General features: G+C 44.3%; 5 protein-coding genes across 10 annotated transcripts; 2 read left to right on the top strand and 3 right to left on the bottom strand.

Annotated features, from left to right (window-relative positions):
* Window positions 1–2,973: 2,973 nt before the first annotated feature.
* On the bottom strand, window positions 2,974–27,161 carry ATP8B3 (ATPase phospholipid transporting 8B3). The gene is made up of 27 exons (XM_067473420.1): window positions 27,112–27,161; window positions 26,907–26,998; window positions 25,721–25,834; window positions 24,738–24,836; window positions 23,737–23,798; window positions 23,477–23,549; window positions 23,214–23,284; window positions 22,679–22,761; window positions 22,315–22,473; window positions 21,945–22,033; window positions 20,084–20,277; window positions 18,574–18,782; window positions 17,621–17,652; window positions 17,216–17,342; window positions 15,542–15,730; window positions 15,032–15,144; window positions 11,875–12,039; window positions 11,518–11,629; window positions 11,298–11,373; window positions 10,919–11,060; window positions 9,927–10,197; window positions 9,435–9,658; window positions 8,965–9,048; window positions 8,549–8,788; window positions 7,275–7,413; window positions 6,546–6,676; window positions 2,974–4,173 (listed from the first exon to the last, which is right to left on the bottom strand). Exons 1-27 carry the CDS (start codon window positions 27,155–27,157, stop codon window positions 3,928–3,930), a joined length of 3,582 nt encoding a protein of 1,193 aa, XP_067329521.1. The 5' UTR covers window positions 27,158–27,161; the 3' UTR covers window positions 2,974–3,927.
* A 25,254-nt stretch (window positions 27,162–52,415) lies between these two features.
* REXO1 (RNA exonuclease 1 homolog) lies at window positions 52,416–94,261 on the bottom strand. Its single transcript, XM_060785055.2, has 16 exons — window positions 93,945–94,261; window positions 85,189–86,807; window positions 82,162–82,269; window positions 76,921–77,182; window positions 72,400–72,560; window positions 71,285–71,422; window positions 70,073–70,196; window positions 68,904–69,017; window positions 64,414–64,551; window positions 62,207–62,320; window positions 58,454–58,527; window positions 58,245–58,355; window positions 56,372–56,487; window positions 55,481–55,619; window positions 54,372–54,492; window positions 52,416–52,740 (listed from the first exon to the last, which is right to left on the bottom strand). Exons 1-16 carry the CDS (start codon window positions 94,087–94,089, stop codon window positions 52,652–52,654), a joined length of 3,573 nt encoding a protein of 1,190 aa, XP_060641038.2. The 5' UTR covers window positions 94,090–94,261; the 3' UTR covers window positions 52,416–52,651.
* A 4,227-nt stretch (window positions 94,262–98,488) lies between these two features.
* CXH19orf25 (chromosome X C19orf25 homolog) lies at window positions 98,489–106,858 on the bottom strand. Of its 4 annotated transcripts, XM_060785047.2 has the most exons (4): window positions 106,256–106,420; window positions 102,347–102,426; window positions 101,668–101,829; window positions 98,489–99,738 (listed from the first exon to the last, which is right to left on the bottom strand). In XM_060785047.2, the coding sequence occupies exons 2-4, from the start codon at window positions 102,360–102,362 to the stop codon at window positions 99,542–99,544; spliced, it is 375 nt and encodes a 124-aa protein (XP_060641030.1). In that variant the 5' UTR covers window positions 102,363–102,426; window positions 106,256–106,420; the 3' UTR covers window positions 98,489–99,541. The 4 variants fall into 4 exon arrangements, with proteins under 4 accessions (XP_060641030.1, XP_060641032.1, XP_060641031.1 ...); XM_060785049.2 differs by lacking the exons at window positions 102,347–102,426; window positions 106,256–106,420 and adding an exon at window positions 106,793–106,858; XM_060785048.2 differs by lacking the exon at window positions 102,347–102,426 and having other exon boundaries at window positions 106,256–106,424.
* Window positions 106,582–115,654, top strand: UQCR11 (ubiquinol-cytochrome c reductase, complex III subunit XI). The gene is made up of 3 exons (XM_060785051.2): window positions 106,582–106,694; window positions 112,937–113,065; window positions 115,546–115,654. Exons 1-2 carry the CDS (start codon window positions 106,603–106,605, stop codon window positions 113,055–113,057), a joined length of 213 nt encoding a protein of 70 aa, XP_060641034.2. The 5' UTR covers window positions 106,582–106,602; the 3' UTR covers window positions 113,058–113,065; window positions 115,546–115,654.
* Window positions 115,655–120,973: 5,319 nt separating this feature from the next.
* On the top strand, window positions 120,974–140,268 carry MBD3 (methyl-CpG binding domain protein 3). 3 transcript variants are annotated; one of them, XM_060785053.2, is made up of 7 exons: window positions 120,974–121,096; window positions 132,396–132,555; window positions 135,391–135,528; window positions 135,833–135,923; window positions 138,288–138,465; window positions 138,658–138,864; window positions 139,261–140,268. In XM_060785053.2, the coding sequence occupies exons 1-6, from the start codon at window positions 121,044–121,046 to the stop codon at window positions 138,857–138,859; spliced, it is 822 nt and encodes a 273-aa protein (XP_060641036.2). In that variant the 5' UTR covers window positions 120,974–121,043; the 3' UTR covers window positions 138,860–138,864; window positions 139,261–140,268. The 3 variants fall into 3 exon arrangements, with proteins under 3 accessions (XP_060641036.2, XP_060641035.1, XP_060641037.1); XM_060785052.2 differs by lacking the exon at window positions 120,974–121,096 and adding an exon at window positions 124,165–124,525; XM_060785054.2 differs by lacking the exon at window positions 120,974–121,096 and adding an exon at window positions 124,166–124,429.
* Window positions 140,269–143,672: the final 3,404 nt, after the last annotated feature.

Genomic DNA, 143,672 nt, shown 5'->3' with positions numbered 1-143,672 from the left:
CTATTGATGCAGCTTGGAATCATGTTGAGAAGGAAGGAAGGAAGGAAGGAAGGAAGGAAGGAAGGGGAAAAGAAGAGGCGAATCCCATCTGAGAAATAGTTCCCACGTTTGGAAATGGCCCCGGGTTTTGCAAACGCCTGGGTTTGGAGCAATTGTTTATTATGGGGCAAGAATGACTCCTGAACTATGAAACCGAGCAAATTGATAAAAAACAACATTTCCTATTTGTACAAGTTTGAATTTTCGCTCCAGAGTGGAATGATGATCAGCTAAATTTGAATCTGGTTACTAAAAACCAAGCTAAAACCTAACCCAATGTTGACGCCCTGAGTTTGACCTTGGGTTTGCATCTACGTTGTGGAACAAATGCAGTTTGACCCCACTTTGCCTGCCATGGCTCAAAGCTACAGAGTCTGGAGAGCGGTAGTTGCCCAAGGTGTTGTCGTTTGCCTTCTCTACCAAAGAGTGCTTGCATCTCGCCAAAGTAAAAAGGTAAAGGTTTCCCCTTGACATTAAGTCTAGGGGGAGTTGCTTATCTCCATTTCTAAGCCGAAGAGCTGGCGTTGTCCATAGATGCCTCCAAGTTCATGTGGTTGGCATGACTGCATGGAGTGTCGTTACCTTCCCGTTGAGGGCGGTATCTATTGATCTATTCACATTTACATATTTTCAAACTGTTAGGTTGGCAGAAGCTGCGGCTAACAGCGGGAACTCACCCCATCCTGCGGATTTGAACCACCAATCTTTTAATCAGCAAGTTCTGCAGCTCAGCGGTTTAACCCGCTGTGCCACAGTGTCACCAAAATACAAGCCCCATAATTCCACAGCACTGAGCCATGGCAGTTAAAGCGAGGTCAAACTGCATCCTAGTGTAGAAGCACCCCCAAGTTTTGACTTCTGAGGTTCGATGTGGTGCACTGTTACTGTGGACCCAGCAGTTTCATTTGAATGTTGACAGGCTGTGGTTTTCCTGTAATTTCCTGACTTTTGTTCGTTCCCAAAAACGTTTGTTCCGGGCGACATTTTTCCAGTTACTATTTCTTTTGAAAATATTGACTCATGTGTTGGGCACTTTATCAGGAAAAGGAAATGCAGCGATGTTTGTTGGGGTTCGTTTGGGGCCCGGTTCCCACTTCCGAATGCTCTGCTCTTGGGTGATTATTTTTGTTTTTTCCTCCCAGAAAGGAAACAAGCAAAGCGAACCAATGTTTTTGTCTGTCTCGTTCGCTACTGTTCCATATGACTGTGTTGTATGTTTTGACAGCTTTCGGGTTCTTCAATAAATTATTTTTTTGTCATTCACCCGATTTGCCTCCCCTTCTGTGACTCTTATCAGATTCTTGTGCTTGTCCCAGAAAGCAATGCAACAGTAATGATACACCAAACACATCTTGTCATAAAATCTCCTAGGACAGGGGTTCCCAAACGATGGCCCGTAGGACGTATATGGCCCACAAGGTCTTTGAATCAGTCCCCGCTCTGAACTCTAGACTGCTGCTGCCATTCACTCCCTGCCACCACCCTCTTCTTGCTCCTTAACTCTTCTTTCCTTTCCTTTTCTCTCTCTCTCTTCAAAACATAGGGAGGGAAGAGCAGAAAAGGAAGAAGAAAAAAGATAAGGAGGTTGGGAAAAGGGGAAAGAGAAAAAGAAGAAAGGTAGGAAACAGGAAAGGGAGAGAAGGAAGGGAGAAAGAAAGTTATGAAACAGAGGAAATGAAGAAAAGAAAGAAAAAAGAAAGGGAGGTAGGTAGGAGACAGAGAGGGAAGGAAGAGAGGAAAGGGTAAAAGAAAGGTAGGAAACAAAAAGGAAAGGAAGAGAAAAAGGAAGGTAGGAAGGTAGAAAAGAGATGGAAGGAAGAGAAGAAATAAAGGCAGGTAGGAAACAGAGAGGGAAGGAAGAGAAGAAAGGGAGAAAGAAAGGAAGGAAATAGAGAGGAAAGGAAGAGAAAAAGAAGGAAGGAAGGAAAGAAGGAAGGAAGGAAGGAAGGAAGGAAGGAAGGAGAGGGAAAGAAGAGAAGAAAGGAAGGAAGAAACAAAGGCAGGTAGGAAACAGAGGGGGAAGGAAGAGAAGAAAGGGAGAAAGGAAGGAAGGAAATAGAGAGGGAAGGAAGAGAAAAAGAAGGAAGGAAGGAAGGAAGGAAGGAAGGAAGGAAGGAAGAAACAAAGGCAGGTAGGAAACAGAGAGGGAAGGAAGAGAAGAAAGGGAGAAAGAAAGATAGGAAACACAGGGGGAAGGAGAAGAAGAAAAGAAGGAAAGTGGGTAGGAAACAGCGTAATACAGCGTTTCTCAACCTGGGGGTCGGGACCCCTGAGGGGGTCACGAGGGGGTGTCAGAGGGGTCACCAAAGACCATCAGAAAACACCTATTTCTGCTAGTCTTAGGAACACAGTGCTCTCCAGAGATAGGTGAACTACATCTCCCCTAAATCACTGTCAATTCCTCCCAAATCCCTGCAGTATTTCCTGTTGATCATGGGGGTTCTATGTGGGAAGTTTGGCCCAATTCTATCATTGGTGGGATTCAAGGGGCACTTTGAGTGTAGGTGAACTATAAATCCCAGAAACTACAGCTCCCAAATGTCAAGGCCTCTTTTTACCAAACTCCACTAGTGTTCACATGTGAGCATATTGAGTATTCATGCCAAGTTTAGTCCAGATCCATCATTGTTTGAGTCCATAGTGCTCTCTGGATGTAGGTGAACTACAACTCCAAAACTCAAGGTCAATGCCCACCAAAACCTTCCAGTATTTTCTGTTGGTCATGGGAGTTTTGTGTACCAAGTTTGGTTCAATTCCCTCATTGGTGGAGTTCAGAATGCTCTTTGATTGTAGGTGTACTATAAATCCCAGCAAGTACAACTCCCAAATGACAAAATCAATTATCCCCCCCCCCCCCCCCGCCAACCCCACCAGTATTCAAATTTGGGTATATTGTATATTTGTATCAAATACATCCTGCATATGAGATATTTATATGATGATTCATAACAGTAGCAAAATTACAGTTGTGAAGTAACAACAAAAAATATTTTATGGTTGGGGGTCACCACAACATGAAGAACTGTATTAAGGGGTCGTGGCATCAGGAAGGTTGAGAAACACTGGCGTAATAGGTTTGAGGACTCCTAGTAGATGTTGACTTGAAGACACAGAGGAAGCCCATCGACTGCAATGCAGCATCTGACCAACAGAGGGAAGTGGAGCCTACATTCAGTTGATCACCCCAACTCGTTGAATCAATTGAGTTTATTTTAATCAATTTATCAAATTGTATTTGCATTGTGAGTCTGAAGGTGGATTTTCACCATTCACCAGATGTCACTGGATTGCTCCCCCCATCTGCTTGGTGGTAAGGGATGATGGGAGTTGCTCTCCAAGAACATCCAGGAGGCCCTGCAATGCATTTCCTGATTTAGGAGGCAGTCCACAAACAAGTGGTAGACTTCCCCTTATCCATTGTCAACACAACGCCCATAAATAGATCAACAACTTGGTATGGCAAAAAAAGAGGCACAGGGGCCATGTAATCTTCCTCCTCCTTCATTTGGAGGCCTGCAAAACCAGTCACTATAAATGTAACTTTTAATGTAACAGTTGCTATGAAAGATGAGAACCTCTCCTTTGATAAGAGGCACTAAAATCTGAGTTCAGCATTAATGGCTGTAAAACCAGAATTAATTGCACAAAATGTGTCGCTTGCAATCATTCCTCGAAATGAGACTTCTCTTCCAGTGCCATGAACCATAGGCATGTCTGCCCTCCTTCATATCCACACAGAGCTCTGTCCAAATACTGGCGCATAAAGGAAGTTGGGGGCCTTCGAACCTGGAACCACAGGGCCAGGAGAAGGAACACAGTTGAGAACCTTTCAGGCCCACCTTTGCATCAACCCAAGTGGGCCCTCTGCTTGGAAAGCTTTTCTGGAGATCAGCGGCTGGCTTTGGAGGGAACAGGGCTTTCTTCAGGGAGCGATGGGGGGCTGCAGAAGCCCTTGTCATGGATGGGGCCCCGGGACCCCTTGGTGCGGAGGCTGGCTCCCCGAGAGATGAGATCGGCGTAGCCTCCTTCGTGGGAAAAGGCGTAGCTGGAGCGCCGGTGGAAGGTGCTCCTCCGGACGTGGGAGGTCAGCTCCACTGGCTTCTCCTTCAGGTGGAGGCCCCGGGTCTCAATCCTCTAGAAAGGAGAGGGAGGGAGGGAGGGAGGAAGGAATGGCCGAGATGGAGGGATGAAGAGAGAGGATAAAGGGAAGGAAGGGGGGCATAAGAAGGAATGGAGAAAGAAAGGGAGGGAACAAAGTAAGTAGGAAGGAGAGGGAAGGCAAGAGGGAGAAGGAGAGATGTGGGAAGGGAATAGGGAGGAGAGGGAGGGAAGAAGGAAGGAGTGGCAGAAAGGAAAGAATGGAGAGAGGATAAAGGGAAGAGGGAAGGGAAGGAGGGAAGAGAGAGAAAGGTTGAGAGGGAGGGAATGGAGGGAGGAAGGGAGGGAGAGAGGGAGGGAACGAAAATAGGTAGGAAGGAGAGGGAAAGCAAGAGGGAGAAGGAGGGATGTGGGGAGGTAATACAGGGGGAAAGGAAGGAAAGAAGGAAGGAGTGGCCAAGAAGGAGGGATTAAAAGAGAGGATAAAGGGAAGGAAGGGGGAGAAGAAGGAGGGGAGAAGAGAAAGGGAGAGAGAGAATGGAGGGAGAAAGAGAGGGAGGGAAGGAAAGTAGGAAGGAAGGAGAGGGAAAGAAGAGAGGAAGAAGAAGAGATATGGGGAACGAATAGAGGGAGGAGTGAGTGGGACACAAGAAGGAAGGAGTGGCCAAGAGGGAGGGATGAAGAGAGAGGATAAAGGAAAGGAAGGGGGAGAAGAAGGAAGGGAGAAGAGAAAGAATGGAGGGAGAAAGGGAGGGAGGGAAATTAGGAAGGAGAGGGAAAGGAGAGAGGGAGAAGAAGAGATGTGGGGAAGGAATAGAAGGAGGAGTGGGAGACATGAAGGAAGGAGTTGCCAAGAGGGAGGGATGAAGAGAGAGGATAAAGGGAAGGAAGAAGAAGGAGAAGGAAGGGAGAGAGAGGAAGGTTGAGTGGAGAGGGAGGGAGAGAAGGAATGGAGGGAAAGAGGGAGGGAGAGAGGGAGGGGACAAAAGTAGGAAGGAAGTAGAGGGAAAGGAGAGGGGGGAAAGGAGGGATATGGGGATGGAATAGAGGGAGGGAGGGAGGAGTGGCAGAGAGGGAGGGATGAAGAGAGAGGTTAAAGGGAAGTGGGGAAAAGAAGGAGGAGAGATAGGAAGGTTGAGCGTGGGGGGAGAGAAAGAAGAGGGAAAGAGGAAGGCGATGGAAGTAGGAAGGAAGGAGGGAGGGAAAGGAGAGAGGGAGAAGGAAAGATGTGAGGAGGTAATAGAGGGAAGAAGGAGAAGAAGGAAGGAAGGAAGAAATGGTCAAGAGGGAGGGATGAAGAGAGAGGGAATAAAGGAGAAGAAGAAGGAGGGGAGAGAAAGGGAGAGAGGGAATGAAAGGGAGGGAGGGAACAAAGTAGGTAGGGAGGAGAGGGAAGGCGAGAGGGAGAAGGAGGGATGTGAGGAGGGAATAGGGAGGAGAGGGAGGGAAGAAGGAAGGAGTGGCAGAAAAGAAAGGATGGAGAGAGGATAAAGGGAAGGAAGTGGGAGGAGAGGAGGGAAGAGAGAGAGAGTTGAACCGAGAGAGCGACGAGAGAGACGGAGAGAATGAATGGAGGGAAAGAGGAAGGGGGAGAGGGAGAGGACAAAAGTAGGAAGGAAGGATGGGAAGAGGAAAGGGTGAAGGAGGAATGTGAGGAAGGAATACAGGGAGAAGAGGGAGTAAGGAGAGGAAGAAAGGAGGGAGGGAACAGAGGGATAGAGGGAAGGAGAAGAAAATGAAAAGAAGAAAGAAGATGGTGGGAGGAAGAATAGAAAGTAAGGAGAGGGAGGGGAAGACAGAAGGATAGGAAGAGAGGGAATAGAGGGATGGAAGGAAGGTGGGAGGCAAGGAAGGAAAGGAGGGAAGGAGGGAGGGGAAGAAGGTAAGATGAAAGAAGGAGGGAAAAACAGATATGGGAAGAGAATAGAGGGAAGAGAAGAAGGAGAGGATGTGAGGGAAAGAAGCAAGGAAGTAAACAGTGATCGAAAGAAGGAGAAAGTGGAAGAAGGACAGAAGATGGAGGGAGGAAAGGAAAAGAGGAAGCAAGACGAAAGAGGAAGGGGAAGAAGGTAGGAAGGAAGGAAAGGGAGAGAGAAGTAAAAGGAGAGGGAGAGATGGAAGAAAAGAAAGAGGGAGGGAGGAGAGAGGAAGGAAGTGAGAAGGGAAGGAAAGAGGGAAGGAGAAGGAAGGGGAGGAATGTAGAAGGGGTGAAGGGAAATTGTGAAAAGGGGATGAAAGGTGGGGAGAAAGAGATCATTCAGTGTGTCGGACAAGTTTGTAGAGCTGGAAAGACCAACCAGTCTGAACCTCAGATTAAAACCCATATTGGCTTGACCACCCCAACATGAAGTCCCCATCGGCCCACAGTCCAGAAGAAGATGCAGTTCTGGCCTGGCTCTCTTACTCACATCGGACATGTCGGTGGAGCTGAAACAGCCATCCACAAAGCGGACAGTGAGGGAAGCAACGACGTTGACCATCACACAGAGCAAGATCACCAGGAGGCTTGTTGGATCTGTGAGGGCATTCTTGGCGGCATCTAAGGAGGGAAGGAAGGCACTGTTCATGGCTCAACCAGGGCAAGGGAGGTCCATATAGGGATTTAATACTACTAACAGTGGAACAAGTAAGAAAATCATCTCCATCCAGGACCAAAATCCTTGGATCAAATAGCATTGAGCCATGTCCATTAAATTAGAGATGACGGACCTCAAAGAGGAGCACCAGAGGCTCCTGAAGCAGCTTCCCCTTTTGCTTGGGCTCAGGACCAAAATCATCGTATGACACAATAGTTATGTGCACCCTAATTTTGGTGAGGTCATTTTTTCCAAAAAAAAGGTTAGGATTAGATTTGAGTAAATAGGGTATATATACAGCAAGACCTCCATATCCACATTCCTGGATGAACCTTGGTTACCTGAAACCATAGTTACAATCAAACCTGATGACTAGTAACAATGTACCCAATGTCTTGCTGGAGGACCTACAAAATACCTAGAGAAGTCCTCCAGAGGAAGCATACTATAGAATTGCTGGAGGAGTAATTTTAGAGAGACACCCCCCCTCCCCCCATTAATCTTGTAGAGGGTTGGGAGTCATGCTATCAGACGCAAACCCCCTGCAAAGCAAGGTCTTACCCGGATAAGGGAACGCAATGTAAGATGTTCTGTAGGCATCAAAACTTTGTGTGATATAGGAGAACAGGCAGTAGAAAGCCAGGCTCACCACAATGGCCAGCACAGAGAAGATGTTCCAAAATTTGACCTCCATCATGATCTATCCAGATAGACAAGGAGAACAAGGCTTGAGAAGTGATTTCCTGGTCTGTCCAAGATTTCACTCTGGAAGGCCTAGAAAACGTGTAGTTAACCCTCCACCATATACGTTTTAGGAACATGTCACTGAAGGAGATTGGTACCTCCTTGGGCAACATTCTTGTATCGAGGAGATAAAGACATTGTGCAAAGAGATGGTTTGTACCTCCTTGGACAACATCACTGTGCTGAATGAACAAAGATGTTGCAGAGGACGTTCTTTGTATCTCCTCAAACAACATCATTGTTTTGAGGACATAAATACATTGTGTAAGGAGATGGTTTGTACCTCCTTGAGCAGCATCCTTGTGCCAAGGACAAAAGATGTTGTGGAAGTATGTTCTTTGTATCTCTTGTGAAATATTCTTGTACCAAGGATACAAAGAGATGGTTTGTAACTCCTTGGGCAGGATCCTTGTATTGAGACAAAGAGTAAGGAGATGGTTTATATCTCCTTGGACAACATACTGAATGAAGACACAAAGAAATTGTGTAAGGAGATGGTTTGTATCTCTTTGAACATCCTTGTATCAAGGAGACAAAGACATTGCAGAAAGAGAAGGTTTATATCTCCTTGGACAACATCACTGTTTTGAGGACATAAATACATTGTGTAAGCAGGTGGTTTGTACCTCCTTGTGCAACATCCGTGTATTGAAGACATAAATATATTGTGTAAGGAGATGGTTTGTAGCTCCTTGGACAACATCCTTGCACTGAATACACAAAAATGTTATGGAAGGAGATGGTTTGTACCTCCTTGGACAACATACTGAGAACACAAAGACATTGCGTAAGGAGATGATCTATACCTCCTTGGACAATATCACTGTGCTAAGGACACAAAGACATTGTGTAAGGAGATGGTTTCTACCTCCTTAGGCAACATCCTTGTGCTGAATACACAAAGACATTGTGGAAGAACATTCTTTTTATCTCCTTTTGCAACATCTTAGTATCGAGGAGACAAAGACATTGCAGAAGAAGGTGGTTTACATCTCCTTGGACAACATCATGGTTCTGAGGACACATAAACTTTGTGGAAGAACTTTCCTTGGCCAACATTTGAGCAGAGAAACCATTGATCCAAGTCTCACCTCAGCAGTGACAGTCATTATGGCTGAGGTGGCAACTATCATGCCGAAGGATTGATAATCACCAACGACCCGAACACCTGCTCGATCCCCCATGGCCCAAAGAGTGATGTAGAAGTTGACCAAAGAGACACAGGAGCCATGGAGGAAAGAAACGCAGAAAGTCCGGAAATTGAAAAGCCGGTTCTCCTGGCCCACCTTGTAGAGTTCTGGGAAATGTAGGCTTTTTCTGGCACTCACATCCTAGATGGGTGAGGAAGAGAAGGAAAGTTAGTGTGCTTTGACACATGATAATATTCTCTTACTTGGATGAAAAATGTGCTAAAATGCTTATCCAGCAGGTGGACATTTCTTGCCAGAGTTCTCATGTCATATTTGGCACACAAGTGAGGAAAATGTTGAAGTATTAAGATGCTTACCTGTTCAAACATCCCCATGCACAGAACAGGATATGAAGTGTAGAAAACATTGTACAAAGCAAGAAACCAGCCTTCCAGAAGTGGCTAAGATGGAAGAGCAAAAATGTGAGATTAGAGCATTCCTCCATCTGCAGAACCCCAAATCCATTGCTTGTCCTCTAGACAAGGAAAGGAAAGGAGAGTTAAGAAACAAGAAGTAGGTGGTGGAAATGGCAGGACACAAATGGCAGCAGTAGCCTGAAGTTTAGGGCTTGGGCTGAGTAAATAAGCTTATGGGTTGTATCAGCCCCGTGGGCCTTCGTTTGGAGACCCCTGTTTTGATCCTTCAGATGTTTAGGAGCTTCAGCTTTTGGGAGTCCCCATCAAGATAGGCAAACTTCAGGGATTCCAGGAGCTGAACTCCCTTTAAGTCTAAAAGTTCAGACTAAAAACCCAAAACAACTCTGGAGAGAGAATCAATTGGAGCCCACCTGGGCTGTGAACCCTGTGTAGAAAGCGAACCAGATCTGCACCATCATGCCCGCGAAAGTCTTGTAGAAGAAATAGCGGAGGAACTTGCAGATCCGGATGTAGGACCAGCGTCCATGGACGAAAAGGAGCCTCTGGAGGTAGCAGAACTGAGCCAAGGCATAGTCGCTGCACTGGACCGCTTGCATCCCTTCTTGCCCACTGATGCCCACCCCGATGTCGGCGGCTGGTGAGGAAGAGGCAACAAAAGGGAACTGGGGTGAAATTGGGGAAGGTGAGAAGGACTTTGGAGCCCTGCGAACGAAACCCAGGATTGTCCAACTCAAAGCTGACACCACCTTCAGTGGCCTCCTCAACATCACCTACAAGGGTCGTGTTTCACCAGTCAAGCAAAGGACTGTCCTGGGTGTCCAGACACTGGGGGACATACTTGGTTTATGACGGACTCTTGCCCACCCTGCCCCCACTCAAAGGAAACAAAGCAGTGAGCTCACTTTTGATCATGTTGACATCGTTGGCCCCGTCTCCGATGGCCAAGGAGATGGCGTTCTTGTGCCGCTTGACCATCTCCACGATCAATGCTTTCTGCTTGGGAGTCACCCGGCAACAGATCACAGCCTGGCACTCAGTGGCCAGCTCCACAAAGGCCTGCTCCACCAAGTGCCCTTGGTCCTTCTCAGGGTCTGCCTTACGACACCCAAAATACTCCAAAAGGCACTTTTTCCTCTTTGCCCTCTTCTCCCCCTCCATGTGGAAGATTTTGTCCTGTGAAATAAAAGAGACAACAATACTCTCCAGCTGTCCTGATCTGGTAGGGACAAGCGGTAGCACTACATGGTCATCCTTCAAAGATCTGTCTTCTGAATCCATCAGTTCAAGTCCTAATGTCTGCAGAAGCAGACAACAAACTTGCTCCAGAGGATAGGACTACATAGTGGTCCTTCAAAGATCCAACCTCTGAATCTATCAGAATACAAGCTCTCGCTTGGTGATGTGACTATGAGACCCAATCTCTACACCCGTCCATTCAAGTCCTACCACCTGAAGAAGCAGATGATAACTTCACTCCAGATGATAGGACTACAAGGTGGTCATTCAAAGACCTATCTTCTGAATCCATTGATTCAAAGTCCTACCATCTGGAAAAACAGAAGATAAGTTCACACCAGATGATAAGACTACCAAGTAGTCCTTCAAAGACCCAACCTCTGAATCCATCAGTTCAAATTCTACCATCTGGAGAAGTAGAATACAAGCTCCCAGGTGATAGGACTATAAGGTGGTGCTTCAAAGATCCAACCTCTGAATCCATCCATTAGAGTCCTAACATCCAAAGAAGCTGAATACAAGCTTGCTCCATCATTTACATAGTGGCCTTTTAAAGACCTGGAGATAATTGAGCGCCAAGCTTCTACCTTTGTGTCTGCAAGTGGGAAAATAATATCCTTATATTACAAACACAGCTTTTGGTCATGATTCGTCTTACCAAGAAGTCCCCTGTGACCACCAGGGCCTTCTTTCCATAGATGGACGATGTCTGGAAGGGCTGGAAAGAGCCGTTGCAAAGCGATTCCTTGCTGTTGGCAAGACTGCTGCTGCTGCTGTACCAAGACGGCTCAAGGATCTCTCTAGGAGAAAAGCAAGGAGTGAAGTAGATCTCCTGAGCCACGAAAGGCAGCATGATGTCCTGGTTTGACATGGACACCAGGAGATCCATCTGAAATCCCTGCTTGGCTACGGCAACCCACTTCAGTCCCCTGGGATCATCTTCACATATCCTGTATTTGCATCTCGTCAGACCCAAGCTCTCAAAATCTAAGAAAGTAACTTCTCCAAGGTCTCCGCACACCCATCTGCCACCTCACCTGACCACATCTTCCTCCAGGATGGTCATGTCATCAGAAAGGAGCTCGCAGGCAAAACCAATATTGACAGCCGTCTCTGCAGGACCGAGAAAATCATATATGAAATATGGAAACCTACCAGAGATGTGATTCCTATCTTCACCTCATTCCCAACTGTTCCCAAACTTTGGAAGAGAGGGCTACAAAGGAGTGACCCTTCAAGCCTACATCTACTCCATACCTTGCTTGTCTCCGGTGAGCACCCATACTTTCATGCCTCCTCTTTTGAGGAGGTGGATCGTCTCTGGGACCCCATCTTGCAGCTTGTCTTCGATGGCCGTGGCACCCAGGAGCTGGAAGTGTTTTTCAGAAACAATTGGCAGGGCTCAAGCCAGCCTTGCTTGTCATTGACAAACATCCCAGAACCGGAGAACACTCCCACAGTCTCCTCCCTGCATTCCCAACAACCACAAATAAATCTTCAGGACATTATGGTGACCTTACGGAGAAGTTCATCTAGTCAGAACCCTTTCCGGCTAGGAATGAGGGATGAAAGCTAACTACAAAATGTAGACGACAGGACCTGACGGGATCCTACCTGGAGACCGTGCTCTATCTCCTCATACACTTTGTCCAGTTTCTGAGCCCGGCCTTGCAATGCGACGCTGGCTTCATGGTGCTTCTTGCTCCAGGTTTCAAAGTCCTGCGCATTCACTGTTTTGGTAGCGAGGCACAAAGTCCGCAAAGTCTCCTGGGCAAAACTCTGTGGGATTGGAGCAAACAGGGGAAGAAAGGACAAAGGTTGGAGACAATGAAGGGGGAAGAGATCTCGGTTGAAAGGGGGAGGAGGCAGTATGGTCAGAATTGCAGAATTCTGGAAGTGGAAGAGTCCCCCAAAGGCTATCCAGTCCAACCCCAATCTCAATGTAGGATCACCAGTTAGGATACCTCAAGGATCATCTAATACACAATAAGCATCAATCATTAAAATAAAGAACAAAAGAGAAACAATCACCGATATGCAATGCATTTATAAGATATTTGAAGATCATTATAGGAATTTATATAAAAATATTCAGATAGATTTTAAAAATGGACCAATACCTGGATGAACTGAATTTTATAAGACTTTCAGAGGAAATTAAAACAGAATTAGACAGTGTTGCTGTAGATTTTTCGGGCTGTATGGCTATGTTCTAGAAGCAATCTCTCCTGACGTTTCACCCAGCAATCTCAGCAATCTCGGCCTGACAGTTTCAAGGCGTGTCTGCTTACTGTCTGGGGAATCCTTTATTGAGTGGTGATTAGCTGTCCCTGATTCCTTCTTGACTGGAGTTCCCCTGTGTTTGAGTGTTTTTCTTTATTTACTGTTGTGATTTTGTTCATTTTCATGGTTCCTCCTTTCTGATGAAATTGTCCACATGCTTGTGGATTTCAATGGCTTTTCTATGTAGTCTGACATGGTGGTTGTTAGAGTAGTCCAGCCATGAGAGTCAAGACAAAGATCTATCCAGAGGAAAAGTATTCTTGCCATACATCAAGGGAACCACTGACCGCATAGGGAAGCTGATGAGGAAACAAAACCTACAACCTACAAACTATCTACAGACCCACCAAGAAAATCCACCAAATGCTAAGTTCAGCAAAGGACAAGAGGGATCCTCTCACCTCTGCAGGAGTCTACTCTATACCATGCAGCTGTGGACAAGTCTACATAGGGACCCCCAAATGCAGCAGCATTGCCCAGACACGAAACAAGGAACAGGAAAGGCACTGCAGACTACTTCAACCAGAGAAGTCAGCCATAGCAGAGCACCTGAGGAACCAACCTGGACACAGCATATTATTTGAGGACACAGAAATGCTGGACCATTCTAACAACCACCATTCACACCTACCTCCAACAGACAAGAGTTCTTTTTCCCACCCTGTACATTCCACAGATATATAAACCCCCCTTGCCTAGTTTCCAACAGACCTCACAACCTCTGAGGATGCCTGCCATAGATGCAGGTGAAACATCAGGAGAGAATGCTTCTAGAACATAGCCATACAGCTTGAAAAACCTACAGCAACCTAGTGATTCTGGCCATGAAAGCCTTCAACAATACATAGAATTAGACAGATTAATTATTCTGGAAGAGCCGGGCTTTAGCACAGCAGGTTAATGAGCTGCTGTAATAAATCTTGCCAATTGACAGGTTGGCAGTTCAAAGCCTGGGTCAAGGGTGAGTGCCCGACCTTCAGCCCAGCTCACTGCCCACCTAGCAGATCGAAAACAGCTATGAGTAGATAAATAGGTATCGCTGACGCGGGGAGGTATTTTAATGGCACCAGAAAATGCTGGCAGTTTGATCAAAAAGGAGGAAGTCTGTGAACATGGAGGCTGAAGTGACAGCACCCCCCGCCCCGGTGGCCGGAATCGAGCACAACCTCCAAGAACCCGAAAATGGGAAAACCTATATACCTCTATCTGTACTGTTCTCTGTCCTGTCAGTGTATAACAGCATTGAATGTTTGTCGTATATGTGTTCTGTGATCCGGCCACAGGCCACAGGCCAGGGAGTTGAACAGGAGTCTCCCAGCACCACCATCTGGGTCCCACCCTCCAGGAAGGAACGGAGCTACTACAGGACAGTGCTTCCCAGTTCCATCCCAGAGAGACAATCCAGAAGGATACCATGATCAATGGTATCGAAAGCCGCTGAGAGGTCCAGGAGAACTAGTAGGGACACACTCCCCCTGTCTAGTTCTCTTCATAGATCATCCACCAAGGCGACCAATGCCGTCTCTGTCCTGTGGTTGGGCCTGAAACCAGACTGAGATGGATCCAGATAATCGGTTTCATTCAAGAAACTTTGGAAATGTCAGGTCACTATCTTCTCTAGAACCTTGCCCAGGGAGGGGAGATTGGAAACTGGCCTATAATTACTCAGCTGAGTGGGATCCAGTGCCGGTTTCTTTAACAAAAGTCTTACTATTGCCTCCTTGAATCTAATTGGCATGATAGACTCATAGAATCATAGAGTTGGAAGAGACCTCATGGGCCATCCAGTCCAACCCGCTGCCAAGAAGCAGGAAAATTCCATTCAAAGCACCCCTGACAGATGGCCATCCAGCCTCTGTTTAAAAGCTTCCAAAGCAGGAGCCTCGACCACACTCCGGGGCAGAGAGTTCCACTGCTGAACAGCTCTCATAGTCAGGAAGTTCTTCCTAATATTCAGATGGAATCTCTTTTCTTGTAATTTGAAGCCATTGCTCTGTGTCCTAGTCTCCAGGGCAACAAAAAATAAGTTCGTTCCCTCTTCCCTATGACTTCCCCTCACATATTTATACATGGCTATCATGTCTCCTCTCAGCCTTCTCTTCTTCAGGCTAAACTTGCCCAGCTCTTTAAGCCGCTCCTCATAGGGCTTGTTCTCCAGATCATTTTAGTCACCCACCTCTGGACACATTCCAGCTTGTCAATATTTCACTTCAATTGTGGTGCCCAGAATTGGACACCATATTCCAGGTGTGGTCTAACCAAGGCAGAATAGAGGGGTAGCATGACTTTGTTGGATCTATACACTATATTCCTATTTATGCAGGCCAAAATCCCATTGGCTTTTTTTTGCCGCCACATTACATTGTTGGCTCATGTTTAACTTGCTGATGCCCTGGGCCAGGGAGGCATAAACACAAGGAGAAATAGATGCCCTCTGAAGCTTGTCTGCATTGTAGGTGTCTTCCAAATAACTTGGAGCAGGACTCACATCCAAGGCCTTGACGGTGTAGCCCTCGCTGACAGGGTCCCTCCGCAACCGCTCCAGAATCACTGTGTCGGCTCCTTTGGTGTAGAGCCGGAGGCAGCCTTCGGGGTCTTGCACTGCAAGGAGGAAATGGCCACCAAAATTATTGAAAAGTTCACAATCTATTGGAAATTCCAGTGCACCATAACCTTATTGCAAAGGTAAAAATGATGTCACCTTCGTCTGGCAAATGTGAATCTCTACCAAAAGCAAACTGAAAAACAAAATGGAGTCCTGAATTTGCACATGCTCAGTACAATCACATCTATAACTCCTCCCACATCAAAGTGGAAAGCCAAACTGGCAAATCGACATACACATAGAATGCAGGCTAATAATTGTAGTGGAGTCAGTGGAGGCTTGGAAGGTTGCTATTTCCAACAAAAATGCCCAAAATGTCATTCCCTGGCCATTTTTTTGTATCGAAAGACAGGAGAATTGGACTGATTTATAGAAAGGTTTATGGGTGCTCACCCAGGATAGACATCCGTTTGCGGACGCTGTTGAAGTCCAAGATGGCCAAGACCTTATAGGTCCGCTGGATGCCCAGCTCCTGGATGGTGATGGTGTCTTGCGTCCTTGATAAGAAGATATAGCCGAGATCCCGAGCTGCAGAAACCAGAGCTTCTTCATCCGGTGAAGCCGCTTGGTAAAGCAATTGACCTGCAAAATATAATCGCCGTCGATGCTTGAGACTATGCCCCATACTAGGTCAGACTAGAAACTCTGCATATGAGAATAAGGCCCTTGAAGCAAATGAAGGCAAAGGAAGACCAACATCTATATCAATAAAAATGTAATATTCGTTTGTGGGATTAACAGAACTCAAAAACCACTGGAGGAATTGACACCAAATTTGGACACCAGACACCTAACAACCCAATGTATGTCCTTCACTCAAAAAAATTGATTTTGTCATTTGGGAGTTGTAGTTGCTGGGATCTATAGTTCACCTAAAATCAAAGAGCATTCTGAACCCCACCAACGATGGAATTGAGCCAAACTTTGCACACAGTTCTCCCATGACCAACATAAAATACTGGAAGGGTTTGGTGGGCAGTGTCCTTTGGTTTTGGAGTTGTAGTTCACCTACATCCAGAGATCACTGTGCACTCAAACAATGATGGATCTGAACCAAACTCTACACAAATATTCAATATGCCCAAATGTGAACACTGGTGGAGTTTGGGGAAAATAGATTCTTGACATTTGGGAGTTGTAGTTGCTGGGATTTATAGTTCACCTACAATCATAGAGCATTCTGAACCCCACCAACGATAAAATTGGGCCAAACCTCCCACACAGAACCCTCATGTGGGCCACAGCAACGTGTGGCAGGGGATGGCTAGTAGAATCATAAAATCCTAGAATTTGGAAGCCCCCCCCCCCCAAGGCCACCCAGTCCAACCCCATTCTGCCTTAAAAGAAGACATCATGAAAGCACCCTTCACAGATGGCCATCAGCTCTGGTTAACTAAGAGCATACGTCAATATAGTTGACCCTCAGTTAACCAGAATTTAGGCAACCAGAACTCTCAAGCTCTGTTAAGGACTCATAGGGACTATGGGTGATTATTGGGTACTATTAATAATATACTTTATTAATATTCCGCTCTATTTCCCCAAGGGAACTCAGAGCAGATTACAGAATATGTATATATGGCAAACATTCAATGCTGTTATACAATTAACAACAAAGACAGACAGTACACAGGCAGAGGCAAAGGCTTCCCCCTTTCCATCTCCAGCCTCTGGAGGCTGTGCTCAACTCCGGCCATAGGGAGGTGCTCTTGTTCCATTTTCCATGCTGTTGTCCATGGATGCCTTCCTGATCGAATTGCCGCCATATCTTTATGGGCGACTTTTACCTCCCCACCAAAGCGGTACTTATTGATCTACTCACATTATTGTTTTTGAATTGCTAGGTAGGCATAAGCTAGGGCTGACAGGGGGAGTTCACCCTGACCTACGGCTTTGAACTGCCAACCTTCCGGTCAGCAAGATTTTCTGCAGCTGTCAGTTTAACCCACTGTGCTACCGTGACCCCTTAGGGACTATTTAAAAAAAATATTAGGCACTATTAGGGATTATTAGGTACTATTAAGGAAGGGGAGTCCCGGTTAATTGGGAGCCCCTTTCCCAGCTCACCATCCTTCTGCTCCACCATCACCGTATGGCAAAGGGCCAGTAAGCGCATGAATTCCCGCACCACAGGGTCGGTGTTTTGCTGGACAGTATCCAAGAGGCAGCGGTCATAGAAGCCCATGGTCTTGGGCTGGGAAGAAAGGCAAAAGCAGATGGGGGGACAAATGTCAAAACTGCACACTGAGGTTTGTTTGTTTCAAGCAAGGAAAACACACACCATCAAGCCATACATTCCTGTATTTCAAGGGCAGGGAGACTCAAGCCCTGGGTGCTGAGTAGTTTGGCAGGGCTCAAGCTTTTTGGGGGGCAGAGGAGGCTAAAGACCTTGCAAAACTAAAAATCCTGGGATCCCAGAACGACAAGGCCGTAGAGAAACTACACAATTCATGGATGAAACGTCTCACCTACCGAGGTTTTGTCTTTGCCGCTGGAGCCTGAGCCTGCAAAGGGAAATATTATTATTATTATATTATTATTATTATTATCATTATTATTATTATTATTATTATTATTATTAAAAATATTAATAATAAGATCACCATCCTTGGAAATCAGACCAAGCCCTGTGAATTTGCTTGGTTATTATAATTCCAATGCTCTGGGATCCTGGGAGTTGCAGTTTTTGGAAAGCCTTCCTAGTCCAAGAGGCAAACTACAACTCCAAGGCTTCCTTAGCATAGCATTAAGAGAGAATGCAGTTGGAAACCACTTGAATCACTATAGGAGATGTAGTTTGGCAAGGCACCGTCACCCTGGAAAACTACAACTTCGGGGAATCTTATTGCCTTGAGCAGGATTTGGGACAGTATGGAATCCTGGGAGTTATAGTTTTGCTATGTCTCTGGCCTCCTCTGCTTTGACAAACTACAAATCCCAGAATTCCATACCATTGAGACATGGCAGGTAAAGTGGTGTTGAACTGCGTTGATCGACCATCAAACTACAAATCCCAGGGTTCCATAGCACTGGGTGTAGATGAACTCCAAGAAAGATTTCTTTCAGCAGTCAAGAGTATCGAAGCTTGGGATCTGTAGTTCATGGAAGTATTATTATTATTATTATTTTCTCTTAACAGAGGCTCAAAGTGGCAGGCAGTGCTAAAACCAATGCAATACACAATATAAGGCTCCTTTGTGGAGAGGAAAAAGTGGGATATTAATAATAATAGTAATAATAATAATAATAACAATAATGTCAATGTATCCTAAAAAGTGTCCATTCACACAGCTTCCTAGTTATGTCCCATTCTATAATAATAATAATAATAATAACAACAACAATAATAATAACAACAACAATGATAATAATAATAATAATAATAATAATAATAATAATAAGGAATCTCATCACCAACATCGTACCGTATATCTTCCCATTGATGCAGCATTTCTTGAAGGTCATGATATTCTGGGTCAAGGTCCCTGTCTTGTCCGAAAAGACATACTGGATCTGGCCCAACTGGTCATTGAGACTGGTGCTGCGGGCCTTGGCTGGTGTGTCCTTCTCGACGCAGTACATCTCCAGGTCCCAATTGATGAAGCAGCTGTTGACCAGATAGATGAACTCGAACCTGGAGAAAGAGATCGCCTTCTGATTTCGGAAATGCCTCTCTTCCCCCCGCATTGTAACCCAACCCCCATTTGCTCCTTTGTTGTCCTGCTTTTTGGCAGATCAGGAGAATGTCCCAGCATCTCCTACCACCTCCCCCTCCTTTGTTCTCACTTCACTTCAATGGCTGCAAGGGGAGTCCAAAGGGGCAAAAGGCAATATGCATTCCTCTGTCCCTTCCCAGTCAAATCGGGTCAAAGCAAAGCACGGCAGATTCTCTGGGTTGAGCTCAGCTTGGAAAGGAAACAGGGAGAAAAGAGGAAGAGGGAAAAGAGGAAGAAGGTAGAGGAAAAGGAAGGAGGAGGAGGAAAAGGAGAGGAAGAAAAAAGTGGTTGGAGGAAAAAGGAATAGGAAGAATGCAGAGGGAAAGGAAGGAGAAATAGGAGAGGTAGGAAGAGGGAGAAAGAAAAAGGAGGAGGTAGAGCGAAAAGGAGAGGTGGAAGAGGAAAAAGAAGAATGAAAAGGAAGGAGAAGGAGAAAGAAAAGGAAAAGGAAGGAGGTGGAGGAGAAAAAGAAAAGGATGGGGAAAAGAAAGAAAGGAGGAAGAAGAAGACAAGGGAAGGGAAGGGAAAGAGGAAGAGGAAGAGGGAGGAGAAGGAAAAAGAAGACAGCAGAGGAAAAGGATCAAGGAGGATGGAAAAGAAGGAAAATAAAGATATAGCAAGAGGAGGAGGAATGCAGAGGGAAAGGAAGTAGGAAGAGGAGGAAGAGGAGTAGGAAAAAAGGAGGAGACAAAAGGAAGGAGGAGAAAGAAGGCAGAGGGAAAGGAAAAAGAAAGAGGAGGAAAAAGGAGGACAATAGGAGGACGAGAAACAAGAAGGTAGTGGGAAAAGAAGGAGAAAGAGGAGGAGGGTAGAAAGAGGGAGTAGGAAGAAGGAGGCAGAGCAAAGGAAGGAGAGAGGAGGTAGAAGAGGAGAAAGAAAATGGGGAAGGAAAAGGAAGGATAAGGAGAATGAAGGAGGCAGAGGAAAAGAGAGGAGGAGAGAAGAAAGGAGAAGAAAAAGGAAAGAGAGGGAGGAAGAAGACAGAAGAAAAGGAAGAGGAAGAGGGAGGAGGAGAAGGAAGAAGAAGGCAGAGGAAAAGAAAGACAGAGGAAGAGGAGGAGAAAGTAGAAGGAGAGTGAGAAGTTTAGTAGTAATGCATGGGCTGCCTCCTGCTCTCCAATGCGCTCTCCAAGCTCCTGAATAACCATTTCCTCTACCAGACTCAGAACCTCGGAGAGCTCCAGAAGGACGCTTCAGGAAGGATAGGTGCCTCACTCACGTGATGAGCATGGACATGGGGATGACCAGGCTGAGGAGAATGATGAAACCGAAGAAGGCCATGAAGGCATACTCGACTGCGCTAATACTGTCATAGAAGACAGAGAGGTAGCCGTGCTCCTGGCGGAACTTCTCTGCACAAACACCAGAGCCGATGGCCAGGCCGAAGGAGATGACCAAGAGCGCCGCCACAATCTCAGGAAAGGAAGGAAGAAGGATCAGGACACAAATTTGGGCAAATCAGAACTACTCGGGTTTTGATGCCCGGCAAATGTCTTTCTGCAAATTTCCTAGGTTTTCCAGTATGCAGATGAACGAGTCACCTTGTCCAATGGCTAGAGTAAGCAAAACAACAGATCTGGGATCTGCATATAGACAATTACAAATCCCGCCTTAGTATAACCACAATAAATAACCAATAATATAATTTATAACTATAACTAAGTTATATTCACAAATATAACTAATAAGTTTTATTCACAATCCATCAGGAGTGCCCGGTGGCACAATGGGTTAAACCCTTGTGCTGGCAGGACTGAAGACCGACAGGTCGTAGGTTTGAATTCAGGGAAAGCACGGATGGGCTCCCCTGTCAGCTCCAACTCCCCATGCAGGGACATGAGACCAGGCTGTGGCAAAGCTAGTTAGTAGCCAGCTGCATTAAATCACTACTGACCGAAAGGTCATGTGTTCGAAGCCAGCCTGGGTTGGAGTGAGCTCCCAACCATTAATAGTCTAGCTTGCTGTTGACCTATGCAGCCCAAAAGACAGTTGCATCTGTCAAGTAGGAAGTTTAGGTACCGCTTTATGCGGGGAGGCTAATTTAACTAACTTACGACATAAAACCTCCCAGCAGCGTGCAGAAGAATGAGGAAGTACTCCATGAAAAGACTCAGTGTCAGAAGTGGACAGTGAAGTGACACTTCCCCCTGTGGCCAGAATCGAGCATACCCTCATTAAGCCGGGGAGGGGGGGCAGGGGGGAAGCTATAATGCTAAATGCCTCTGTGTCTATATAATGTCTAAATGGCATTGAATGTTTGCCATGTATATGTGCATTGTAATCTGCCCTGAGTCTCCTGCGGAGTGAGAAGGGTGGAATATAAATACTGTAAATAAATAAATAAATGAGAAAAGCCTCCCACAGGGATAGTAAAAGATCAAAACATCCGAGCGTCCGCTGGGCAATGTCCTTGCTGACGGCTAATTCTCTCACTACAGGGCTTGACCTCATATACGCTGGCCCGAGTCCCCTTTGGGATATGGTTCTCTCATACCTGAAGCTACTTGCAGTTTCTCAAGTCACTCCTGACATGAAAAAAGGCGTTACTGACTCATGCCTAGAGCTATCAGTCATCCCAAATCCTTAATACTATTATTATTATTATTATTATTATTATTATTATTATTATTATTGATGGAGACTATGAATGCATCCATGCAATCAGAGGGGGCCCTAGGTAATTTTCAACGGTAAGCAAACAGTATTTTGCGCCCCCCTCCCCCCACCCAATCACTGATATATATTTTCTGTTCGTCGTGGGAGTTCTGTGTGCCATCTTTGGTTCAATTCCATCATTGGTGGAGTTCAGAATGCTCCTTGATTGTAGGTGAACTATACATCCCAGTAACTACAACTCGCATATATGTCAAGGTCTATTTTCCCCCAAGAGCACCTCAAGAGCGCCCCTGGGCAAAATCAGCTATACTGCAAATGCTTACTTTGCGTAATGGGTTGAGCCGCGCCTGCATGCAATGAAGACTAGAAACAAGAGAGGTCTATTTAAGAATCTCTAAGGCTGAAATGTGGAAAAATATGTTCTTTTCTAATCCAGAAACCTTCGGGACAAACTCGATTCTTACCAGCAAGACTAGGCGGTCCATGAGTCGGTTGAGGTTGGTTTTCTTCAGCTTGATCTTCCCACAGTTTTTCATTATCTTGGAGTCGAATCCTGCATGGAAGACATTGGAAAGAAGCAACACAGATGGGTTTCTCTGGTGGAATCGTGACAGTGTTCGAGTAGTTTGTGATTTACGAATTTTTCAAGAGTTCGTTCGAATCTTCCCTTTGTCTGAGAAACCCAGAGGAAGGCAGAGGCAAACCCTCTCTGAGACCCATGTTGATAGTCAGAAATTATTTGAACGGCTTCCAAGGAGTTCTCCAAAAGGATTTCGGCTCCTTGGAGAGCTCTTCAGAAATTGAGAGAGTCTCCAAAAGCCAGGAAAGAGTTACCTGCATATATGACAAGGCCGTAGCAGATCTCGGTGTTGCGGATGCGGCACCCGCGCAACAAGACCTTCTCGCTGTCGAGGGAGTATTGCTCACCCTGCCACTCCAAGATGCCAATGAAGCTGTGCATCCGACTGTTGGGCTCTTCGCAGGTTACGATCCCTGGGAAATATGAAAGGAAGACGGACGGTGGGGTGGTCCTCCATTCCAGGCTATAAGCCAAGGTCCTCCCACAACCAACCCAAAAAACATGCTGACCATAGAATTGCTCTGGAGGATCTAGGGAGGATGTAATCATACCAACAGAGAGGGTCACCTTGAAAGCCTAAAGGAATGGATCACTGGTAAGTGGCAATGAAGGACTCACCATCAAAGTCAGCCATGTCTTCCTCGCACGACAGCTGCTCATGCGTCACAAGGAGAGCTTGCCTGTACTTCAGATTCGTCTCTCTGAAAATGAAATTTAAAAGCAAATATAAGCAAACATGGTACTAGGATTGGAGCATACTGTTTCCCCACTTCCTTTGTGTGCTGACTCCTTTATCGTTCCGTATGGCTCCGTTCCAATCCTGCCGCTCCACCAACAAGTTCACAAAGAGCATATATGGCTCTCCTTTCCCCCATTTTGACCCTCACCACAACAACTCTGTTAGATAGGATAGGGTTGAGAGACAACAACAACAATAATTTTATTTTTTATCCGCCTCTCCTCGTGGCTTGAGGAGGGTTACAACATATTTAAAAAATATAATCATCATAAACATTCTCTAAATATGCATATTAAAATGAATTTCTACAAAATACATGGAACAAAGATTCAAATACAAGAGTAAAGTGCAAAAATCACAATTAAAACTGACTACTTAGAGAGGGAATGGCCAAATGTCCCAAATAACATTTACCCGTCTATATCCATTGTCTCTATGTAGCAAAGGCTGTTGGGCTCCGAACTCGAGAGTAAGAGCAGGTCGGCCTTGAGAAAGGAAAAACAACCAAACAACATGAGAATGAGACACGGGTCAGCAACTACCAGCAATCCATCCCAACTGGCTGCTTGTGCAAAGAGAGAGATTTCTGCACTTATAAGGCCCACAAAGTATGGGAAGAGCGGTAATATCTGGCCAAAAGTTCGTCAGGGGCTGAAAGTGGGACACAAGGGGCTTACCGGCACGACGCTGTCTTTCTGAAGGCGAACTATGTCTCCCACGTGAATGTCAGACCATTTCCTTGGGCAGAAACTGGTGGAGGGAAAGGGAAAAGGAAGTGGTAGCAAATAGGACACTATTGAGAGTCTGGTTCAAAGTGACCTTGTGGTTTTGATTGGCGGTGTACTGCTAGCCATTTCCCAAGCCATGTTGGCTACTTCCTGCCCTCTCACAGCAATTTACTTTGCAGCAAGCCCCCTCTGCTTCTTCTTTCCCATACCTTTTTCCAATCAAAATGTCACAGGGTCGGCTGTTAATTTCCCAGTCGCTCCGGTGCCGTCCCTAAGACCCAAAAAGAAAAGGTAGATCTAAATCTTAAGCTTCTTTGTCCTTTCTCCTAGGACCTAGCATCACCTCTTCTTGGACACATTCCCCCACCCCACCCCCATTGCCTTCCATGGGCCATCCCAACCAATTAGGATACCCCACCCTCCAAGCCAAAGGTATTAATTGAAATTGTTATATCCTGCTCGATACATCTCAGTGTTGATGGGGTTCAAATGTGTTACAGGATGCTGGTCATGAGGTTATTTATTGTTTCCAAATCACAACTTTCCTGAATGATTGCAAGCTGGAAACAAGAAAAACACAGTAGAGTTTTTTTCACAGCACAAACATGTTTCAGCCCGTCTATCAGCAGAGTCCACTGCCAGCATCTGACCTTATGTACAAACAGGATTCGCAGATCCACTTTCAGCTTGTCATTGCAAACAATTAGAATAATCAAATAGTCATATACAACATCGGCAGATACTCACACTGAGTTACATAGGAGAGAGAAAGATGGATTCTTTCATCCTCCTTCTATAGCCACCTGCTGATAGGTGGAGATCTAACAGAACAGTCCTACAACAGGGCAGGAATTGAATATGGAGTATTAGGATCACAAGAACGTCTTGTACCACCATATGGACTATCCAATAAAGGAATCAACCATCTCAAATAGGGAATTTTTCTCCTCCTTTGGAGCCCTTTAAAGGCACAAATTGTATGAGTATTTTAAAGGAGAGCTACATTTTAGGGCAATAGATTGAGGTCCAAAAGGCAAAGGGGACACTGCAGGAAAGACCCTGTATTTTCCTCACAATGAGGTCTAACGGCTCCAGCATTTTTCGTAGATAAAGTAACGTGCAAGTCTGACTCAGGATAAGTCCCATCCCAGTCCAATGGGAAATACAACCCATCCACCTGTATAAAATAATACCCCAAAGGTCTACTCACGATATCGTCAATCAAGTCCCGGACCCCTCGGATGCCAAGCAGGAGGCCAAGAGGGAAGAGCAGGGCAAACCAGGGAAGTGTGGAGATCTGGGGGACCGTCTGGAGTCGGAAACAAAATGGGGTGAAGGCAGGGCCAAAACAGGGAACACTTTTCGCGAAACACCTGCTTTCCCAGAGACATCTTAGCCGATCAATTCTCCGAGTCGAAGGATATCAGTTCACTGATCGGCTACGATCCCCAAGAGGCTGAATCCAGAGAAGGCCAGAAAAGGTGGAGAGAAGGTGCACTACCCAAACAGCCAATGCAGCGCAATGCAACAGAATCGTGAGAGTTGTAGTTTCAATAGTTCCAAGGAAGGTTGTAGCTTCCTAAACTACAACTCCCAGGACTCCAGAGCATGGAGCAAATGGTGTTGAACTGCATTCATTCGACCATTCAGATGCACCCAGAATTGGCTTCCTATGCTTTCAGTGGTCTCAACACTGATAGGCCAGCTAGAATCGCACCGATTGGCTATGATTACAGGAAATGTGAGATAAACTTTCCCTAGAATTATTATTATTATTATTATTATTAATAATAATAATAATAATAATAATAATCCCATTGTTTCCCAACTCTTACTGTAGTCACTGATTGGTTGGGATAATAAGAAATGTAAGAAGTTTTCCTAGAGGAAAGTAGGATGATGATGATACTGCATCTAACACAACACTCCCACAGATCCAATCTCTGAATCATACTGTGATCCCTGATTGGCTAAAATCACAGGAAATATGAGATTATCCTGCGTCCCCTGGAGGAAAGCAGGATAACAACAACAACAACAACAACAACAACAACAACAACAATTCCATGCTTCCCCACTGCATCCAACACAACACTCCCCACAGATCCAATCTCTGAAATGTGAGAAAAAGGTTTCCCTGGAGGCATTCATTTGGTTGCCCGTAAACCTGGCTATAGAAGGAAGGTGTCTCACCTGCAACAAAATGATGGAGAGGAAGTACAAGTTGGCCATCCGGTGGAATTGCTCAAATAGGTTGCGGGGTAGAAAGGTGATCACGTTATACTTGGCTGTCTTGATGGCATTACCCTGCAAAGGAAGGACGAGAATGTGGAGGGGAAGAGTCAGAGTTCGAATCCCCGCTTGTCCGCAGCATGTCACACTCTCTCAGCCTCAGTGGCAGACGACAACAAAGCTCTGGATTCTCTCCTAGTCCATTTAAAGTCGACTGCAAGTATTTTAAATCTTGGTTTTGAATAATGGAAATCCACCAAGCAAGTCTTCCACCTCACCAAAGAATCTCCTTTAATTCTTTTGCCCACATTCCTCCTTCCTTCTTTTTCCTTCCTTCCTTCCTTGCTCCCTTTCTTTCTTCTCTTCCTTCCCTCCCTTCCTGCCTGTCTTCCTTCCTCCTTCCCTTTTTTTCTTTTTTCCTCCCTTTTCTCCTCCCTCTTTTTCCTTTCTTTCTCCCTTTCTCACTCCACTTCCTTCCCTCCCTGGTTCCTACCTCTCTTCCTTTCTCCTTCTTTCTATTTCTTTCTTCCACCCTCCCTCTCTCTCTTATTCCTACCTCCTTTCTCCCTTTCTTCCTTTTCTCTTTCCCTCCTTCCCTCTTCTTTCTTTCTTTCTTTCTTTCTTTCTTTCTATTTCTTTCTCTCTCCCTCTCTCTTATTCCTTCCTTCCTTATTTTCTCCCTTTCTTCTTTCTGTTTCCTTTCTTTCCTTCTTTTTCTTCCTTTTTTCATCCTCCCTCCCTTCTTCTTCCTCCCTCCCTTTCTTCTTCCCCCTTTTCTTCCTTCCTTCCTTCTTTTCTTTCTTTCTTTCTCCCTCTCTTATTCCTTCCTTCCTTACTTGTCTTCTTTCCCTCTCTGTTTCCTATCTATCTATCTATCTATCTATCTATCTATCTATCTTTCTCCCTCCATCCCTCCCTTCCTGTCTTCCTCCCTCCTTCTCTTTCTCTCCCTCCCTCCCTTTCTTTGTTTTCTCCCTCCCTCCTTGCTAATGTCCTTCCTTCCCAGGCCTGGACTAGATGGCCCCTTGAGATCCCTTCCAATTCTCAGAATTATTATTATTATTATTATTATTATTATTATTGAATCTAATGTCTGCAGAAGAGCCTTCCTCCCAAACCATGCAAAGCGTTCCAACCCTCTTCTCACCGCATACTTTTTCCTCTTCAGACAGTAGAAGTGTCTCTTCATGAACTGGTCATGGAAAGCGCGATCGTTGGCTTTGACCTCCCAAGTGAAATCTGAGCCAGGAAAAAGGGGGACACAAAAAGCCCAAGATCCTCAAACACTGTGCAATTTCTCAGCCTATTCTGAGCCAAATCGGCATAGAAAATCCCCTTATTACGATGCTGACCTTGCTGTGTTTCAAAATCATCCTTCGAAGACTCTGGATTCGACATTTCACAATCTGGAAAAGCAAAGAGATCAAAGTGAGTTCTGCTTCCAACTTTTGGCCCCATTATTTGAATCAGAGAATCCTATCTGTTGAAGGGACCTCCAAAGGCCACCCAGTTCAACCTCTATTATTATTATTATTATTATTATTATTATTATTTTAATTGATACATCAAACCATCCAATTCACCATTCTGGACACCTGGTGGCAGGAAAGAAATAACAAATGCATATACAATGACTCCAATAAGGCAGAAAAATCCACTAATTTGAAGGCCACTGTGAAGCTATTGAGTGAATTACAATGGAGTTTTTACTGGGACCAAGAGTTAAGGCTATTTTTCTTTCTTTCTAATTACTACAAGGAAACTGTAATACAAGTCCAACCCCATTATTTTGCCAGGGAGGACAACACCATGCAATCCCCGCCCCCGACAGATGGCCGTCCAGCCTTTATTTAAAAACCTCCAAAGGAGACTCCATTGCACAGATTCCACTGCCAAATGGCTCTGACCACCAGGATTCTGTTCTGTTCCCAACTTTCAGTTGGAACCATTTTTTTCCCACCATTAAGATCCATTCCTCTACCATATAGCCTAATACGGATATGTTTTAATATATGCTTTCATTGTTGCCTTTGAACTATGTTTTAATCTGTATTAGACTATGTTGTGCCCCTATTTCTCTACATGTACCTATCCATGTCATGCCATTACTGCTCAAGCAGGGAGCTTTGAGATGGTAGAACAGAAGCTCTCCGAAGCTCTAGGTGCCCTTACTGCCTATTACAGGGAAAACCAGCTGATCCCTAAGCCATCTAAAACACAGACATGTGCTTTTCATCTCAAAAACAGACAAGCATCCCGAGCTCTGAGGATCACCTGGGAAGGAATCCCATTGGAGCATTGCAGCGCACCCAAATATCTGGGAGTCACTCTGGACCGTGCCCTGACCTACAAGAAGCACTGCCTGAATATCAAGCAAAAGGTGGGTGCTAGAAACAATATCATACGAAAGCTGACTGGCACAACCTGGGGATCACAACCAGATACAGTGAAGACATCTGCCCTTGCGCTATGCTACTCTGCTACTGAGTATGCATGCCCAGTGTGGAACACATCTCACCACGCTAAAACAGTGGATGTGGCTCTGAATGAGACATGCCGCATTATCACGAGGTGTCTGCGCCCTACACCACAGGAGAAATTACACTGTTTAGCCAGTATTGCACCACCTGACATCTGCCAGGAAGTGGCAGCCAATAGTGAAAGGACCAAGGCAGAGACATCTCCAGCTCATCCGTTGTTTGGGTATCAGCCAGCACGTCAACGACTTAAATCAAGAAATAGTTTTCTAAGACCTACAGAGACACTCGCTGGAACACCTCAGCAAGCGAGAGTCCAAAAGTGGCAGGCTCAAACACAGAACCTCAATCAATGGCTGATACCAGATGAGAGGCTCCCCCCTGGGCACACAGAAAACTGGGCAACTTGGAAGGCGCTGAACAGACTGCGCTCTGGCACTACGAGATGCAGAGCCAACCTTCAGAAATGGGGCCACAAAGTGGAATCCACGACATGCGAGTGTGGAGAAGAGCAAACCACTGACCACCTGCTGCAATGCACCCTGAGCCCTGCCACATGCACAATGGAGGACCTTGTTGCGGCAACACCAGAGGCACTCCAAGTGGCCAGATACTGGTCAAAGGACATTTAATCAACTACCAAGCTTGAAAACTCTGTTTTGTCTGTTTGTTAAAAAATTGACATGATAAATAAATAACCTATCCATGTCTATGAGGCTGGATGACCATCTGTTGGGAGGGATCGGATGGTGTCCTCCTTTATGGTAGAATTGAGCGGGCCTTTGGGGTCCAAATGGTAGGATTCTGTGATTATATCACCCTATTTATTTCCATGAAACTATTAATGCCTATGAGGGTTGTATGGCCATCTGTCTGGAAGGGTCAGATTTTTTATGGAGAATCGGGACAGGCCTTTGTTATTTTTTTAAATTATTATTATTATTATTATTATTATTATTATTATTTACCCTGCTTTATCTCTCCCGAAGGAGACTATTATTATTATTATTATTATTACTACTACTACTACTACTACTACTACTCCTAAGATTACTGTGTCTCAGTCTCCAGAGTAGCTGAAAACAAGCTTGCCCCCTCTTCACTGTGCCCCCCTTTCAAATATTTCAGGATGGCTTCCAATGGCTTTATTCCTATTGAAGCAACACAAAATTGCATTGGCCTTTTTTGCTGCTGCATCACATTCTTGACTTATATTCAGTCATATATCTTCTTATTGCCAAACTATAGTAATGTTGAAGTTAGTAAGCTTGAATTAGCCTAGGAGTAGCCATCAAGTTTGCAAAGTCAATCAGTGGGAGTATCTGCATAGAGAAAGCCTGGCCTTTGCGACCTGGAGGCACCCTCTGCTTGAAAGGTGTTCATTGGCCCTTGATTGTTTGCTGTCTGGAGTTTTGTTTCCGAGTGGTGTTTGTTATTTACTTCTTGATCCTGATGTTTTTTAAATACTGATAACCAGATTTTGTACATTTTTGTGGTTTCCTTCTTTCTGTTGAAAATTTTCACATGCTTGTGGATTTCAATGGCTTCTTTGTGTGGTCTGACATAACAGAGGGTACCTCCAGGCAACAAAGGACAGGCTACGTCAATGAAGATATTATATTTTCTACATTATATTATGTTACATTGTATTGTATTATATTTTATGTATTATATTATATTGTGTTATATTATGTTTTCTGCATTATATTATATTATATTTTCTGAATTTTTCTGCATTATATGATTTTCTGCATTATATTATAATGTACTATATTTTCTGTATTATATTATATTGTATTTTATTTTCTGTATTATATTATACTAGCCGTCCCCTGCCATGCGTTGCTGTGGCCCACATGGGGGTTCTGTGTGGGAGGTTTGGCTCAGTTCTGTCGTTGGTAGGGTTCGGAATGCTCTAGTAGGTAAACTATAAATCCCAGTAACTACTACTCCCAAATGTCAAGGTCAATTTCCCCCAAACTCCATCTATGTTCATATTTGGTTGTATTGAGTGCTTGTGCCAAGTTTGGTCCAGGTCCATCACTGTTTGAGTCCACAGTGCTCTCTGGATGAAGGTGAACTACAACTCCCAAACTCAAGGTCAATGCCCACCAAACCCTTGTAGTATTTTCTGTTGGTCATGGGAATTCTGTGTGCCAAGTTTGGTTCAATTCCATCATTGGTGGAGTTCAGAATGTTCTTTGATTGTAGGTGAACTATAAATCCCAGAAACTACAACTCCCAAATGACAAAATCATAATTTTTGAGTGATGGTCACTCCTCGTGTTGTGAGACGTTTTGTTGCCAAATTTGGTGTGATTTCATTCATTGGTTCTTTTGTTTTGAAGGTACTCATTATGCACAGACCATTTATATATATATACATTGTATTTTATTTTCTGTATTATTGTAATTACAATGTAATAATTGTAATAATATAATTGTAATATTGTAATATAGTAATCATCCTGAGGAGTGAGGTTGAATGGGCCTTAAGAAGCATTGCTAACAACAAGGCAGCAGGAGACGACGGGATCCCAGCTGAACTGTTTAAAATCTTAAAATATGATGCTGTCAAGGTGATGCATGCCATTTGCCAGCAAATATGGAAAACACAAGAATGGCCATCAGACTGGAAAAAATCAACTTATATCCCCATACCAAAAAAGGGAAATGCGAAAGACTGCTCCAACTTCCGTACAGTGGCCCTTATTTCTCATGTCAGTAAGGTAATGCTCAAGATCCTGCAAGGAAGACTCCAGCAATACATGGAGCGAGAGTTGCCAGATGTTCAAGCTGGGTTTAGAAAAGGTAGAGGAACGAGAGACCAGATTGCCAATATCCGCTGGATAATGGAGAAAGGCAGGGAGTTTCAGAAAAACATCTACTTCTGCTTCATTGACTATTCTAAAGCCTTTGACTGTGTGGATCATAATAAATTGTGGCAAGTTCTTGGTGGGATGGGCATCCCAAGCCACCTTGTCTCTCTCCTGAGGAATCTGTACAAGGACCAAGTAGCAACAGTCAGAACTGACCACGGAACAACAGACTGGTTCAAGATTGGGAAAGGCGTACGGCAAGGCTGCATACTCTCACCCAACCTTTTTAACTTGTATGCAGAACACATCATGCGATGTGCGGAGCTGGATGAAAGCAAAGCTGGGGTGAAAATTGCTGGAAGAAACATTAACAACCTCAGATATGCAGATGACACCACTCTGATGGCCGAAAGCGAGGAGGAGCTGAGGAGTCTTTTAATCAAGGTGAAAGAAGAAAGCGCAAAAGCCGGGTTGCAGCTAAACGTCAAAAAAACCAAGATTATGGCAACAAGAATGATTGACAACTGGAAAATAGAGGGAGAAACCGTGGAGGCCGTGACAGACTTTGTATTTCTAGGTGCAAAGATTACTGCAGATGCAGACTGTGGCCAGGAAATCAGAAGATGCTTACTTCTTGGGAGGAGAGCAATGTCCAATCTCGATAAAATAGTAAAGAGTAGAGACATCAGACTGGCAACAAAGATCCGCCTAGTCAAAGCCATGGTCTTCCCTGTAGTCACCTACGGATGTGAGAGCTGGACCTTCGGGAAGGCTGAGCGAAGGAAGATCGATGCTTTTGAGCTGTGGTGTTGGAGGAAAGTTCTGAGAGTGCCTTGGACTGCGAGAAGATCCAACCAGTCCATCCTCCAGGAAATAAAGCCCGGCTGCTCACTGGAGGGAAAGATACTAGAGACAAAGTTGAAGTACTTTGGCCACATCATGAGGAGACAGGAAAGCCTAGAGAAGACAATTATGCTGGGGAAAGTGGAAGGCAAAAGGAAGAGGGGCCGACCAAGGGCAAGATGGATGGATGGCATCCTTGAAGTGACTGGACTGACCTTGAGGGAGCTGGGGGTGGTAACGGCCGACAGGGAGCTCTGGCGTGGGCTGGTCCATGAGGTCACGAAGAGTCGGAGACGACTGAACGAATGAACAACAACAACAATATAGTAATACTAATATATTAAATATAATATAATAATATATTATATATTATCATAAGTAATGATATGCTGTTTATTATTGTCTGTTTGTATATTTTAAGTTGTCATGTTTTTGATTGTGTGCTGATTTAAGTCTCTGTATGGTGAAATAAAGCAGGATATAAATCTATACACAAAATAATAAAAGTGGAAAATATGTACATGTGTATGTGGCTGGAGTGTCCACTTACAGAGACAAGCTCCTACCTCCACAAACAGCCAAAGTGCTCACTACTTAGGAGACACCAAAGGCCCTCCATCCAATGACATTGCAGGTGAGCGCCGTGAACATGTACAAGGGCCCTGCCAATGTCCTCCACAAACACCATACTGCCCACCACCCAAGTGAAAGCTTTCATTCAGGGACAATTCCTTCCTAGATGTGTTTCCTCCACCACAGGCATCCCAGTGTTTCTGACTCTCTCAATTGACCTGTCCCATTGCCTCTCCCATAATCCTTTCCTATTCATTTCTATGATACTAACTTGGCACACAAAACCCCCATGACCAACAAAATATATTAGAGGTATTTGGAGGGATTTAGAGGAGTTGTAGTTCACCTACATATAGAACGCACTATGAACACAAACCATGATAGATCTGGACCAAACTTTGCATGCATCCCCAATGTGCCCAAATTTGAATATTGCAGGCAGGGCCGTAGCCAGAAAAAAAATTCGGGAGGGGTTGAAATTTTCGGTGGGGGGGGGGGGTTGAAAATTTCGCAGGGGGGGTTTGAAACCTGCCTCCTAGCTCACACTGAAGCAAAGAGCACAGCAGGGGGCAGAGCAGCCTTCAATAGCCTGCAGCGCCAACCTTGTCAACCACCTCCACCAAGCCTGGCCTCCTTAATGAGAGCATTCAACACCCCCCCCCCCCAAACTTGGTTGCTTCACTACTGTTCTATCGTGCGCTGGGCCTGTAAATAATTGTCTTTAGAACAGGATGTGCAACCTTTGCCCAGCGGGAAGCCAGGGGGCCTAAAGAGAAGTTCTCAGAGCTTTCCACCACAAATAGTCTTTAGATGGCTTGAGAAATACAACGAAGTCTTTTATTAATGACAATCAAACAGAAACTTCTCTTGTCTTCAGTAAAGTTAAGCAAATGATTCCAAGCTTTTAGGCAACTGGTGAATTCCTAATCTTGCCCACGAAGGACAGGCAACTGTCTTCAATAACTTCTTCTTTAAAGGAAAATCCCCGTTTTAACTTCTCCCAGGCTGACTGTAATCTAACCCTTACTGATGTGGGCTTTGCTACCAGGTCGAACTGCGTCTCGAACGCCGAGTGGACCTACCAGCAAGGCAGTAGATGTTCTCCAGCTGGAGTTCTTTGGTCTTTAGGGTTGTTTTCCTGGAAATTCTTTGGAGACTCTTAAGACCTTTCTCCCCCGGAAGGTCTTAAGGGTTGAAGCTTTTGTACAGGGGAAGCTTGCACACATCCTATACATAAGCTTACCTTGTTTCCCCTTCTGCTCCCTCACCCATATTGTGTTTTTAGTAGTTGTATTTATATTTTTAATGTACCAAACATGCCAGGTTTGTAAGGAAATGTGACACTATTTCCTGTGCTGGTCAATGACCGAAATAAATGTTTTGATTTGATTTGATACCTTGCTGAGACTAACTAAAAATGGCTCCCTTCCCTTTCCAATTGCCCTGAGCAAGGGGTGGGGGGGGGGACCAAAACTTAACAATGATGGACAGGTGACTTGCCCTATGACTGCAACCAAAGAAGCCACCTACCTACAGAGTCCCTGAAACCTAGGACTGCAAGCAAACATTTAATACAAAGCAAATAAAGTTGGAGCTCCTGGTAAAGCTGTACCAGAACAACTACATCGGCTATTGCTGCAAGTAATGACAGTGTGAATAAATTGCTAATATTTGCTTGAGATAGTGCTTGCAGTTCTGGAGGGACTCTTGATTTTTTGCATCTCATAGACTTAGCATGCGGATTTGGTTAACCAGTTAAAATTCATGAGTAAACCAGTTTTTTTAAAAAAAATCTGAAACATTTTGGAGGGGGGTTGAACCCCTAACCCCCCCCCCCCTCGCTACGGGCCTGATTGCAGGGCTTTTGAGGGGAACATGTACAAGGGCCCTGCCAATGTCCTCTACAAACACCATACTGCCCACCACCCAAGTGAAAGCTTTCATTCAGGGACAATTCTTCCTAGATTTTATGTGTTTCCTCCACCACAGGCATCCCAGTGTTTCTGACTCTCTCAATTGACCTGTCCCATTGCCTCTCCCATAACCCTTTCCTATTTATTTCTATGGCACTAACTTGGCACACAAAACCCCCATGACCAACAAAATATATTAGAGGTATTTGGAGGGATTTAGAGGAGTTGTAGTTCACCTACATATAGAACGCACTATGAACACAAACCGTGATAGATCTGTCTGGACCAAACTTTGCATGCATCCCCAATGTGCCCAAATTTGAATATTGCAGGGGTTTTGAGGGGAACATGTACAAGGGCCCTGCCAATGTCCTCTACAAATACCATACTGCCCACCACCTAGAAAGCTTACATTCAGGGACAATTCCTTTCTAGATTTTATGTGTTTCCTCCGCCACAGGCATCCCAGTGTTTCTGACTCACCTCCTCTCCCTTAACCCTTTCCTATTCTTTACTATGGCACACAGCAAACAGAAGAACTGATCAGCAACTGAACATACTAGAGAAGTTTGGGGAGAACTCACCATGATTTATAGCCTTCGGCAATACAGGTAGGAACACTCATGGGGACTGTACGCAAAGATCCCCATAACACTCAAACCAAACTACAACTCCCACATTACAACTCCCATTCAGGGCCCAAACGCCTTCATGGAAACATCTCCCGGGGCTTTTTCTCGATGGAGCTATCAGCCGGGATGATGACAACGTCATCTGTGAGGTGACTGAGATCCATATCACTGGCCTGGCCAAACCTGATTTTTCCAAGCAAAGTATTCCGCTATCAATTTGCATGTTGGCAGGTTACGAGGTGCTCCATGTGCCAGTTCGGTATGTGCCGATGCGGCCCTCTTTTGTGCCCGTTAAATGCCAGGAGGATGGTGTTTCACGCCCTCCGACGCTCAAACCACAATGTGCCCATTTCCTTCTGAAGGGGGCAGAAGCAAACAACCAAACCCCTCCCAACAGGTGGCCATCCAACACTCATAGACATTCATAGGTTCATGTAGAGAAATAGGGATACATAATAATAGAATCGTAGTATGAGAAGGGACCCCAAAGGCCCACCCCATTCTACCATAAATAAGGGCACCATCCAACCCCTCCCGACAGATGGCCATCCAACCTTATAGACATTAATAGGTTCATGGAGAGAAACAGGGCTATAGAACGATAGAATTGTGGCATTGGAAGGGACGCCAAAGGACCACCCCATTCTACCATAAACAAAGGCACTATCTGACTCCTCCCGACAGATGGCCATCCAGCCACATAGACATTAATAGGTTCATGGAGAGGAATAGGGCTATGTAATTACAGAAATAGGACTATGGATTCATCCAATCCTAGAGTTGGGATCCCAAAGACCCATCCTATAAAGGAGGAGATCATCCGATCCCTCCCGACAGATGACATCCAACCTCATAGACATTAGCAAGTTCATGGAGAGAAATAGGGCTATATAATCATAGAATTCACACAAATAGGGCTATATAATCATAGGATTCACACGATCCTAGAGTTGGAAGGGACCCCAAAGGCCCACCCTATTCTACCATAAAGGAGGACACCATCCGATCTCTCCTGACAGATGGCCATCCAGCCTCATAGACATTAATAGGTTCATGGAGAGAAACAGGACTATGGATTCATACAGTGCTAGAGTTGAAGCCCCAAATGCTCACCCCATTCTGCCATAATGGATCCCATAGTGGTGCAGTGGGTTAAACCCCTGTGCCGGCAGGACTGAAGACCGACAGGTCGCAGGTTCGAATCCGGGGAGAGGAGGATGAGCTCCTTCTATCAGCTCCAGCTCCTCATGCGGGGACATGAGAGAAGCCTCCCACAAGGATGATAAAAACATCAAAATCATCCAGGCGTCCCCTGGGCAACGTCCTTGCAGACGGCCAATTCTCTCATACCAGAAGCGACTTGCAATTTCTCAGGTCACTCCTGACACGACAAAAAAAAAACTGCCATAAAGGAGGACACCATCCGATCCCTTCCGACAGATGGCCATCCAGCCTCATAGACATTAATAGGTTCATGGAGAGAAACAGGACTATAGATTCATAAAATGTAGAGTTGGGACTCCAAAGGCTCGCCCCATTCTGCCATAAACAAGGACATCATCAGATGGCCACCCAACAACATATAAGCACTATACGTCTCCTCTTTGTTGTCGAATACTTGAGTTGGAAGGGACCCCAAGGAAACATCCAGGCAGGGAGACACCATCCGATCCCTCCTGACAGAGGGCCAGCTTCAAAACCCTCCAAAGAATTAGACCAGTGTGACTCCCCTGCAAGATCTCTTCCTCTCTCTTTTTGCTATTAGAAACAATCAGGTAGCAAGAGCTGGGATCCCTCTCCTCGTCGCCAATGGGACCCTAGGGACCCATTCGGCTTGGCAAGCAAAGCTTCCTCCTTGGCAACCAAAACCCTAGCAAAGTCTCACCTGTAGAGGCAGGTAGGCCTTTCTTTCGGGCGGCAGGTGCAAACAGTGGCAATGCCAAGGCCTGGACAGCTCTTAAGGAATCGGGGAGGGCCGGGCCGACTCTCCTCCCCATTTCACACTGTCTTGAACATTGAAACCCGCTCTCGAAGTCTGGCATCCAAAGCACTCCCACCTGGACAGACTTCCTTGAATTTCCCAAACTCAGGGTGAATGAATACACCATAGAATGAATGTAGTTTGATACCACTTTGACAGTATAGTCTTCCTTGTATAGACTCAATGGAGTTGTAGTCTTTACTGTATTGAATCATGGGAATTGTGCTCTTCATTGTACAGAATCATGGGAGTTGTAGTCTTCATTGTACGGACTCATATGAGTTGCATTCACTGTATGGAATTGTTGGGGTTATAGTTTTCATTGTACAGAATCAGGAAATGGTAGGCTTCATTGTACGGAATCATGGGTGTTGTAGTCTTCACTGTAAGGAATCTTGGGAATTGTAGTCTTGATTGTATGGAATCATGGGAATTGTAGTCTTCATTGTATGGAATCATGGGAATTGTAGTCTCCATTATACGAAATCATGGGAGTTGTGGTCTTCACTCCATGGAATCATGGGTGTTGTAGTCTTCACTGTAAGGAAGCATGGGAATTGTAGTCTTCATTGTATGGAATCATGGATGCTGTAGTCTTCACTGTAAGGAAGCACGGGAATTGTAGTCTTCATTGTATGGAATCATGGGAATTGTAGTCTCCATTATACGGAATCATGGGAGTTGTGGTCTTCACTCCATGGAATCATGGGTGTTGTAGTCTTCACTGTATGGAATCGTGGGAATGGTAGGCTTCATTGTATGGAATCATGGGTGCTGTAGTCTTCACTGTAAGGAATCATGGGGATTGTAGTCTTCATTGTATGGAATCATGGGAATTGTAGTCTCCATTATATGGAATCATGGGAGTTGTGGTCTTCAATCTAGGGAATCATGAGAATTGTAGTCTTCATTGTACAGAATCATGGAAATTGTAGTCTTCATTGTATGGAATCATGGGAATTGTAGTCTTCATTGCACAAAGTCATGGGGATTGAATTCTTCATTGTACAGTTATGGGAGTTGTAATATTCAATCTATGGAAATAGAGTTGTACTGTTCATTGTATGAAATATGGGAGTTGCAGTCTTCATTGTACGGAATCGTGGGAGCTGTGGTCTTCATTGTATGAAATCATGGGAGTTGTAGTCTTCATTGTACAGCATCTTGAGAGTTGTAGTCTTCAATGTACAATGTCCCTGGGAGTTGTGGTCTTCGCTGTATGGAATCATGGGAACTGTAGTCTTCATAGGAGTTTGTAGATCTTGGGTATTCTCTGCCGAGAAAGATTCGCACCTCCCCAAACTACAGATCCCAGAATGCTATTGCTCTCAGCCAAGGTCTGTTACAGCTGGGTCAAGCTCCATTAATCCGACAGTGCGTTTTCAAAAATATGCTCTGACCTCAAGACATTCCAGACAACCGAGACGGGCCTTTGAGCACCAAGACAAAAGGCAAGCGCTTGGGAGACGTAGTTGGCAGGCTCAGGGCCCCCAAGAGGCAGCTTCTGACGTCCGCCTTGGTGGGAGGCAGGCACATGCTGTTCCAGGCAGGAAAAACCATACAGATGGAAGGGGCACCCAGAGGCCATCTAGACCATTGAGCCCAATGCCTTCTTAAGCTATAGGTTCTGACCCCTTTGCTCAATGTTTTCTTAATTGTGCCTAATTTGGTCAACTTCCCCACAGAGCATCCTTTCCTATGTCTTCCTATGGGCCTCTATTGACAACCTCCCCAAAGCCAGCCACTAGGCTTAATGCTCCCTCTAGTGGCAGGAAAGGGACATGCACCTTCCCTTTGGAGTTAATATTTTTATTAGGGACTAGCTGTACCGGCCAACCATCCCTCTTTCTTTCCTTCTTTCCCTCCTTCTTTTGCTCCCTCTTCTCTTTTTTTCTTTTCTTCTCCCCTTCCTTCCTTCTCTACCTTTCCTTCCTTCCCCCCTTTTTCTTTATCTCTTTTTTCTCTCATTTCTTCCTTTGTTTTTTGCTTCCATCCTATCTTTCCCTCCCTCTTTCTCTCCTTCTTTCCCTCCTTCCTTAGCTCCCTCTTTCCTTCCTTCCCTTTTTTCTTTCCTTCTCTCCTTCCTTCCTTCTCTACCTTTCCTTCCTTCCCCTCTTTTTCTTTATCTCTTTTTTCTCTCATTTCTTCCTTCCTTCCTTTGTTTTTTGCTTCCATCCTCTTTCCTTCCCTCCCTCTTTCCCTCCTTCCTTTTCTCTCTCTTTCCTTCCTTCCTTCCTTCCCTTTTTTCTTTCCTTCTCTCCTTCCTTCCTTCTCTACCTTTCCTTCCTCCCCCCCTTTTTCTTTATCTCTTTTTTCTCTCATTTCTTCCTTCCTTCCTTTGTTTTTTGCTTCCATTCTCTCTTTCCTTCCCTCCCTCTTTCTCTCCTTCATTCGCTCCCTCTTTCCTTCCTTCCCTTTTTTCTTTCCTTCTCTCCTTCCTTCTCTACCTTTCCTTCCTTCCCCCTTTTTTCATTATCTCTTTTTTTCTCTCATTTCTTCCTTCCTTTTTTTGCTTCCATCCTCTTTTTCCTTCCCTCCCTCTTTCCCTCCTTCCTTTGCTCTCTCTTTCCTTCCTTCCCTTTTTTCTTTCCTTCTCTCCTTCCTCCCTTCTCTACCTTTCCTTCCTCCCCCCCCCTTTTTCTTTATCTCTTTTTTCTCTCATTTCTTCCTTCCTTCCTTTGTTTTTTTGCTTCCATCCTCTTTTTCCTTCCCTCCCTCTTTCTCTCCTTCATTCGCTCCCTCTTTCCTTCCTTCCCTTTTTCTTTCCTTCTCTCCTTCCTTCCTTCTCTACCTCTTTCCTTCCTCCCCCCTTTTTTCCATTCCTTCCTCTTTTTCTCCTTTCTTCCTTCTCTACCTCTTTTCTTCCTTCTCTCTTTCCTTCTTTATCTCCCTCCCTCCCTCTTTCTTTCTTTCTTTCTTTCTTTCTTTCTTTCTTCCTTCCCTTCTTTCACTCCCTCTTCCTTCTCTTTTTTCTGCATCGTCATTTAGCTTTTCATCATTTAGCTTTTTGGGGGTTTTAAGTCCTTTTTGCTATTTTGGGGGGGTTTATGAGTAATGGTCATTCGTTGGTCTGTTAGGGGTATAGTGTCCAAATTTCGTGTCAGTTCATCCAGTGGTTTTTGAGTTCTGTTAATCCCACAAATGAACATTACATTTTTATTTATATAGATGTGCGATTCATTTGAAAAATGGTTGAAAAGTGTTTCTAAAGTATAGCTAGTAAAAAATTTGTTACTATAACTAGAGTGAAGAATTTCGGTACTATTTCGTTATAGTAATTGTGCACAATTACTATATGGGGAATCTTCAAGGGCTCCTTTCTCCCTCATTTTTAAAGCAATTGGAATAAAACGTGCTGCAATGGTAGAACACATTGACCACTGTTAGCACATCAAATTTCAGAAAGTTTCATTTATCTGCGGATTTTTGTGGAATTTTCAAAGTTTTTATAAACAACATTTTTTTTAAGAAAAACTACAAGAGCTATCTACTTGAATTGTATATACAATGCACAAGATCATCAGGGCATCCATCCCCAGAAGTTTCAGAAAGATTCACACATCTACAGATTTTGGGGGATTTTTAAAAACATTTATCCCCCCCCCCCCCAAAAGCAACAACAGCAATCCCCTTGAATGTGTTGTCGAAGGGACACAGAGAAGCCATTGAAATCGACAAGCATGTCAACAATTTCAACAGAAGAATCCATGAAAATGAACAAAATCTGGCAACCAGTATTTAAAAAGCTCTAAAATCAGGACAGTAAATAAAAAGCAACACTCAAAAAACAGGGGAAATCCAGACAGGAAACAATAAAAAAAAATCCAGACAGCTAACATCTCCCAACAAAGGATTCCCCCAGGCAGGAGGCAGCTAGGCTTTGAAGCTGCAAGGCCATTCAATGGTAATCAAGATGGCCAATGGCAACATTCCCACTTGCTCAGGCAGACAAGAGTTCTTTCTCCCACCCAGGACATCATTCCACATATATATAAACCCCACTTGCCTACTTTCCAGCAGACCTCACAATCTCAGAGGATGCCTGCCATAGATGCAGGTGAAACATCAGGAAAGAATATTTCTGGAACATGGCCAGACAGCCTGAAAAACTTACAGCAACCCAATCCTCTTGAATGCCTGCCTGTCTTTATGACACACAACCACAGAACTTCAACTTAGCACAGATTTATACTGTTACTTACTTACATTTGTCCTCTTTGCAGATTCAATAATTTTATGAGTCTGACTCTAAAGGGCTGGCTCCTCCAGCCCTCATTGGGGCTTTCTGATGCTGAGTGAGCACTGCATTCTGGGAAATGTAGTTGAGGGCAGGGTCTTTTGCATTCTCTGTCGCAGGGGGCCTCGCCTTCCCAAACTACATTTCCCAGAATGCTATGTTCTCAGTCTCCCTAATAATAATATTCTGGGTGGAATTTTTGGAAATATTGAGTATGAAGTAATGGCAGTTATTAGCAAAAGGCTCCGCCCCTTTTCTTAGAAATACGCACTCAGGTCCAATGCATTTAAGGAATGCAAAGTAGTCATGATTACGCCACTGCACAATTAAATTAAATGTCAACCATTACATATATATATATATATGGATTTGAAATAACTGCTCTCCAAAACATTACAGACTCAGATCGATGCCTTTGAGACGAGTAATTCCCTTGTCATTGTGATGTTCTCATCAGTTTTTGAAAAAGAAATGCGTTCCGCAGTTAAAGGAAGGACCGATGTCTGTTATTTTGTTTCCTAATTGTTTCTGTTATTTAAAAAGGCGGGGTGTATCAGGTGAATCATGAGATTTGTTTTCAACAAGGTTTGTTTTCAATAGGAGAAAAGAAGAAAGTAGAAGAAAAGAAGGAGACGAAGACAACAAGAGTAGAAAGAGAAGAGAAGAAGAAGGGGAAGAAAGAGAAGATAAAGAGAAGAACAGATGAAGAAGAAAAGAGAAGAGAAGAAGAGTAGAAAGAGAAGAGGAGGAGAAGGAGGAGAAGAAGAGAAGAAGAAGATTAGAAAGAGAAGAGAAGAGAACAAAAGAAGAAGAAGAAGAGATGAAGCAATGAAGAGAAAAAAGAGAAGAGAAGAAGAAGGGGAAGAAAGAGAAGATAAAGAGAAGAACAGATGAAGAAGAAGAGAAGAGAAGAGAAGAGAAGAGAAGAGAAAAGAAGAAGAGTAGAAAGAAAAGAGGAGGAGGAGGAGGAGGAGAGAAGAAGAAGAATAGAAAGAGAAGAGAAGAGAACAAAAGAAGAAAAAGAGATGAAGCAATGAAGAGAAGAAGAAGAAGAAGAAGAAGAAGAAGAAAGAGAAGAAGGAGGAGGAGGAGAATAGAAAGAGAAGAGAACAAAAGAAGAAGAAGAAGAAGAAGAAGAGATGAAGAGAAGAAAAGAAGAAAAGAAGAGAAGAAGAGAAGAGAAGAAGAAGAAGAGAACAAAGAGAAGAGAAGAAGAATCCAGTCCACCACAGCTGCCAAGCACTGATTCATGACTAGGGAACTTCCTTGGATTGTGGTGGGAAAGAGTAGTCAAGTTGTGTGTCATCTGCATACAGATAACACCGAACTCCAAAACTCTGGATGACCTCACCCAGTGGTTTCACGTGGATCAGTGTTTCTCAACCTTCCTAATACCGCGACCCCGTAATACAGTTCTTCATGTTGTGGTTACCCCCAACCATGAAATTATTTTTGTTGTTCCTTCATAACTGTAATTTTGCTACTGTTATGAATCATAATGTAAATATCTGATATGCAGGATGTATTTTCATTTACTGGACTAAATTTGGCACACATATCTGATACGCCCAAATTTGAATACTAGTGGTGTTGGGGTGGAGTTGATTTTGTCATTTGGGAATTCCTGGGATTTAACCTACAATCAAGGAGCAATCTGAACTACACCAATGATGGAATTGAACCAAACTTGGCACACAGATCTCCCATGACCAACAGAAAATACTGTAAGGGTTTGGTGGGCATTGACCTTTGGTTTTGGAGTTGTAGTTCGCCTACATCTAGAGAAGTGGTTCTCAACCTGGGGTCCCCAGATGTTTTTGGCCTTCAACTCCCAGAAACCCTAACAGCTGGTAAACTGGCTGGGATTTCTGGGAGTTGTAGGCCAAAAACATCTGGGGACCCGAGATCGAGAACCACTGATCTACAGAGCACTGTGGACTCAAACAATGATGGATCTGGACTAAACTTGGCACAAATATTCAATATGTACAAATGTGAACACTGGTGGATTTTGGGGAAAATAGACCTTGACATTTGGGAGTTGTAGTTCCTGGGATTTGTAGTTCACCTGCGATCAAAGAGCATTCTGAACCCCACTGAGAGAATTGGGCCAAATTTCCACACAGAACCACCATGAACAACAGAAAATACTGTTTTTTTCTGATGGCCTTTGGTGACCACTCTGGCATCCCCTCCCGACACCCCCCCCCCCCCAGGGGTCCCAACCCCCAGGTTGAAAAACAGTGATGTAGATGTTGAAAAGCATGGGGAAGAGAAGAAGAATTGGAGTAAGGAGATGAAGAGGAGACAGAGGAAGAATAGAAATTAGAAGAAAGAGAGAAGAAGAGGAAGAAAAATTAGAAGGAGAAGACTTGTTGGAAAAAGAATTGGAAGAAGGAGAAAAATAAAAACTGGAAGAAGAAGATGAAGGAGAGGAGGAAGAGAAAGAACTAGGAGAAGATGAAGAAGAGGGAGGAGGAACAGTAAGAGAATGGAAAGAATGGCTTGAATTTACCTCCTGGACCAACCCGGTCTCCTCCGGAGTGTCCTTTGAGGTTCTTCTGCTTGAGATCTGAAGACGACCCAATCTTCCTTCGAGGAAGAAAGTCCTGCCCTCCCTCCGAGTGCCCTTGGGGTGCCCTGTGCCCTCTCCATGGAGGCTCCGGTTCAATTATAGAGCCAACCTCCCCTTTTGAGACGCCCCCGCGCAGAACTGGAAGAGCAGGATAGGCTTACGACAGGCCTTGCCCAGTTTCTGGGTCCTGGGATGAAGCAAGGCAGATTGGGATCAGTCCTCCGCTGCCTAGATATAGAACCCAGATGTGGGTGACTCACATCTGGGAGGTTCCGGGATTACGGGGTGCCCGACAAGCTCCTTCAGACATACCTTTGGTCAAAATTAAGCAGGCTAAATTTATTTTCTTTTTTAATACATATATATATCTTTTATTTGTGGGTCAATTTACAGATATATCAAATAGAAGTGGATTTTTGTCAGTGGCTAGAAGTTTGCATCTGATAACCTGCTTAACTCTTGGAGAATTTGTGCTTCCTTTTAATACAGCTCTTCCCAGTCGACTTTTGTGCTGTGCTTATACCCAAGCAAATGGCACAAGCTATGAGCAACTGTCACTGTAAGAATATTGTAATAATCTTCATTGTATTGTATACATTGTTGATAAATATATTCAACTCCTAGAAAAAATTCTAAATTTCTTGATAGGTCCTTAGCACCTCACTCCCAAGTCAAGGTACAAGAAATTATCTGGGTTGCTGTAAGTTTTTTGGGCTGTATGGCCATGTTCCAGAAGCATTCTCTCCTGACATTTCACCTGCTTCTATGGCAGGCATCCTCAGAGGTTGTGAGGTCTGTTGGAAACTAGGCAAGTGGGGTTTATAGATCTGTGAAAGAATGTCCAGGGTGAGAAAAAGAACTCTTGTCAGTTGGAGGCAAATGTGAATGTTTCAATTGGCCATATTAATTAGCATTTAATGGCCCAGCAGTTTTCATGGTGTGGCTTCTTACTGCCTGGGGGAATCTTTGTTGAGAGGTGATTAGCTGTTCCTGATTGTGTCTTGTCTGGAAACATTCACACTTGCCTCCAACAGACAAGAGTTCTTTCTCCCACCCTGGGCATTATTCCACATGTGTATAAACCCCATTTTCCTAGTTTCCAACAGACCTCACAACCTCTGAGGAAGCCTGCCATAGATGCAGGCAAAACGTCGGGAGAGAATGCTTAGATGGATAGATGAATGGATGGATGCATAGATAGAAAGACAATATAGATGGATGCACGGACAGATGGACAGAAAGAAAGAAAGAAAGAAAGGAAGGAAGGAAGGAAGGAAGGAAGGAAGGAAGGAAGGAAGGAAGAAAAAAGGATGGATGGACAGGTGGATGGATGGAGAATGGATGGACAGATAGAAAGATAGAGAAACAGATGGACAGATGCACAGACAGATGGACAGATAGACGGATGGATGGGTAGGTGGATGGATAGAAAGGTGAATGGATGATAGATAGATAGATAGATAGATAGATAGATAGATAGATAGATAGATAGTGTTTCATAGATGTTTCCATGTGTAAAAATACTGTTTTCTGCCCAGAAAGGAATGGCTTGATGTGGAGGAACCATATGGGCTTTCTGAGCAGGTTCGAAAACATTCCCACTTGCCGCCAACAGACAAGAGTTCTTTCTCCCACCCTGGGCATTATTCCACAGGTGTATAAACCCCATTTTCCTAGTTTCCAGCAGACCTCACAACCTCTGAGGAAGCCTGCCATAGAAGCAGGCAAAACATCAGGAGAGAATGCTTCTGGAACATGGCCATACACCCCCAAAAACTTACAACAACCCAGTGATTCCAGCCATGAAAGCCTTTGACAATACAAAAAACCATCTATTAGGATTGAAGTGTTGTCGAAGGCTTTCATGGCCGGAATCACTGGGTTGCTGTGAGTTTTCTGGGCTGTCTTGCCATGTTCCAACCACTGGGGGAGATCATCCAGAGTTTTGGAGTTCGGTGTCAAATTTATGCGGATGACAACCCAGCGCTATTATTCCTTTCCACCTAATGCCAAGGATGCCGTTCTGGTTCTGAACTGATGCCTGTCATCAGTAATGGACTGGATGAGGGCCAACAAGCTGAAACTAAATCCAGACAAGACAGAGGTACTCCTGGTCAATTGCAAGGCAATCAGGGTGTGGGATTACAGCCTGTGTTGGATGGGGCTGCAGGTCCACAGTCTGGGGGTGATTCTGGATTCATTGCTGACCCTGGAACCCCAGGTGTCAGCGGTGTTCAGGAGCGCCTTCACACATTTAAAACTTGTGCGCCAGCTGCGCCCATAACTTGAGACACCTGACTTGGCCAGGGTAGTCCACGCCTCAGTCACATCCCGCTTGGACTACTCTATGTGGGGCTGCCTTTGAAGATAGTTCAGAAGCTTCCAATGGTCCAGAGATCAGCAGCCAGGTTACTAACTGGAGCGCCGTTCAGGGGGAGAATCACTCCCATGCTGTGACAGCTCCACAGGCTGCCGGTCTGCTTCCAAGCGAAATACAAAGTGCTAGTTCTTACCTTTAAAGCCCTATACGGCTTGGGTCCAGACTATTTGACAAACTGCATCTCCCACTATAGACCATCTCAGACACTGTGGTCATCAGAGGAGGCCCTCCTCTCAGTCCCACTCCCGTCCCAAGTATGGCTGGTGGGAACTAGTGAAAGGGTCTTCTCCGTGGCTGCCCCCTCACCTTTGGAACTCCTTGCCTAAGGAGTTAAAAATGGCCCCCTCCCTCCCCGCTTTCAAGAAACAGCTGAAGACATAACTTTGCTCACTGGCTTACGAGGAGGAGAAGGAGGAGTTGGTGATACTACCATTATACCTCTGATTAATAGTTACCATCCGTATTCGTGCCCTGCTCACCCCACCAGCTCAATAAGATATCTTGAGCAATGATCAATCTATTTGTCCCCAAGGAACTGGGAAATTATTGTTTCTATTTGATGTTTGATGTTTTCTCTTGTATCTGTTATAACAGGCTGCTTTTTTTTAATTTAATTTTAGTTGTTAAGTCATAATTCGTGTTTATATGTTGGGTTGTTCAAATTTTGTTAGTATGGATGTACTGTTGTTGTATTTGGGCATTGAATGTTTGCCTTTTATGTTTGGAATCTTCCCTGAGTCCCTCCGGGGAGATAGGGCGGAATATAAATAAAAGTTTTTTATAATTATAATATTATTATCCTCAGAGGTTGTGGGGTCTGTTGGATACCAGGCAAGTGAGGTTTATGTATCTGTGGAATGCCCAGGGCGGGAGAAAGAACTCTTGTCTGTTGGTGGCAAGTGGGAATATTTTCGAACCTGCTCAGAAAACCCATATGGTTCCTCCACACCAAGCCATTCCTTTCTGAGCAGAAAACAGTATTTTTACACATGGAAACATCTACGAAACACCATCTCCCTCCCCCCCTCCCTCCCTCCCTCCCCCCCCCTCTCTCTCTCTCATGTCTCTCTGTCTGTCCATCCGTACATCTGTTCATCCGTCTATCTATCTATCTATCTATCTATCTATCTATCTATCTATCTATCTATCCATCCATTCATGTATCTATCCATCCACCCACCCACGTACCCATCCGTCTGTCCATCTGTCTATGCGTCCATCCATCTATCTTTCTATCCATCCATGCACCCATCCATCCATTTTTCTATCTGTCTGTCCGTCCGTCCGTCCGTCCATCCATCTATATATCTATCTTCCTATCTATGCATCCATCCATTCATCTATCCATCTATCTATCCATCCATCCATCTACCCATCCATTCATCTGGTTGTCCATCCAACCATCCTTCCATCTATCCATCCGTCCATCCATCTGTCTATCTTTCTACCCAGCCAGCCATCCATCCATCCATCCATCCATCCATTTTTCTATCTATCTGTCTGTCCATCCGTCCATCTATATATCTATCTTTCTATCTATGCATCCATCCATTCATCTATCTATCTATCTATCCATCCATCCATCCATCCATCCATCCGTCCGTCCGTCCGTCCATCTGCCCATCTGTTCATTCATCCTTCTTTCTTTCTATTCATCCATCTATCCATCCATCTATCATTTTCCTTTCTTCCAATCTCTCCACAATCTACTTTTGTCTAATTGTAATACTTGATCCAGGTTTTGAAGAACGCTTTGGAAGGGAGTCCTTACCTGGGAGCCAAGGAGTGTCTAGCTTCCCTCACCAACCTTCCAGAGACCCGAGTTCAGGTAAACCCCCACAATGCCTTGCAGGACCTGGGAATGGGACGATGGGCCTGTGAGTCCCTCCCATCAAGGCTCTTTTTAAAAGGAGGAAAAACTTTCCAAATGGCTGGGATTTTTTCATTTTATTTTCAGTTTGCAAACCTTTCTTCCTGGTAGATTTCATATGTGCAGGTTGCAATTTTGCACTGCTCCAGAGACCAGGAAACAATGGAGCAATGGATTCAAAATGCGGGAAAAGGGATTCCACCTAAACATTAGGAAGAATCTCCTGACAGTCACTAGAAGACACTTCCTTGATGCCCACTGGAGCTTTATAACCAGAGGATGGATTGCCATCTGTCGGGAGGGATTGGATGGTGTCTCCTTTATGGCATAAAGGGGTCAGACTGGATGACCTTTGGGGGTCTCCTCCAACGTGAGGATCCTACAATTGTATCACCGACCCCTATGAATACCAGTTTATGATAGAGGTCAGGCTGGAAAGATATGCTAAAGACCACGTATCCTACCTGGTTCCTGATTTTTCCTGCCTTTCCAGTTTGTCCATTTTCCCCTTCAACTTTGTGCAGAAATTACTGCAAAACAGAGCAATAAAAACAACTGCCTAGGTTTTGTCTGCCTTCCATCAAAAGAGAGCTCAATTGGGTTGAGGACATTGAGTCCAACTGAGTGAACATTGTATATATGTGGGTCTGCATGTATCACATATATATATCTAGAAATTTTCTAGGTTCTAAGGGTCTATTTTTAATGCTGTTAGTATTTAATTATATTTTAATATTTGTATATATTTTAGGCTTTACATTGCATTGGTTTTTTTTATTGTAAGCCTCTTAGAGTTTCTTTTTCAGGGAGAAAACATGGGTACAAATAATAATAATAATAATAATAATAATAATAATAATAATACTGACCTCACGATCGTGTTAAAAAACGAAGTATGGATTCTCGATGTCGCAATCCCAGGTGAAAGCAGGATTGAAAAGAAACAACTGGAAAAGCTGACACGATATGAGGATTTAAAGATCAAACTGCAAAGACTCTGGCACAAGCCAGTCAAGGTGGTCCCAGTGGTGATCAGCACACTGGGTGCAGTGCCTAAAGACCTTGGCCTGCACTTAAACACAATCAGTGCTGACAAAATTACCATCCGCCAGTTGCAGAAGGCACCTTACTGGGATCTGCACACATTATTTGCCAATACATCACACAGTTCTAGACACTTGGGAAGTGTCTGACATGTAATTCAATACAACAGTCAACAGAGTGTCTGCTGTAGACTCATATTGTTGCGTTTCAAATAATAATAATAATAACAATAATAATAATAATAATAATAATAATAATAATGGCACAAGCCAGTAAAGGTGGTCTCAGTGGTGATCAGCACACTGGGTACAGTGCCTAAAGACCTTGGCCTGCACTTAAAGAGAAATTACCATCTGTCAGCTGCAAAAGGCCACCCTATTGGGATCTGCATGCATTATTCACCGATACATCACTGACTCACCATAGTGGGAGATGTAGTTTTTTTACCCTACAGCCAGCGAGAACACTGAACCCCACCGATGATACATCCAGATCAAACTTGTCCAACATAACTAACTTCAAGTACTGTTGGAGTTTCTCTGGGTGATCCTGGCGTGGTGTGAGTTGTAGTTCACCCACAACCTTATTCATTTTGAACAATTTAAAAACTGACTTTTTCGAATAACCCAGGCAACGCTGGGGTCCCAAGCTAGTAATATAATAATTATCATCATAATATAACAATATTATAATATAGTAATAATATAGTAATAATATATAATCATCATCATCATCATCTAAGTCTTCCAATATGGTGTAAACGTTGCAATTGGCCAGTTTGGTTAGCATTGAAATATTAGGGAAAAATTATGATCCCATTTCGCTTGATGCTCTTTGGTATCAATTACATACTTCCGACTTGAAATGAATCGGAATGTTATTCCCCACTGATACTCTTTCCCAGTAAGAATTCAGCCAGAACAGTAGGATATATTCCCCACTGATACCCTTTCCCAGTAAGAATTCAGCCAGAACAGGAGGATATATTTTCTGCAACCATCACACTTTGGAAAACAGGGTTTTTGTTTTATTTTTAAAAAATTACAAAATAGTGTTAACCTGGTATACAGTTGGGCATGTACAAAGTCCATGGGTTGTTGGTTTATTTAATTGTATAGTGTTACAAAACAAGAAGGGTATCGTAAACAAAGGGAAAGTGGGTCAACGACAAAAGAGGAAACTGGTGGATGCAAACGATGCATTTTGATTTGAAAGGGAGGAGAGAGATGGCTTCAAACGGTGGCGAAAGAAGGAAATAAACAGACCGCCTGTCGGGCAGAAGAGGAGCGGTGAGATATAAACAAGGAAGAGCTTATAGTGCAAATAGCAGCTTGGTTTTATAGGCAGCCATGTCCCCAAAAGTCTCACTGCTTTCTAAATGATGCCTGTGCCAAACAATTTTCTAAAAAAGGGGGGAGGGAGAAGACCCATAATTATTATTCTGGAATAGCGTAGCAAGGATATATTCTTTAGGACTGATCTTTGCATTTCATTGGCATACTGCCAGAGAAGGGTCTTACTGAAGGCGTTCAATAATTCGATGCTGCAAATGAGACCGATTTTCCTGATGAGTGAGGGAAACTATGACTCCCAAGAATCTGTGCCAAACAGGGGTCCATGCTGACCTAGAATTCCCACGGTCCCTGCTGAACTAAAACTCTCAAGGGTCCCCGCCAAACTAGAACTCCCAAGGATCCCCAAGCAAGAATTCCCAAGGGGGCCTGCAAAACTAGAACTCCCAAGAATCTGTGCTGAAGTAGAACTCCCAAGGTTCCCCACCAGACTAAAACTCCCAAGGATCCCTGAGTGAGAACTCCCAAGGATCCCCACCAGACTAGAACTCCCAAGGGTGTCTGCTGAACTAGAACTCCTGAGGTCCTGCTGAACTACAGCTCCCAAGAATCCCCGAGCAAGAATTCCCAAGGGGCCTTGCCAAACTAGAACTCCCAAAGTCTCTGTTGAACTAGATCTCCCAAGGTTCCCCACCAGACTAAAACTCCCAAGGATCCCTGTGTGAGAACTCCCAAGGGTCCTTGCCGAACTAGAACTCCCAAGAGTCCCTGCCGAACTAGAACTCCTAAGGGTCCTTGCCAGACTAGAACTCCCAAGGATCTCCAAGTGAATAGTCCCAAGGGGCCCTGCCAAACTAGAACTCCCAATAATCCCTGCTGAACTAGAACTCCCAAGGTTCCCCACCAGACTAAAACTCCCAAGGATCCTTGAGCAAGAACTGCCAAGGGTCCCTGCCAAACTAGAACTCCTAAGGGTCCTCACAAGACTAGAACTCTCAAAGATCCCCAAGTGAATACTCCCAAGGGTTCCTGCCCAACTAGAACTCCCAAGAGTCCCCACCAGACTAGAACTCCCAAGGGTCTCTGCCAGACTAGAAGTTCCAAGTGTCCCTGACAAACTAGAACTCCCAAGGATCCACGAGCAAGAATTCCCAAGAGTCCCTGCTGGACTAGAACTCTCAAGCGTCCCCACCAGATTAGAACTCCCAAGGGTCTCTGCTGGACTAGAACTCCAGAGTTCCTGCCAAAACTAGAACTCCCAAGGGTCCCTGCCGAACTAGAACTAAGAGTCCTTAGTGTGGAGGGAAAGCAATGAGATATAAGAAACTAGGCGCTTATAGTGCCAATAATTTTGTTTTTATAGGCAACCATGCCCCAAAAGTCTCTCGATTTCTAAATAATATCATGCACTGATACTTGTGCCAATTTAAGATTTTATATATATATATATATATATATATATATATATATATATATATATGTATGTATGTATGTATGTATGTATGTATTTTTAAGGGCTGGTTTTTGCCAGATAATCCGAAGTGGGACCAAAATTGTGGCTTCCACATTGACGGGTGGGAATGTGTCCACACAAAGGTGAAAGTCTTGCTGACCAATGGGGAACCCTTCCCCTCTTTTGAGTTTACTGTTCTGCTAAGGCAGGCCTCTTCAATCTGCCCCCCCCCCAAGTGTTTTGGACTTTAGCTCCCAGAATTCCTGACCGTTGAAATAGCTGGAAATAGGGGCATCTGGGAGTTGGAAGCCCAAACCCCTGGAGAATCGCAGATTGAAGAGACAGAAGTGTCTCCATTCTCTGGACAAAAGGCGACCAACTTGTCCTACAACTTGCCATCTCTCTCCACAATTTCATGATTTCGGAAGGATCCCTCCGGCTACGCCACAACGCCCTTCCATCTAACCCACGGCTTCCAATTAAATTAAGAACCTAAAGTAGAAGCTAGAGTTTGATAAAGTTCATAAATAAAAGGGGGAAAGGGGGGAAAGGAAGGAAGAAGTTCAGTGCATCTTAGGGTTTATTTCCCAAACTGATCAGCCTCCAAATGCTCTCTTAGAGCTGGAAGAAAGGGGTTCCAGAAAATCTTGGAAGGAGTCGGACATGTTTTGTCACTAAAAGAAGCAGCGGCCACTTCCTCCTTATTCCTGAAGAAGAAAGTTCCTTCCTTCCTTCCTTCAGGAAGCTTCGGTTATTGCACTGTGCCAACGGACGGGGAAAGGAGAGCATCGGCGAGCCACCCGTCATCGCTTGACTTTGGCGTCCTCCTTGATCTTCCAGATCATCAGCTCCATGCAGGCCCTCGCATCCTCGCTGGAGTCGTGGCCGTCCACTGCCGGAAAAGAGAAGAAAAAGGATAAATTTTACCCTGTGAGGTAACACAAATGATACACGACATATTTCATCGCATAATAGTCGCACACTCATACACATCGTTGTTCTTTTGGTTTCGCAAAACTGGCATTTTTGTGTTCCTCGAATAATATTAGATTAGATAGAATATCTTTATTACAGTCCATGACCAACTGAAAAGAAGAGGGACATAGTCCCGTACAAGCACATAAAGTTAAGGGTTAAGACAGCGGTTCTCAACCTTCCTAATGCCGCGGCCCTGCACTACAGTTCCTCCTGTTGTGGTGACCCCCAACCATAAAATTATTTTTGTTGCTAATTCAAAACTCATTTTGCTACTGTTATGAATCATAATGAAACATATGAATCTGATATGCAGGATGCATTTTAATTCACTGGACCAAATTTGGCACAAATAGCCGATATGCCCAAATTGGAATACTGTTGGGGGTTTGTTTGGGGTTTTTTTTTTTGGGGGGGGGGGCTGATTTTGTCATTTGGGAGTTGTAGTTGTTGGTATTTATTGTCAACCTACAATCAAAGAGCATTCTGAACTCCACCAACGATTGAATTGAACCAAACTTGGCACACAGGACTCCCATGACCAACAGAAAATACTGGACGGGTTTGGTGGACATTGACCTTGTGTTTGGGAGTTGTAGTTCACCTACATCTAGAGAGCACTGTGAACTCAAACAATGATAGATCTGGAGCAAACCTGGCATGAATCCTCAATATGCCCAAATTTAAACACTGGTGGAGTTTGGGGAAAACAGACCTTGACATTTGGGAGTTGTAGTTGCTGGGATTTATAGTTCACCTATAATCAAAGAGCATTCTGAACCTCACCAATGACAGAATTCACCCAAACTTCCCAAACAGAACCCCTATTAACAACAGAAAATATTGTTTTTTTCTGATGGTCTTTGGCAATCGCTCTGACACCCCCTCACGACATCCCACGGGTCCCAACCCTAGGTCAAGAAATACTGGTCTATGACCAGCTCAAGAGAAGAGGGGCATAGATTTTGGAAACTGCCTTGCCTTTGGAGAAGGAAAGAAGGGAGGGAGGGAGGCTTCTTTCCTCCTCCTTTGACTGAGGCAAAGCATTTTAAAAAAACAAACAGAAGCAGAGGTGTATGTTTGAGACTGGATCATCCCTCCTCTTCCTCCTCCTGTCTTTAAACCAATGGTTCTCAATCTGTGGGTCCCCAGATGTTTTGGCCTTCAAATCCCAGAAATTCTACCAGCTAGTAAACTGGCTGGGATTTCTGGGAGTTGTAGGCCAAAACATATGGGAAGCCACAGGCTGAGAACCACTGCTTTAAATGAAACAGAAATCAGAGATTCAAAGGTAGATTTTTTTCCTCACGTAACTGTCGCATCCTCTTTTTCGATTTAAAGAAGGGACAAAAGTGCGACCATTATAAAATGAAATACGGTATAAATTCAAAGGCCTTTTAAGGCAACGTCTTGTTCTCTACAAAGCTAGACTTTTGGGAACCGAAGGAGGGAAAAATCATGGGGAGAATAGGACTCCTATTTGGGGGGAAATAGCCTCGTTTGGGCCCCAACCATCAACGTCCCCTCCTTCCTCCAGTTCTTCCTTACCGCTGTCCTGGATGATGCGCTTGAGGTAGTCTGCCATCAGAGTGCGCAGCGCCCGCTTATAAGGCAAGCCCAGGCGGTGAGGGAAGACCACGGATGTGTCCACTACCGTGCAGTGGATAAGCTGGGTAAAAAGTCCAAAGAGTGACCCATATTAAGACATTATTTCTCTATGTGCTTTCATCCCAATGTGCAAAACCGCCTCTGAACAAATGACCCAAAGTTTTGGAATCCAAGCCTCTCTGAGAAGCAGCTGGGGATGTGTAGCTTGGAGAAGAAGAGGCTGAGGAAAAGGGGAAATGAGAGCCATGTTTAAATATTTGAACGTACTCATTGAGGAGGGACCAAGCTTAATTGTCTGCTGCTCTGGAGACTACGGCACAATGGAGCCATGGGTTCAAATATCAGGGAAAAAAGATCCCACCTAAACGTTAAGAAGAACTTCCTTACACTAAGAGCTGCTCACTAAGAGCTGGGCCAGGCTTTAGCACAGCAGGTTAATCACCAGCTGCAGTAAATCTTACAACCAGAAGGTTGACAGTTCGTAGCCTGGATCAGGGTGAGCTCCTGACCTTCAGCCCAGTTCCCTGCCCATCTAGCAGACTGAAAATAGCAATGTGAGTAGATAAGTAGGGACTGCGTTGAAAGTGGATATTCAGGTAAGTGCTATTCTATCAAAAAAAGAGGAAGTTTACGAACAAAAAGCTCTTTGGCAGGGAATATGGAGGGACAGCACAACCACCACCAACCCGCCCCATGCTCAGAACCGAGCACACCCTCCAAGATGCAGAAAGATGGGAAAGCCTATATATACACCTCTATTTGTTTTGTCTGTTTTGTCATTGCATAACCAGCATTGAATATTTGCCATGATTTGTTCTGTGATCCGCTCTGAATCCTCTTCTGGGTGAGAAGGGCAGAATATAAATACTGTAAATACTGTAAATTCAGCAATGGAATATGCTGCTCCCTGGAGGTTTTAAAGCAGAGACTGGATGGCCTCCTTTCAGGCGTGCTTTCATTGTGTTTTTCCTGCATGGAAGAAGGGGGTTGGACTGGATGGTCCTTTGGAGTCCCTTCCCACTCTAGGATCTTATGTCTGCATTGTGTACCTTGAGTGCAAACAGGTCGCTTTCCAAGCTGTGCCCGATCAGAACTGTGTCTGCACTGAACATGCTCAGCAGCACGGCCTGGACATCCCGGAGGGAGATGGTGGCATTCTCCAGGTCCGCCGCAGTCACACCAGAAAACCTGCCAAGACAAGACCGGTGTCAGCCATATAAGTTCGGAAATCGCCGCTTCTGAATGGTCAGTATCACAGTACAAATCTGCTTCTGAATGGATAACAGAATGGACAAGAAAGTTCTATAGAGTCCACAACAATACCTAATGGCAGTTGTTGACTGAAGGCAGATTCTTTTCCTCACGTAATAGTCGCAACCCCCTAACTCCAAGAGAGATTGGGATTCATTCTACAGCATAGTGACTCCTTCAAGGTTTTCTTCTTTATTTCTGGAAGCTTTGGTGGCCTAACACTTTTGTTTATAAGGAAGGAATCCTAAGCAGGCAGCAACTGTAATGCAAACCTTTTTCGATCATATTACAAAGAGAGTTCTTTTTGCCGTTAAACATTACATTCGGCAGGAAATACTTTTTTTCGGTTTCAGGATTCAGAAAATGGAGGTGCACCTTTAATTTCAATGGTGCACTAGACTCAAGTAAATAAGTATATATATATATGCACAAATCCTGTGCAAAGGAAAAGCCACAGCAGAACGGGTTCCCCTTCAAGAGAAGGTCGACTCTTCCTTTGCTTATCTAAACCGAAGCTGGGGGAGCCTGGGGCCAAATTTAGTCCCAAAACTTCGGAAACTGTAAGGGTCTCTGACAATGAGGTCCAGAAGCAGGTCTTTAAGGCTCTTAATAGCCACAGCCTCTCCTAAACTGTGAAGTGGCACAATAGGGGTACCCCGTAACGATATGCAATGGCCAGGGGCCCTCACCTCGTGTTGTAGTCCACCACTTTGTGGTCTGGCTTGACAAAGGTGTCATAGACTACCTTCCGGTCTGAGTCGATAACCGTGACCCGCGTCAACTCCAGGCCTTGCTTGGTGTAACACTGCAGAGGTAGAGCAAACAAAGGGAAATCCCGTCCTGTCAGAAAGGACTTTTTCAACATTTCACTATGTAACAAATGTTTCTAAATGTTCTGTTCCAGATCTGAAAGTGTATTTCCTATATCATTGTGCAGTCCTAACTTTGAAAATAGTTGTTCTACTCCAGAAACTTTGTTTTTATGGCTGCCACAAACAAGGCTGAATTGGTTGAGATGCCGATGAGATATTGAAAAGCTATAGGAAAATGTGCTGCAAGATGTCGCTCAAAAACAAAGTTTCAGCAGTTTAATAAACTTTTCCCATGTTTTTATGACAGAACAATTAGGAAATAACATTTATAACTCAGGAACAAAAATTGTGCTACATAGTGTGATCCATGACATTGGGGAGATTTTTGGCGTCGCCCAAAACGGAAAATCTGGGTCAGCTCTCTGGAATGGGTCTTGGGGGGCACTGTGTTGCAGTGGCTCCACTCCTTCCTGGAGGACCGGACCCAGATGGTGATGCCAAGGGACACTTGCTCGGAACCCTGGTCATTGACCTGAGCTCTATTCTTTCCCCCATGCTTTTCAGTATCTACGTGAAACCGCTGGGTGAAGTCATCTGGAGTTTTGGAGCTGGGTGCCATCTCTACGCAGATGACACTCCACCTCATTCCAAGGAAGCTCCCTGGATCCTGGACCAGTGCCTGCCAGCTATTATGGACTGGATCAGGGCCAACAAACTGAGGCTTAATCCAGACAAGACAGAGGTCCTCCTGGTCAGTCACAAGGCTGACTGAGGTCTAGGATGGCAGCCTGTGCTGGATGGGGTTACACTCCCCCTAAGGACACGGGTCTGCAGTCTGGGGCTCCTCCTAGATTCAACGCTGACGCTTGAGGTTCAGGTGTCGGCGGTGGTCGAGAAGACCTTCACACAGTTAAAACTTGTGCGCCAGCTGACTTGGCCATGATGGTCCGCCCCTTAGTGACATCCAGAATGGACTACTGCAAGGCACTCTATGTGGGGCTGCCTTTGAAGACGGTTCAGAAACTGCAGATAGTGCAAAGGTCGGCAGGCAGATTACTAACTGGGGCTATACAATGCCCCTACTAAAACAGCTCCAATCGCTTCAGACTAGTTTCTGGGCTCAATTAAAGGTTCAGGTTATCATCTATAAAGCCCTATACGCTTCAGGTCCAACCTATCTTTGAGACCGCATCTCTTTCTACGAACCAGCACGGGCTTTGAGATCTGCCAGGGAAGCCCTCGTCTCAGACCCACCTCCATCTCAAGCACGGTTAGTGGGGACAAGAGAGAGGGCATTCTCGGTGATGGTTCCCCAGTTCTGGAATACTCTCCCAAAAGAGAGTAAGATTAGTCCCCACCCTCTAATCCTTCCGATCCAACCTAAAAACATGGATTTTTAAACAGGCCTTTGACCTTGAGTAGGCTGTAATGGACCTATATGAGGTTGACACTGTGGCACTGTAGTTTGTGAATTGCTGGCAGCTAGTTTTATCTACAGATGTTCTGCATTATAAAAGCAATTTTAATTTATATTATTTGTATTGGTAGTGGTTGTTGTTATAATTTTATGTTTTACTGTTTTATATTATATGCTGCACCTTGGAGTCTCTTTATGAGCTGCCCTGAGTCTCTTTGGGGAGACGGTGGCAGGATACAAATAAAGTTTATTATTATTATTATTATTATTATTATTATTATTATTAAGATGCCATTCCTGGTTCAATGGCCCAATTCTTCAAGTCTCGCTCACCATTTCGCAGTCCAAGGCGTAGATACCCGGGTAGCCGTCGGCGCTGGGGAGCTTCTCGAAGGTCCTGACGAAACCCTCCAGGTTGTCCTTCCGTCCATCTTGGACGTGTTGCTTGAGGGGGGAAACAGGAGGGAATCACTGGAGGAGGAGAAGCCGAGGCAAAGCAGCACCATGTGAGGCTGGTAGTGAGAGCAAATCAGCTGACTTACCTTGGCAACCTGGCAGCCAGGTGATCCCACTGCGCCAGAGCAGCAGCTGTAATGTGTTTCCCAGCCACCTGGAACTGAGAATGAAGAAAAGAGAATAGCCATCAGCATCAACATTTGTGAGATATGGAGCCTTATTATGTGTTTCAGTTTGGTTTTGGGCCAGAGAGAGCTTTGTTTGCCTTGGTAGACGACATTTGGAGAGAACTGAACAGAAGGGGTGCCTCCCCGCTGGTTTTCCTGGAGCTTTCAGTGGCTTTCGATACCATCATCATGGTGTTGGGACTCGCTGCTGTTTACTCTTATTAATTAGCCCCAAACCTTCAGAGTTTTTGTTCTATCAAACACTGAAGGCAACACTCTCTATGTGGGGTTGCCTCTGAAGACTGCCCGGAAGCTGCAATTAGTCCAGCGCTCGGCAGCTAGGCTACTGACGGGAGCTGGGTACAGGGAGCGCACAACTTCCACAAATTAGCTTCCAAGCACAATTCAAAGTGCTGGTTTTAACTCATAAATCCCTATAGGGTTCCGGCCCAGCTTACCTGTCCGAACACATTCTCCTCTATGAACCATCAAGGATGTTAAGATCTTCTGGAGAGGCCCTGCTCTCGGTCTCACCACCTTTGCAAGCACATTTGGTGGGAATGAGACAGGGCCTTCTCTGTGGTGGCCCCTTGACTATGGAACTCTCTCCCAAGCGAGATTAGATCTGCCCCTTCCCTCTTGTCCTTCAGGGGGCTAGTGAAATCCTAGTTATGGAACGAAGCATTCCCAGAATACTGGCTGAGCCTGGTTACAGACCAAAGTGAGTGAGCACATATGTGGACTGAGTTGAACATGATTTTACCTTGGCGATTTGGTATATATGTATTTTATCTAGATGTATTTTAATCTTGTATTGTTGTATGATGTTTTAACTTGTATTAGTAGCATTGAATCATTGCTGTAAACCGGTCTGAGTCCCTCTACGGAGGTGAGAAGATTGGGATATAAATGTTTTTAAATAAATAAATAAATAAATAAATTGTTGCAACAAGTTTAATTGATCAAGACACCTTGCTGGATGGAGAGTGCCACACCAAAAATAAGACTCAGCTTTATAGTCAAACTTTGAGCATGCACAAAGCTTGGTGAACTTTTCTCTTCCTTTGTTCTCTCTTATCAGCATCCTTGTGCCTGCTTCCTGAGGAGCTTCCATTTCCCTTCTTCCTTGTAATTAGGCAAAAATCTTCTGAAGTTTTCCCTCATCTGAGCTATCTGTTTTAGCTAGTATTTTTCCACTTCAATTGCCTTATTGTCTCAGCTGGTATTTTTCCCCATCACTACCTTAGCCCTAGTCCTCTTCAATGGTATAATTCTGGGCTGCTTTTCTGGTATGGCGCTTGGAGACATTGAATGTTTGCCTATATATGTGTATACTGCAGTGGTTCCCAACCTTTTTTTGACCAGGGACTACTCTCCTACATTACTTCCAAAAGGGTCATGAATCGGTTTTTGGTCAGCTTTAGATTTGGTTTGGTTATTTGGGGTACTGATTCAGAAAACCGCATTGGATAGAACACATGAGCTCTAGCTTCTGATACAGAACATATGCCATCCAGTAGTCACCATCTGCTCACCCACAGAAAACCATATTTAATAATCTAGAACAGATGTAGTAGTCTTTCATAGGTAGTCAGCTTCTCCCCTCCCAACATCCCCGTTGCCTCAGCACTATAAGAGGGTTTTGAGAAACCAGATGCTCTTGTTGCCATGTGGTTTCAAGGCAACGGTGTGGTAATGGTGAGGCCATGGACCATATTGCAGAAGCATATGAGAAACTCGGCCTCTCATTGAACATCGAGAAAACCAAAGTGCTCTTCCAGCAGGCATCAGCCAATCCCATTACAATGCCAGAAATACAGCTTAATGGTGTAGCATTAGAAAATGTTGACCATTTCCGCTCCCCTGGCAGCCACTTCTCCACAAAAGTCAACACTGACCGTGAAATACCACACCACCTGAGTTCTGTGACTGCAGCATTCTTCCGAATGAAGCACAGAGTGTTTGGGGACTGGGACATCCATAGGGATACCAAGGGGCTTGTTTATAAAACTATTGTCCTCTCAACCCTGTTATACGCCTGCAAAACGCAGACTGTCTACAGACGTCACATTCAACTCCTGGAATGAGTCAACGGTCAGCAGCCAGGTTACTAACGGGAGCAGCGCTCAGGGAGCATACAACTCCTCTGTTGCGCCAGCTCCACTGGCTGCCGGTTTGCTACCGGGCACAATTCAAAGTGCTGGCTTTAGCCTATAAAGCCCTAAACGGTTCTGGCCCAACTTACCTATCCGAACGCATCTCCTCCTATGAACCAGCTAGGGTGTTAAGATCGTCTGGGAAGGCCCTGCTCTCGGTCCCGCCTGCGTCACAAGTACGTTTGGCGGGGACGAGAGACAGGGCCTTCTCAGTGGTGGCCCCTCGGCTATGGAACGCCCTTCCTACCGATATTTGATCGGCCCCCTCCCTGTTGACATTTCGGAGGAAAGTGAAAACCTGGTTGTTCAAGCAGGCATTTGAATAGGCAGTGTAACGGACATAGGAATATGGAACAATTGGATGATGAGACTGGATCTTGATTTTAACTATGAGATGCTAATGAGATGTTCCATTGATTTATACTGACTGTTTTTTATGCTACTGTTTTAATTACTTTTAACTGTTTTATTATGTTTTTGAGCATTAAATTTTGCTATTGTTAACCGCTCTGAGTCGCCCAAGGGCTGAGAAGAGCGGCATACAAAAATATTAAATAAATAAATAAATAAATCAGTGTTGACTCCTAAAAATCCTGCAAATCTATTGGGAAGACAGGCAAACAAATGTCAGTGTGCTGGAAGAAGCAAAGACCACCAGACCTGAAGCAATGCTCCTATGCCATCAATTGCGCTGGACTGAATGCCATGTTGTCCAAATGCCCAATCACCGTCTCCCACCGTCTTCTAACTCAAGAACAGAAAACTGAATGTTGTTGGACAGGAAAAGAGATTGAAAGATGGGCTTAAAAGCTAACTTTAAAAATTGTGGCATAGACACTGAGAACTGAGAAGCCTTGGATGAAGGGCTTCCTGCAGGGGAGGCGGTCTGTGGGACTGTGAACTTTAAATTGAATTTTAATGGTGTTTATTATTTTTGAACTGTATTCTAACCTCAAATTCACACAGTACTATTGAATCACCATTGAATGTTTGTATTTGTTTTGTTTTAAGTGGTGACCATTGTGTGTGGAACGATTTCTCAGCCTGCCGGCCAAACATAAGAGGCTTCAGTTGAGCAGGCCGAGGAAGAGTTCACGGTGCCTTCCTTTGTGGAATTAAGGAAAGAAAAGGCTCCGCTAAAGAGATCAGCATGGCTTTTCTGAGAAGAAGGCGGGCAGTCGGGATCAGCCGTGAAAGCAGCATTTAAGGGTTTGCAGGGTGTTACCTGACTCCTGACTGCAACCTCTTGGAATCTTGGACTGCTATTGGACTTCGGCTTTGGACTTGTGGACTCAAACTTGTTGCTTCAATTACTGGTAATTGGCTCTTGAGCCTGGAATGGACATTTGGCTTATCCTCCTGCTTGTTCCCTTGAGTATTTGACAATTCTGTGAACTATCTGTTTTGAATGGGGACCGTTATACCCTTTCGCTTGTTGTTAGAGGCCCTGGCTGTCACAAAGGGCCCAAACTCAGTATATTTTGGATTTTTAAAAGATAATAATAACAGGGAGTACCTCTCTGTTTCCGCAATCTGCCCCAGTGATGGACACACTCTTCTTTACGGACGCAGTTCCCAGACGGCGTCACCATGTATTCGGCGCCACAACGGCAGCAAATCCGGCAAAAACCTAGAAACATTAAAACAACAGGAAAGCTGTTACATATGCAAACCAAAGAGGTTTTTTGGGGTTTTTTTTTTGAACAAGGTAAAATTTGGTTCCAAAAGCAGAAGCAACACAGAAGGAAGAGACTTAGATTATTATTCCACTTCCCCAAAGCAGACATTGTTATTTCAAAATGAACACTATGGACATGTAAAAAAACAAAGAGAGATGAGAACTAATTAGCTCTCTGTATTCGGTTGGGTTAGAGCTGCAAAAGCGGGAAGACTGCAAATCTATTTTAAAAAAAGAACCGGATGTTGAACTGGAGATTCTTAAAGAATCAGAGGAGCAAATGGTAGAAACAGAAGAACAGCATGCCTCGAGGGCGTGTGCTTGCTCCATCAATGTTCAATGTTTACACAAACAACCAGCCACTGTCAGAAGGGACAGAGTTTCATCTATGCTGACGATCGTGCCATCACTGCCCAAGCAGGGAGCTTTGGAATGGTTGAACAGAAACTCTCCAAACCTTTATGTGCTCCAACTGCCTATCACAGGGAAAACTAGCTGGTTCCTAATCCATCGAAAATGCAGAAGTATGCTTTTCACCTTAAGAAGAGACAAGCATCTCGAGCTCTGAGGATCACCTAGGAAGGAATCCCACTGGAGCATTTCAGCACACTAAAATACCTGGGAGTCACTCTGGACCATGCTCTGACTTACAAGAAGCATTATTTGAATATCAAGCAAAAAGTGGACGCTAGAAATAATATCATACGAAAGCACAACCTGGGGATCACAACCAGACACAGTGAAGACATCTGCCCTTGCGCTTTGCTACTCTGCTGCTGAATACTTATGTCCAGTGTAGAATACATCTCACCACATTAAAACAGTGGATATGGATCTTAATGAGGCATCCCGCATTATCACAGGATGTCTACGCCCAACACCACTGGAAAAAATATACTCTTTAACAGGTATCACACCACCTGATATCTGCCAGGAAGTAGCAGCCAATAATGAAAGGACCAAGGCAGTGACATCTCTGACCCATCCTCTGTTCGGATATCAGCCAACAAGCCGATGCATTAAATTAAGAAACAGCTTCGTATGATCTACAGAGATACTTGCAGGAACACCTCAGCAAGCGAGAGTCCAAAAGTGGCAGGCTAAAACCTGAAACCTCAATCAGTGGCTGAGACTGGATGAGAGACTTCCTCCCGGGCACACAGAAGACTGGGCAACTTGGAAGGCGCTGAACAGATTGCACTCTGGCACCACGAAATGCAGAGCCAATCTTAAGAAATGGGGCCACAAAGAAAAGTCGACAACATGTGAGTGTGAAGAAGAGCAAACAACAAACCACCTACTACAATGCAGTCTGAGCCCTGCCACATGCACAATGGAGGACCTTCTCGAAGCCACAACAGAGACACTTTAAGTAGCCAGCTTCTGGTTAAAGGACATTTAGCATAATGCCAAGTTTTAAACTTTGTTTGTGGTGGGTTTAAAAAAAATATGGGAACTGTTTTCTCAATTTGCTTCTGACACAATAAATAAATAAATCCCTCCCTCCCGCCTCCCTCCCTGGTTAGGATTTCTAGGCCATCCTGTACTACTTTGCTGGCAATGTGAGTTTGAAACAAATCCACAAAGGCCGCAACGGTGACTGTACAGGCAGTCCCAAAGTTACGAACAAGATAGGTTCTGTATGTTTGTTCTGAAGTTGAATTTGTATGTAAGTTGGAACAGAGATATTTTGCAAGTGTAACTTCAACCAAAAAATATTTATTGTTCAGCTTTGGATCGCATAGCAACACTGTGGTGTTTCCGTTGCTGGTTGTGTTCCTGTTCCGAAGATTTCACCTCACTTTCTGTCCCTGTGAGAATTAGATTTTGGAAAATTTGGCTTGTTGTGGAAACAAGGATTGGAGATAAAGCTTCACTTGAGACTCCTTTCCCCCAGTAATAACTTTTTCATGAGTGGATTTCCCTTCTGAGGGGAAGATTCCTCTAACTTCCTGTCATCTCAGCCCATTCTTAACTATGAGTCATTTGCAAGTTGGGTGTTTGGGCAGCTTGTATTCCAGAGCTCAACTTAGAACGGGACTCACCGTCACTGGGTTTCTTCTCTTCCGCAGAGAACACCACGGCGCGGCCGGGCTTCTCGGGACACGGTAAAGGATAACCATGCAACTTCAAGTCATCCTCTGTCAGCAGATACTCCTTGAGCCGTTGGTACAAGGTGGGCCCTGAGAATGACAAGGACCTTTTAGTTCTTACCAGGCAAAGACCCAAGGATTTTGAATGCTTCTGGTGGAATGCCTTCACAGGAGATAATCAGCCTGGCGTCTTAAGGGCTTTCAGCACTCACTGCAAATGTCATATGGAAACCAACGTTTATGGACATCACAGATTCCTCTCCAAAAGACGAAGCCTGATTTCTCCCTCGAAAAGGCCTAAACTGAGGCTGTCATATTTGGACGACTCATGAAACCAATACTGGGGAAGATAATAAACGGCAGGTGCTGTTCAAGGAGACACGGAGGCCACGATGCAAGTGGATTGGCTCAAGACTTGAGCTGAAGGCAGTATATAACAGATTTTTGAAAATAATACCATAATATAATTATAATAATCTATATCTATACACATAATGAGGAGCCCCTGGTGCAATGAGTTAAAGCACTGAGCTGCTGAACTTGTTGACCAAAAGGTCACAGGTTCAAATCCGAGGAGCGGCATGAGTACCCGCTGTCAGCCCCAGCTTCTGCCAACCTAGCAGTTTGAAAACATGCAAATGTGAGTAGATCAATAGGTACTGCTCCAGTGGGAAGGTAACAGCACTCCTTGCAGTCTTGTCGGCCACATGACCTAGGAGGTGTCTACTGACAACGCCGGCTCTTCGGCTTAGAAATAGAGATGGGCACCACAACCCAGAGTCGGACACGACTGGGCTTAATGTCAGGGGAAAATGTCTACCTTTACCTATACACATAATAAAAGTGAAAATGTGTATGTGTACAGTATATGTGGTGGGGATTCTCCAGTTACACAGACAGCCTCCTGCCTCCACAAACAAGTTATAGTTCCAAGTGCTGTGAAGCCTCCAAAGGCACTTCCTCAACTGACATTGCAGGTTAGAGTGAGCACCATGAACATGTAGCCCAAGCCTTGCTAATGACTTCTCAAACACTATGGCCCACCACCTTTCATTCGGGGACCATTTTATCCTAGATTTGAGATGTTTTGTTCACCACAGGCAGGCATCCCAGGGTTTTTCTCTCTCCATCGGTGTGAAATGTGCATGACCTTGCCCAATGCCTCTCCCTTAAACCTTTCCTACCCTTTGCTATGGCACACAGCAAGTTGAGAGGATTGATCACCAATCCTCTCAGTTTGGGGAACTGACTCAACAGGATTGAAGTTGTAGTTCACCCTGCATCAAGGCAGAACACTGTGACCCCCTTAATGGACCTGGACCACATTTGGCACGAAAAACCCTCATGACCAACGCAAAATACTGGAGAGATTACGGGGGGATTCACCTTGATTTACAGCCATTTTACGTACTGGGATTTATAATTCACCTGCAATCAAAGAACACAACGAGGGATCTGAACCTACTTATATATTCCGGCATATAAGACAACTGAGCATATAAGACGACCCCCAACTTTTCCAGTTAAAATATAGAGTTTGGCATATATTCGCCGCATAGGACTACCCCTCTTCCAACGCACACCAAATAAAATTTTTAAAAGCATCAGATTTGATTTCAATATAGTAATTTTCCTATTACTGTACCTCCTTCTCTGCCTCTCAGATGTTGTACATGCGCACCTGCACCGCTTCACTGCAGTCTTCAGGAGCGAGATCTGAGAGGCAGAGGAGGAGGTACGGTAATAGGATACAAGGGCGGGTCAGACAGGTAAAAGAGGTGTGTTTGTCTGGGCCCAGAGCCCCTCTGTCTCTTTTTTCCATACCCCGGGCACCTCGGAAGCCTGCAGCTTGCTCCGCCCTTCACTTACACCTTCCCAGTGAGGCGCCCCTTCACCTCACCATCGGGACCGCATTAAGTCCACGAATCCTGATGAATGGATTTTCTTCTACTGTACTTGTACAGCATCGCCCTTAATGCTTTCATACAGTTGCTGCATATGGCAGGGACATGGCCATTGCCATTTTTGAGCTTCTCCCACCATATCCGGCAACCACAGATTCTCCAATCCGATTGGAAGTTACAGCACCCACTCTATAAAACTCCCGTGTATAAGACTACTCCTGCGTATAAGACGACCCCTGACTTTTGAGAAGATTTTCTTGGGTTAAAAAGCAGTCTTATGCACCAGAATATATGATAACTTGTGCACTATGACCAACTGAAAATACTGGAGGAGTTTGAGGAAAACTGACTTTCATTTCTGGAAGTTGTAGTTCACTTACATCCAGAGATACTGTGACAACCACCAATGATGGATCTGGACCATACTTGGCACACAGAACCCCTATGACCAACTGAACCTGCTGGAGGGATTTGAGGAGACTGACCCACCATGATGGAAGCTGTTATTCTGCAGCCAGACACCACAAGGACCCCACCAGCGAGGCATCTAGAGCAAACTTGCTCAACATGACAAACTTTTGCTACTCATGGAGTTTCAGGGGGTTAACCTAGCATGATGTGAGTTGTAGTTCACCCACAACCTTACGCATTTTTGTAAAATAAAAAATGACTTTTTCAAATAACCTGGGCAATGCCAGGTACCCAAGCTAGTTGTATATAATAAGCAATAACACGATTTTTGTTCCTGGGTTATCAATGTCATTTCCTAATTGGGTCTATCATAAAAACTGTATTGATCGGCACAAATTTTGTTCTTGCGGGAGGGACATCCTCCAGCACAGTTCGCTCTAGTTTTTCAATGAATATCTTGTCATAGAGTCTCAACCAATTCAACCTAATTTGTGGCAGCCACAAAAAACACGTTTCTGGAGTAGAACAACTACTTTCAAAGTTAGGACTGCACAATGATATAGGAAACTTTCAGATCTGGAACAGAACATTTAGGAACATTTGTTACATAGTGAAATATTGAAAAAGTCCTTTCTGACAGGATGGGATTTCTCTGTTTGCTCCACCTCTGTGGTGTTACACCAAGTTAGGACCGCACAATGAAACAGGAAATCACACTTTCAAACCAGGAACAGAACATTTTTTTCAAATTTTGTTACGTACTGTACTTGGTGGGTAAATCTAATGTGGCTTGATGGCATGTAACGAGAAAGGCCTTAACAAAGGATTATAGTGCTTTGAAGGAGTTGAAACTAAACCACACCCTGCACAAGGCTGTAGTCCTCACCAAGGACTTGAGACAAGTAGATGAATTAATTGGGAAAAGCTCTTCCTCCATTGGCCTCTCTGTCTGCCTGTCTTCCTTTCTCTCCCCCTATCACCATTTTGGTTAGACCAGCGTTTCTGAACATGGGGGTCAGAACCCCTGGAAGGGTCACCAGGGGGATGTCAGAGGGGTTGCCAAAGATCATCAGAAAACACAATATTTTCTGTTGGTCATAGGATTTCTGTGTGGGAAGTTTGGCCCAACTCTATCATTAATGGGGTTCAGAATGCTCTTTGATTGTAGGTGAACTACAAACCCCAGCAACTACAACTCTCAAATGTCAAGCTCTCTTTTCCCCAAACTCCACCAGCGTTCACATTTGGGCATATTGAGTATTCGTGCCAAGTTTGGTCCAGATCCATCATTGTTTGAGTCCACAGTGCTCTCTGGAAGTAGGTGAACTACAACTCCCAAACTCAAGGTCAATACCCACCAAACCCTTCCAGTATTTTCTGCTGGTCATTGGAGTTTTGTGTGCCAAGTTTGGTTCAATTCCATCATTGGTGGAGTTCAGAATGCTCTTTAATTGTAGGTGAACTATAAATCCCAGCAACTACAACTTCCAAATGACAAAATCACTCCCCCCAACCCCACCAGTATTCAAATTTGGGCATATCGGGTATTTGTGCCAAATTTGCTCCAGTGAATGAAAATATAGTCTGCATATCAGATATTGACATTACAATTCATAAGAGTAGCAAAATTACAGTTATGAAGTAGCAACGAAAATAGTGTTATGGTTGAGGGTCAGCACAACATGAGGAACTGTATTAAAGGGTCAAGCATTAGGAAGGTTGAGAAACACTGGTCTAAGAAAACCAGAAGGGACACACTTCCTCTATCCAGTTCTCTATGTAGATTATCCACCAAGATGACCAATGCCATCTCAGTCCCGTAACCAGGCCTGAAGCCAGACTGGGATGGATCTAGATAATCCATGTCATCCAGAAACTCCTGAAGTTGAGAGGCCACCATGCATTCCAGAACCTGGTCCAAAAAGGGAAGATTTGACACTGCCCTGAAGTTGTTCATATCCGAGTACAAGCTTCTGATTTGTCGTTGTTCCCTTTTTGAAATGCATTCCCCGTTTATGAAAATGAGCCCCGCAACAGAAGGAAGCATGGGACTTTCAGGGCGTCACTTACTTCCTTCCTTTCAGTCCAGTTTGTCCAACGGAGGAAGGGCCTTTGAGAGAGACATACCTGTCAGCTCTTCCACCCGGGCAGACGTCGAGCGGTTGAAGGAAAAGCTCGTCTTGGCCGCCAGCTTCCCTCCCAGCATGGCTTCGTGGGAAACCAACTTCCGGTTGCTACTCTCTGCAGGAGAAAGGCAGGTACAAGGGTCAAGCAGTGGAAAGAGAAGGGGGCCGGAATGCCAGAGAGAGCGAGGTTTAAAGGGGGGAATAACATTCCCTAGGATGCATCCAAACATTGCTTGTAGCTTTGTCCCAATTCAAAGAGGGCCGGGCTTTAGCACAGCGGGTTAAACCGCCAGCTGCAGAAAATCTTGCTGATCAAAAGGTCAGCAGTTCAAGACCAGGTTGGGGTGAGCTCCCAACCATCAGCCTAGCTTCTCACCTAGCAGTTCAAAACAGTAATGTGAGTAAATAAATAGGTACCTCTTAACGAGGAAGTAATAAAAGGTGCCCATACGGACATGCAGGCGATTTGATCAGAACGTCTAAAGACAAAAAAGCTCCTTGGCGTGGAAGGTGGAGAGACAGCACCCCCCGTGGCCGGAGTTGAGCACAGCCTCCAGATGCCAGAAATGGAAAAAGATGGGAAGCCTTTACCTCCGTTTATGTACTGTTTGCCTTTGTTAATTGCATAACAACATTGAATGTTTGCCATATATGTGTACTGTAATCTGCCCCGAGTCCCCTCGGGGAGATAGGATGGAATATAAATAAAATATATTATTATTATTATTATTATTATTATTATTATTATTATTATTATTATCCCAACACACCATTTGGAAAGCTCTGCTCTAGTCCTTCCTTCATTTTGGCAAAGGAGCAATATTGCATTGATTAAATGTTGGTACCACCTGCTGGCCATAAGAAAGATGACATGCTTTATGGCAATCCTTTCCAGAATGGAGAAGAGGAGCCCTTGGCTGGCAAAAGGTTCAGTCACTCAACCAATGACTAACCCACCTCCCGATCAAAGGCTTGGGAGGATTCCAGTCTCTCGCAGCATAAAAAGTAAGTAAGTAAGTAAGTAAGTAAGAAAAGAAGGAAGGAAGGAAGGTAACAGGAAGAGAAAAGGGAGGGACACAGAAGCCCCTTTAAGAGTAACTTGCGTGAGCTTTAGACAGATGCAAGTGGAAGACGAGAAGCGAGAATACATGTTCTGGTGTCGGTACATACTGTGAGTGCCTTGTGAGGGGCCGGGCAGCAGGCTCCGCAACTTCTTCAAGGTGTTCACCGCTACGTTCAGGTAGATGTTGCGGCTGGTGCTTCGGTCGTAGGCCACCTTCTCCTCCAACAGGGCCTGCAAAATGGAGCGCAATTAGGAAAAAGGTTCTGGACCCACATGAGGCTCTAAAGAGACCAAAACACTTCTGGCTCCCATTGTTCTGTCATTTCCTCCCTAAAATTGGTCATGATGGGTATTTATGCCAAGTTTGGTTCATATCCACCTTCGGTGGGGCTCACAGCACTTTCTGGATATGGGTGAGCTACAACTTGCTCGAGAGCTGTACGTGTGAAAAAGATCTTGGAGTCCTTGTGGACAACAAGTTAAACATGAGCCAAAAATGTCATGTGGCGGGAAAAAAAGCCAATGGGATTTTGGCCTGCATCAATAGGAGCATAGTGTCTAGATCAGGGAAGTCATGCTACCCCTCTATTCTGCTTTGGTTAGACCACACCTGGAATATTGTGTCCAATTCTAGGAACCACAATTGAAGAGAGATGTTGACAAGCTGGAATGTGTCCAGAGGAGGGCGACTAAAATGATCAGGGGTCTGGAGAACAAGCCCTGTGAGGAGCGGCTTAAGGAACTGGGCATATTTAGCCTGAAGAAGAGAAGGCTGGGAGGAGATATGATAGCCATGTATAAATATGTGAGAGGAAGCCACAGGGAGGAGGGAACAAGCTTGTTTTCTGCTTCCCTGGAGACTAGGACGTGAAACAATGGCTTCAAACTACAAGAGAGGAGATTCCATCTGAAAATGAGGAAGAACTTCCTGACTGTGAGAGCCGTTCAGCAGTGGAACTCTCTGCCCTGGAGTGTGGTGGAGGCTCCTTCTTTGGAAGCTTTTAAACAGAGGCTGGATGGCCATCTGTCAGGGGTGATTTGAATGCAATATTCCTGCTTCTTGGCAGGGGGTTGGACTGGATGGCCCACGAGGTCTCTTCCAACTCTTTGATTCTATGATTCTAACTCACATCATCCTCTGTCAATTCTCCCCTAAAGTTGATCATGGTGGGGTATGTGTGCCAAGTTTTGGTTCAAAGCCGCCATCAGTGGGGTTCACAGTGCTCTCTGGATGTGGGTGTACTACAACTCCCATCATCCTGAGTCAATTCCTCCTCCCCCCCCAATAAAAACCAAAACACAACCTCTGGAGCACCGACCTTGTCAAACGCTTCCTGCTGGGAGGAACACGACTTCAGGCACTCTTCGATGAAGAGGTTGAGGTACCGCTGCCGGACATTGGTGGGGACTCTGGCACCAAACTCGGTGGGAATGACCGGCCTTTTCAACGCGGCACTCTGCAGATGGGAGAGAGATGGGAACATGCTACATTCAAATGCAGAATGAGAAGGCCTTTTTATGTCTTTTGGATGGCTTGTCATGTGAAAAGAACACTGGGAGAGAAGAGTAGGGGATTTGGAATGACGGTGGCTTCCCTTCTCTCTCTAGTTCACTCTAAGCTCTCTTCACACTTCAGCAGTTTAGACCTGTTAGCAGCATATGATACTGTAAATTGACTCCTCCTGAGAAAAAGGTATGATATCACAAAGGATTACCACCTCACCCGCTTCATAGGAAATATGCTACAAAACAGGAACTTTTTGTTGAGCTCCAGGGCCAGAAAAGCAGATGGCAAAAACAGAAGAATGGCATGCTTGCTCCATCAGAGAAGTGTGCTTGCTCCATCAATGTTTAATATTTACACAGATGATCAGCCACTGCCAGAAGGAACAGAGAGTTTCATCTACGCTGACGATACTTTATTTATATTCTGCCCTGTCTCACCGAGGGGACTCGGGGCAAATTACAGTACACATATATGGACACACAGAAGGCTGGGTGACATGGAAGGCACTGACCAGACTGAGCTGTGGCACCATGAGATGCAAAGCTAACCTTAAGAAATAGGGCCACAAAGTGGAGTCCACGACATGCGAGTATGGAAAAGAGCAAACCACTTACTACAATGCAACCTGAGCCCTGCCACATGCACAATGGAGGAACTTCTCACAGCGACACCATAGGCAGTCCAAGTGGCCAGCTTCTGGTCAAAGGACATTTAGTATAATGACAAGTTTTTAACTTTGTTTGTGTTTTTTCTATACATTATAACTATATTCTCAATTTGCTTCTGACATGATAAATAAATAAATATAGCCCAAAAAGGTGAGCATTAGACTCAAGTAAATAGGGTGTATGTATGTGTGTGTGTGTGTGTGTGTGTATATATATATATATGTATGTATATGTGTGTGTGTTGAATTCAAGGCTGTACCTGCAGGGTGGGGGCATGGGCCATCCTTTTCGGGACGTTGGTGGATGTCGTCTTGGATGCCATGCCGGCCAAGGTGCGAGCTTTCAGGGACCCTGTAGCATCGGGGCCACTGGAATATGTGCTGCTCGCAGGCGGGAGGGTCTTTTTGAGGGTTCCTTGGGCTATAAGGGCACAGAAACGGAGCAGCAAAATGAGAACGGAGCCTCGCTTTTTATGTCGGCAAATGTCTAGAGCTTTCCAAACCTTTCATGTCAGGGATGTGCTTTTTTACACCATGAATCGGTCATTCAGTTTTAGTTGCATCAATCCCTGGTGAGAGTTTCATACAATACACTCATATTACAATACAATACAACTCCAAAGTTTCTTGAATGAAACCATTTATCTAGATCCATTTCAATCTGGTTTCAGACCGGACTATGGAACAGAGACAGCATTGGTCGCCTTGGTGTATGATCTACAAACTGAGCTAGACAGGGAGACTGTGTCCCTGTTGGTTGTTAGGTAATATCATCTAGTTAATTAGTAACACTATTTATTAGAAAAAAGCCAGTCTTTGATTTGGTTTTTTATGAATACGCCCCTTAGAAAATACATAATGATGTGGGTGAACTACAATTCCCCAAATCCTCCCCAAACCAGGCCTGTATACACAGCTGGCCACGCTGGGTCTGTGTGTCAGGTGTGGTCCAGATCAGTCACTGGCTGCATTCAGTGCATTCTGGATAAGGGTGAACTACTAATCTCAAAATCAAGATCCCACAACCCCCTGCAGTATCTTTAGTTGGTCATGGGGCTTCTCTGTGCCAAGTTTGGTCCCAGTCCATTGTCGGTAGGGGTCACTGTTTCTTCGGGTGGAGGTGAACTCAATCACCACCAACACTTCTATTCACAGTTGGGCATGTTGGGTCTGTGTGCCAAGTTTGGTCCAGACCCATCATTGGTGGGGTTCAGAGTGCTCTGGATGCAGGGTGAACTACAACTCCTACATGGGTGGGTCATTCCCTCCCCAACCCTTCCAGTATGTTCTGTTGGTCATCAGGGTTCTGTGTGCCACTTTTTGGTCCAGATCCGTCATTGATGGGGTTCAGAGTGCCCTGAGTGAAGGGTGAACTACAACTCCCACGCAGGTTGGTTGGTTCCCCACACAAACACCTCCAGTATGTTCTGTTGGTCATGGGGGTTTTGTGTCCCAAGTTTGGTCCAGGCCTGTCATTTGTGGGTGTCTCAGTGGGTTGTGGAAGTGGGTGAAGGTACTGCAAATCCCATCGTATGTGTTCCATCCTCCGCCAACCCTCACCAGGACAGAAAGTGTGTCATAGAGAGTCAGTGTGCCAAATTTGGCCCAGGTGCATCATTCGTTTGGGTCACAGTGGTATCTAGAATTGAGTGAAGACTGCAATTCCCATCATCACTGGTCCATCCTCTCCCAAAACTTATCAGGATGTAAAGTACATCATGGAGAGTGTGTGACAAGTTTGGTCCAGGTCTGTCAGTCTGAATGTGGATGAAGGTACTGCAAATCCCATCATCCACGGTCCATCCTCCCCCAAACCACACCAGGATGTATAGTTGGTCATGGGGGGGGGGGGGGGTGTCTGTGTGCCAGGTTTGGTCCATCATTTGTGGGGGCCACAGTGATCTCTGAAAATGAGTGGAGGTACTGCAAGTCCTATAATCTGTGGCAAGTGTGGTCCAAATCCATTGTTGGTTGGGTTCACAGTGTTGTTTAGATGGAAGTGAACTCCAACTCCTATAAATCATGGTGAATTCTTCCCAAACCTCTTGTTCAGTTGCTGATCAATTCCTGATTGCTGTGTGCCATAGGAAAGGGTTAAGGGAAAGGCAGTGGGCGGGGTCATGCAAATTCAGCAGCAATGGAAAGAGTAAGGAACCCTGGGATGTCCATTCTGGAGGAAAAACCGAACCGAGGGGGTTTATTTATTTGCAGCACTTCTACCCCACCCTTCTCAACCCGAAGGCGACTGAAAGGGTGGTTTAGAACAATCAGACAAAATACAAGAAAGGAAAAATGAAACCATTGAGAGAGCACAATGAACAGACAAATAAAACTCACTGAAAACCTGGCAGAATATATATTGTCTTCAGTGCCTCCCTTAAAAAAAAAACATTTTGAATAATAGTAATATTTATTTATCACCGTATCTTCTTGCAGCTCAAGGTGGGGTACAACAGGGTTAAAGCAGCATGGTCAAACAAAACACTATTAAAAGGCATGTAACAATATACACATGCAGGTGAAATGCAGGATAAAAATTTATAACTTACAATTGACTGGATAGGCTTGCCGGAAGAGATAGGTGGTAATAATAATAATACAAGAGATAAAATGGGATAGAAATAATAAAAATAATAATAATAACTGGACAGCTGAGTGTCTCCAAAATCTGAGCACTGCTTTCCCTTTCTGTCCAAGACAGGGAACCAAACAGAAAGCAAAAGCAATGCTCAGCACATAAAAGAGAAGAGTCTTAAAGAGACAGTGTATAGGTATGAATGATTGCTTTAATCCTGTATATTTTCAATGTTTTTGGTTTCAGGGTTTGGGAAATGGAAGTGTGCATTAGATCTGATAATGAATCAGACTTAATCTACAATAGAGTCTTGTTTATCCGACCTTCGTTTATCCGACATTCCGTCTTATCTGACACCCTCCTATTCCTCCAGCATTTCCCCTTCAATTAAAGGAGTGCACACCAGCTCTCTCTCCATTTCCAGTAAGTGAAAAAATCAAGACGAGGAGGGAGAAAAGGGGGAAAAGAGGCAGGACCGGAAGCAGAAGCATCCTCCCTTCTTCCTTCTAAGATTTCCACGCTCCTCTTCCACATCCGGGCACTTCCTGCTGGGCCGCTCTAGCCCCGAGGCGTTGCCTTGCCTTATCCTTTTGAGTCCGTGTTAGTATTCTAGGTGTCTAGAACCTCGCTAGATGGGTAACTGGAGGAGATTCCATATTATCCAACATTTTTGTTTATCCAACATTCTGCAGGCCTGTTTATGTCAGATGAGCGAGACTCTACTGTAGCTATATCCATAATAAATGTGTGTGTGGCTGGAATGTCCACTTACACAGACAGACTCCTGCCTCCACAAACAGCTATAGCTCCCACCACTCACCACTCCCACCAATGGCCCTCCCTCCGATGACATTGCAGGTTAGAGTGAGCGCCATGAACATGTCAAAGAGCTCTGCCAATGTCCTCCAGAAACACCATATTCCCCACCACCCAAGTGAAAACTTAAATTCGGGGACAATTTCATCCTAGATTTGATGTGTTTCCTGCACCACAGGCATCCCAGTGTTTCTGACTCTCTCCATTGACCCCTCCCACTGCCTCTCCCACAACCCTCTCCTATTCATTTCTTTGGCGCACAGAACCCACATGACCAACAAAATATACTGGAGGGATTTATAGGAGTTGTAGTTCACCTACATCCAGAGCGCACTGTGAACACAAACCATGATAGATCTGGACCAAACTTTGAATGCATCCCCGATATGCCCAAATTTGCATATTGCAGGGGTTTTAAAGGGAACTGGCCTGGACCTTTTGGAGTTGTAGTTACTGAGATTTATAGTTCACATGCAATCAATGAGCACTCTGAACTCCACCAAAGATGGAATTGGACCAAACTTGGCACACAGAGCCCCCATGACCAGCAAAAAATACTGGAGGTCTTTGGGGGAAAATTCACTTTGATTTGAGGGAGTTGTAGTTCACCTCCATCCAGAGAGCCCTGTGAACCCAAACACCGATGGATCTGGACCAAACTTGGCACACATACTTCATATGCCAAAATTTGAATACTGGAGGGGTTTGGGGGGAATGGAACCTCCTTTCTGGGAGCTGTAGTTCATCCATAGAGAAACTGTGACCAATGACGGACCTAGACCAAACTTGGCACACAGAACCCCCATGACCAACTCAACCTACAGGAGGGGGTTTGAGGGGACTGACTCACCATCGTGGGAATTCTAGTTTACCCTGCAGCCAGAGAACACACTGAACCCTACCAATCAGGCATGTAGCCGGGGGGAGGGGGGGGCTTCATGGTGGTTCGCGAAAAAGGCCTTACTGGTGCATTATTTAAACTGTTATGTTTATTCATATCATGATCTGATCACCATACCCAATATATCCCATATGCATGGGGGTATTGGGGTAATGATACAAAAGGTTTGCTAGGCTAGACCCTCTTTCACTCAGATTCAGCCCCCCCTGAAATTCACAACCCCCCCTGAAAAAAATTCAGCCCCCCCCCCCCCCCCCCCGAACGAAATCCTGGCTACAGGCCTGCTACCAATGATGCATCTAGTGCAAATATGACAAACTTTAAGTACTGATGGGAGTTTCTCAGGGTTAACCTGGCATGATGTGAGTTGTAGTTCACCCACAACCTTATGCATTTTGTACAATTAAAAACTGACATTAAAAATTACCTAGGCAACGCTGCGTACTCAAGCTAGGATGATAATAATAATTATACTAATTGCTGTCTTACCACCCTTTGTGGCCAAAGGAGCTGCCCGCTGAGGCACATGGGCAATGCGCTTCTTTTCCCCTGTGCGCATCCCAAGGGAAGAATTTCTCAAGGGAGCCGTGGGCAACGGCTGGGGCCTGCTTTGTTGCTGCTGCTTCTGCTGCTGCTGCTGCTGGGCTAGTCGCAAGGCCTGCTTCTGGGCCTCTTGGATCCGCTGATAGCACATCTCCTGAGCCGTCGGGGGCCGGAACGGACGCACCACTGTCTTGCGCGGGGCTTCGGCCTGCGAGGTTCACAATTTTGCAGCTTAATAAACTTTTTACATGTTGTTATGACAGAACCAATTAGGTCAAGTTAAAGGCTATGATTTCTAACAAGGTCATGCCTTTACAAAGATCATGTCTCCAAAATATTATAAAAAAAAGAAAGGAAAAAAGGAAGAAAGCATTTCGGGGCCATTCATAGGTAAACGCTTTCTCTTTGTGACTCTAAAACAGAGCTGTCCAAACTATGGTCCGTGGTCCATATGTGCCCTTCAAAGGCCATTGACCTGGCCCTAAACCTTAGACTGAAGGTCGCCTTGAGTCTGAAATGCCTGGAAGGTACACAACAAAACAACAATAATCCTAGTTTAACTTGACTCTCTTATATTTTGCAGTGGCTCCGGTCCTTCCTTGAGAATTATTCCCAGAAGGTGTTGCTGGGGGACACCTGCTCGACCTCACAACCATTGACTTGTGGGGTCCCGCAGGGATCAGTATTATCCCCTATGTTGTTTAACATTTAAATGAAGCTGCTGGGAGAGATTATCCAAAGTTTTGGAGTGAGATGTCATTTGTATGCAGATGATGTTCAGCTCTATCACTCCTTCCCACCTGTTATTAAGGAGGCTGTTCAGGTCCTGAACCAGTGCTTGGCAGCTGTGACTGTCTGGATGAGGGCGAACAAAATGAAATTGAATCCAGACAAGACAGAGGTCCTCCTGGTCAGTTGCAAGGCCGAACGGGGCATAGGTTTACAGCCTGTGCTGGATGGGGTCACACTCCCCTTGAAGACACAGATTCGCAGCTTAGAAGTGATCCTAGACTCATAATTGAGCCCGGAACCCCACGTCCTGGCGGTGGCTAGGGGAGCTTTTGCACAATACCGCCCTGAGTCGCCTTCGGGCTGAAATGGGCGGGACAGAAATAATGTAAATAAAATAAATTGTGTGACAGTTGCACCCATATCTTGGAAAGTCAGACTTGGCCACAGTGGTTCATGCTCTCCTTACATCCCAAACCGATTACTTCAATGCACTCTACGTGGGGTTGCCTTTGAAGACTGGAAGCTCCAACTAGTCCAATAGATGGCAGCCAGGTTGCTCACCAGAGCAGCATACAGAGATCATACACCTCCTTTGTTACGCCAGCTCCACTGGCTGCCAGTCTGCTACTCAGCACAATTCAAAGTGCTGGCTTTAGCCTATAAAGCCCTGAACAGTTCTGGCTCAGCTTACCTGTCTGAATGTATCTCCTGCTATGAAATATCGCGAAGTCTAAGATTGACGGGAGAGACTCTGCTCTCGGTCCCACCATCCTTGCAAGTGCAACAGGTGGAGATGAGAGACAGGGCCTTCTCAGTGGTGGCCCCTTGCCTGTGGAACTCTCCACCCAGTGACATTAGATTGGCCTCCTCCCTCTTGTCCTCCAGAATGAAACTCAAAACCTGGCTATGGGACCAAGTGCTTGAACAGCAGAGGCAGCAATTTAGAATAAGACCCAATTTATGTGAATGACAATGGACTGACCTGGACTATGATTTCAAACCTGCGTGATTTAAACAATGTTTTAGTAATTTTAAAGCATTAACAAATTGTTTTAATTGCTTTTATCATTTATTACTATTGTTGACATTAAATTAACGCCTGTTGTGAAGCCGCCCTGAGTCCCCCTCCGGGGGTGAGAAGGACAGGATACAAATATGTGAAATAAAGAAATAAATAATCAGCCAAAATCAGGCCCTGCTTCCCATTGAAATACTAGCAAGTTTATGTTGGTTAAAATTGCTTTTCCTTTGGAATATTGTATCGTTCTTTCGTGGGGTTTTTTGCACCTCAAACAAGATATGCGCAATCATAGAATACAAACAAAGTGTTCTCGAAGGCTTTCATCACTGGGTTGTTGTAGGTTTTTTCGGGCTATATGGCCATGTTCTAGAGGCATTTCTCCTGACGTTTCGCCTGCATCTATGGCAAGCATCCTCAGAGGTAGTGAGGGCTGTTGGAACTAGGAAAAAGAGTTTATATATCAATGGAATGACCAGGGTGGGACAAAGGACTCTTGTCTGCTGGAACTAGGTGTGAATGTTTCAACTGACCACCTTGATTAGCATTTGATTGCCTGGCAGTGCCTGGAGCAATCTTTTGTTGAGAGGTGATTAGACGTCCTTGTTTGTTTTCTCTCTGTTGTTGTGCTGTTCTAATTTTAGAGTTTTTTAATACTGGTAGCCAGATTTTGTTCATTTTCATGGTTTCCTCCTTTCTGTTGAAATTGTCCTCATGCTTGTGGATTTCAATGGCTTCTCTGTGTAGTCTGACATGGTGGTTGTTGAAGTGATCCACCATTTCTGTGTTCTCGAATAATATGCTGTGTCCAGGTTGGTTCATCAGGTGCTCTGCTATGGCTGACTTCTCTGGTTGAAGTTTTTCCTAGTTCCAACAGACCTCACTTCCTCTGAGGATGCTTGCCAAAGATGCAGGCGAAACGTCAGGAGAAATGCCTCTGGCCCGAAAAAAACCTACAACAACCCAAATAAAGTGTTGTTGTTGTTGTTGTTGTTAAGGTTTTCCAGGCGTCCGAGTCATATCTCCACAACTGCAGTCCACAAAGCATAAGGCTTTGTAGACTGTGGATGGCCATCTGCTTTGAACGCAAATTTTCCTGCTTCTTGGCAGGGGGTTGGACTGGATGGCCCACGAGGTCTCTTCCAACTCTGTGATTCTATGATTCTAAGGCTACAAAAAAAACCTTGCAAATATTTGAGTTGCGGGTCTTTTCCAAACCACTTTGCCTTTACCTCGGTAATGGGCTGGCGGATGGAGGAAAGGCGGCCAGGCGGAAGGCACAATGTGCTGACCACAGGCCCTTGACTGTTCAAACAGGGATGAGCAAATATTTCTGCAGGCATTGGGCAGAAATGAGGAGTCCATATGGCCTCCTGGCAGGCCTTTCCTTCAGGGACAGTATTTCAATGGGAATTGTGAGCCTGCTTTTGGCTGATGAGAGAGTCAAGTGAATTTGGATTGTTGTTGTTGTGTGCCTTCAAGATGTTTCAGACTCAGGGATGACCCTAAGGTTAAAGTTTAAGGCATGGCCAGGTCAAGGGTCTTGGAAAGATGCGTCTGGACCGCAGGCCGTAGTTTGGGGAGCCCTGTTTTAATGGCTCAAAGCATTTATGCAACTACTATTGCGGGGTCTTATTGGCAAGATATGTTCAGAAGTGGTTGGTTAGTCTTCGGTATCTGAAGCTGAGAGAGTCATTTCCCTATACAAGTTATGAACAAGTTTGGCTCTGGAGGTTTGTTCTGAATTTAAACTTGTGTGGATGTTGGAACAGGGACGTTTTGGAAGTGTAAGTCCAGCAAAACCTATACACATAATAAAAGTGAAAATATGTGTGTGCGCGCGCGCGTGCGTGTGTGTAACTGGGTGTCTACTTACACAGACAGACTCCTGCCTCCACAAACAGGCTATAGCTCCCACTACTCAGGAGACACCAAAGGTCCTCCCTCCAATAACACTGCAGGTTATAGGAAGTGCCATGAACATGCCCAAGAGCCCTGCCCAGAGTCCTCCATCCTGCCCACCACCCAAGTGAAGCCTTTCATATGGGGACAATTCCATCCTAGATTTAATATGTTTCCTCCACCACAGACATCCCAGTGTTTCTTACTCTCTCCATTGGTGTGGAATTTGCATGACCCCGCCCACTCCCTCTCCCTTACCCCTTTCCTATTCTTTTCCATGGCACACAACAAACAGAGGAATTGTTCAGCAACTGAACATACCAGAGAGGTTTGGGAAGAATTCACCATGATTTATAGGAGTTGTAGGTACTGGGATGTATAGTTCACCTGCAATCTAAGAGCACTCTGAATTCCCCCAATGATGGACCTAGAACTAACTTGGCACACAGAACCCCCATGACCAACAAAAACCTAATGGAGGTATTTGGAGGGCTTTATAGGAGTTGTAGTTCACCTACATCCAGGGCACACTATGAACACAAACAATGATGGATCTGGACCAAACTTGGCATGCATACCCAATATGCCCAAATTTGGAAAGTGGTGGATTTTGAGGGGAACTGGCCTGGACCTTTTGGAGTTGTAGGTACTGGGATTTATAGTTCACCTGCAATCAATGAGCACTATGAACTCCACCAAAGATGGAATTGGACCAAACTTGGAACACAGAGCCCCCATGACCAGCAAAATACTGGAGGTATTTGGGGAATATTCACTTTGATTTGGTTGAGTTGTAGTTCACCTACATCCAGAGAGCACTATTAACCCATGGATCCTGACCAAACTTGGCACACACATCTGACATGCCGAAATTTGATTACTGGAGGGGTTGATTACTTTCCTTTCTGGGAGTTGTAGTTCACCCACAACCAGAGAAACTGTGAGCTGTACTGATGATGGACCTGGACCAAATTTGGCTCAAAGAACCCTCATGACTAACTCAACCTATTGGAAGGGTTTGAGGGGACTGACTCACCATAGTGGGAGTTATAGTTTATCATACAGCCAGAGAGCACACTGAACTCCACCAGTGATGCATCTATAGCATACTTGCCCAACAGTACAAACTTTAAGTACTGATGGAGTTTCTCAGGGTTAACCTGCCATGATGTGAGTTGTAGTTTACCCACAACCTTATGCATTTTGTACAATTAAGAAATTGACTTTTTAAAATAACCCGGCAATGTTGGGTACCCAAGCTAATAATAAATAAACAGAAACCTAAAATATTATGCAGGCTAAGGCTGCAAATCCCAGCACCTGCGCTTAATTTGGTAAGGAATTTGAAAGACTTTTAATAGTGCACCGTTCTGGAAATATGGAAATCTATATGCAATCAGTTCCTTCACATTTCCAGGTTGGACTCACAGGTTTGATTAAAATGTTCTTTCTAGGAATCCCAGGATTCTTTGGTTTGAATCTATGGCCCATTTCCACCAGAAACAGGCGGAGAAACAGCTCTGAAATCCACTCACCTGGTTCCCTTGATTTGAGACATGAGAGATCCTTCGTTTCTGGCCGGGAAAGAGGGTGGTTAACCGGTCTTCAGTCGCCTTTTCCTCGCCCCCTTCCTCTTTCGATGGCTGAAAGAAGAAGAAGATGACATCTGCAAGGTGGCTTTCAAAAAACCCCAAAAGGATGCTTTCTTTAGAGCCATATTTCCCAATAAACCACAAAAAGGGCAAAATGCTGACTCCTACCGCAGCCTTTGCTGATCTACATTTTGGGCCCCAACCTGTGAGCTGCGTATGAAGTCCTTGAAGGCCACTTCTGCATTCAATGCACCACTACCAATTTACTTTGTCAGATCTAGCCAATTTCCATTGTTTGAATACTTCAGGATTTGGTGCTAAAATAAAGCACATGTCCCATCATTTTAGAAAGCTCCTCTAAAAATAAAAATGAAACCAGAGCTAAACCTGCAGGCATTTCTAAGTTTGATGGTTCAAGTGGTGTTATTTCATTATTAGTAGTAGTGGTATGTTTAGTACTACTAATTGTTGTTTTTGTTGTTGTTGTTGTTAACATATCTGGATCCAGATATGAAGCCCACTGGTCTACCAAAGTTGCCTCTTTGCCAACACCAGACAATTATTTATTGTAGGATTATTAATTATAAATTAATATTATGTATCAGTAGTATTTTACTATTATTATTAATTTCACATTCCTGGGTCCTACAGAAGCCCACCAATCTGCCAAAGCGGTCCTTTTGCCAACTTGAGACTATTGTTTATTAGTACTATTATTATTGTCCTATTGGTATTATTATTATTATTATTATTATTATTAACTTTATTTGTACCCCGCTAGCATCTCCCGAAGGACTCGATGTGGCTTACAAAGGCCAAGGCCTCAATAAAACAACAGCGTAACAAATACACAACGTAAAGCAAATCAAAACATTAAAGCAATAACAAACAGCAAAAAAACAATACACCATAACACAGTAAAACTAGGGCCGGGCCAAATGTGATGGGTACAGATTAAAAAGTGCTGGGTGTGACAGGTGGTGTTTTTATGCTCGTTAGATATTGTTGAGTTTTGGTTTATTTATGTAAGGCATTTAATTTTGCCATTATTTTTGTGTAAACAGCTTTGAGTCCCCCATGGGTGAGAAAAGCAGTATATAAATACTGTAAATAAATAAATTTTGATAAGTAGTAGTAGTATTTTTAGTATATTATCATTTCACATTTCTAGGTCCAGAGTGACTCCTATAGCCTACTAGTCTGACAACACTGCCCCTTTATAAAGTCCAGACTATTATTTATTAGTAATCATAGAATCATAGAGTTGGAAGAGACCTCGTGGACCATCCAGTCCAACTCCCTGCCAAGAAGTAGGAAAACTGAATTCAAAGCACCCCGACATATGGCCATCCAGCCTCTGTTTAAAAGCCTCCAAAGAAGGAGCCTCCACCACACTCCGGGGCAGAGAGTTCCACTGCTGAACAGCTCTCACAGTTACAAAGTTCTTCCTAATGTTCAGGTGGAATCTCCTTTCCTGTTGTTTGAAGCCATTGCTCCACATCCAGGTCTCCAGGGCAACAGAAAACAAACCTGCTCCCTCCTTCCTATGACTTCCCCTCACATATTTATAGCTGGCCCTCATCATGTCTCCTCTCAGCCTTCTCTTCTGCAGGCTAAGCATGCCCAGCTCCTCATAGGGCTTGTCCTCAAGACCCTTGATTTTTTTAGTCGGTCTCCTCTGGACACAGTCCAGCTTAGAGTCAACATCTCCCTTAGATTGTGGTGGCCAGAACTGGACACAGTGTGATTCCAGGTGTGATCCGATCAAGGCAGAATAGAAAGGTAGCATGACTTCCATGGATCTAAACACTATAATCCTATTGATACAGGCCAAAATTCCATTGGCTTTTTTAGCTGCCACATCATACTGTTGGCTCATGTTCACCTTCCTCCCCACGAGGACTCCAAGATCTTTTTCACATGTACTGCTGTCAAGCCAGACGTCGTCCCCCATTCTGTATCTCTGCATTTCCTTTTTTTCTGCCTAAGTGTTAGTTTTGGCCAATCATCTCTCTAATCTGTGAATATCGTTTTGAATCCTGCTCCTGTCCTCTGGAGTATTGGCTCTCCCTCCCAATTTGGTGTCATCTGCAAACTTGATGATCATGCCTTCTCACCATTCATCTAAGTCATTAATCAAAATCCAGAACAGAACTGGGCCCAGAACGGAACCCTGCTTCTGGCACTCCACTTTTCACTTTTTTCCAGGATGAAGAGGTAGCATTGGGGAGAATCAACCTTTGAGTTTGTTCCCTTAACCAATTACAGATCCACCTAACCATAGTTTTGTCTAGCCCACATTGGGCTAGTTTCCTTGCCAGAAGGTCATGAGGGACCTTGCCGAAGGAAGGTCTTCCTGAAATCCAGATATGCTCCATCCACAGCATTCCCCGCATCTATCCAGCTTGTAACTCTATCATAGTTCCAACATTTTTAGTACTCATTATTGTCATTGTTATTATTATTTCACTCTTTCTGGGTCCAGCCTGACTCATACAGGAGCCCACCAATCTGCCAGCATTGCCCCTATTCCAAGTCCAGACTATTATTTATTAGTACTATTATTTTTTTAGTAGTAGTAGTAGTAAATTTTATAGATTAGCCCTTAGGCCATACCACAATACCAAACCAAACAAAAAGGCTTGATAAAACTTGATTACACTCTATATAGTAAGGTAAGTATTAGTACTATTATTAATTATCTTTATTAGTAGTTGTAGTAGCAGCACTTTTAGTATTTATTATTATTATTATTATTATTATTATTATTATTTCACATTTCTGGGCCCAAAGCCCACCAGTCTGCTAATGTTGTCCCTTTGCCACCTCCCAAGGTTTGAAGGAGGTGAAGGCCACCTAAGCCCTCTCAAAAGTGACTCAAGTGCTTTGAATGAACTGGCAAAGGTGGGATGGGGTTATACAGCTAGGAACCCCACTCCCACAGGTCATGACCTCCCCCTCCCCTTTCACCTGTTTTCCGAGCCGGCCTTTGTCCTCCGTCTTGACGTCGGTGGACTCATTAAAAATCCGAAGGCACTCCTCCATCGGGTCGGACTCGAAATCCAGGTCCCTCTCGAGGATGGAATAATCAGCCTCATCGGAAGAAGAGGAGGAGGAAGGCTGCTTGGATAACTTGGGACGCTTGGCACCCATCACCCCGTTATCCTGAGGTAATGGCGAGCGGCCATCACCATCTGAGTCCGAACTTGCACCCGGGAACACAATGGGGAGGGATCCCTCATCCTCACTCTCGTCTCCAAAGAGGTCGGCATGGCTTAAGGTCCGTCGTTTGCCCTTGCACTTGGCCTCTGAGTTCCCCTGCTTGGGCTTTTCAGAAGAGGGTCTCTTCCCCTTCCCCTCTTTCAGCTCTGTCTTCCTTTTAGGATCAGTGACTCGGAGCTTGCTGTCCTTTTTACCGCTGTCTGCTTTTTCCACACTCGTCTTCTTGTTACCTTCCTTAACCCTCACCACTCCTGGAGATTTCAGCTTGCCATGCTCCTTGTTCGGCGTGTCGGCCTGGTGCCTGTCGGGTTTCTCCTTCACCCTCTCACCATTTCGGAGCTTCGCTTTCTCCTTGGGGGTAGCTTTTACACCACCTGTTTTTCCCTCTCCCTTGTGGCCCTCAGCCGTTTTCTTCCTCAGTTTCTCCTTCGGCACGCCTTTGTTCTTCCCTTCTGCTTTTCTGTCCTCTCTGAAAGGCGCTTTGGACATCTTTGGACCCTTCTCTGGTGACTCGCCAATGAGGGCTCCCTGAGGGCTTTGAAGGCCTCTTGTGTCAGACTGAACAGTTGTCTCTTTCAACCCTCGAGAACCGGGATCCGTTTGTTGAGCTCCTTCGGCTCCAAACCCACTTGCCGGCTTGATTTCCACACCGCAGTTAGATTTTGAACTAGAGCCATTTGCTACTTCCCGTTCTTCCTCCGAGTCAGAGAACCGGGCCAATGGTTCAGAGTCACTAGATGCGTCGCAGACCTTCTTGAACGAAGGAGAGTATGCCTCACTGTGGTTGGCCCCTCTTTTACGCTTGACCCCCTTCTGCTGCTTGGCTTTGCTCAAGAGCCTGGCGGAGTAATTGGAAAGTGGGTCGTACTCCAAATCCGTTGAGGGCTTGGATTTGTCGACAACATACTTGCTGTTCCCGGCAGAGGAACTGTACTTCTTGGGATGGCTGACCACGGTGGGCACATACTCCAAGGAGCTCCCCTTAGACTTGGAAGAACCAGAAGAATCCAAAGTGTACTTGCTAGAAGTGCCAGCGGCAGACCCAGAGAGAGGGGTAGGGTTGTAGTCGGCGCTACAACAGGCATCGTAGCTTCCTGGGTTGTATTCCAGAGAAGGGAATGGGTCTGAAGCAACCTCCAAGTTGAGCGAAGGGCCCTCGGAGGAGCAGTACTCTTTGGCTGTCTCCAGCAGCTCCTCGTACTTCTTCTTATCGCGCTCGTACTCGTCCTTGGCCGCTTCAATCGCTTTGTTGACCAGCTCCAGCTCCAGAATGCCAGCCGCCGGTTCAGGGATCTCCTCCAAGGCACCATTGCTGCTCTGGGCCACAGGTTTCGGAAGCTCTGGGTTGTAGGGGTCATAGCCGCACCCTGCGGAAAGAAGAAATAAAAAGAAATTGTTGAAGTTGGGATGAGAGAGCACTCTGGCCCCTGTCAACAATGTTCACTTAGGATTGAGGAGAATGCTGAAGCAACCAATGATGGATCTGGACCAAACATGGTGCACATATCCAACAGAACCGAGTATAGGCCGGATTTAGCACAGCAGGTTAATCAGCAGCTGCAGTAAATCTTGCCAACCAAAAGGTTGACAGTTTGAAGCCAGGTCAGGGTGAACTCCTGACCTTCAGCCCACCTCCCCACCAACTTAGCGTATTGAAAACAGCAATGAGTAGACGAATAGGAACTGCGTTAAGTGGGGAGGTATTTGATGCACGGCAAGCTTTTTGGCAAAAAGATGGAACAACAGCACCCCTTGTGGCCAGAACTGAGCACAGCCTCCAAAGATGCCGAATGATGAGAAGAAACCTATACAGTAGAGTTTCGCTTATCCAACCTTCGCTCAGCCAATGTTCTGTATTATCCAACGGAGTCTGCCTCCCGCCCAGATCCACAGCTGTTTCAATACATTGCAATATTTTGGTGCTAAATTCGGAAATACAGTAATCACTACTTAATGTTGCCATGTAGTGAACTGTTTTTTTCTGTTGATTTGTTGTAAAATATTATGTTTTGGTGCTTAATTTGTAAAATCATAACATAATTTGACGTTTAATAGGCTTTTCCTTAATCCCTCATTATCCAATATTTTCGCTTATCCAATATTCTGCCGGCCAGTTTATGTTGGGATAAGTGAGACTCTACTGTATATACCTCTATCTGTTGTCCGTCTTGTCATTGTATAATCGGCATTGAATGTTTGCAGTATATGTGTTCTGTGATCCACCCTGAGTCCCCTTTGGGATGAGAAGGTCAGAATATATGTATTGTAAATTAAAAAAAAAAAACAGGACCGACTTTAAATACAGGCAGCATTTCGGGGGAACTGACCCAGGATGTTGGGAGTTGTAGCCCATCACATCAAGAGAGCACTGAGAACCCCACCGGCACACCTACCCAACATGGCCAACTTTAATTAATTAATTAATTGCCAATAATAATAATAATATACTTTATTTATTTTCCGCTCTATCTCTCCAAGCGGACTCAGGGCGGATTACAGAACACATACATAGCACACATTAATTGCTATTATACTGTACAATTGACAAGGACAGACAATACATAAACAGATGTATAGGCTTTCCCATCTTTTTCCATCTCCGGCATCTAGAGGCTGTGGTGGACTCCAGCCACAGGGAAGTGCTGTCGCGCCATCTTCCATGCTGAGAAGCTCTGTTGTCTGTAGACGTCCTCCCGATCAAATCGCCAACATGTCCTTGGGCGCCTTTTATTACCTCCCTGCTTAAAGCGGTACCTATTAATCTACTCACAGTACTATTTTCGATCTGCTAGGTGAGCAGAAGCTGGGCTGATAGCTAGGAGCTCGCCCCAACCTTTAGATTGACAAAATCTACTGTCAAAATGAACTGTCAACCTTTAGATTGACAAAATTTTCTGCAGCTAGCGATTAACTTGCTGTGCTAAAGCCCAGCTTTAAATACTGGCAAGGTTTCTGGGGAGAATTGAAGGAGGATAATGGGGGATGTTGTTCACCCCACATCCAGACAGCAATGTGACTCCCATCAACTATGTGTCTGGACCAAACGTGGCACACATACTTCAAGCCCATTAAGCCAAATCAAACTGAAATTTCACTCTATGGCTTTTGGGATGCCCTGCATTGACAATCTGTTCTTATTTTCCTTTTATCAGTTTCTTTGGTCTGCTGCCTTCCCGCCTTCCCTCTGAACAATAGAGATAAGACCACCACATCTTTGACAACCAGCTCATTTGCGTCAGTTGCCTTTAATAGTAATGTTACCAACAAATCAACCCCAAAGCAGCTATATGAACTCTTGAAAGTTTCAGTCATTCAACATCTGTTTTTGAAACAAAACAGGGAACACCTGCAGCCCAAAGCTGAACCTATAATGGGCTATAATTAGCAAGAAAAACCATTTGTTTGGGCTCAAATGTTCATCAAACCAGGAAAGGGTTATTTCAGTAACCTATTTAGAAAAGCTAGAGACTTGGTGCTAATAAGAGAAGCAGAGAAAGGCATCAGCAACCTTATTCAGGGAGATATTTCAATTATGACATCTTCCAGCTCGTATATAGGAATATAGGGATCCGCACACCTTAAACGCTGCTGATACACTTTAGATTCCCAGATTGTAGTGCAGATGCAGAAAAAATATAGATTCCATAGATATTCCTATCCATCCATCAAAACATCTCTCCATCCATCCATTCATTCACCTAAGTCAGTGGTTCTCAACCTGGGGTCCCCAGATGTTTTTGGACTTCAACTCCCAGAAATCCTAACAGCTGGCAAACTGGCTGGGATTCCTGGGAATTGTAGGCCAAAACACCTGGGGACCCACAGGTTGAGAACCACTGACCTAAGTATCTATCCATCCATCCATCCATTCACATAGCCATCTTGGCCCACCAATGTTTAACATTTACACAAATGATCAGCCGCTGCAAGAAGTGGCAGAGAGTTTCATCTATGCTAACAATCATGCCATCACCACTCAAGCAAGCAGTTTTGAAATGGTTGAACAGAAGTTCCCAGAAGCTTTAGGTGCTCCTATTACAGAGGGAACAAGTTAATTCCTAATCCATCTAAAACATAAACATGTGCTTTTCCCCTTAAGAACAGACAAGTATCCCAAGCTCTGAGGATAAACTGGGAAGGAACCCCACTGGAGCATTGCAGCACACCCAAATACCTGGGAGTTATTCTGAACCATGCTCTGACTTTGCTTGAATATTAAGCAAAAAGTGGGTGCTGGAAATAACTGTACGAAAGCTGACTGGCACAACCTGGGGATCACAACCAGATACAGTGAAGACATCTGCCCTTGCGCTTTGCTACTCTGCTGCTGAATGCTTATGCCCAGTGTAGAATACATATCACCACATTAAAACAGTGGATGTGGCTCTTAATGAAACATGTTGCATTCTCACAAGATGTCTATGCCCCACACCACTAGAGAATGTATACTATTTAGCCAGCATTGCACCACCTGATATCCATCAGGAAGTAGCAGAAAGTACTGAAAAGACCAAGGCAGTGGCATTTCTGGCCCATCCTCTGTTTGGATATTAGCCAGTAAGCCAATGCCTGAATTCAATAGCTTCCTAAGATCTACAGACATACTCACAGGAACACTTCAGCAAGCGAGAGTCCAAAAGTGGCAGGTTAACACCCAGAACCTCAGTCAGTGTCTGAGGCCAGATGAGAAACTCCCTCCTGGGCACACAGAAGAGTGGGCGACTTGAAAGGTGCTGAACAGACTGTGCTCTGGCACCATGAGATGCAAAGCCAACCGTAAGAAATGGGGCTACAAAGTAGATTCCCCAACATGCAAGTGTAGAGAAGAGTAAACCATAGATGACTTACTACAATGCAGTCTGAGCCCTGTCACATGCACAATGAACTTTTTAAACTAGAGGCATTCCAAGTGGCCAGCTTCTGGTCAAAGGATATTTAGCATAATAATTCACTTCTGACATAATAAACAAATCCCATCTAATTATCTTCAGTCATTACCTATCTATCCATCCATATCTATTTCCAATCTCTATCTCTGTATTCCTATCTATCTATCATCTACTTATGTCTAATATTCCATCTCCATCCATAAATCCATATCCCTCTCTATTCCTACCTATCATATCTCTTTATCCTTTCTCTCTGCTTTCTTTCTATCTAACCCCAACCATCTATTCTATTCTATCTGATACCTTTTTTTACCTGAGCTTTCATGCATTAGCAGGCAACGGAGGTACTTGTTCATGCTTTTACAGAAGTCTCACAATCCACTTTCGCAAAGTATCTCCTTTCCAGCTTCCAAAAGATGTCATAATAACGCCTCTTTCTGGGCGGCAAAGATAACTCAGGGCTAGAAAGAAACTCCCACCTTTGCATGCAAAGGGCTCTTAAAGAGACATTTCCTTTCTTTAAGCAAAGGACCCACTTATTTCCCTCCTGGCATGTTGTACACTCTGCACATACTTGGATGCGACATCTGCCCTCAAAGCAAGAAAGTGAAGGCAACCATCTTCTACCAGCAAAACTAAAGGCAGAAGAGTAAATCTGTGCATGTGCAGATTGCTTTTGTTGCTACTGAAGCAAAGGAAGGAGGGGGGCTCCCCAAATACCCGCCTACTTAGCAATTCCTAAATCAGAATAATTTCTGAGCATATGCAGAGTGCCTTGAAGCGCCGCAAGCCTCTCCCTGATGCTCTACTGTACCACTTTCATCTCCAAAACACCTCTGAGCATGTGCAGATTGCCTTTCACTAAAACAAGGCCTATATTCCATCACCTCCACCCTGGAAGCGCTTCTGAGCATGTGTAACGTGCACTGGATCATCAGGGCCATCTCTTTGACACTCTTCTGTCCTACTTCCACCTCCAAATGTCATCTGAGCATGAGCAGAATGCTTTTTGCCGAAGAAAGGCTACATCTTCCATCTTCTCCTTCCCCAGTTCACTCTGGAAGCGCTTTTGAGTACATACAGGGTGTCTTTCACTGAAAACAAGACCCGTCTTCTATGTTCTCCACCCTGGAAGCGCTTCCCATCACAGAGTACCTTGCATCGTCAGAGGCCTCTCCTGCATTCTCTACTATCCCACTTCCATCTCCGAAGCGTCTCTGAGCATGAGCAGAGTGCCTTTCACTGAAAGTGAGGAATATCTTCAATCTCCTCCGCCCTGGAAATGCTCCTGAACATGTGCAGAGTGCACTGGTTCATCAAAAGCATCTCCTTGACATTCGCATGTGGAGAGGCCCTGCTCGCACTCCCACATCCTTTGCAGGCGCGATTGGTGGGGACAAAAGAGAGGGCCTTCTCGGTGGTGGCCCCCCAACTCTGGAACTCACTTCCCAAGGACATCAGGCATGTCCCAACTCTGGCAGTCTTTAGGAGGAGCTTGAACGTGGTTGCTCCAGTGTGCCTTCCCAGAATAAGGAAAACTCTCAGCAATTTGCCCTCAAAATGCACTTTACTACCGGGTTAGGATTGACTGCGTTCCCTCATCTCTCTTTGAAAACCCTATACAAGTTATATCATACCCTTCTCATGCCCAGCATTTTGTTTTTTTTAATTTGAAACAATTACATTTGGCCCGGCCATAGGTTTTTAACCCTTGTGTGTTACTGTTTTTTGGTTATTGTTTATATGTGATTTATATTAGTTCTACTGTATGTACTGTTTTGTTTATTGCTTTTGTTTATTGATGTACTGTTGGGCTTGGCCTCATGTAAGCCACTGTGAGTCCCTTGGGGAGATGGCAGCAGGGTATAAATAAAGTTTATTATTATTATTATTTCCACCTCCAAATGGCCTCTGAGCATGTGCAAAGTCCCTTTCACTGACAACATGGCCCATCTCCCATCTTCTTCACCCTGGAAGCAATTCTGAACATGGGCAGAGTGCCTTGGCTCACCAGAGGCCTCTCCTTCGCCCTCCCCTGTCCCACCTCCACTCCAAAGTACCTCTGAGCATGTGCAAAGACAAGGAAAGGTCGGTGGTTCAAATCCGGGGAACAGGGTGAGCTCCCGTCTGTCAGCTCCAGGTTCCCATGCCGGGACATAAAAGATGCCTCCCACAGAATGGTAAAACATCCAGGCATTATTATTATTATTATTATTATTATTATTATTAACTTTATTTGTACCCTGCTAACATCTCCCGAAGGACTCGATGCGGCTTACAAAGGCCAAGGCCTCAAAACACAACATAACAATACAACACCTAAAGCAAATTAAAAACAGTTAAGCAATATTAACAACAAGCAATAAACAATACATCAAGACACTATAAAACTGGGCCAGGCCAGAGTAATGGGTACAGGGTTAAAAGTGCTGATGTGACAGGTGATATGTAAGGATTATAGGGTAAGTGCAGTGTGCGGTGTGCAGCAATCTTAGTTCTACTAAAGTGCTTCTGGGACTTGTTATTGGAGATTCCTATTCTGGGAAGGCACATCGGAACAGCCAGGTCTTCAAGTTCTTTCTAAAGACTGCCAATGTAGGGGCCTGTCTAAGATCTTTGGGGAGGGTGTTCCAGAGTCAGGGGGCCACCACAGAAAAGGCCCTGTCTCACGTCCCCACCAAACGCGCCTGGAATAACAAGCAGGGCCTCTCCAGATGAACGAAGTGAACGCGTGGGTTCATAAATGGAGATGCGGTCACGCAGGTAGGATGGTCCCAAACCGTTTAGGGCTTTGTAGGTAAGCACCTGCACCTTGAATTGGGCTCGGAAAATAAACGGCAGCCAGTGGAGCTCCTTGAACAGGAGGGTTGACCTCTCTCTGTAAGGAGCACCAGTTAACATCCTGGCCGCTGCCCGTTGGACCAGTTGGAATTTCTGAGCCGTTTTCAAGGGCAGCCCCACATAGAGCGCATTACAGTAGTCCCTGGGCAACATCCTTGCCAATTCTCTCACACCAGAAGTGACTTGCAGTTTCTCAACACTGATAAAAATAACCTTCTGAGCATGTGCAGAGTGCCTTAGATTGTCAAGCGGCCTCTCCTTCACCCTCTACTATCCCACTTCCATCTTGTCTATCATGGAAGGGTTTCTGAGCATGACCAAGGCAAGGCCCATCTTCTCATCTACTCCACTATGGAAGAGCTTCTGAGCATGTGCAGAGTGCCTTGCACTAACGGCAAGGCCCATCTTCCAACTACTCTACCCTGGAAAAAGCTCTGAGCATGTGAGGAGTGCCTTGGGTTGTCAAGAGGCTTCTTCACCTTCCCCTGTCCCACTTCCACCTCCAAATCACCTCTGAGCATGTGCAAAGTGCCTTTCAATGAAAACAGGGCACATCTTCAATCTTTTCCACCCTGGAAGAGCTTCTGAGCAGGTGCAAAGTGCCTTGGATCGCCAGAGGCCTCTCCTTGACTCTCATCTGCCCCACTTCCACCTCCAACCTCTGAGCATGTTCAGAGTGACTTTGGTTGAAGGCAAAGGCACCCCCCTCCACCATGGAAGCGTATCTAAGTATGCGCGGAGGGCTAAAGCAGTCCCCCGAAGAGGCCCCGTTACCTCTGCTACGCCGCGGGAGAGGCGCCGTTGGCAGGGCGGCGGCCTGAGGAGCGCCCGCAGGGTGCCGGAAGTGGCAGTAAGGCCTCCCGCAGGCCGGCCCGAAGGGGCACTCGACGCCGCGGAAGAAGCCGCTGGAGCGGAGCATCCCTCAACCACCGCTTTCTCCGACTCAGCGGGTCTCTTCCCTCTCTCTCAGGCCGCCGCCATGCTAGCTATGGGCAGAAGAAAGGCGTCACCAGGGAGAACCACGCATGCGCCACAGTGGGTGCCACCTCCAACGCCTTTGCTTGCCGCCATCGCCACTAAAGGCAGGGAGGAGGGAAAGTAAACATTGCGCATGCGCAGTCTCACGCAAACCTAACCCTCCTCTCCAATGGGACGTGGTACAACAGCGAGGAGAGTAAAGAAAAACTGCGCATGCGCTGTAACACATATTAGCATCCCACCTATCCCATTTAGAAAGCCGGAGACGGATGTGCGCATGCGTATTACAGAAAAGGCTAGCGCCTGGCGGAAGTGCCGTTTGCCACCAAAGGCAAAACAAAAGCAAACCTATCGAAGTGAGGTCCTCGACGCCATTTTTTTTTTTGACAGGCCAAATAAGATGTCCAAGGAGAACGCCTGATCTAAATCACACTATTAAACATTAATTTTGTTCCTGAGGTATCAATCACATTTCCTAATTGGTTCGATCATGGAAATATGGCACAAGTTTATTAAACTGCAAAACTTTTATTTTTTGCCGGACATTCTGCTATAGCACATTTTAAAATATAATATAACACAATACAATACAATATAATAAAAATAATGGTATATTATATATTACATGTAATATTACTAATAATATTGCAGTATAGTACAATACAATATATAATGCTAACATTGTTCTATGCTAATAATATAATGTACTATACCTAGAATAATTATGTAATACAATATAATACTAATAATACAATATAATATATTGTAATATTATAATATTAATATATTAAATCTGATAGTACTGATAATATTTACTTATTTCTGTACGATATTTCTATCCTGCCTTTCTCGAACCCAAAGGTGACTCAAGGCGACTTACAACCAGGCAGCAGCAATTTGATGCCTAACGATATACAATAAACAGAATTAAAAATACATTCAATAAAACCTTTTAAAATATATAAAACCAATGCTTTCATTTTTATTCTCATTGTCCATAAATTGTCGTCTGAGCCAGTCCAATGTTCACTTTTGTCTAATACCATGTTTGACTGTTGCATTAGATTCTGAAGGCTTGTTCAAATAGCCATGTTTTCACTTTTTCCCCCCAGAAGGTCAAGGAGAGGATGTTCCACAACCAAGGGGCCACCACTGAGAAGGCCCTGTCTCCCATCCCCACAAGTCGTGCCTGCGAAGAAGGCAGGACCAAGAGCAGGACCTCCCTGGATGATCATAAATTCTTTTTGGTTCATAGGGAGATATACTTTTGGATAGGTAAGCTATACTATATAATTAATATATATTATTAGCTTTAGTACAGCAGGTTAACCAGCCAGCTGCAGAAAATTTTGCCAATCGAAAAGTCTACAGTTCAAGCCCGGGTTGGGGTGAGCTCTCATGCCAGCGATTTGATCGGGAGTGTCTAAGGACAACAAAGCTCCTCGTTATGGAAGATGGAGCGACAGCAACCCCACCCCCCACACACCCACATCCCATGGCCGGAGTCGAGCACTGCCTGTAATTGTAATTGAGCAAGTGGGGAAATTTCAGGGGCTCATTTCTCCCTCAGTTTTAGAGCTATCATGATGAAACTTGCCATAATTCTACCACACATTTTCCACTGTTAACCCACCAAATTTCAGAACATTGCACTCATCAACTAATTTTAGGGGAATTTTTGAATATGTTATTTAAAAAAAAAACTACATAAGCTATCTCCTTGAATTTTCCATACAATGCATGAGATCACCAGGGCATCCAGTCCCAGAAGTTTCAGAAAGATTCACACATCTGCAGATTTGTGGGATTTTTTAAAAACATTTATCCCCCCAAAAAGCGACAACAGCAATTGCCTTGAGTGCCTATCTTTTTGACACTCAACCACGGAACTTCAACTTAGTGCAGATTTCTATCACTTCCTTACTTTAGTCATCTTTGCAAATTCAATAATTTTATTATTATAAAAAGGCAAAAGATTTATACGATCTGAAGAGACTGACTTTAAATGGTAGGCTGCTGCAACCCTCTTTGGGGCTTTCTGATGCTGAGTACTGCATTCTGGGAAATGTAGTTTTGCAGGGCCTTTTGCATTCTCTGCCACAGGGGGCCTTCCCTTCCCAAACTACATTTCTCAGAATGCTGTGTTCTCAGTCTCCTGCCCATTAACTTTGCTAGTCCCGCCCCTAGTGCCTTTGCTTATGGCGATGATCGGGCCAAAAAAAAAGGACTGGTTTTTAAAACACTTTATGTTCTCTTGGCTTTCCAAAAGTTGCTTAATGATTATACTGAAAATTAAACTGACATTGGGAGGCATCTGCATGTTACAGAATATTAACAAATCTTAACTAAAATGTTTGGTGAGTGTTTTGATTCTTAAAAACTACTCGCCACCTTTCCTGTATGTTTCTAATATCAATTAGAAACATATTGTTTGTAAAATATTCAAAAATTCCCCTAAAATTAGTTGATGAGTGTAATGTTCTGAAATTTGGTGGGCTAACAGTGGAAAATGTGTGGTAGAATTCTGGCAAGTTTCATCATGATAGCTCTAAAACAATCTAACAAATTTGATCCAAAAAATGAATTAAAAATGAAGTTTTGCACATCACTAACACATACATTGATTTTTATTCACAAGTGGACTGAGACATCATTTGTAGTCCTTCCTCTTCCTTCTTTCTTCCAGGCTGCAGCACCATCTGTTGGTAGATACATGTATGTCCCTCTTCTGTTTCAACCTAAGAGGCATTTTAGGGCAATGACACCCATCGTCCCCCACTCTCATGGCTGGGGAACAGGGGAGTTGCAACCCAACATTACATCAAGGCAAAAATGGAGCCAAACCACACATTATAATAATAATAATATATAGAATATACTCATATATATTATACTTATAGAATATATATATTAATATATCTCATATAATAATATAGAGAAATAACATTGTGAGATAATAATACTAATATATTATATATAATATTAGGAGCCCCTGGTGGTGCAGTGGGTTAAACCCCTGTGCCGGCAGGACTGAAGACCGACAGGTCGCAGGTTCGAATCCGGGGAGAGTGTGGATGAGCTCTATCAGCTCCAGGTCCCCATTGCGGGGACATGAGAGAAACCTCCCACAAGGATGGTAAAACTTCAAAACATCTGGGTGTCCCCTGGGCAACGTCCTTGCAGACAGCCAATTCTCTCACACTAGAAGCGACTTTAAGTTTCTCAAGTCGCACCTGACACAACATATATATATATATATATATATATATATATATCGTAATATAATATATATACTACAACTTATGATATAGTACTGTACATTATATAATACTAATAATTTAATGTACTGGTAGTGTATTATGTATATTGTGATATAATAATATAGTACAATATATATAATAATTCCAGGTCCATCGTTGCTGACGTTCCGAGTGCTCTTTGATTGCAGATGAACTATAAATCCCAGTACCTACAACTCTTATATATATAGATGAATTCTTCCCAAACCTCTCCAGTATTTTTCTTAAGTCATGGGAGTTCTGTGTGGCAAATGTAGTCCAGGTCCATCGCCAGTGGGGTTCACAGTGCTCTGTCTTGCTGAAGGGTGAAGTACAACTTCCATCATGTTGAGTCAGTCCCCCAAAGCTCTCCAGTGTGAGCAATTGCTGATCAATTCCTCTGTGTTTACTGTGTGCCATAGGAAAGAGTAGGAAAGGGTTATGGGAGAAGCAGTGGGTGGGGTCATGCAAATTCCACACCAATGGAGAGTCAGAAACACTGGGATGTCTGTAGTGGAGGAAATACATAAAATGAAGTATGAAATTGTCCCCGTATGAAAGCCTTCACTTGGATGGTGGGCAGTATTGTTTGTGGAGGACATTGGCAGGGATCTTGGACATGTTCATGGCGCTAGCTATAACCTGCAATGTCATTGGAGGGAGGGCCTTTGGTGTCTCTCGGGTGTAGGAGCTATAACTTTGTGGAGGCAGGAGCTTGCCTGTGTAAGTGGACACCCCAGCCACATACACACAGACATATTTTCACTTTTATTATGTGTATAGATTTTATTATGTGTATAGATATATAATGATACACTGTTTTATTATTGTGTTTGTATATTTGAAGTTGTAATGTTTTTGATTTGTGAGCCACTTTGAGTCTCCATATGGAGAGATAAAACGGGATGTAAATAAATACATAAATAAGAATTGTTGCTGGATCGAGATTACAACCGAACACAAAAGCCATGACTTCCAGTCGCAGTAGGCCACTGAGTTGCATCAGAGGACCTGGCCCCTTATAGAGGCATATTCAGGAAGGATTCCACCCACAATCCACAGTTGTCCAAAACCTGCTCTTTAATAAGGGTTTTCTTAAATTAAAACAACCAGCCTCAACACATTCACCAAACCCACGTCACAGAGACCAAGCGGATCTGACGAGGGGCACGGCGCCGACCCCTTTCTAGCGGTGTCTTTTACAATTCTTTTCCACGCTGCGGATGAGCCTCTCCTTGAAAAACCGCTGGCCATATTCCAGTCCAGTCAAGAGCCTCAGGGACGGTGGGGCCTGCTCCGGCTGGACGTCCACATACACTGGGATGACTTTGGCCTCCTCTCGGTGGACAGTGTGGAGTAAGGTCAACTCGGCCACCCGCTGGCACCAGGTGTCGCCCAAGGAGTGGGGGCTCAGGAGGAGGAGGGCCACCCGGCTGGAGCGGATGCCCTCATCAGTCAAAGCGAGGACCGGCCTCCCAGCCACGGCATCTTGGTGCTCCACGTAGCCACAGAAGCCGTGCTCCCGGAGGATCCCGGCCACGTCGGTGGCTACATTCTCATCCTCTGGGGAGTACCAGAGGGAGAAATCATAATGGGGCGGGGGGAGAGAGGTCATGGCAAAGCCCCCTGTCGACGGGACACCTCCACCCACCCCCCCAAAAAACAGTAGCTAAACCCTTCGCTCTTTTCCACCTCTTCGCCCTCCAAGTCCAGTTCTCCGGAACGAAACACATAAGACAACTGAACGAAAAACAGCCTCCCCCCAATTCTACCCCGACTTATACAAAGCACATGACGGGGGGCAGACGGAAGAGATCAGAAAGCAGACGGCGGGAGCGGAGGGGCCTTGCGGTCAGCACACATTCATGGAACCTAAAACACAAGATGGCAGTGGCAACGGCGTTGAGGAGGAAGAAGCAGCGGCGGATGCATGCTGGAATCGATCTCATCGCAGGCCGGCGAGTCTTTTTGCGGGAAGGAAGAGGATGCTTCTGGGCTCATAAATGGGTTTTTGGTTTTTGCGGCAGCAGAGGGGTTGTTTTATTCCACCCTCGTTGGCTTTTCCCCCCAGCCCCCTCCCAAGCCCCCCGCGAAAGAAAGAAAGAGTTGTGTGCCTCACAAGGCCCTCTGTTTCATCTCCAGGATGCCTTGCTCCAAGGTGGCCCCAGCCAGTTTCAGCTCCTCGCACTTCTCCTTCAGGAGGCTGCAGGCCTTCTGCAGGCGGTGGTTCATCTCAACGTAGGACTGGGTCAGGCGGTAGAGGCGCTCCCGCTTGGCTTCAGGGTCCTCGTTTTTGGCCGGAGTGGGCAGGTCTAGGGGGCAAAGAGAGAGAGAGAAAGAGAGAAGGAAGCCATCACTTACTGTTGGAAATAGCCACCTTCTACAAGCTTCCTATACTAAGTTATTTGTTATGTATATAAGTCAGATTGTTTACTGTATTATATATGTGTGTATTGGGATGCAGTTTTCCTTAACACTATGTTGTGGGAGGGGCTGCAGATCATGTGATCATAACTGAGACTGTTTAGGACTCAGACCCCATTTTAGTAGTCTGTAGAAAATAATAATAATAATAATAATAATAATAAAAATAATAATAATAATTTTAAAAAACTTTATTTGTACCCCGCTACCATCTCCCCAAGGGACTCGGTGCGGCTTACATGAGGCCGAGCCCACAATACATCAATAAACAATAGCAACAGTAGTACAGAACAATAAATAAACTCATAAGCAGAAAATAAGCAATACACATTAACAATAACACGACGACGTTTACAAACCTATGGCTGGGCCATATGTAATAATTAAAAATTTAAAAAATAATGCTGGGCATGACAAGGTGACATATAACTAGGATAGAAGTTTTGGAGAGGGATGAAATGTACAGACAATCCTAGATCACTAATAAAGTGCTTTTAGGGACATATTGCTGGGAGTTTCCTTATTCTGGAAAGGTACACTGAAACAACCACGAACAAAAAGAATGCTTTAGAGAAGAAACTCCATTAGACCATCAGAACAGAAAGATGCTTTAGACCAGGGGTCCTCAAACTAAGGCCCAGGGGCCAGATACGGCCCTCCAAGGTCATTTACCCGGCCCTCTCTCAGGCTCAACCTAAGTCTGAAATGACTTGAAAGCACACAACAGCAACAACAATCTGATCTCTTCAGCCAAAAGTAGGCCCACACTTCTCATGGAAATACTAATAAGTTTATGTTTGTTAAAATTGTTCTTCATTTTAATTATTCTATTGTTATAAAGTGTTTTTTTGCACTACAAATAAGATATATGCAGTGTGCATAGGAATTCATTCATGTTTTTTTCAAATTATAATCCGGCCTCCAACAGTTTGAGGCAGTGACTTGGCCCTCTGTTTAAAAAGTTTGAGGACCCCTGCTTTAGACTTTGGACTGTTCAGATTCTAAGAAAGATGCCCTGTGTTATCTGCACAGAGAAACAACTTCAAATCCTATATGTAATTGGACTGATATGCAAAGTACCTACATGATGAATACAGGAAGGTTGTGAGTAAACCAGATATGCTACTTTTATAGAAATCTACTTATTGGGAGGGAGGGAGGAATGAAAAGAAAGAAGAAGGGAGGGATGGAAGAGAAGGAAGGGAGGGAAGAAGGGAAGGATGGAAAGAAGAGAAGGGTGAGAAGGAAGGGGGAGGAAAGGGAAGGAGGTAAGAGAAGAAAGGAAAAGGAGGAAGGAAGAAGGGAGGGAGGGAGGTAAGAGAGGAAAGAAGGAAAGGAAGGGAAGAGAAGGGGGAGGGAGGGAAGAGAAGGAGGAAATAGTAGGAGATAAGAATAGGAAGAAAGAGAAGGGAGGGAGGGAAGAAGGGAGGGAAGAAAAGGAGTTAAGAGAAGGAAGGAGGGAGGGCGGTAAGAGAAGGAAGGAAGAGAAGGAAGGGAGAGAAGGAAGGGAGAAGAGAAGGAGGGAGAGAGAGAATGGAAGGAGGTAAAAGAAAGAAGGAAGGAAGAAGGGAGGGAGGGAAGACAAGGAAGTAAGAGAAGGAAGGAAGAGAAGGAAGGAGGGAAGAGAATGAAAGAAGGAAGAAGGGTAAGAGGGAGAGAAGAAGAGGGAATAAAAACTAGGTAGGTAGGGAAGAGAAGGAAGGAGGGAAGAGAAGGGAAGAAAAGGAGGAAAGGAAGGAAGAAGGGAGGGAAAAGAAGGAAGGAAGGGAAGGAGAGGGAAGGGAGGGAAGACAAGGAAAGGCAGGCAGGCCCTGTACCTTCGCTGGGTTCAGCCAGCAAGACAAAGACGGGGTCGTTGGGCTGTGCGCGCTGGACGTCCTCGAGGACCTGCTCGGCACTGGGGGGCTCTGGCCGCGTGGGCAGCACCACCCTCTTCTTGGCCTTGGAGGTCATGGCTTGGAAACAGGTGCCGATGGGCACTGCAAGGAGAGGCAGAGAGGCGCGAGGGTCAGAGGCAGTGCAGACAAAAGGGGGGGCATCTCCTACACAGTGATTGGAGACGAGGTTGGAACGTGGGGCCCTCCAGGTGACATTATGGCCTTCTACTTTCTAATATGGCAGAGAGTTGGGCTAGATGGCCTTTGGGGGCCCCTTCCAATGCCCGCTTCCCTTTGCAAGGAGACAATGGCCGCACAATTCCTTGTCAGGGACACAAATCAACTCGGATTACATCTCACAAGCCTAAAACAGTTGAAGACAAACCCACAAAGCAATATAGAAACGGATTGGGGTGGGGGCAGTTCTTTCAACTGTCATAATATAGGAATTACATACATCTATATAAGAAAACCAATGCCCATTTACATGCAAGGAATCAAGTCCCATCATTGAATCTTTCCTCCTCAAAGATGGATTCAGGCTCTCCCAAACGACCCAGGCTTTTTCTTCCCCTCTTCCCATCCCAAAAGGGATACCCCCCCCCCTTTCAAAAAATACCTCTCCGGACATCCATGGCTGCAGCTTCGGTGTGTTCGCTCCTACCAAGGATGAGAATGGAGTCCTCGCACACGCGTGTGCTTGTGCGAGAAAGAGAAAGAGAGAAAGAGAGGCTGGATCTCCTGTGAATGTGTGTGTGTGTCTCACATCTACCCCTGGTGCTGTCACAAATCCTCAGGACCGGAAAATGGCCATCGTTGTTCTCCTCTGCATCCCAGGGATGGAGAGGAGGAGGGATTGCGGAGGAAGGCAGAACCAGGGAGGGACTCAGGCCTTTGGATCCTGACCAAGTGGAAGTGGAGGGGGGAGGCACCATACATGTATGTGTGTGTGCTGTGCCCCCTCTTCCCTCCCCCTTCCACTATACACGCACACACACATATACACATACACACATATAAAGTGGCCTCCATTCCCTCCCGTTTCCACTCGAGATAGATATCTGTATATATGTGTGTGTCATATATATATGTGTGTGTGTGAGTGGATGGTGTGTCCCCATTCCCTCCCTCTTCCATTTGATGTGTGTGTATATATTTATTTAAATGGCGTGCCCCCATTCCCCCCTCTATTTGATGTGTGCGTATTTAAATGGTGTGTCCCCATTCCCCTCTTCCACTTTTTATATATGTATGTGTGTGCGCGCGCGCATTTAGAAATATAAATGCGGTGTAACACCATTCCCCCCACTTCTGCTTGAGATATACATGTGTGTACATATACACATACATACATATACATAAAATGACATGTGTGTATGTGTGTGTGTATATATATATGTATGTAAATAGTGTGCCCCCATTCCCTTTCAATTAATATTTATGTATATGCATATGTGTGTATGATAAACACACACACGCACATATATATATGGTGTGCCGCCCATTTCATCCCTCCTTCCACTTTTTTTGATGTGTGTGTATTTAAATGGTGTGTCCCCATTCCCCTCTTCCACTTTTTATATATGTATGTGTGCGCGCGCATTTAAAAATATAAATACGGTGTAACACCATTCCCTCCCACTTCTGCTTGAGATATATATGTGTGTACATATACACATACATACATATACATAAAATGACATGTGTGTATGCGTGTGTGTGTATATATATGTGTGTGTGTGTAAATAGTGTGCCCCCATTCCCTTTCAATTAATATTTATGTTAATGCATGTGTGTATGATACACACACACACATATATATATATGGTGTGCTGCCCATTCCCCCCCCCCCTTCCACTTTATATGTGTGCGTATTTCAAAATATAAATATGGTGGGGCACCATTACCTCCCACTTCTATTTGAGATATACATGTGTGTTTGTGTGTGTGTATATACATATACATATATATGGTGTGCCAACCATCCCCTCCCCCTTCCACTTTATATATGTGTATTTATTTATTTGTTATTTATTTAAAATATTTATATTCCGCCCTTCTCACCCCGAAGGGGACTCAGGGCATATACATGGCAAACATTCAATGCCGGGACACAAACCCTAACCCTAACCCTATTTCAAAATATAAATATGGTGTGACACCATTGCCCCCCACTTCTACTTGAGATATACATGTGTGTATATACATATATACATAAAATAATTGCAGTGTGCCCCCATTCCCTTCCCAATAATATATATGTATATGCGTGTGTGTGTGTGTATGTGTGTGTATGTATGTGTGTGTGTGTATATATATATATATATATATATATATATATATATATATATATATATATATATAGCGTGCCATCCATTCCCTCCCTTTTCCACTTGATATATATGTATATATGTACATGTATACATGTAGGTATATGTCTATATATATGTGTGAGTGTGTGTGTATAGTGTATGTGTGAGTGCCCCCATTCCCTTTTCCACTTGAGATATGTGTGTCTGTGCGTATATAGATATATAGAGAAATATTTATTTAAATGGTGTGCCCCCCGCTTCCACTTGGTGAGGAAAAGGACAACCCTTCCGCTTTGAGAGATTTCCAGAATCTTCATCGCGAGCTCTGCAGCTCCCCCCCCCCCCCCCATGGCTTTCCTCTGGATGCAGAGCGCATGCAGAGGCGCCCTTTCTGCGGATACCGCACCCAGCCAAAGCAAAAAAGGGGGTTTCCTTTCAATCCATGGGGCAAGCCTCCCCTTTTCCCTCAAGGATTGATCATCAAAGCCCCACCCCCATTTTTATTTCTCTGATGGAGCTCCATCCAACTGCAAGACCCCTCCTCTTTTCTTCCTCAATAAAGAAGAGCCTTTAAGAGGGAGAGCAAGAGAAAATAATAATAATAATAATAATAATAATAATAATAATAGTATGAAAAAATATAATGCCATGCTGAAATAATCATATTGAAAAATAATATCAAATAAATAATAATGAGAATATAATGCGCAATAGAAAATAAAATAATAATATAAAAATATATAATATAAAATAAAAATATTAAATAAAATAATAATATGTAAATATAATAGATAAGACAAACTAAAACAATAATTTAGAAAAATAAGATTAAATAAATAATATTAAATAAAATAATACTAATATGAAAATATTATATATAATGCAAACTAAAATAAAAATATAGGGAAATAATATCAAATTAAAATATTAAATAAAACAATACTAATATGAAAATATTATATATAATGCAAACTAAAATAAAAATATAGGAAAATAATATCAAATAAATAATATGAAATAAAATAATAATACCATGGAAATATAATAGATAATACAAACTAAAATAATAATATAGGAATAGTATAAACTAAATGGGAACTATAGTTCACCCACACCCACTGAACCAGTTGATCTAGACTAAATTTGGAGCACAGACAAGCAATGCTTTTCTCAAATAACCTGGGCACCGCCAGGTCCGCAAGCTAGTATTAAATAAAATAATAATAATATGTAAAAATAATAGATAATACAAACAATATTAATATAAAATAAATAATATAAAATAATATGTTAATATAATAGATGATACAAACTACAATAATAATATAGGAAAATAATAGATAATATAAATCAAAATAATATAGGAAAATATAAAATAAATAATATAAAATAAAATATTAATATGTAAATATAATAGATAATACAAACTAAAAATAATATAGGAAAAATAATAGATAATATAAATCAAAATAATATAGGAAATATAAAATAAATAATATAAAATAAAATAATAATATGTAAATATAATAGATAATACAAACTAAAATAATAATATAGGAAAAATAATAGATAATATAAACCAAAATAATATAGGAAAATAATATAAATAAAATAAAATAAAATAATAATATGTAAATATAATAGATAATACAAACTAAAATAATAATATAGGAAAAATGATAGATAATATAAACCAAAATAATATAGGAAAATATAAAATAAATATTAAATAAAATAACAATGATATCTAAATATAATAGATAATACAAATGAAAATAATAATATAGAAATATAATATAAAATAAATAATATAAAATAAAATAATAATATGTAAATAGAATAGATAATACAGTCTAAAATAATAATATGGGAAAATAATACATAATATTACACACAATTATGATAATATCAAAAATATAAATAATATGAAATATAATAATATGCTGAAATAATAATATAGAAAAATAATATCAAAGACATAAATATAATATTAGAAAAATAATATTAAATAAATAATATTAATCTTCCTCCCCATCAAATACAATGACTTCTTTCCTGACTCTCCATCTTAAAGGGGAGGGGAGCTCTTCTCTTTGAAAAAAAGGAGGATCCAATTCAATGGGGCCTCCCCTTTAACAGGGGGGTCTCTCTCCCAGTGTTTTCCCGCCATAAGAAAAGCCCCCATTGTTGCCCCTCCCTCTTCGTTTGCCCCTCACCTGCTCTTCCTCCTCCTCCTCCTCCTCACAGCCTTTTCCCCTCCAGGTCACGCCCACCGCCTTGGCCACGCCCACCGCCTCTGCTGTTAGACTGAGCTGGCTCTCTTCTAGCGCATGCGTTCTTAAGGCAGGGAGCTAGGAAATGCAGATTGGCCATACGGAATGCGCCAGTCTATGAGATGCGCATGCGTACTGGAATGGACGGCGAAAGAAGTAAACAGTACACAGGGAGAAGGAAAACGGCGCATGCGTAGAAGGTGATTTGTGAGCGGACTCGCCTATAAGACGCGCATGCGTGTTGAACTGGGCGGAGAAAGTAGATAGGAGAGGGAGGAGGAACCCGGCGCATGCGCAGAAGTAAGGTGACTTTCAGAGCAGAGGCTGGTAGGATGCTCACCAAATACCTCGGTCCCCGCTACGGCCAGCTCTTACGTACTTGGTGAGTAGGGGGTGTGGCTTAGAGTTCGCTCCTCCCACTGTCTAATGGGGGTACCCTAAATTGGGGAGGTGGGATACTTTTGGGGGGACTGTGCTTACCAGAATTCTCTCAGCCAGCCATGCCACAACGGTGTCTCCCTCCCAAAAAAGGAACTTTCGCCCCGCAAAGTAGGGAATGCTGGGAGTCGTAGTCTTCGCAACCGGATGCTGTGCATGCAGAGCGGAGGATTCTGGGAGTCGTAGTCTTAAAAAGGAGATCAGAGCAACATGAAAGTCATTTTGGGGCCCAGTCCCATCATCATCATAATATAGAAGGATAATATTGAATAAAATAATAATAATAAAATAATATAAAAATATATTACTAAGCTAAAATAATAATAAATAATAGAGAAAAAATAATAGTAAATAAAAATAAATAATGTTAAATAATAATAGAGAAAAAATACTATTAAATAAAATAATCTATATAAATAAAAATGAAACGTTCGTTTGTGGGATTAACAGAACTCAAAAAAACCACTAGATGAATTGAGACCAAATTTGGACACAAGACACCTAACAACCCAATGTATGTCCTTCACTCAAAAAATTGATTTTGTCATTTGGGAGTTGTAGTTGCTGGGATTTATAGTTCACCTACAATCAAAGAGCATTATGAACCCCACCAATTTATTTTATTTCTCATGTCAGGGCAGCCAGTCAATCATATTACATTTCTAATAGAACAAAGCAAACAAACAGAGAAAATACAAAATGTGTGAGTTTGGTTGTTGATTAAATGTCCTTTGACCAGTTTCTGGCCACTTGGAGTGCCTCTGGTGTTGCTGCAAGAAGGTCCGCCATTGTGCATGTGGCAAGGCTCAGGTTGCATTGCAGCAGGTGGTCAGTGGTTTGCTCTTCTCCACATTCGCATGTCGAGGATTCCACTTTGTAGCCCCATTTCTGAAGGTTGGCTCTGCATCTTGTGGTGCCAGAGCGCAGTCTGTTCAGCGCCTTCCAGGTCGCCCAGTCCTCTGTGTGCCCAGCGGGGAGTCTCTCATTTGGTATTTATTTATTTATTTATTACCGTCACTTTTACCCCGCCCTTCTCACCCCCAAGGGGGGACTCAGGGCGGCTTACAGAAAAAGGCACAATTCGATGCCTTATCACATATACATACAAATATAAAAACAAGTAAGCAATTACAAAATTAAAATTAGATCATCAATACATAATAACACCATAAACACAATAGTAGGCTAATCCTGAGCTCAGAGTTCGGAGTTCCGTAGATCCATCCGGTCCAATTCCAGCTCGTCATCAGGTCTTTCTTTAACTGCCTGGGTGTCCAAACGCCTGGTCCCACATCCAGGTCTTCAGCCTCTTCCTAAATGAGAGAAGGGACGTTGCCGATCTAATCTCCCCGGGGAGCGAGTTCCATAGGCGGGGGGCCACCACCGAGAAGGCCCTGCTCCCCGTCCCCGCCAATCTCACTTGTGAGAGAGGCGGGGTCGCGAGCAGGACCTCCCCAGAGGATCTTAGATTCCGAGGTGGGACGTAGAGGGAGATCCGTTCGGATAGATACACTGGTCCGGAACCGTTTAGGGTTTTGTAGGTCAAAACCAGCACTTTGAATTGTGCTCGGAATTGGATCGGCAGCCAGTGGAGCTGACGCAACAGGGGGGTGGTGTGCTCCCTGTATGTCGCTCCAGTGAGCAATCTGGCTGCCTCACGCTGGATCAGTTGGAGTTTCCGAGCAGTCTTCAAAGGCAACCCCACGTAGAGTGCGTTGCAGTAATCCAATCGGGATGTAACAAGAGCGTGGACCACCATGGCCAAGTCCGACTTCCCAAGGTACGGGCGCAGCTGGCGCACAAGTTGTAGTTGTGCAAAAGCTCTCCCGGCCACCGCCGAGACCTGGGGTTCCAGGCTCAGCGGTGAGTCCAGGATCACTCCCAAGCTGCGAACCTGCGTCTTCAGGGGGAGTGTAACCCCATCTAACACAGGCTGTAACCCTATACCCTGTTCGGCCTTACGACTGACCAGTAGGACCTCTGTCTTGTCTGGATTCAATTTCAATTTGTTAGCTCTCATCCAGTCCGACACAGCAGCCAAGCACCGGTTCAAGGTCTGGACAGCCTCCTTGGTGACAGGTGGGAAGGAGTGACAGATTTGGACATCATCTGCGTAGAGATAACATCTTAGTCCGAAACTCCGAATGATCTCTCCCAGCGGCTTCATGTAGATGTTAAATAACATCGGGGACAGAATAGAACCCTGTGGGACTCCACACAACAACGGTTGTGGGGCCGAACAGGTGTCACCCAGTAACACCTTCTGGGATCGACCCTCAAGGAAGGATCGGAGCCACTGCAGAGCAGTGCCTCCGAGCCCCATATCCATGAGGCGCCCCAGAAGGATACCGTGATCGACGGTATCGAAGGCCGCTGAGAGGTCCAGCAGAACTAACAGGGACACACTCCCCCTGTCTAGCTCCCTGCGCAGATCATCTACCAAGGCGACCAAGGCTGTCTCAGTTCCATGTCCCGGCCTGAAGCCAGACTGTGCCGGATCTAGATAATCAGTGTCTACCAGAAACCCCTGGAGTTGCGCTGCCACCACACGTTCCATGACTTTGCCCAAGTAGGGGAGATTGGAAACTGGCCGATAGTTGTCAAATTGAGTGGGATCCAGTGATGGTTTCTTCAACAGCGGTTTTATAACAGCCTGTTTTAGACTCGCTGGAAATTTTCCTTCCTGTAAGGAGGTGTTAACCATCACCTTCACCCACTCTGCCAAACCCCCTCTGGCTTCTTTTATTAGCCAGGATGGGCAGGGGTCTAGGATGCATGTGGTGGGTCGCACCTCTCCAAGGATCCTGTCCACATCCTCAAGCTGAACCAATTGAAACGAATCCAACAAAGCTGGACAAGCAGATGTTCTCGTTACATCCCCAGAGACTGCCGTTAACATGACGTCAAAGCCTGACCGAATCCGCTCAATTTTATCCGTGAAGAATCGAGCAAATGCTTCACAGCGAGCCACCGAGTTGTCCGAGGTCTCGCATTTTGGCGGGTTTAACAGGCCCCTGACAACTCGGAAGAGCTCCGCTGGACGATTCTTCGCGGATGCAATATTGGCTGTGATAGATGTTTTTTGAGCTGCCGCTATTGCCACACCGTAGGACCTTAAAAAGGCATTCAGGTGTGTTTGGGCTGGATTGGTGGGGTTCTGGCGCCACACACACTCTAGCCTCCTCTTCTTTCGCTTCATCGCTGCCAGCTCCTCAGTAAACCAAGAGGCTGGTTTAGCTCGGTTACTCGAGAGGGGACGTTCCGGAGCGATTGTGTCAATTGCCCTGGTCAACTCCCTATTCCAGCAAGAGACCAGGGCATCGACAGAGTCACCTGCCAAGGAGGTGGAAAAATCCCCAAGAGCCGTCAGAAAGCCATTTGGATCCATAAGTCTCCTGGGGCGGACCATTCTAATGGGTCCACCACCCCTGCGGAGGTTAGAAGGCACAGTTAGTCTAAATCTGATCAGGTGGTGATCGGTCCATGGCAATGGAGCGATGGACAGCTCCTCCAAACCGTCACCCTCATCCCATCCCTGCGCAAAAACCAAATCCAAAGTGTGCCCGGCACTATGGGTGGGACCAGATATTAGTTGGGACAGGCCCATGGTTGCCATGGCGGCCATGAAGTCCTGAGCCGCGCCCGAGAGAGTGGCCTCGGCATGGACATTGAAATCTCCCAGGACCAAAAGTCGTTGGGAGCTCAAGGCCATGTCCGAGACCACCCCCGCTAGCTCAGGTAGGGAGACTGTAGTGCAGCGGGGTGGTCGGTACACTAGCAGAATCCCTATCCTGTCCCGGTCACCTATCCTAAAGCCGGCACATTCAAACGAAGATGTTTGTGGGATGGGACGCCTGATCAGAGGGATAAATTCCTTATAGACCAATGCGACTCCACCTCCCCGCCCTCCAAGCCTTGGTTGGTGCTGAACAGAGTAGCCTGGTGGACAGAGTTGGGAAAGGTTGACCCCTCCCCCTTCGTCCAACCAGGTCTCTGGTATCAGCCATTGGTTGAGGTTCTGGGTTTGAGCCTGCCACTTTTGGACTCTCGCTTGCTGAGGTGTTCCAGCGAGTGTCTCTGTAGATCTTAGGAAACTATGTCTGGATTTAAGCCGTTGACGTGCTGGCTGATACCCAAACGGGATGAGCTGGAGATGTCTCAGCCTTGGTCCTTTCACTATTGGCTGCCACTTCCCGGCGGATGTCAGGTGGTGCGATACTGGCTAGACAGTGTAATTTCTCCAGTGGTGTAGGGCGCAGACACCTCGTGATAATGCAGCATGTCTCATTAAGAGCCACATCCACTGTTTTAGCGTGGTGAGATGTGTTCCACACTGGGCATGCGTACTCAGTAGCAGAGTAGCACAGCGCGAGGGCAGATGCCCCACCAATGATGGAATTGAACCAAACTTGGCACACAGTTCTCCCATGACCAACAGAAAATACTGGAAAGGTTTGGTGGGCAGTGTCCTTTGGTTTTGGAGTTGTAGTTCACCTACATCCAGAGAGCACTGTGGACTCAAAAAATGATGGATCTGGACCAAACTCTACACAAATACTCAAAATGCCCAGATGTGAACACTGATGAAGTTTGGGGAAAAAAGAATCTTGACATTTGGGAGTTGTAGTTGCTGGGATTTGTAGTTCACCTACAATCAAAGAGCATTCTGAACCCCACCAACGATAAAATTGGGCCAAACCTCCCACACAGAATCCCCATGACCAGTAGAGTGGGCCACAGCAATGCGTGGCAGGGGACGGCTAGTAATATGAGAAAATACACTACTAGGCTGAAATAATGATAAAGAAAAATAATATAAATGATAATATTAAGTATAATAATATGAAAAATATAATACTAGGCTAAGCTACTAATATCAAAAATTAATATAAAATAAATAAAACATAAAAAATAGAAAAACTAATAGTAAATAAAAATGTTAAATAATAATATAGAAAAATCCTATAATAATAAATATGAAAAATATACTTCTAGGCTAAAATAATAATAAATAAAAATAATATAAATGATAATATTAAATACAATAATATGAAAAATGTAATACTCAGCAAAAATAATATCTAAATATAATGTAATATAAATAATATATAGGAAAAGAATATTAAATAAAAATCAAAAAATGCTAAATAATCATATAGAAAAAGAATATTAAATAAAGAATATTAAATAAAATAATAATATGAAAAAATATGCTATGCTGAAATAATAATATCAAAATAATATTAAAAAGCATAAAATAAAATAATAATAATATGAAAATATAATACTGTACTAAAGCATACACCAGGCGCCCCACGTGGCACAGCAGGTTAAGCTGCTGAGCTGATGAACTTGCTGATCAAAAGGTTGGCAGTTCGAATCCGGGAAGTGGGGTGAGCTCCCACTGTTAGCACCACTTCTGCCACCCTAGCAGTTTGAAAATATGCAAATGTGAGTAGATCCAAAGGTACTTCTCCAGCAGTCATGCCAGCCACATGACCCTGGAGGCATCTACAGACAAAGCAGGCTCTTTGGCTTAGAAATGGAGATGAATACCCCCCCCCCCCCCAAGTTGGACATGACTAGACTTAGTGTCACAGGGAAACCTTTACCTTTTTAAAACATAGAATATGAATATAATACTATAATAGCAAAATAATATACATATATAGCAATGTGATAATTTGTAATATTTCGTAAAAATAATACATTATATCAACAATAAATATAATAGTACGGTACTGTTCCATTATCTGTATGGAATAATACTATTATTAATAGTATTGCATTATTATTATTTTATACTACTACTACTAATAATAATAATACAATAATTATTCTTAGTGTTTGTCTCACAAATTCATAGTATTGTAATAATACAATACTACTGACAGTATAAAATAACAATACAGTGCATATTAAAAATACAATGCAATAATATAATAATATAATACAAAATAATAATATAAAACAATGTATTAATAATATATAATAATAAATAATATATTATTATAACAATAACAAAAATGATATAATCCAATCATATAATAATTTGTAACTCTTCAATATACCATAATATGTTGTAATAATATAATGAGTTATAACACTACAGTATAATAATACATAATAATAATAATATTTTTATAATTATAAATAATAGCATTGTGTTGCTGTTTTTTTCTTTAGGATCCCCACCGCGGTCACATGGGGGTCAGTAGGGACCGTGGGGCTGATTTGGGCCACCGATTGGCGGCTGATCCTTGACTACGTCCCATGGATCAATGGCAAGTTTAAGAAAGATGACTAAATCAAAGGGTAAGTTATGCCATGGATTGATTACAATGCATTATATATATATATATATATATATATACACACACACACACACAAGCTTATATATAATATTATATACTATGTAATAACACTATGTAACACGATTGTTGTTCCTGGGTCATAAATATCCTTTATGTAATAATTCATTTTGAATTCTATTTTGTGTGATATAGGATGACTTGAGTCTCATTAATGGGCAACAAGTGGGATATAAATGAACAACAATAGTACTACTACTACTAATAATAATAATAATATTTATATCCCTACCTATCTCCCCGAGGGGACTCAGGGCAGTTTGCAACAGATATTGGCAAACATTCAAGGCTGTGAGAAGCTGAACAAAGACAAAAATAAGCAACCCCCCAAATCCAAAAAAACATATCGACATCTATATCAAAAATTATAGCACATTAAACTGCAATATTACTAGTAATATTATATGTAATATATAATATACAATTATATTATTCTATATTATTTAAAGGTAAAGATTTTCCCCTGACATTAAGTCCAATTTTGTCTGACTGGGGGTTGGTGCTCATCTCCATTTCTAAGCCGAAGAGCACTGTTACCTTCCCGCCAGAGCAGTACCTATTGATCTACTCATATTTGCATGTTTTCAAGCTGCTAGGTTGGCAGAAGCTGAGGCTAACCACGAGAGTGCATGCCGCTTCCCGAATTCAAACCTGCGACCTTTCAGTTAGCAAGTTCAGCAGCTCAGTAGTTTAACCCACTGCGCCATGGGGGGGGGGGGGGGGGTCCTATATATATTATTAAATTGTACTGTATTATTATACTGCAATATATGTAACACACCACCAATGTATTATACTTTTAGTATATAATATGTTGTGCCATATCATAAGTTGTATATACAGTACACAATATATTATATTACAACATTATTGATATTACATACAATATAGCAGCATTATTACATTACAATGTTATTATATATATATATATATATATATATATATATATATAATCTATCTACCTATCTATATATTCGTATATACTAGCTTGGGTACCTGGTGTTGCCGGGGTTATTTGAACAAGTCAATTTTTATGAACAAAAATGTCAATTTTTATGTACAAAATGCATAAGGTTGTGGGTGAACTACAACTCACATCATGCTAGGTTAACCCCGAGAAACTCCATCACTCCTTAAGACCTCATTGGTGGGGTCAGTGTGCTCTCTGGCTGTAGGGTAAACTACAACTCCCACTAAAGTGAGTCAGTCCCCTCAAACCCCTCTAGTAGGTTGAGTTGGTCATGGGGATTCTGTGTGCCAAGTTTGGTCCAAGTTCATCATCGGTGGAGGTCACAGTTTATCTGGTTGTGGGTGAACTACAACTCTCAGAAAGAAAGGTCAGTTCACCCAAACCGTCCAGTACTCAAATTTTGGAATATCAGATATGTGTTCCAAGTTTGGTCCAGGTTCATCAGTGTTTTGGTTCACAGTGCTCTCTGGATGTAGGTGAACTACAGCTCCCCCAAATCAAGATGAATTTTGCCCATAGACCTCTAAGCCTTCACTTGGGTGGTGGGCAGTGTGGTGTTTGTGGAGGACATTGGCAGAGCTCTTGGACATGTTCATGGCAGCACTATAACCTGCACTGTCATTAGAGGGAGGGCCATTGGTGTCTAGCATTGGAAGCCATAGCTGTTTTTTTATTGTTTATTTTTAAAGTTTTAACTATTACATTTGGTCCAGCCATAGGTTTTTAAATTCTTGTGTGTTATTGTCTACTTATGAGTTATATTAATTGTATTGTTCATTTTGTTTATTGCTTATTATTTTATTATTGCTTGTTGTTTTTTATGTATTGTTGGGCTTGGCCTCATGTAAGCCGCTCTGAGTCCCTTGGGGAGATGGTGGCGGGGTATGAATAAATTATTATTATTATTATTATTATTATTATTATTATTATTTGTGGAGGCAGGAGCTTGTCTGTGTAAGTGGACACTCCAGCCACATACACACATACATATTTTCCATTTTATTATGTGTATAGAATAGAATAATAATGACACAGCAGGTTAAACCGCTAAGCTGCAGAACTTGCTGACTGAAAGGTCGGCGGTTCAAATCTGCAGGATGGGGTGAGTTCCCGCTGTTAATTCCAGCTTCTGCCAACTTAGCAGTTCAAAAACATGGGAAGCTAAAAGTGTTCCATGCAGTCATGCCAGCCACATGACCTCAGAGGCGTCTATGGACAACGCCAGCTCTTTGGCTTAGAAATTGAAATGAGCACCACCCCAGAGTCGGTCTCCACTAGACTTAATGTCAAGGGGAAACCTTTACTCTTTACTAGAATAATAATAATAAGGTAATATACAAATATAGGAAATAAAGGAGTATTGTTGAAACTGTTCTCAAAAGCAAAGACTCCAAAATCAGAAGTTAATTATTTATTTATTATTTTTTCCCCTCTTTATTTTTTCTTCCTTTTAGGTTCCTATGGTGCGATGTTCTCCAATACCATAAGCAAGAAGGCTGCCATCCTTTCAAAAGGCATTCTGTGCTACTGTGAAACCAATAAAAGAGTCTTTTTCATGCTGTATTTAGACTTATTTAATTTGTTGTTGTTGTTGTTGTTGTTGTTGTTATTATTACTATTATGGAAGTGAAAATTAAGAATTCTCCAAGAAGTGAATCCTAAGAGCTGCGGAGTAGGCTCAAACCTTATTGTTATTATTAATATTATTATATATGACTTTCACTTAGAAATGGAGATCAGCACTAACCCCCAGAGTTGGACACGACTGGACTTAATGTCAGGGGAAACCTTTACCTTTACCTGTTATATATGACGGTACTTAAACCCTGTCCGACTCTGGTGGTTGGTGCTTATCTCCATTTCTAAGTCAAAGAGCTGGCGTTGTCCATAGGCACCAACTGCCGCTCTGGGCCAGAGCGAAGAGAGGGGAGGCCAGGGGACAGCACCATCTTGTCTCCTGCATTTGCCATCCGTTGGGGACCCCTCCCCACAGCACCAACTGCCGCTCTGGGCCAGAGCGAAGAGAGGGGAGGCCAGGGCACAGCACCATCTTGTCTCCTGCATTTGCCATCCGTTGGGGACCCCTCCCCACAGCACCAACTGCCGCTCTGGGCCAGAGCGAAGAGAGGGGAGGCCAGGGGACAGCACCATCTTGTCTCCTGCATTTGCCATCCGTTGGGGACCCCTCCCCACAGCACCAACTGCCGCTCTGGGCCAGAGCGAAGAGAGGGGAGGCCAGGGGACAGCACCATCTTGTCTCCTGCATTTGCCATCCGTTGGGGACCCCTCCCCACAGCACCAACTGCCGCTCTGGGCCAGAGCGAAGAGAGGGGAGGCCAGGGGACAGCACCATCTTGTCTCCTGCATTTGCCATCCGTTGGGGACCCCTCCCCACAGCACCAACTGCCGCTCTGGGCCAGAGCGAAGAGAGGGGAGGCCAGGGGACAGCACCATCTTGTCTCCTGCATTTGCCATCCGTTGGGGACCCCTCCCCACAGCACCAACTGCCGCTCTGGGCCAGAGCGAAGAGAGGGGAGGCCAGGGGACAGCACCATCTTGTCTCCTGCATTTGCCATCCGTTGGGGACCCCTCCCCACAGCACCAACTGCCGCTCTGGGCCAGAGCGAAGAGAGGGGAGGCCAGGGGACAGCACCATCTTGTCTCCTGCATTTGCCATCCGTTGGGGACCCCTCCCCACAGCACCAACTGCCGCTCTGGGCCAGAGCGAAGAGAGGGGAGGCCAGGGGACAGCACCATCTTGTCTCCTGCATTTGCCATCCGTTGGGGACCCCTCCCCACAGCACCAACTGCCGCTCTGGGCCAGAGCGAAGAGAGGGGAGGCCAGGGGACAGCACCATCTTGTCTCCTGCATTTGCCATCCGTTGGGGACCCCTCCCCACAGCACCAACTGCCGCTCTGGGCCAGAGCGAAGAGAGGGGAGGCCAGGGCACAGCACCATCTTGTCTCCTGCATTTGCCATCCGTTGGGGACCCCTCCCAACAGCACCAACTGCCGCTCTGGGCCAGAGCGAAGAGAGGGGAGGCCAGGGGACAGCACCATCTTGTCTCCTGCATTTGCCATCCGTTGGGGACCCCTCCCCACAGCACCAACTGCCGCTCTGGGCCAGAGCGAAGAGAGGGGAGGCCAGGGGACAGCACCATCTTGTCTCCTGCATTTGCCATCCGTTGGGGACCCCTCCCCACAGCACCAACTGCCGCTCTGGGCCAGAGCGAAGAGAGGGGAGGCCAGGGGACAGCACCATCTTGTCTCCTGCATTTGCCATCCGTTGGGGACCCCTCCCCACAGCACCAACTGCCGCTCTGGGCCAGAGCGAAGAGAGGGGAGGCCAGGGCACAGCACCATCTTGTCTCCTGCATTTGCCATCCGTTGGGGACCCCTCCCCACAGCACCAACTGCCGCTCTGGGCCAGAGCGAAGAGAGGGGAGGCCAGGGCACAGCACCATCTTGTCTCCTGCATTTGCCATCCGTTGGGGACCCCTCCCCACAGCACCAACTGCCGCTCTGGGCCAGAGCGAAGAGAGGGGAGGCCAGGGGACAGCACCATCTTGTCTCCTGCATTTGCCATCCGTTGGGGACCCCTCCCCAAAGCACCAACTGCCGCTCTGGGCCAGAGCGAAGAGAGGGGAGGCCAGGGGACAGTTCCACCTTGTCTCCTGTGCTATTCTAATAATATGTTATAATATAATATATTGTATATACATATAATATTTATAATATTGTAATGTAATGCAATATAATACTAGTAATTGTTTTTAAATGCATAATGATTTTGTATTCTGTATATCTAAACTGTTGTAAACCGCTCTGAGTCGCCTAAGGGCTGAGAAGAGCGGTATACAAATAAAGTAAATAAATAAATAAATAAAAAGGTCATGTGGTCAGCATGACTGCAAGGAGCACCGTTACCTTCCTGCTGGAGCAGTACCTATTGATCTACTCACATTTGCATGCTTTCAAACTGCTAGCTTGGCAGAAGCTGGGGCTAACAGTGGGAGCTCATACCTCTCCCCAAATTCAAACCTGCAGTCTTTTCAGTCAGCAAGTTCAGCAGCTCAATGCTTTAACCCACTATGCCACCGGGGGCTCCATTATATATCTTATAATATATATACATGTATATATTATTAGACAGGATTTAAACCCTATTATTATATAATAATAGGGTTTAATAATAGGGAATTCATTGCTATGGAAGAAGAACATTCAGAAGAGGTCTCAGAGCTGCAAGCCGCACCAGCTAAGCCTGGGGCCTGATTGAAGGAGACACTATTGAAATCCAGTAATAATAATAATAATTTTCATTAGGATGATGATCATTACTACTGCTTTTTTGTATAAATTTTTATTGTGATACTAGCTGTCCCGGGCCACACGTTGCTGTGGCCCAGTGTGGTGATCTGGAAAATACAGTAATGAGAAAGTGTTGGTTCCTAATATATGTAATTTCTTTATGCTTGGGAGTAAACAGTATTTCTTGTTTCTTTGTCAGTGTTGATGTGGAGAGTGTCTGGTTTGCCTACTCAGGAATATGCAACACATCATAGTCCTTCTTTAGGGGTCCCTTATAAATCTATGATACTATATCTCTCTCTGTGTGTGACTCATATCTATCTATCTATATCTATGGCTGGATGACTCTTTGTCAGGAGGGCTCTGATTCCATTTTCTTGCCCTGGTGAAGAGAGTTGGACTGGATGGCCTTAAGTATTTTGTGTTGGTCATGGGGGTTCTGTGTGGGAAGTTTGCCCCAATTCAGTCGTTTGTGGGATTCAGAGTGCTCTTTGATTGTAGGTGAACTATAAATCCCAAATGTCAAGGTCTATTTCCCCCAAACTATATTTGTGCCAAGTTTGGTCCAGATCCATCATTGTTTGAGTCCACAGTGCTCTCTGGATGTTGAACTACAACTCCCAAACTCAAGGTCAATGCCCACCAAACCCTTCTAGTGTTTTCTGTTGTTCATGGGAGTCCTGTGTGCCACGTTTGGTTCAATGCCTTAATTGGTGGAGTTCAGAATGCTCTTTGATTGTAGGTGAACTATATATCCCAGTAACTATAAATCCCAAATGTCAAGGTCTATTTCCCCCAAACTCCATTTGTGTTAAGTTTGGTCCAGATCCATCATTGTCTGAGTCCACAGTGCTCTCTGGATGTTGAACTACAACTCCCAAACTCAAGGTCAATGCCCCCCAAACCCTTCTAGTGTTTTCTGTTGGTCATGGGAGTCCTGTGTGCCACGTTTGATTCAATGCCATAATTGGTGGAGTTCAGAATGCTCTTTGATTGTAGGTGAACTATAAATCCCAGCAAGTACAACTCCCAAATGACAAAATCAAAAAGTTTTGAGTGAAGGACCAAATTTGGTGTCAGTTGGCCCACTGGTTTTTGAGTTCTTTTAATTCCTCAAACGCACATTACATTTTGATTTATATACTAGCCGTCCTCTGCCAGGTGTTGCTGTGGCCCAGTCTGGAGATCTGGAAAATAAAGAAATGAGAAAGTGTTGGTTTATAATATATGCAATTTCTTTCTGCTTGAGGGTAAACAGTATTTCTTGTTGTTTCTTTGTCAGTGTTGATGTGGAGATTGTCTAGTTTGTCTCCTCTGGAACATGCAACATATAATTGTCCTTCTTTAGGGGTCCCTTTCAAATCTAGGATGCTATATCTGTGTGTGTGAGAGTCATATATATCTATATATATGGCTGGATGGCTCTTTGTCAGGAGGGCTTTGATTACGTTTTCTTGCCCTCATGAAGGGAGTTGGATTGAATGGCCTTAAGTATTTTCTGTGTGGGAAGTTTGCCCCGATTCTGTTGTTTGTGGGGTTCGGCATGCTCTTTGATTGTAGGTGAACTATAAATCCCAGTAACTACGACTCCCAAATGTCAAGGTCTATTTTCCCCAAACTCCTGTGTTCATATTTGGGCATATTTGTGCCAAGTTTGGTCCAGATCCATCATTGTTTGAGTCCACAGTGCTCTCTGGATGTTGAACTACAACTCCCAAACTCAAGGTCAATGCCCACCAAACCCTTCTAGTGTTTTCTGTTGTTCATGGGAGTCCTGTGTGCCACGTTTGGTTCAATGCCTTAATTGGTGGAGTTCAGAATGCTCTTTGATTGTAGGTGAACTATAAATCCCAGCAACTACAACTCCCAAATGACAAAATCACAAATTTTTGAGTGAAGGACATACATTGGGTTGTTAGGTGTCTTGTGTCCAAATTTGGTGTCAATTGGCCCACTGGTTTTTGAGTTCTGTTAATCCCAAAAACGAACATTACATTTTTATTTATATAGAATATATGAAAAAAGAAACATGCATAAAAAAATGAAGCAGAGAGAAAAGAGACCCAGAAGGCCCAGCTTAGGCAAGAAGCCACCTGTTAAGGAGTCTGGGGCCTGGTTTAAAGAGACAGGACATCATTCGGGTTTCTTCTTTCCCAGAGAACGAGGGGCGTGGCTCCTTTAAGGGGCGTGGCTTCACAGGGAGAAGGAGCGGGGCTTCCCAAAGAGAGAGTGAGAGGGACTTGGCTTCACAGGGGGCGTGGCTTCCAAATACGAATACAAAATATAGAGAGGGCGTGGCTATTCAGGGAGGGAAGGAGAGGGCTTCCCACAGAGAGCGGGAGGGGCGTGGCTTCAAGGTGTGAAAGGCATAGGGAACAAACGGGCCTCCCCGAGAGAGAAAGCGGGAGGGGCGTGGCTTCACAGTGAGGGAGGGCGTGGCTTCCCAAACAGCTCAGGGAGCTTGGCTTTTAAGGGGCGTGGCTTCCCAGAGACATCGGGTGTAGATTGGCTTCCAGCAGCGAGGGGGCGCGGCTTCCGAGAGAGAGAGCGGGAGGGGCGTGGCTTTGGGGGCGAAAGCCAGAGGGCGGGGGTCTTGGAGACCACGTGGCGCCCTCTTTCCCCAAAGACAGAGAGGAAGAAGATGGCCAAGGCAACTGGGGGTCCCAAGTGGGGTCCACGCTCTCCTTCTATGGGGTGAGTGGCCCCCATATCTATCTGTCTGTCTATCTATAATTAGAGGAAGGGGCTTCCTTTGGGACTTCCTTTGGGGATTGGGGTGGCCCCATTGTTCTTGGGGGCTACCAGTTTATGGTTTCTGGGGATTCTGGGAGTTGTTCTTATTCTTCTCTATTCATAATATATAAACTATTACAATATATTGAGGTGAGAATATTTCATATGTCATATTTATACCTAACATACATATTTCTATTCGATTATATTTATAATATGGTATATCTTAATATATTTCTAGTAGAATATATCATATTTATAACATTCTATATCTGACATTTCTATTAGCTTATAACAATACATTACAATATAAATATATAATATATTATTATGTTATAATCTAATAGATATACTATATTACATTTATATTATAATATTGTTCTATATGAAATTTATATTACATATTTAATATATTTTTATTTAATATATCAGATTTATCAAACATATTTCTATTAGATTATAGCAATATATTATATAGCTATAATATTGGTATGTAGGTAATTTATTAAATTTAAATTATTACATATTTAACATATTTCTATTAGATTGTATATCATATTTATAACATTCTATACCGAACATATATTTTATTAGATTAAAACATATTATTTATTTTAGATATATAATATATTTCTATGTAACATACTATATTTCTAGTAGATTATATCATATTTATAATATATATCCAACATACATATTTCTATTAGATTATAACACAATCCTACATTATAATATAAGTTTATCTATTATATTATTATGTTATAATCTAATAGAAATTGTAATATATAATATATTGTATTATATTTTTATTATTATACTAGCTTGGGTTCCTGGCATTGCCCAGGTTATTTTAAAAAGTCAATTTCTTAATTGTACAAAATGCATAAGGTTGTGGGTGAACTACAACTCACATCAGAAGAAACTCCATCAGTACTTAAAGTTTGTACTGTTGGGCAAGTTTGCTATAGATGCATCATCTCTGGCTGTAGGGTAAACTATAACTCCCACTATGGTGAGTCAGTCACCTCAAACCCCTCCAGTAGAGTGAGTGAGTCATGGGGGTTCTGTGTGCCAAGTTTGGTCCAATTCCATCTTTGGTGGAGTTCAGAGTACTCATTGATTGTAGGTGAACTATAAATCCCAGTACCTACAACTCCAAAATGTCCCCTCCAGACCCACCAGTATTCAAATGTCGGCATATCGGGTATGCATGCCAAGTTTGGTTCCATCATTGTTTGGCTTCATAGTGCGCTCTGGATGTAGTTTAACTACCAACTCCTATAAATCCCTCCAAAGACTACCGGTATGTTTTGTTGGTCATGTGGCTTCTGTGTACCAAGTTAGTTCCAGGTCCATCGTTGGTAGGGTTCAGAGTACTCTTGGTTTGCAAGTGAACTATACATCCCAGGACCTACAACTCCTGTAAATCATGGTGAATTCTCCCCAAACCTTTCTAGTATGTTCAGTTGCTGATCAATTCCTCTGTTTGTTGTGTGCCATAGAAAAGAATAGGAAAGGGTTAAGGGAGAGTCTGTGGGGCATGGCGTCATGCAAGTGGGGGGAGTAAGAAACACTGGGATGTCTATGGTGGGGGAAAAAAACCCCAGAAAATCTAGGATGAAATGGTCCCAAAATGAAAGCCTTCTCTTGGGTCATTGGTGCCTTCTAAGTAGTGGGAGCTCTGGCTTTTTGTGGAAGCAGGAGCTTGTCTGTGTAAGTGGGCACTCCAACCACATACACACATACATATTTTCACTTTTATTATGTAGATAGATTTATTTCTATTTAATATATCATATTTCTAATATACAGTCGAGTCTCGCTTATCTATCCTTCACTCATCCAAAGTTCTGTATTATCCAACACAGTCCGCCTCCCACCCAGATCCACAGCTGTTTCAATACATTCATGAATATAGTAATTATTACATAACGTTGCCGTGTATTGAACTGCTTTTTCTGTCAATTTGTTGTAAAGCATGATGTTTTGGTGCTTAATTTGTAAAATCATAACATAATTTGATGTTTAATAGGCTTTTCCTTAATTCCACCTTATTATCCAATATTTTTGCTTATCCAACTTTCTGCCGGCCTGTTTATGTTGGATAATTGAGACTCTAGTCTACTGTATATCGAACATACATGTTTCTATTATATTATGACCTAGTAATAGATTATATTATTACATTTGTATTATATCTCTCTTAGATTGTATCATATTTAACATATTTCTATTAGATTATATTTTATTTGTAATTTTATATACCTAACATCTATTTTTATTCAATTATAATATTAAATATCTATTTATATTATTCGATATTACAATATACTAGATATTTAATATATTTCTATATTATATATAATATTGTATATCTAATGTATATTTCTCATTATCATATATAGATATGATAACATTATCATAGATAAGATTTTATATTATTAGATATAGCTATATAGAGATATATTATTTTATGCAATATATATTTATATTAACTTATTGTGTATTATAATCTATAAGATTTTGTTATTACATATTTCTGTTATACTGCATTGTTAGCTGTATTATTAGATAGATAATATTATATTATATATATTATTCTATATTATTATATAGTATATATATTATATTGCTTGATATTAAATAGATAATAGTAGATATTAGATTGTTATATATATTAATGTTATATGATATATATTGTTGTTGTTGTTAACATTGAAAATGTGGGGAAAAAAGTGAGACGTTGTTGTTAAGATCTTCGCACAGCGTTTCCAAATTGGCGGGACTTTTTTTTTCATTCATTCCTTTAACGGCCGCCTCATTTGCATTTTTTCTCCTTGGGAGAACGAGAACGAAGGGAGCTCAGAGGGCGCGCATGCGCAGGGCTTGCGGAGCACAATCCGCGGCGGGAGGGAAGGATGGCAAAGGAAGAGCCTCTCGGAACGGAGAGAAGAGGGAGGGGCTGGGAGGAGGGCGTGACGTCAGCAATAGGAAAAGAACTGAGAGGGGGGCGGGGCCTGCGTGACGTCAGAAGGAACAGCGCCCCCTTCGGAGCCCAGGCAGGGAGGAGGGAGGCGCGCTTGACAGCCGGAAGAGCCTGCTCAATCCCCAGAGGGAGTCATCCCGGAACAGCCAGCCCCCAAGCCAAAGAGCCTGCCAAGGCTTAGCTGATCGGCTTTGGGCCCCCTCGGCAGCCGCCACCCTGGCAGGAGCCAGCGCCCGAGGCGGAGGCGGCTGGGCCGACCCCGAGCCCGACCCCTCCTCACTGGCGGCGGAAGCCATGGATCGGAAGAGGTGGGAGTGCTCTGCCCTCCCGCAGGGATGGAAAAGGGAAGAAGTGACGCGGAAATCGGGGCTCTCCGCTGGCAAGAGCGATGTCTATTATTATAGGTGAATGGGGGACCGCGGACGGGGGGCTTTAGGGGGACAAGGCATGGCCCACAGTCAAGGCTTCAGGTGGAAAAGCAATGGTCTATAGCTAGGGCTTCTGATGCAGAACGAATGAGCCATAGATGGGGCATAAGATGCACAAGGAATTAGTCATTGATGGGGCTTTAGATGGGCAAGGAATGGCTCATAGATAGGGCATAAGATGCATAAGGAATGGCTCATAGATAGGTCATAAGATGCATAAGGAATGGCTCATAGATAGGTGTTTAGATGGAGAAGCAATAGCCTATAGCTAGGGCTTGAGATGCACAAGGATTGGCATATATCTAGGGCTTGAGATGCACAAGGAATGGTCCATAAATAGGGCTTGAGATGGGCAAGAAAGGGCCATAGATAGGACTTTTAGATGAGCAAGGAATGGCCCATAGACAGGGCTTTAAATGGAGGAGCAATGGCCTATAGCTAGGGCTTGAGATGCACAAGGATTGGCATATATCTAGGGCTTGAGATGGGCAAGAAAGGGCCATAGATAGGACTTTAGATGGGCAAGGAATGGCCCATAGATAGGGCATAAGATGCATAAGGAATGGGCCATAGTTAGGTGTTTAGATGGAGAAACAATAGCCTATAGCTAGGGCTTGAGATGCACAAGGATTGGCATATATCTAGAGCTTGAGATACACAAGGAATTGTCCATAAATAGGACTGTAGATGGGCAAGGAATGGCCCATAGACAGGGCTTTAAATGGAGAAGCAATGGCCTATAGCTACGGCTTGAGATGCACATGGATTGGCATCTATCTAGGGCTTGAGATGCACAAGGAATGGTCCATAAATAGGGCTTGAGGTGGGCAAGAAAGGGCCATAAATAGGACTTTAGATGGGCAAGGAATGGTCCATAGACAGGGCTTTAAATGGAGAAGCAATGGCCTATAGCTAGGGCTTGAGATGCACAAGGAGTGGCCTAAAGCTAGGGCTTGGGATGCACAAGGAATGGCCCATAGATAAGGCTTTAGGGGGACAGGGCTTCAGATGGAGAAGCAATGGCCCATAGCTAGGGGTTGAGATGCACAAAGAATGGACCATAGATCGGGCTTTAGATTCACAAGGAATGGACCATAGATAGGGCTTTAGATGCACAAGAATGGCTCATAGATAGGGCATAAGGGGGACAAGATACCGTAGACCAGGTTTTAGGTGGAAAAGGAATAGACCAACATATTGAGCTTTAACTATACATGGAATGGCTCATAGATAGGGCTTTAGATGTACAAAGAATAGCTCATAGTTAAGGCTTGAGGTACACAAGAAATGGCCCATAGTTAGGGCAAGGAATGGCTCATAGTTAGGGCTTCATATGCACAAGAAATGGCCCATAGATGGAGCTTAAAAGGGACAAGGAATGGACTATAGACCAGGCTTTATGTGGACAAGGAATGAAACATAGATGTACAAGAAATAGCCCATAGATTGGGCTTTAGCAGAACAAGGAATGGACCATTGATAGGGCTTAGATGCACAAGGAATGGCTCATACATAGGGCTTAAGGGGGACAAGGGACCACAGACCAGGTTTTATGAGGACAAGGAATGGCCCATATATAGAGAGGGAGAGGGAGAGAGTCATGTCAGGAGTGACTTGAGAAACTGCAAGTCGCTTCTGGTGTGAGAGAATTGGCCGTCTGCAAGGACGTTGCCCAGGGGATGCCCAGATGTTTTGATGTTTTACCATCCTTGTGGGTGGCTTCTCTCATGTCCCCGCAGGAGGAGCTGGAGCTGATAGAGGGAGCTCATCCACCTCTCCCCGGATTTGAACCTGCGACCTGTCGGTCTTCAGTCCTGCCGGCACAAGGGTTTAATCCACTGCGCCACCGGGGGCTCCATGGCCGATAGATCAGGCTTTAGATGCACAAGGAATAGCTCATGGATAGGGCTTTAGATGCACAAGGAATGTCCTGTAGTTAGGGCAAGGAGTGGCTGATAGTTAGGACTTGCAATAGACAAGGAAACGCCCAAAGTTAGGGCTTGAAATGGACAAGGAATGTCTCATATAGTTGTGGCTTTAGAGGGCCAAGGAATGGCCCATAGATAGGGCTTGGAATGGACAAGGAATGGCCCAAAGATAGCACTTGAGATGAACAAGGAATTGCTTATAATTAGGGCTTTAGATGCACAAGGAATGGCCCATACATAGGGCTTGAAATGGACAAGGAATGGACCATAAATAGGGCACAAGATGCACAAAGAATGGCCCATAGATAGGGCTTCAGATGGACAAGGAATGGCTCATTGATAGGTCTTTATATGGACAAGGAATGTCCCATAGATAGGGCTTTAGATGGAGAAGTAGTGGCCTATAGCTAGGGCTTTAGATGCACAAGGAATTGACCATAGATAGGGCTTTAGGTGGACAAGAATTGGCCCATATATAGGGCTCTAGATGCACAAGGAATGGCCCATAGATAGGTGTTTAGATGGAGAAGCTGTGGCCTATAGCCAGGGCTTGAGATGCGCAAGGAATGGCCTATAGCTATAGCTTGAGATCAGGCATTGGCCATGCGTGCTTTAGATGCACAAGGAATGGCCCATATATAGGGATTCAGATGAAGAAGCGATGGCCTATAGCCAGGCCCGTAGCCAGGATTTCGTTTCGGGGGGGGGGGGGGGCTAAAAAATTTTCAGAGGGGGTTTCGGGGGGGGCTGAGTTTCGGGGGGGGCTGAGTCTGAGTGAAAGAGGGTCTAGCCTAGCAAACCTTTTGTACCATTACCCCAATACCCCCATACATATGGGATATATTGAGAATGGTGATCAAATCATGATATTAATAAACATAACAGTTTAAATAATGCACCAGTAAGGCCTTTTCGCGAACCACCATGAAAATTTCGGGGGGGGGGCTGAAGCCCCCCGAGCCCCCCCCCCCCGGCTACATGCCTGCCTATAGCTAGGACTTGAGATGCACAAGGAATGGCCCATAGATAGGGCTTAAGGGGGACAAGGGACCATAGACCAGATTTTAGGTGAAAGAGGAATGGACCAACATATCAGGCTTTAAATGATGATGATGATCTTTATTTATACCCCGCCACCATCTCCCCAAAGGGGACTCAGGGTGGCTAACATGAGGCTAAGCCTGAAAATTACAATACAGAAAAGTAAAATATAGCAGACAAATAATAACATCAAATTAAAATACAAACAATAACAAATATACAATAAGCAGACGCAAAGTAAAATGCAGAGAAATAAAAACTACAGTGGGTGGGCCAAATGCGCAAGATAAAATTGATACACAAGGAATGGCCCATAGATAGGACTTGGAATGGAAAAGGCATTGAATGTTTGCTGTTTATATGTTGTGCTCTGCCCTGAGTCCCCTTCGGGGTGAGAAGGGCGGAATATAAATGCTTTAAATAATAATAAAAGGAATGGCCCATAGATACGGCTTGAGATAAACAAGGTTGCCCATAGTTAGGGCCGTAGATGGCCAAGGAATGGACCGTAGGTAGGGCTTAAGGGGACAAGGGAGCATAGACCAGGTTTTAGATGGGCAAGGAATGGACCAACATATCGGGCTTTAGATGGACAAGGAATTGACCATAGATTGGGCTGTAGATGGACAAGGAATAGACCATAGATAGGGCTTAAGGGGGACAAGGGAACATAGACCAGGTTTTAGATGGACAAGGAATGGACCAACATATTGGGCTTTAGATACACAAGGAATAGCTCATACATAAGGCTTTAGATGCACAAGGAATTGCTTGTTAAGGCTTGAGGTGCACAAGAAATGGCTCATAGTTAGGGCTTTATATGGACAAGGAATGGCCCGAGTAGGGCTATAGGTGGTCATGGAATGGTATCATAGTTCGGGCTTTAGAGTGACAAGGAAACACCCAAAGAGAGGGCATCAGATGGACAAGGAATGGCCCATAGATAGGACTTGAGATGGACAAGGAAAGCCCCATAGTTAGGACAATATATGGACAAGCAATGGCCCCTATTTTTTTATTATTAAATACTTTTTATTATATATATTTATTTTAATACATACACAACATTTATAGTTCCCACCACCATGAGGATTGTTTTCTTTTACATATTAATTCTTTTTGAGATGAACCTTATAAATTAACATACTATATAACATTTGTCTCCTATTTGTTTGTTTCTTTCTTTCTTTTTTCCCCCTAATTTTTTTAACTAATTATTTGACACAATCTCATATATAATCAGAAAATATACGTTCAGAAATAACATGTCTAGACCTGTATGTAGACAGCAACTTGTACAAAGTAAGTATAACATATTATACCATTCACTCGAGTTTAAGACACTTTCAAAGGAAAATCCATGTAAACTATTCCTAACTAGAACTGTGTCTATCTAGCTAACAGTTAGCTAGATAGCCCATATTTAGGGTTTTAGATGGACAAGATATGGAAAATTGTTAGGACTTGAGATGGACAAGGAATGACCCATAGTGGGGCTTTAGATGGATAAAGAATTGCCCATAGATAGCCCTTGAGATGGACAGGGAATGACCCATAGTAGGGCTTGAGATGGACAAGGCATGGCAAATAGGGCTTTAGACAGACAATTAATAGTCCATATAGGGCTTTAGATGGACAAGGCATGGCCCATAGATAGGGCTTGAGATGAGATGGACAAGGCATGGCCCATTGATAATGCTTATGGACAAGGAATGGCCCATAGTTAGAGCTTTAGGGGGACAAGGAGAAGACCTGTCTAAGAAACCAGTGCGATTCTCTGTTCTAGTACACAATGGTGATATCGGTTCAAATGACACAAAAGGAGTGGCTCGATGGTGGAATATCTGTATTGGAATCTCCTTCCCTGGAGGTTTTGAAGCACTGGCTAGATTTTTTTTTTTTGGTCGTGTCAGGAGCGACTTGAGAAACTGCAAGTCGCTTCTGGTGTGAGAGAATTGGCCGTCTGCAAGGACGATGCCCAGGGGACGCCTGGATGATTTTGATATTTTTATCATCCTTGTGGGAGGCTTCTCTCGTGTCCCCACATGAGGAGCTGATAGAGGGAGCTCATCCGCCTCTCCCCGGATTCGAACCTGCGACCTGTCGGTCTTCAGTCCTGCCGGCACAGGGGTTTAACTCACTGCTCCACCGGGGGCTCCACTGGCTAGATGGCCAACTGTCAAGAGGGATTGGATTGTGTATATCCTGCCTGGTAGAGTTTAACCTGGAAGGTCTTTGGGGTCTCTTCCCACTCGATAACTGTATTTGTCTAATCTAGTCCAATGCATTTCATGATTACACTTGCATCTTGCATTTGAGCTATCTCACTATGGATATGTGTGTGTCTGTGTGTACGCATACACATACACACATATGTTTTGTCCAGTAAAATAAAGCTTGGAAAAGGGAGAAGGTTTGCACGCTGTTAAGTTACCCAGAATTTTTGGCTTAAGTTTGTTCTTTCAAAAAAAATTAATGATTTCCATTGATCCTCCACTTGAAATTGCTTTCTAATGGGACAAAGTACCCGGTCTGAGCGCCTTGCTTTTTCGTCTCCCAAATATAAAAGGAACAAAGGAGGAGAGTTTGAGCCTTATTTTCTGGGTAAATCAGACATCTGAAAGCTGCCTGAATGGCCACGGAGGCCTTAGTCTTCGGATCCGTCAAGGGATGAAAGGCAGAACGTTGGGGCCATTGAAATGGGCTCACAATGCTTTGGGGTGCAAAGGGCCTGCTGAATCGTTTTTTGCCGCTTCGCAGCTGCCTTTTTTGTTGTTTTTAACCAAAGAAAGTGGGTTTTGTTTCGGAACGCAGAAAAAAATCCCATGACCCCTTATTGAACTTCTTTGTCCCATTTTCGCTGCTATTCATGATATATGTTGGCTCTGAGCTTGAGATTGTGTGTGCGTTTAGGTCTACTATTACTGCTACTATTTATTGTGTCAGAAGCGAATTGCTAGTACAGTTATAACGTATTCAAAAACACAAACAAAGTTTAAAACTAAATTTCCCTTGACCAGAAGCTGGCCACTTGGAGTACCTCTAGTGTGGCTGTGAGAAGGTCCTCCATTGTACATGTAGTAGGGCTCAGGCTGCATTGTAGTAAGTGGTCTGTGGTTGGCTCTTCCCCACATTCACATGTTGTGGACTCCACTTTGTAGCCCTATTTTTTAAGGTTGGCTCTGCACCTGGTGGTGCCAGAGTGCAGTCTATTCAACGCCTTCCAAGTTGCCCAGTCTTTTGTGTGCCCAAGAGGGAGTCTCTCATTTGGTATAAGCCATTGATTGAGGTTCCAGGTTTTAATCTGCCATTTTTGGACTCTTGTTTGCTGAGGTGTTCCCGCAAGTATCTCTGTAGATCTTAGGAAGCTATTTTTTGATTTAAGTCATTGACATGCTGACTGATACCCCAACAGAGGATGGGCTGGAGATGTCACTGCCTTGGCTGCTACTTCTTTACGAATGTCAGATGGTGCAATACCAGCTAAACAGTATAATTTCTCCAGCGGTGTAGGGCGTGGACATCCTGTGATAATGCAGCATGTCTCATTAAGAGCCACATCCACCACTGTTTTAACATGATGATATGTATTCCATACTGAGCATGCATACTCAGCAACAGAGTAGCAAAGTGTGAGGGCAGATGTCTTCACTGTGTCTGGTTGTGATCCCCAGATTTAGCTTTCGTATGACATTATTTCTAGCACCCACTTTTGCTTCACAGTCAAGCAATACTTCTTGTAAGTCAGGGCATGGTCCAGAGTGGTGTGCTTCAGTAGGGTTCCTTCCCCAAGTTATCCTCAGACCTTGAGCTGTTTGCCTGTTCTTAAGGTGAAAAGCACACATCTGCATTTTAGATGGATTAGGAATCAGCTGGTCTTCCCTGTAATAGGCAGTAAGAGCACCTAAAGCTTTGGGGAGCTTCTGTTCAACCATTTCAAAGCTCCATGCTTGAGCAGTGATGACAAGATCATCAGCATAGATGAAATTCTCTGTCCCTTCTGGCAGTGGCTGATCATTTGTGTAAATATTAAACATTGATGGAGCAAGCACGCTCCCCTGAGGCAGGCTGTTAACAATAAAAATAATAAATAATGATATTTTTTTGTCGTGTCAGGAGCGACCTGAGAAATTGCAAGTCGCTTCTGGTGTGAGAGAATTGGCCGTCTGCAAGGACGTTGCCCAGGGGACGCCTGGATGATTTTTTGATGTTTTATCATCCTTGTGGGAGGCTTCTCTCGTGTCCCCGCATGAGGAGCTGGAGCTGATAGAGGGAGCTCATCCGCCTCTCCCCGGATTCAAACCTGCAACCTGTCAGTCTTCAGTCCTGCCGGCACAGGGGTTTAACCCACTGCGTCACCGGGGGCTCCATAAATAATGATTAATAATATTTATAGATAGTTATAAATTAATAAATATTAAGTGATAATAATAGATATTAATAACAATAGCAATAATAACAAAAATAATAATTAGATTAGATATTAATAGATAATAATAACAATAATAATAATAACAAGCAATACATAAATCAATTAATAGATAGTAATAATACAAACTTTAAGAACTAGCGAGTTCAAACTGGTGACCTATTTGTTGACCATGTATTCCTTTTGGAAAAGAATGTTGCCCTATAAATTTATCCTACATTAGTGTTATAATAATAATAATAATTATTATTATTATTATTATTATTATTATCTTTCTGCCCTATATACCACAACAAAGCATTTTCTAGGTCCCCCCATAGGATTCAGTGGTATCCTTTAGCTACTTGTGGCATCCAGGAACATATTTCCTTTGCGCCATCGTGCTTTGCATTCCATGATGCGGGAAACATCATTTTGATCATGGTGTGTCTTGTCTCCTGTCCTGCAGCCCGAGTGGGAAAAAGTTCCGCAGCAAGCCCCAACTGGCCCGCTATCTGGGCAGCTCCATGGATCTCAGCACCTTCGACTTCCGAACAGGGAAGATGCTGATGAGCAAAGTCAACAAGAACCGCCAGCGGATGCGCTATGACTGCGCCAGCCAGGCCAAGGTGAGCCAGAGCCAGCCCCTCCAGAAACATTGCCTTTCCCTTTCTTAAGGAGCCCACCCGTCCCATACTGTAGCTGTTGTTGTTGAGTCCCAATATCAACTGAAAAGCAGAATAATAACAAAGCAAATACATCTATCCCCCTCTCTCTATCTGCCTAATCTATACAGTATATCTGCCTAATCTAGCCATTCAACTACCAATCAATCAAACCATCTGAGGGTGCCTGCCATAGATGCAGGCAAAACGTCAGGAGATAATGCTTCTGAAACATGGCCATACAGCCCGAAAAACTTCCAGCAACCCAGTGATTCCGATCATGCAAGCCTTCAACAACAAATCAAATCTTCTATTTAATCTATCTGCCTAATCTAGCTATACCTAATCTATCTCTGTATCTACCTCCCTCCCTGTCTGTCTAATCTGTATACCTTGTCCAGCTATCTATTTATCTGCCTAATCTATATACCTTGTCCATCTTTCTACCTACCTTCCTACCCCATATATCTATCTAATCTATCTATATATATCTGCCTAAACTATATACCTTATCAATCTATCTGCCTATCCCAGTGGTTCTCAACCTGGGGTCCCCAGATGTTTTTGGCCTACAACTCCCAGAAATCCTAACAGCTGGTAAACTGGCTGGGATTTCTAGGAGTTGTAGGCCAAAAACATCTGGGGACCCTAGGTTGAGAACCACTGGCCTACCCCATCAATTATATATCAATGTGCCTAACCTATCTATATAATTTATCAGTCTATCTACCTGCCTATCCTAACTATCTATGTATCATCCCCCCCCCTCTCTCTGCCTAATCTATCTATCTATACAACTAATCTAGTTATCTGTCTGTCAGTCACTCTAGTCTATCTGCCTAATCTATATACCTACCTTACCTGGCTATCTATCTATCTACTATCTATATATCTGCCTAATCTCTCTCTCAAAAGGTAAGGTATGTATGTTGATTGGTTGTTCTGTACTGCAAAGGCTTGCCTGTGGCTGGGAGGTTCTGGATCAGACTTGGCACAACATCCCCTTCATTTATCCACATAATAAAAGTGAAAATATGTATGTGTGTGTGTGGCTAGAGCAGGGGGTCCTCAAACTTTTTAAACAGAGGGCCAGGTCACAGTCCCTCAAACTGTTGGAGGGCCAGATTCTAATTTGAAAAGAAAAATTAATGAATTTCTGTGCACACTACACATATCTTATTTGTAGTGCAAAACCGCTTAAAAGCAATGCAATAATTAAAATGAAGAGCAATTTTAACAAATATAAACTTATTAGTATATTAATGGGAAGTGTGGGCCTGCTTTTGGCTGGTGAGATAGGATTGTTGTTGTTCACAAATCCTGAAATCATACTATGTATTTTTGACAGTGATATTGAAATTTGAAATACATATAGAAAGTCATATATATATGTGTGGATTTTGGTTATGGTTAAAATTATATACAACTAGCTTGGATACCTGACGCTGCCTGGGTTATTTGAAAACATCATTTTTTATTGCACAAAAGGCATAGGGTTATGGGTGAACTACGACTTACATAATGCTAGGTTAATCCCAAGAAGCTCCATCAGTACTTGAAGTTAGACATGTTGGACAAGTTTGCTCAGGATGCATCATCGGTGGGGTTCAATGTGCTCTCTGGCTGTAGGGTAAACTACAACTCCCATTACGATGAGTTAGTCCTCTCAAACCCCTCCAGTAGGCTGGTTAGTCATGGGGGTTTTGTGTGCCAAGTGTGGTCCAGGTCCATCGTCAGTTTCTGTGGTTGTGTGCTTTCAAGTAGTTTCAGACTTAGGTTGACCCTGAACAAGGGTCGGGTAAATGACCTTGGAAGGCCATATCTGGCCCCTGGGCCTTAGTTTAAGAACACCTGGGCTAGAGTGTCCACTTACACCAGTGGTTCTCAACCTGTGGGTCCCCAGATATTTTGGCATTCAACTCCCAAAAATTCTAACAGCTGGTAAACTGGCTGGGATTTCTGGGAGTTGTAGGCCCGAGAACCCACAGGTTGAGATCCACTGACTTACACAGACAAGCTCCTTCCTCCACAAACAGCTATAACTTCCACTACTCAGAAGACACTAATGGCCCTCCCTTCAATAACATTGCAGGTTATAGTGAGAGCCATTAACATGTCCAAGAGCCCTGACAATGTTTTCCACAAACACCATCCTGCCCACCACTCAAGTGAAGGCTTTCATACGGGACAATTTCATCCTAGATTTGATGTGTTTCCTCCACCACAGACATCCCAGTGTTTCTTACTCTCTCCATTGGTGTGGAATTTGCATGACCCCACCCACTGCCTCTCCCTTACCCCTTTCCTATTCTTTTCTGTAGCACAAAGCAAACAGAGGCATTGATCATCAACTCAACATACTAGAGAGGTTGGGGAGAATTCACCATGATTCATAGGAGTTGTAGGTCCTGGCATGTATAGTTCACCTACAATCTAAGAGAACTCTGAACTCCACCAACGATTGATCTGGAACTAACTTGGCACACAGAAGCCCATGACCAACAAAGGCTCCTCTGTGACTGGATGGTTCTGAACCACATATGGCACAACATCCCCATCATTGATCCTAAAATAAATGAAGGGTCTATTGATCTTTGTTGAGGATGAAGGCTTTTTTTGACAATATCATCATCGTTCCCCTTCTAAATGTCTGTGGGTTTCACATTGCTGTGGCCTTCCATCCTCCCCTGGCTTTGGACTCCGGTTCCATGAGGCTTGGGGTGGATGCAGTTGGTAGTCCAAGGCTGCCATTTATTGCCTCCTTTGGGCCTCCTGCTTCATTCCTGTTTTCCTTCTTAGGGCAAACCGGACCTCAATACGGCGCTCCCCGTCCGGCAGACGGCTTCCATTTTCAAACAGCCGGTGACCAAAATCACCAACCACCCCAGCAACAAAGTGAAGACAGACCCCCAGAAAGCAGTCGACCAGCCCAGACAGGTAAGGCTTTGTGTTACATTTTTGTCTGTGGAAGGCTTGCGCTGGACCGTGGTTTAATTGGAAGACTATTGTTGCTGATGAAAGCTGGCTTGTTTCAACCATGGTTTGCTATGATATCTAAGCAGGTGGCTGTGGGTCCAAAAATTGGAAGGACACACCGATCTGTTAAGTCTGTAGGATGATCCTGGTTTAAAGCCATAAACCGTAGTTAACAAACCATGGTTTAGTGTGATGCCAGTGTTAATGTTCAAAGTGTGCTGAACCTGGAGATGTTGAACAAAAGCTCCTCTCTCTTTTCTCTCAGCTTTTCTGGGAGAAGAAACTGAGTGGCCTCAACGCGTTCGATATCGCTGAGGAGCTGGTCAAAACAATGGATCTCCCGAAGGGTCTGCAAGGTGGGTTCGCTCTGTCAATTTTGAAGGCTGAGTCCAGCAGTTCCCACAATCCTAAACTGCGTCCCAAAATGATCTGGGATCCCGATTCTGCCCCAGAAGGGGAATGGCCTCCCTATGGAATCACTAGGCCCCTCCAATGCAATTCTAGGAGAAGTCGGCCATAGTGTTGCATGGAAGGCTACTATAACATTTCATTAAAGGACCTAGCAAAGTCTGCCATAGTGTTGCATAGAAGGATGCAATAACATTGCATGGAAGGATACTATAGCATTTCATTAGAACAGTGTTTCTTAACCTTCCTAATGTCATGACCCTTTAATACATTTCCTCATGTTGTGGTAACCCCCAACCATAAAATTATTTTCGTTGTTACTTCATAACTGTAATTTTGCTACTGTTATGAATCGTAATATAAATAACTGATATGCAGGATGTGTTTTCATTCACTGGACCAAATTTTGCACATATACCCAATATGCCTCAATTGGAATACTGGTGGGTTTGGGTGGGTTGATTTTATCATTTGGGAGTTGTAGTTGCTGGGATTTATAGATCACCTACAAAGAGCATTCTGTACTCCACCAACTATGGAATTGAACCAAACTTGGCACACGGAACTCCCATGACAGAAAATACTGGAAGGGTTTGATGGGCATTGACCTTGAGTTTTGGAGTTGTAGTTCACTTACATCTATAGAGCACTGTGGACGCAAACAATGATAGATCTGGACCAAACTTGGCACGAATACTCAATATGCCCAAATGTGAACATTGGTGGAGTTGGGAAAAATAGACCTTGACACTTGGGGGTTGTAGTTGCTGGGATTTATAGTTTACCTACAATCAAAGAGCATCTCGAACCTTACCAAAGATAGAATTGGGCCAAACTTCCCACACAGAACCCCCATGAACAACAGAAAATGCTGTGTTTTCTGATGGTCTTTGGCGACCCCTCTGACACCCCCTTGTGACCCCCAGATTGAGAAATGCTGCATTAGAGGACCTAGAGCAGTGGTTCCCAACCTGCAGTTCGTAGACCATCAGTGGTCTGCAAGAACGAAAATATGGTGCGCTGCCTCACCATTACTGTTGCTTCAAAACTGGTCTCGTGAAACCCTCATATAGTTCCGAGGCAATGTGAGGGGAGAGACTGACTACCCACGAAAGATTATTACTACCACATCAGCTCTAGATTATTAAATATGGTTTTTGTGGTTGAGAAAACGGCGACTACTTGATGGCATATGTTCTGTATCAGAAACTAGAGCTAATGTGGTCTATCCAATGCAGTTTTCTGAATCAGCACCCCAAATAACTAAACCAAATCTCAAGTTGAGCAAAAACTGATTCGTAACCTGTTTTGTACATCGCACCTATCTCCAAAAACCTATCAATCTCACCTGTCATGTTCAGCATTTTAAAATTTTAATCATTACATTTCGCCCGGCCTTAGTTTTAAATGTGTCATGGTGTTATTGTCTAATGCTTATTGCTATAGTTTTAATGTTTATTGCTTGTTTTATGAGTTTATTTATTGTTGTATTTGTTATGCTGTTGTTTTATTGATGTGATGGGCCTCAGCCTCTTGTAAGCCGCACCGAGTCCTTTGGGAGATGTTAGCGGGGTATAAATAAAGGATTTTTATTATTATTATGTAGGTTCTTGTGGGTTTTTTCGGGCTATAGAGCCATGTTCTAGAGGCATTTCTCCTGACGTTTCACCTGCATCTATGGCAAGCATCCTCAAGCATGTGGACAATTTCAACAGAAAGGAAGAGACCATGAAAATGAACAAAATCTGGCTACCAGTATTAAAAAACTCTAAAATTACAACAGCAAAACAGCAGAGAGGAAACAACCAGGCACAGATTAACACCTCCCAGCAAGAGATTTTCCCAGGCTCAGGCAGGCCTTCAAATGCTAATGAAGGTGATCAGCTGAAACATTCACACCTAACTGCAGCAGGGAAGAGCTCCTTGCCCCACCTCAGCCATTCCACAGATATATAAACCCATTGTCCTAATTCCAACAGACCTCACTACCTCTGAGGATGCTTGCCATAGATGCAGGCGAAACGTCAGGAGAAATGCCTCTAGAACATGGCTCTATAGCCCGAAAAAACCCACAAGAACCTAGTGATTCCAGCCATGAAAGCCTTCGACAATACATTATTATTATGTACTAATGTTGGAGAGTGGTCCCTGGTCACAAAAAAGGTTGGGCCTACCATAGCATTGCATAGCAGATTCTTATACAGGATGTCTCTTGGTCCTCTAATACAACTCCATGGTCCGCCGGGACAGGAAGTGGAGTCTAATGGGTCCTTTGGGGGCCTCTCTCCCCCTCCCTCCCTTCCTTCCTGCAGGTGTGGGACCTGGCTGCACGGATGAGACCCTCCTCTCAGCCATCGCCAGCGCCCTCCACACCAGCACCATGCCCATCACCGGTCAGCTTTCGGCTGCCGTGGAGAAGAACCCTGGCGTTTGGCTGAACACCTCCCAGCCCCTCTGCAAGGCCTTTATGGTGACCGACGAAGACATCAGGTATTGGGGTGTGGACAGCAGAGTAGTGAGGGAAGGCCACTCTACCCTGTTGCTCACCTGGAAAGACATACACGTTTTAGTCGATCCCAACTTCAACACTAGCCAACAGTGTGGTGCAGCAGCAAAAAAAGCTAATGCAATCCTAGGCTGCATCACCAGGAGCCTATGCCTCCTCTTTCTCCCGCTCAACAGGAAGCAGGAAGAGCTGGTCCAGCAAGTGCGGAAGCGCCTGGAGGAAGCCCTGATGGCTGACATGTTGGCCCACGTCGAGGAGATTGCGAAGGATGGAGAGGCCTCACTGACAAAAGTTGGGCCTGAAGACGGCGAGGAGGAAGAGGAAGATGAGGAGGAGGAAGAGGAAGTGGAGCGTGTCCCAGAGGTGGAGAGCGTATAGTCCAGGTAATAAAGGGATGGTCCCGCAGCCTCCTGGGGATCCTCAAAACGTTTCAAGCCGAGGGCCGGTTTAGGGTCTCTCAAACCGTTGGGGGTCTAGATTATAGTTGTTTGTTTGTTTGTTTTTGTTGTGTTCCTTCAAGTCATTTCAGACTTAGGGCAATCCTAAAACAACCCTCTCACAGAGTTTTCTTGTCAAGATTAATTCAAAGGGGATTTGCGTTTGTCTTTCTCGAAAGCTGAGAGATTGGGACTTGCCTAGAGGCACCATTGGATTCCTTCTCTGTTTCCTACCTACCTTTCTTTCTCCCTTTCTTCTCTTCCTTCCAATGTCAAATTAATGCCGTTTGACGTCTCTCTCGCCTTGCGTCTTCTTTCCTCTTTCCTATCTTTGCTTTCCAGAGGTCTTAAGATGGTGCCCTTCTGTTGGAACCTGTTCTGTCCACATCATGATTGGCGACCCTCTTCTTCCAAATCCAACCTGTGGACAGGAGAACGCCGCCTGCGGAACGCCCTGATTTGGTGAGACGCTTTTTGAACTCCGTCGCCGAACAAAAATCCTGTCTCCAAACCTCGAATGAGGGTTCGGTTTCATCTTGTATGTATTATTAATGACTCTTGGAATTGGGGAAGTGGCTTCTTCTACTTAGGGGGAATCCTTCCCAGTCCCTGTTTTACTGGGGTTTTAGATACTGGTTTTACGGGGAGGGCGTGTTTCCTTTTGCTTGTCTTGCCTCATTGCAAAAACGATCCAGAACGGACCATCAGCCCTTCAGAATTGGACTTTGCCTTCAATAAATGCTTGGTTTTGGTGAATCAGGGCCAGGATATTGGCAATCCTGGGGTGCTGATGGCCTCTCTTTTATGTCACTCCTTTTTGCCATCTTCAAGGCATTGGATCTTGTGGTGCCTCCCCTTTCTGTATTTACATTATTGGCACTGAATTGCGTTACGGTTTGCGTTACGGGGAAGCGACTCACAAAACTCCATAGCCCCTTCTCACCCTATTGCAATTTTGTGATTTGTTTCCCGTTTCGGATTCTCCCAGATGGAGGGAGGGATTGACTTCGTGAAAACATTGCTTCTGGAATGTTTTCAAGGGAATTTTTTTAGCAGTCTGTCTCAATGAATAATAATGTAAATGTCATTGGTCCCAACTTGTTTGTTCTCTTTTGAGGAGAATGTCTTTCCTAAACGACTCCCAATAAATTGAGGAATTGGGTGTCCACTGCCCCTTTGGATGCTCACATTCGAATCACTCCACCTTCGGCTTTTTGGAAACGCCGACCATCCTTTTTCTGTCTTTTCAACACATTTGTCGATGACATATTTGCCTTCATGTATGACCCCCTTGGAGGGAATATGGGTTTTGTAATAAAAGTGAGAAATAAAGCGGATTTTTTTTTAACATTTGATGCACAAATTATTCAAAGGAGAAAGAGTCCACCAGTGTCGCTTTTTCTTGACTTGTGAAAAAATGCTATTTATCTTATGCCTATTTATCTTACGCTCTTTCAGCTATAACTGCAATCCATATATATACTGGGTACAAGTTAACTAGCAAAGAAAGTGAGATGGTGGTCACATTGGGAGTCAAGTTTCTTCTGGACTCTTGGACCAGTCCTTAAACATGCTTCTGGAATGAGCTTTGTGTATTCCAAGTAGACTGGAACGTATTTAGTCCTGATCTTTCTTTATACTGGTTTTAAACTACTTCATCGGATGTGTTGCAATAGCAGAATCCCAGATTAGTTTAGTATTCACACCTTTTTTGTTAATTAATATTTAATGTGTATTTTACTTAAGGCTTTACTGTTCTAATGTAGCACAAATCCTAAATGAAATCATACTATGTATTTTTGACATTGGTATTGAAATCTGAAATACATATAGAAAGTCATATATATATATGGATTGTGGTTATGGTTAAAATTATATACAACTCGCTGCCTGGGTTATTTGAAAAAGTCTGTTTTTATTGCACAAAAGGCATAAGGTTATGGGTGAACTACAACTCACATAATGCCAGGTTAATCCCGAGAAGCTCCATCAGTACTTGAAGTTAGAAATGTTGGACAAGTTTGCTCAGGATGCATCATCGGTGGAGTTCAATATGCTCTCTGGCTGTAGGGTAAACTACAACTCCCACTACGATGAGTTAGTCCTCTCAAACCCCTCCAGTAGGCTGGTTAGTCATGGGGGTTCTGTGTGCCAAGTGTGGTCCAGGTCCATCATCAGTTTATGTGGTTGTGGGTGAACTACAACTCCCAGAAAAGGTGGTCAATTCCCCCCAAAGCCCTCCAGTAATCAAATTTCAACATATCAGGTATGTGTGTCAAGTTTGGTCCAGATCCATCAGTGTTTGGTTTCACAGTGCTCTCTTGATGTAGGTGAACTACAACTCCCCCAAATCAAGGTGAATTTCCCCCAAAGACCTTCAGCATTTTTTGCTGGTCATGGGAGCTCTGTGTGCTAAGTGTGAACCAATTCCACCTTTGGTGGAGTTCAGAGTGCTCATTGATTGCAGGTGAACTATACATGCCAGTACCTACAACTCCAAAATGTCCAAGCCAATTCCCCTCAAATCCCACCAGTATTCAAATATCGGCATATCAGGTGTGCATAACAAGTTTGGTCCAGATCCATCATTGTTTGAGTTCATAGTGCGCTCTGAATGTAGGTGAACTACAACTCCTATAAATTCCTCCAAAGACCTCCAATATGTTTTGTTGGTCATGGGGCTTCTGTGTGCCAAGTGAGTTCCAGGTCCATTATTGGTGGAGTTCAGCGTGCTCTTAGATTGCAGGTGAACATCTCAGTATCTACAACTCCTATGAATCATGGTGAATTCTCCCCAAACCCCGCCAGTATGTTCAGTTGCTGATCAATTCCTCTGTCTGCTGTGTGCCATACAAAAGAATAGGAAATGGTTATGGGAGAGGCAGTGGGTGGGGTCATGCAAATTCTAGACCAATGGAGAGAGTCAGAAACACTGGGATGTCTGCGGTGGAGGAAACACATACAATCTAGAATGAAATGGTCCCTGTATGAAAGCCTTCACTTGGGTGGTGTTGGTGGAGGATATTGGCAGGTCTCTTGGACATGTTCATGGCGCACACTATAACCTTCAATGTCATTGGACGGGAAGGCCATTGCTGTCTCCTGAGGAGTGGGAGCTACAGCTGTTTGTGGAGGCAGGAGCTTGTCTGTGTAAGTGGGCACCCCAGCCGCATACACACACATACATATTTACACTTTTATTATGTGTAAAGATAGATGATAATAAATAATAATTTCCTGTCGTAGTCAACTGCGAAATCGCACTTATGGTATTCCTGCGCCAGCGCAGGCCCAGCTTTCGGAACCTTCTAGACTTAAAAAGAAACATTTTGCTCCCCAGTCCCGCCCCCCCTCCCCCCGAGTATATAAGGTCCGTGGGCGGGACCAACCGTCAATTCTCTTTTTTCCGCCGAGAAATAGGCATCAGCTTAGTGAACCTTGTGATAATTTGGATATTTGACTTGGACTGACTTCGACTATTCTGCTATCTGGCTCCCCGAATCTGGACTGAACGACTATTCTTTGACAAGCTGGCACAGGCAATTATTGAAATGGCGACTACTTCTTTCAAGAAGTGCACCAAGTGCCCCAACGTGTTACCAGACACGGATGGGCATGAGTTATGCCTTGCCTGCTTGGGAGAAATCCACCTCTCCCAAGCCTGTGCCATCTGTGCGGCCTTTACTCCACAGACGCGGAGGAACCGTGAGACGCGTCTTAAGGCGGCCCTATACGAACGGGCCCTGCTTCCCCCTCCGCCTGCGAGGCCTCAGCAGGGGCCTGAGGCATCCTCCTTACCTCCCGAGGCTGCTCCGAAGAAGAAGGCCAAAAAGCCTAAAGAGAAGGCGCAAGATGGCCGCGCGGAGCCCCAGGGCCGCAGCGCCTCTAAGAAGGAGGGAAAGGCTCCACCGGAGGGCCGACAGCGCCCCGTGCAGGCGCAGCCTACTGCAAGCCTCCTCTTCCCGCCGGGAAGGCTGGCTCCGCCCCGGGACCTGAGCGCGAAGGGCGCGCAAGCGCGAGTGTCCCCGACGCCGGCTGGAGCCCTCCCAGCGTCCTCGAGCCCGAGCCTCCCGTCTCCTCCTCCAGCCAACCGAGAGGCTCCTGAGACCGTGGCTCCAGTGAGAGGGGCGGGTGTGGGCGCCTCGGCTAGCCCCGCCCCCACAGATCCGGCCCCGCCCGGAATGGGAGGAACAGCTGCCGTGGAGGGAGGAGGCGCGGACGCGCAGAGAGGAGCTGTCGCCGGCATCGAGGAATGGGGCAGACCGCTCGAGATCGCGGGCCCCTCGGTCTCGCCGAGCCCAAGAGGAGTCCTCTTGCCCCTCCCAAACCCGACTCCTGTGCTGGCTTCGCCAGGGAGGGAGGAGCGACGTCGCAGACCTCGGAGGTCGAGATCTCCCTCCAGGCGAAGCAGGTCTGCATCAAGGCGAAGCAGAGCTTCCAGCCGTCGATACCGACGGGGATCGAGGGGCCGATCCAGGAGGACATCATCGTCATCTTCATCCTCCTCATCCTCCTCTTCCTCCCCCGTCTCCAGATCGGCCAGGAGGAATCGCCGGGCCCGCAGATCCTGCTCCTCTGCATCTTTGAGGCCCCAGTTCACACCAGGCCCTTATCCATACCCGGGCTTCTGGCAAATGGCTCCATCAGGCCAAATGTTGTTCCAGCATACGCCTCCCTTTGCACCTATGCAGCACATGGAGGCCATCCCTGGCATTGCACAGAGGGGCTTGGGCACATCAACAACTGTATTCCCT

This window comes from Anolis sagrei, chromosome X (genome assembly GCF_037176765.1).
Source record: "Anolis sagrei isolate rAnoSag1 chromosome X, rAnoSag1.mat, whole genome shotgun sequence".
In the NCBI taxonomy this organism is placed as follows: Eukaryota; Metazoa; Chordata; class Lepidosauria; order Squamata; family Dactyloidae; genus Anolis; species Anolis sagrei.
Note: the sequence above shows the minus strand (reverse complement) of the source record. Positions and strands in the feature narration are given on the sequence as shown.

Coding starts and splice junctions, on each gene's coding strand:
- UQCR11 (XM_060785051.2), top strand. CDS start 106,603: ATGCGCAGAAGTAAGGTGACTTTCAGAGCAGAGGCTGGTAGGATGCTC. Junction 106,695..112,936: donor GGCCAGCTCTTACGTACTTG/GTGAGTAGGGGG, acceptor TTTTTTCTTTAG/GATCCCCACCGCGGTCACAT.
- REXO1 (XM_060785055.2), bottom strand. CDS start 94,089: ATGCTCCGCTCCAGCGGCTTCTTCCGCGGCGTCGAGTGCCCCTTCGGG. Junction 82,270..85,188: donor AAGGCCGGCTCGGAAAACAG/GTGAAAGGGGAG, acceptor TTCTTCTTTCAG/CCATCGAAAGAGGAAGGGGG. Junction 62,321..64,413: donor AGAGAAGAAACCCAGTGACG/GTGAGTCCCGTT, acceptor TAATGTTTCTAG/GTTTTTGCCGGATTTGCTGC.
- CXH19orf25 (XM_060785045.2), bottom strand. CDS start 102,662: ATGGTGCCTCCCCCCTCCACTTCCACTTGGTCAGGATCCAAAGGCCTG. Junction 101,830..102,346: donor AGCCATGGATGTCCGGAGAG/GTATTTTTTGAA, acceptor CTCTCCTTGCAG/TGCCCATCGGCACCTGTTTC. Junction 99,739..101,667: donor GCTGGCTGAACCCAGCGAAG/GTACAGGGCCTG, acceptor TTTGCCCCCTAG/ACCTGCCCACTCCGGCCAAA.
- MBD3 (XM_060785052.2), top strand. CDS start 124,416: ATGGATCGGAAGAGGTGGGAGTGCTCTGCCCTCCCGCAGGGATGGAAA. Junction 135,529..135,832: donor CAGTCGACCAGCCCAGACAG/GTAAGGCTTTGT, acceptor CTTTTCTCTCAG/CTTTTCTGGGAGAAGAAACT. Junction 138,466..138,657: donor GTGACCGACGAAGACATCAG/GTATTGGGGTGT, acceptor CCCGCTCAACAG/GAAGCAGGAAGAGCTGGTCC.
- ATP8B3 (XM_067473420.1), bottom strand. CDS start 27,157: ATGTCGAATCCAGAGTCTTCGAAGGATGATTTTGAAACACAGCAAG. Junction 23,799..24,737: donor GGGACTTGATTGACGATATC/GTGAGTAGACCT, acceptor TTTGGGTCTTAG/GGACGGCACCGGAGCGACTG. Junction 11,061..11,297: donor CTGGAGGAAGATGTGGTCAG/GTGAGGTGGCAG, acceptor CTTTTCTCCTAG/AGAGATCCTTGAGCCGTCTT.